Raw genomic sequence first — 144,179 nt, forward strand, 5'->3', positions numbered from 1 at the left:
CTGAGATTGGGGCAGGGGCCGTTTTGTCTCAGAGGGAGTCTGATGGTTCTTTGATGAAACCGTGTGCTTTTTTTTCCAGAAAGTTTTCGCCTGCGGAACACAATTATGATGTCGGCAATCGGTAGTTGTTGGCTATGAAGTGGGCGTTTGAGGAGTGGTGACATTGGCTTGAGGGAGCTAAACACCGTGTTGTGGTCCTGACCGATCATAAGAATCTGATTTACCTCGAGTTGGCCAAGCGGCTGAATCCTAGACAGGCTCGATGGTCCCTGTTTTTCTCCCGTTTTGATTTTGTGGTCTCGTATCTTCCGGGATCTAAGAATGTTAAGGCTGATGCCCTCTCTAGGAGTTTTTCGCCTGATTCTCCTGGAGTCCTTGAGCCGGTTGGCATTCTTAAGGAGGGGGTGATTCTTTTTGCTATCTCCCCTGGTTTGCAGCGGGTGCTTCTGGAATTTCAGGCTGATAGGCCTGACCGCTGTCCAGTGGGGAAGCTGTTTGTTCCTGATAGATGGACAAGTAAGGTAATTTCTGAGGTTCATTGTTCAGTGTTGGCTGGGCATCCTGGGATTTTTGGTACCAGAGATTTGATTGCTAGGTCCTTTTGGTGGCCTTCCTTGTCGCGCGATGTGCGTGCTTTTGTGCAGTCCTGTGGGACTTGCGCCCGGGCCAAGCCTTGCTGTTCCCGCGCTAGTGGGTTGCTTTTGCCTTTGCCGGTCCCTGAGAGGCCCTGGACGCATATTTCCATGGATTTTATTTTGGATCTTCCTATTTCCCAGAAGATGTCTGTTATCTGGGTTGTTTGTGACCGGTTCTCTAAAATGGTCCATCTGGTACCTTTGCCTAAGTTGCCTTCCTCCTCAGATCTGGTTCCATTATTTTTTCAGCATGTGGTTCGTTTGCATGGCATTCCGGAGAATATTGTGTCTGACAGAGGTTCTCAGTTTGTCTCTAGATTTTGGCGGGCCTTTTGTGCTAGGATGGGCATTGATTTGTCTTTTTCTTCGGCGTTTCATCCTCAGACAAATGGCCAAACTGAGCGAACTAATCAGACCTTGGAGACCTATTTGAGATGCTTTGTGTCTGCTGATTAGGATGATTGGGTGTCTTTCTTGCCGTTGGCCGAGTTTGCCCTTAATAATGGGGCTAGTTCGGCTACTTTGGTTTCACCTTTCTTTTGTAATTTTGGTTTTCATCCTCGTTTTTCTTCTGGGCAGGTTGAGCCTTCTGATTGTCCTGGTGTTGATTCTGTGGTGGACAGGCTGCAGCAGATTTGGACTCATGTGGTGGACAATTTGACAATGTCTCAGGAAAGGGCTCAACGTTTTGCCAACCGCCGTCGGTGTGTTGGTCCCCGGCTTCGTGTGGGGGATTTGGTTTGGTTGTCTTCTCGTCATGTTCCTATGAAGGTTTCTTCTCCTAAATTTAAGCCTCGGTTTATTGGTCCTTATAAAATTTCTGAAATTATTAATCCGGTGTCTTTTCGTTTGGCTCTTCCTGCCTCTTTTGCCATTCATAATGTTTTTCATAGATCTTTGTTGCGGAGATATGTGGTGCCCGTTGTTCCCTCGGTTGACCCTCCTGCCTCGGTGTTGGTTGGGGGAGAGTTGGAATATGAGGTTGAGAAGATTTTGGATTCTCGTTTTTCGAGGCGGAGGCTTCAGTATCTTGTCAAGTGGAAGGGTTATGGCCAGAAGGATAATTCTTGGGTTGTTGTCTCCGATGTCCATGCCACCGATTTGGTTCGTGCTTTTCACTTGGCTCGTCCTGATCGGCCTGGGGGCTCTGGTGAGGGTTCGGTGACCCCTCCTCAAGGGGGGGTACTGTTGTGAATTCCGCTCTTGGGCTCCCTCGGTGGTTATAAGTGGCACTTTTGTGAGTTCTGCTCTTGGGCCCCCTCTTGTGGTTTCTAGTGGTATGGCTGCTCCTTGGAGTTAGCTGTCATCAGCTGCCTCCACTTATCGTCTCTTCTGCTCGGCTATTTAAGTCTGGCTCTATCTTCAGCCAGTGCCACTTGTAAATGGTTCCTGGTTGGATTCACATCTCTTTGGAGTTCCCTGTTATCCTGACCAGTTCAGCTAAGCTAAGTTTTTGCTTGCCCTTTTCTGTCCATAGATTGTGGACTTATCCATTCTGTGCTTTCTATGTTTGTCCAGCTTATCAGTGTGAATTAATTCTGTCTTGCTGGAAGCTCTGGGAGGCAGATTTGCCCTCCACACCTTTAGTCAGGTGTGGAGATTTTTTGTAAACTCTGCGTGGATTTTTGTAGTGTTTTACACTGACCGCACAGTATTCCATCCTATCCTATCTATTTAGTTAGACTGGCCTCCTGTGCTCATCCTGGTTTCATTCTGTGTATGTCTTTTCCCTCTCCACTCACAGTCATTATTTGTGGGGGGCTAATCTATCCTTTGGGGATTTTCTCTGAGGCAAGATAGCTTTCCTGCTTCTATCTTTAGGGGTAGTTAGCTCTTAGGCTGTGACGAGATGCCTAGGGAGAGTTAGGAGCATTCCACGGCTACTTCTAGTGTTGTGTTGAGCTTAGGGACTGCGGTCAGTACAGTTACCACTTCCTTCAGAGCTCGTTCCATGTTGCTCCTAGACCACCGTATCATAACAGGATATATGCTATTGTTCTACAGTTTGGTATTTGTGTAAACTAAAATATTCATTGCTTAGTTTAATTTTAAAAAAATTTAAATGTCTATAAGCAAATCAATCTTTTTATAATTGGTTGTTTCTTTTTTAGGAATGTTATTTAGAATGAGATGAACAAATTCCCCTTAGTTCACGTGCACATGTTCAGTATTTGGTCAGTATTTTACATCAGTATGTGTAAGCCAAATCCAGGAGTGGAACAATAAGAGAAAAAGTATAATAGAAACACGTCACCACTTCTGAATTTTTCACCTATTCCTGGTCTTGGATTGCATATGCTGATGTGAAATACTAACCAAATACTGAACGTATGAACGTGTCCTTAGTCTGCTACTAGGATGCACCATTTCCACTAGCTTTATAATCCATTTCGTTTTGGCCACTTTTATAAATTTCAGTGTACATGACTCGCTGTTGGTTCCTTAACGACATGTCTAGTTTTATATCGCACGCTATGGCCATGCATTGTTAATTTTTAAAATTCACAGATTCTTATAAATCTAAAATTTCTTTTTTCTATTTATTAAATATAAATTAGCACAAAGATGTCCATTAAATCAAATAGAATGGCACTTCAAATCAAATGTAACAACACATTCTGGTATCCAATTTAATACCAGAAAATACTAAAGAGAACCATAATATTAAAATGATGAAACTTTATTAATAATTAATGTTAAAAAAAATACAAAAACACAATATTTAAAAAACAGAGTGCCTCCCATGGGAGAGCCACAAAAACAATAATAAATATACTCAATGAAGCAGTAAATACCTACAAATTGAGGTAGAATAATATATTTAGCAGGAAAAAAGGATCATGTATAATTCAAAGAGGGAGAGGGGTTAATCAAGTAGTAAATCTCATGCAAAAGAAGTGCAAATAGTCACCATATCCAAAGTGAGGCCACCTATACAAGTCACCACCAGTCAACTGACATCAAGAAGCAATCAGTGCCAATATATACATTAAGGTAGAGATATCTCCACAGCCAATGGCTTAGACCCAACAGTGGTGAAAGATATAAGCTAGGACACAAAATCACAAAATAATATACCTCAAATTGTAGCAAAGTGGACTCCCCACACCCCACGCCCCCAGAAGAAGCCAGTGGTGAAACGCTTTCTTTGGCAGCCGCACTGAGGTATTATTATTATTTATTGTTATTTCATAATGCTTTACTTGTGAAAAGGGGGTATGCATAATAAAAACAAGTACAATAATCTTAAACAATGCAAGTCACTGGTCAAGGAGGAGAGATGACCTTGCCCGTAAAGCTTACAGTCTACAAGGGATAGATGAGGATACAGTACGTGAGGGTAAACTGGTCATGCAGCGGTATGGTGGAGTGATGGTTACTGTAGGTTGTAGGCTTGTCAAAATAGGTGGTTCTTCAGGTTTCTTGTTCAGGTTTCCATAGTAGGTGAGAGCCTGATATGTTGGGGTAGAGTTCCAAAACAGAGGGGATGCCAGGTTGAAATATTGCATTCAATTTTGGTAAGACAATATAAGAGGGGAGTAAAGAAGGATATCTTCTGAGGATTGGAGGTTGCATGCACTTACTGTAAGTACCGGAAGATTAGGTCACAGATGTATGGAGGAGACAGGTTGTGGATGGCTTTGTATGCCATGTTAGGGTTTTGTACTGGAGACTCTGGGTAATGTAGAGGCAGAAAAGGGATTGACAAAGAGGAGAGGCTGGGGAAAAGCAGGGGGTTAGGTGGATTAGTTGGGCAGAAGAGCTTAGGATAGATTCGAGAGGTGCTAGACTGTCAGAAGGAAGTAGTCAAGGCAGGAGATGAGGAGAGCATGGAGTAGGGTTTTTCCAGATTCTTGATAAACAAATGTACATATCAGGAAAATATTTTTGAGACATAGTCTGCAGGAAGTAGACAGGACTTGTATATTTGTTTTGAAGGAGAAATCAGAGTCCAGGGTTACCCCAAGACAGCGAGCATGTGGGATGCCTTCATTTATTCCTTCTAGATAAGGGCCAGAAAGAGCATGTACTCTAGTGGATGTCAAGTGCTGCAACAAGTGGCCTCTCCTCCTTTTCCTCCACCTTAATATCACACATCATACAGTCCTCAGAGGTGGCACCTCAATTACCCTTGTTTCCCCCCAACCGTCCAACTGACTGTGGGAACCACAGATGTGAGTCTGCAGAGCTGTTCACACATTTTATTCCATGGACATCAGAGGTGTGCTCCAAAGTTTCACAGACTCAAGAGGTGGAAAGCATCTGCACTGACACTCACATTTTTTTCAGTTGGATTCAGGGCCAGACGAAGTAGGATCTGAGCAAAATTCAGACACTCATCACCAGATGTAAATCTGGAGTTAATCCTAAAAAGACTCAGGTACCTGAGGTGCACATGGACTGTACTGTGCTGTCATGGCAGGAAGAGAAGGAGGGTGACTCTCAGTGAGAGGAGTGAGAGAACATAGTATGTGATGATGAGGTTGTAGATTCCACTTGGTGTGAGCCAAGAAGCATGCAGCTGAGTAGCCCAGCAGAGGAGGTGGAGAAAAAGGAAGATGAGGAGGTTACGTTGCTTCCCACCCAAATACGGAGTGATGCAACCATGACAAGCACTGCATCCTAAACCACAGCGGCCACGGGTCTGCAGTTTGCATGAGCAGCAAGAGTTGCCTAGTCTGTGGCTTTTTTAAGACAGAAAGGGATGACCCAACTCAGACTGATCTCTTCTATAGCATGCAGATGAAGCAGCATCTGCAGCAAGCTGTCCATGGCAATGATTGAGACCCACGTCACGCTGCGGGATATCTGATCAAAAACAGAGGGGCTTTCAGCTCTGTGCCAGTTTCTGGAATTATGCAATCATTTTGGGAGTTAAAGTGCTGGGAGCAGTCTGTGACCACTCCTGGCACCAAGTGCCGGGTGTCAGCTGTCAAAATCAGCTGACACCAGGCTGCGATCGCCCACGCAATGACATAATATTCCGTACCTGGTCAGATAGGCCCAGGTCACATAGATGGAATATTAGGTCCGATGTCAGAAAGGGGTTAAATTCTGAAATGTGGAGTTCTGACTGTACCACGCTATTAGCACAAAAGATTTGTATTCTGAAATGTGGACTCTTGGCTGGACCACACTATTAGCATTAACTATTTAGATTTTGAAATGTGGACACCTGGCTCCACCACATTACAAGCACAAATGATATAGATCTTCCAATGTGGACTCAAGGTTGCACCATACTAAATGCACAAAAAAAATAGATGCTAGAAGGTCAATTTGACTCAGGATCCTATCTAACTGAACTAGCTGACAATAAACTGCCTAGCTATCTAATTACTTGCAGCAGCAGGAGCATCCTCTCTGCACTTTTACTCCGGCAAAATGGCCTAAAAGTAACATGTCTGCTTTTTATATGAAGACTTATGTGACTTAGGCAGCCAATGACAGAAGCTCTTGTGTCTGGACATTGTGGGTGATTTCTGCGCCCTGATTTGCTGCCGTTATCTCCACACATTAAGTTAATTAAAAAAGACAGTCCGCTGCATCTCTGACATCCCTTCCCCTCAAGAAACACATCCCCCGCTCATCATACAGCATATAAGTCCATACAAAAGCATTAGTAGAAACTCAATCATTTACCAAACTGTGGCCCAATTTTTTTGATTTTGAGGAAAATGCTTGGGAATCCAAACCTGAATCTGAATGTGCACCGTTTGTGTCGAATTTAAGATTGGCAAATATTTTCCAAACATGTTCGTTTATCTCTAACCCCTTTACCCCCAAGGGTGGTTTGCACGTTAATGACCGGGCCAATTTTTACAATTCTGACCACTGTCCCTTTATGAGGTTATAACTCTGGAACGCTTCAATGGATCCTGGTGATTCTGACACTGTTTTCTCGTGACATATTGTACTTCATGACAATGGTAAAAATTCTTTGATAGTACCTGCGTTTATTTGTGAAAAAAACAGAAATTTGGCGAAAATTATGAAAATTTCGCAATTTTCCAACTTTGAATTTTTATGCAATTAAATCACAGAGATATGTCACACAAAATACTTAATAAGTAACATTTCCCACATGTCTACTTTACATCAGCACAATTTTGGAACCAAAATTTTTTTTTGTTAGGGAGTTATAAGGGTTAAAAGTTGACCAGCAATTTCTCATTTCTACAACACCATTTTATTCTAGGGACCACATCTCATTTGAAGTCATTTTGAGGGGTCTATATGATAGAAAATACCCAAGTGTGACACCATTCTAAAAACTACACCCCTCAAGGTGCTCAAAACCATATTCAAGAAGTTTATTAACCCTTCTGGTGCTTCACAGGAATTTTTTGAATGTTTAAATAAAAATGAACATTTAACTTTTTTTCACAAAAAATTTACTTCAGCTCCAATTTGTTTTATTTTACAAAGGGTAACAGGAGAAAATGGACCCCAAACATTGTTGTACAATTTGTCCTGAGTATGCCAATACCCCACATGTGGGGGTAAACCACTGTTTGGGCGCATGGCAGAGCTCGGAAGCGAAGGAGTGCCATTTGACTTTTCAATGCAAAATTGACTGGAATTGAGATGGGACGCCATGTTTCGTTTGGAGAGCCCCTGATGTGGCTAAACATTGAAACCCCCCACAAGTGACACCATTTTGGAAAGTAGACCCCCTAAGGAACTTATCTAGAGGTGTGGTGAGCACTTTGACCCACCAAGTGCTTCACAGAAGTTTATAATGTAGAACCGTAGAAATAAAAAATCATATTTTTTCACAAAAATTATCTTTTCGCCCCCAATTTTTTATTTTCCCAAGGGTAAGAGAAGAAATTGGACCCCAAAAGTTGTACAATTTGTCCTGAGTACGCTGATAGCCCATATGTGGGGGTAAACCACTGTTTGGGCGGATGGGAGAGCTCGGAAGGGAAGGAGCGCCGTTTGACTTTTCAATGCAAAATTGACAGGAATTGAGATGGGACGCCATGTTGCGTTTGAAGAGCCACTGATGTGCCTAAACATTGAAACCCCCCACAAGTGACACCATTTTGGAAAGTAGACCCCCTAAGGAACTTATCTAGAGGTGTGGTGAGCACTTTGACCCACCAAGTGCTTCACAGAAGTTTATAATGTAGAACCGTAAAAATAAAAAATCATATTTTTTTCACAAAAATTATCTTTTCTCCCCCAATTTTTTATTTTCCCAAGGGTAAGAGAAGAAATTGGACCCCAAAAGTTGTTGTACAATTTGTCCTGAGTACGCTGATACCCCATATGTGGGGGTAAACCACTGTTTGGGCGGATGGGAGAGCTCGGAAGGGAAGGAGCGCCGTTTGACTTTTCAAAGCAAAATTGACAGGAATTGAGAGAGAACGCCATGTTGCGTTTGAAGAGCCACTGATGTGCCTAAACATTGAAACCCCCCACAAATGACACCATTTTGGAAAGTAGACCCCCTAAGGAACTTATCTAGAGGTGTGGTGAGCACTTTGACCCACCAAGTGCTTCACAGAAGTTTATAATGCAGAGCCGTAAAAATAAAACAAAAATTTTTTCCCACAAAAATTATTTTTTAGCCCCCAGTTTTGTATTTTCCCGAGGGTAACAGGAGAAATTCGACCCCACAATTTGTTGTCCAATTTGTCCTGAGTGCGCTGATACCCCATATGTGGGGGGGAACCACTGTTTGGGCGCATGGGAGGGCTCGGAAGGGAAGGAGCTCCATTTGGAATGAGGACTTAGATGGAATGGTCTGCAGGTGTCACATTGCATTTGCAGAGCCCCTAATGTACCTAAACAGTAGAAACCTCGCACAAATGACACCATTTTGGAAACTAAACCCCCTAAGGAACTCATCTAGATGTGTTGTGATAGCTTTGAACCCCCAAGTGTTTCACTACAGTTTGTATCGCAGAGCCGTGAAAATTAAAAAAAAAATCTTTCCCCCCAAAATTATTTTTTAGCCCCCAGTTTTGTATTTTCCCGAGGGTAAGAGGAGAAATTCGACCCCAAAAGTTGTTGTCCAATTTGTCTTGAGTACGCTGATACCCCATATGTTGGGGGAAACCACCGTTTGAGCGCATGGCAGAGCTCGGAAGGGAAGGAGCGCCATTTGGAATGCAGACTTAGATGGAATGGTCTGCAGATGTCACATTGCGTTTGCAGAACCCCTAATGTACCTAAACAGTAGAAACCCCCCACAAGTGACCCCATATTGGAAACTAGACCCCCCCGGGAACTAATCTAGATGTGTTGTGAGAACTTTGAACCCCCAAGTGTTTCACTACAGTTTATAACGCAGAGCTGTGAAAATAAAAAATCTTTTTTTCCCACAAAAAATATGTTTTAGCCCCGAGTTTTGTATTTTCCCAAGGGTAACAAGAGAAATTGGACCCCAAAAGTTGTTGTCCTATTTGTCCTGAGTACGCTGATACCCCATATGTTGGGGTAAACCCCTGTTTGGGCACACGGGAGAGCTCGGAAGGGAAGAAGCACTGTTTTACTTTTTCAACGCAGAATTGGCTGGAATTGAGATCGGACGCCATGTCGCGTTTGGAGAGCCCCTGATGTGCCTAAACAGTGGAAACCCCACAATTATAACTGAAACCCTAATCCAAACACATCCCTAACCCTAATCCCAACAGTAACCCTAACCACACCTCTAACCCAGACACACCCCTAACCCTAATCCCAACCCTTTTCCCAACCGTAAATGTAATCTAAACCCTAACTGTAACTTTAGCCCCAACCCAAACTGTAGCCCTAGCCCTAATCCTAACCCTAGCCCTAACCCTAGCCCTAACCCTAACCCTAACCCTAGCCCTAGCCCTAACCCTAGCCCTAACCCTGGCCCTAACCCTAACCCTAGCCCTAACCCTAGCCCTAACCCTAGCCCTAACCCTAGCCCTAACCCTAACCCTAGCCCTAACCCTAGCCCTAACCCTAACCCTAGCCCTAACCCTAACCCTAGCCCTAACCCTAACCCTAGCCCTAACCCTAGCCCTAACCCTAACCCTAACCCTAACCCTAGCCCTAGCCCTAGCCCTAACCCTAGCCCTAACCCTAGCCCTAACTCTAACCCTAATGGGAAAATGGAAATAAATACATTTTTTTAATTTTTCCCTAACTAAGGGGGTGATGAAGGGGGGTTTGATTTACTTTTATAGCGGTTTTTTTAGCGGATTTTTATGATTGGCAGCCGTCACACACTGAAAGACGCTTTTTATTGCAAAAAATATTTTTTGCGTTACCACATTTTGAGAGCTATAATTTTTCTATATTTTGGTCCACAGAGTCATGTGAGGTCTTGTTTTTTGCGGGACGAGTTGACGTTTTTATTGGTAACATTTTCGGGCACGTGACATTTTTTGATCGCTTTTTATTCCGATTTTTGTGAGGCAGAATGACCAAAAACCAGCTATTCATGAATTTCTTTTGGGGGAGGCGTTTATACCGTTCCGCGTTTGGTAAAATTGATAAAGCAGTTTTATTCTTCGGGTCAGTATGATTACAGCGACACCTCATTTATATCATTTTTTTATGTTTTGGCGCTTTTATACGATAAAAACTATTTTATAGAAAAAATAATTATTTTGGCATCGCTTTATTCTCAGGACTATAACTTTTTTATTTCTTTGCTGATGATGCTGTATGGCAGCTCATTTTTTGCGGGACAAGATGTCGTTTTCAGCGGTACCATGGTTATTTATATCTGTCATTTTGATCGCGTGTTATTCCACTTTTTGTTCGGCGGTATGATAATAAAGCGTTGTTTTTTGCCTCGTTTTTTTCTTACGGTGTTTACTGAAGTGGTTAACTAGTGGGCCAGTTTTATAGGTCGGGCCGTTACGGACGCGGCGATACTAAATATGTGTATTTTTATTGTTTTGTTTTTTTTATTTAGATAAAGAAATGTATTTATGGGAACAATATTGTTTTTTTTTCATTATTTTGGAATATTTTTTTTAATTTTTTTTTACACATTTGAAAATTTTTTTTTAACTTTTTTACTTTGTCCCAGTGGGGGGACATCACAGATCGGTGATCTGACAGTTTGCACAGCACTCTGTCAGATCACCGATCTGATATCAGTGCAGGCTGCTTCACAGTGCCTGCTCTGAGCAGGCTTCTGTGAAGCCACCTCCCTCCCTGCAGGACCCGGATCTGCGCCATCTTGGATCCGGGGCTCGAGCAGGGAGGGAGGGAGGTAAGACCCTCGCAGCAACGCGATCACATCGCGTTGCTGCGGGGGGCTCAGGGAAGCCCGCAGGGAGCCCCCTCCCTGCGCGGTGCTTTCCTGCACCGCCGGCACATCGCGATCATCTTTGATCGCGGTGTGCCAGGGGTTAATGTGCCAGGGGCGGTCCGTGACCGCTCCTGGCACATAGTGCCGGATGTCAGCTGCGATAGGCAGCTGACACCCGGCCGCGATCGGCGGCGCTCCCCCCGTGAGCGCCGCCGATCGCGCTGGACGTACTATTCCGTCCATGGTCATAGGGGCCCACCCCACATGGACGGGATAGTACGTCCGATGTCAGAAAGGGGTTAATGTAACGCACAATTCTGTAGCAGGTGTATGGAGCTGGATCATGGGGTGAAATTGCCCCATTCCTGGCATATAATAACTGTGTAATGATGTTACTGTGGCCAAGGTAACATTCGGTCAATTGTGCTAATAACACTTTGATCGTGCTCTCATCAGCGTTTGATCAGAGTGTCAGCATAGTGTGATCCTATTCTCTCGAATGAGAGAATCAGAGCAAACTGTGAGGAGAAGATGGAGAGCAACATGTCTCCTTCTTCTCCACTGTGTCAGTGCTCTGAAGTTGGACTGCCCTCAAATTTATTCTGTGTGCAGTCTGATGATTTCCACTCACTCATTGACTTGCATGGCCAAGTTCGATCAGAAAATCTAATCAAACTCGGACATGCGGCAATTTTTTTGTACCAGCTTTGTCAAAAGCTGAGTGAGCTCTTACAGCCAAGCCCTGCCTCTAACATCCCTGAGTGGAGAAAAGCTTCGCCAGTGACTGTTAACCTGTTTAATGTCTCACTATCACTCTCTGACAGCGGTATTAACAGCATACTGGCATGGAGGCATGAGAGGTGGGGTTCTGCTATTAGGGGATCTTGGAGACTCTGTAAATGACATGGCATGGCATAAACAAGTCAAATATCATTCTTTCCTCTTGGAGCACTACTGTTTACCCAAAAATTGGTTTTCAACCACATATATGGTATAAGACTACTCAGGAGAAATTGCTTTACACATTTTTTGGTTCATTTTTTTTTGATACTCATGTAAAATATGGGTCAAAAATAAGTATGTTAATGGAAAACACTACACCTCTAAATTAATTCCTTAAGAGGTTTAGTTAGCTCCATCAACCAAAAAATGAAAGGTTTTTGGAAAATGGTGACCTATCAATAATATACCTTTTTTTCTACAATTTTTGATTTTTTACTCTTAAAATAATGAAAATAGTGGACAAGTTTGGTATCACCATATTCATACTAATGAGAAGCATTATATGGGCAGGTACCGTAATTTTAATCACACAATGTACACTGTGAAAACAATTCCCATAAAACAATATCAGAATTGTGTCTTTTGCAATTTCACCACATTTGGATTTTTTCCCCATTTTTCACTATACACAAGGGTAAATGTATAGCTCCTTCCACAAAAACAAATCATTCATGCATCCATGTGGACAGAAAATTAAAATGTGTGACATTAATCAATAGCTTTGGATATACTTTCATGCTTTCTCTACTCGCATAGAAAAAGAATATACATACAAACTTTACAAAAGTAAAGCAGATTTGGAAGCAGCATCATTTTTGTTATTATAATGGCACATTTAAATCCCTTACACTTTGATACCATCTATGCTTTTCACACATGAAAACAGAAGGCTGTTGTTAGATGCCTGGGAAATATCTTGAAGTGTTTTTTTAAACCCCTGATGAGTGTTGAAGCGTACTAAGTATCACTACAATTTAAGCTTATTTCATTTACTACAACATATGGCCTGAGCAATAAATAAAATAGATACATTTGTATAAGTGTGACATTTATAGTCAATAGCCACATATTGATTGTGCCAAAGAAAGAAAAATCTATTTCTGGTGATGACATAGTTAACAGTATACAATACCTCTGCTTCTTTCTAACTGAATGCCTACCTACTTCAGTCTCTCACTAGAGGAAACCAGACTGATAAGTAGTGCCTGTGACAAAAGTGATTAGTAATGCACTTGAGACTACCAGCATGCAGTCCTAAAGAATGGATAAATACATTTCCTGCTGAAAATCATTGGAATGACATTACAGCTCCAAAAACAAAGTGATTGTCTAGGTCTGTCTTTTTCAAGATTTAGCATTCTGGTAGACACAGTATATGTTGTTTCTTTCAACAAAAAAGGAATTATTGATCCAATGAAAACTCTGCAACTAAAGTTCTTAAGAGCTTTTTTTGTGAAAAGGAAGCAATATATGCTACAAAAGAGTTACCATACAAAGGACAAAGAATAAAAAAAGCTTTCCTGTTGTACAGTATTATGTGATAGAAAAAGTGAATATTTTTCAACGCGTTGGCTTTCTTGTTCTGTGTTACATTGTTACTGTGTAATGTCAGATTTCCCAAAAGTGACCATTGTGATCAGGGGAAAAGATGTATAATAATGAAGAATACCAGAATTCATTGTAAAGATTTATTTTACTTTATGTAATAATTTTTATAAAAATGTATCAGTGTGCATAGCTTGTACTGTTTTTGAATCTAGATACAATTGAACCTTGTAAATTCTTTTCAGTTAGCATACTGATTGCAGTTACTCCAATAGCAAATAAAATCATTAGAGATGGGCAGATCCTATGAGGTTTTAATTCACCAAATTGTTACTCTCGTGTTCGAACTGGTCAGTGCAAGCATAGATCATGATCCCACTGTGTATGTGGACTGAGGAGAGCCTGGAGAGGCATTGAAAAAGTGTCTCCCCAAGACTGGCCCTGGATGTACGGCAACAGATGGTGCCTCTATCGGAGTAGACACCGGGGAGGCATGACCAGGTGCAACACCAGGACAGACCTTGGTCACACAGTAACTGAGCCCTCAATGAGATATGAAGGTGCTGATAGCCATAACTGCTATACAGGCAGGCAGGTGTAGGGCCCTGTTCAGACAGGACTAGCAGGAACAGCTTCAGGAAGAAATGGGTCACTGGCAGGACTGACTGGTATACAGGAAAGGATAGGACCCAGTTCAGATAGGATGGACAGGAATGGCTTCAGGAAGAAATGGGTCTTTGGCAAGGAGGTACTGGACCACAAGTGCAGAAAGACAGGAAGCACAGATGCAGACTAGCAAGACAGGACTCTATTCACACAAAGTAGACAAAGCCAGTTTCACACAGGACACATAAAAGGGTAGGTACAGACAAGACAGACTGGGACAAGTTCACACATTTATTTCACAGAGTAGTCGTGAAAGCAAAGCTCTGTGCCCTTTTAGACTTTCACAGAGGCACAGGCTAACTACCCAAATGAGAGCAGTCAGTGGTCATGCATGCACACAAACTCCTCGCCGGAGGTGCCAGCATTCTAGGGGCTTATTTCAGCCGGGTCCCTGAACACAATCTTGCATGACCACACAGGCGCAAAGCACATAACTTAGAAAGATACTAGCGCATGGCCATGCGGCCATGCAAGCCTTAAATAGTTGTAGCACATACAGGACCTTCCTAGAAGGACCAATGAGAGGCTGCCACAGAGCGTGAGCACCTACAGGGCCTTCCTGAAGGACCAATGGCCTTAGCTGCATTATCTGATCATGTGACCCTCAATCTCCACTGAGAGATCTTACTCTGGGCATGCTCAGAACGAGAAAAGCAGGACTTAGTCCCAGAAGCGTCTGCTCGCCGCTGCCCAGCACTGACTCCAATGGCAGAAGCAGGAAAAGCAGCAGTAACTCTTTGTACAGAGTCAGACTGAGCGAGATGCTGGGACTGACGTCTCCGCTGAGCAGGCTCCACTGCGGCAGGAGAAGAATGGGAAACCGCAGCGGAGATGGCCTGAGATTCCCCCTGTGCAGAGGCGGGAACACGACCCCTAACAGCCGGCAATTGAATTACCGGCTTTTAAGCTATCTAGCGCTGTATGAAATATTAATATATAAACATATATGAGTCTCACTGACATATATATATATATATATATATATATATATATATATATATATAGACAGTATATATACCCCTATACTATGTGCAAACATTTATATTAGCTATTCTATTCTAACTTGTCAGTGTGATTTTACTGTACACCGCACTGAATTGCCGGCTTTTCTATAGAACACCACTGCGTATTTCTCGCAAGTCACACTGCTGGTCCGTGTGTAATCCGTAATTTTCTCGCCCCCATAGACTTTCATTGGTGATTTTTTTGGGGCAATACGGTGACAAACGCAGCATGCTGCGATTTTCTATGGCCATAGAAGTCTGTATAATACGGATCAGTAAAATACGGCAGATAGGAGCTGGGCCATAGAGAATCATTGTACCATATGCAATCCGTATTTTCTGCACCTCTCATACATCCATAAAACTCGCTAGTGTGACGCCGGCCTTACCGATCACAAACCCAAATGTGCCATATTTGTGCCAAACTTATGTTTGCCGATCGTTTTCTGAACATATTCGCTCATCTATACTCTCTGGTGACTTCTTTTATTTGGGGCTCCTTGTGACAAAACCTTAATCTACAGAAACCTAAAGCTTGTGTGGGAATGGTATTATTAAACATCTAGTTGCACTATCTAGCAGGGCCATTATGTAAAATTATGTTGTAGTTTTAATACACATATCATTCCTATCTCACCATACTCGCCTATTGGTTTTCTCAGATCCCATTCCCTGAAGAACTGATCTCTACTCTGTATATACATCTCATGTCGGCCAAGGTTTGTTCTTGCCCAATGCCAGTAGAGGCTAAAGGTAGAGACCTAATGGCCTCATTGTCGGTGGAGGACTGGCAGGATGTAATTTGTACACATTTTGTGGCCTTGCCAGCAATTAACAAGCTGATCCAGCTTTATTTTATCTCTCAAACCTATCTGACTCCTGTTTGTCTACATAAGATTGTTGTGACTCGCTCGATGGAATGCTCTCATTTTGGCACTTGATAAAGTCTCGCCCCCAATATCCTATTTTTGATAAATGTTTATGCTACTGGTCTCCGTATTGTCAATCTGTACAATGTGTGAACCTAACATTTTGTGTTAATTGGGTTGTGGGATGAAGAACATTGGTAACATCACATTGAAATCTTTCTCATCTTTCTCAAGCAAACCTTTTTCTTGGCTAGAAAATCACTCTCCACTAGGGTTGAGCGACTTACTTTTTTAGGGTCGAGTCGGGTTTTGCGAAACCCAACTATCTCAAAAGTCGAGTCGAGTGAAATCGGCCGATTATCGCAAAAAGTCGGGGTCAGGGATCGACCGAAACATGAAACCCAATGCAAGTCAATGGGGAAGCATAGTCGGCAGTGAGTGGAGGCCAGGAAAACACCTACAGTGCCAATTTTAATGGCAAAAACATCCATTCTTGGTACTGAAGCTTGTCAATCTTAATTTACCTTATAATAATAGTTAGGCATTGGAAACTGGGGGTTATTTGGCTAAAGTTGTGGGGGGTATGGTGATTCAAGTATTTAGTGGGCCCAGGAAATGTGGGCCACGTCATGGCAGTGGAGCAGGGAGAGGTAAGTATTTCAACTTTGCAAGTGCTGTGATCCTGAGCAAGCAGGGGGGGGGCCCACTCGTTTGCATTGGCACTGGCACAGGGCCCCTCAAAGTACGGCGGTGTGTTTGCACGGCGGGGGCGCCTCCCACCAGCAGCGACACTTTTGCATACTATGAGGGGCCCTGTGCCAGTAACGTCACCAACGAGTATCTCCCCACCTGATGAAGGAACCTGCACTTTCATCTGCACCTTCCTCTTTGTCCCCGTGTAAGGTGGTATAGTATGCGGGAAGGGGAACCTCACTTTCAGCAGGGTCAGAATCTGGCTGTGTAGCGTGCAAGGGGAATGTAGTGGTCTGGGTCAATGTACCAGCAGACTCATCTAGCATTGGCTGGGCAATGGGCAGGATGAGGAGGAAACACAGATATAGGCCCAAATAATAAAGTAGGCTAAATGCATTTCAAAATTGGTAACAGGAATAACCAGGCGGCATTGCTTTGTTCAGTGGAGGACAACTGTAATGAGAGGCTGACACAGTGAGTAGGCCCAAATCAGTAAGTAGTCTAAATGCAGTTCAAAATTGGTAACAGTAGTAAACAGGCAGCACAGCTTTGTTCAGTGGAGGAGAACAGCAAGGAGCGGCAGACACCGTTAGTAGGCCCCAACCAAACTAGTAGGCCAAATCCAGTGTTATATTAACAACTACTTAACGAGAGCCTGAAAATGGAAGTTCAGGACAGGAAACCAGGAGAACAGCAAGGAGCGGCAGACACCGTTAGTAGACCCCAACCAAGCTAGTAGCCCCACTACAGTTTTAAAATTCCGATAGGCTGAAAACCTGATAATTGCAGGTCCTTTTTTTAAGAGGACAGCTGTATTGAGTGGCGCAGCCAGACACTGCTAGTAGGCCTTACACCACAAAGTTGGCTCGATGCAGGTTTAAAAAGGTTACATGGGTACACGGTCAGCATTGGTGTGGACAGTGGAGGACAATTGGGAGGAGGGACCGCAGACAGACTTAGTAGGCCAAAAATAAAAAAGGTGGCTCTATGCACTTTTAAATAGGATCCAGGTGTACACAGGCAGCATTGGTGTGGTCAGCGGAGGACTATTGGAAGGAGGGACCGCAGACAGACTTAGTAGGCCTAAAATAAAAAAGGTGGCTCTATGCACTTTTAAATAGCATCCAGGGGTACACAGGCAGCATTGGTGTGGTCAGTGGAGGACTATTGGAAGGAGGGACTGCAGGCAGACGTAGTAGGCCAAAAATAAAAAAAGGTGGCTCTATGCACTTTTAAATAGGATCCAGGGGTACACAGGCAGCATTGGTGTGGTCAGAGGAGGACTATTGGAAGGAGGGACCGCAGACAGACTTAGTAGGCCTAAAATAAAAAAGGTGGCTCTATGCACTCTTAAGTAGGTTCCACTGTTCCAGGGGTACACAGGCAGCATTGGTGTGGTCAGCAGAGGACTATTGGAAGGAGGGACCACAGACTGACTTAGTAGGCCTAACATAAAAAAGTAGGCTCTATGCACTCTTAAGTAGGTTCCACTGTTCCAGGGGTACACAGGCAGCATTGGTGTGGTCAGCAGAGGACTATTGGAAGGAGGGACCGCAGACAGACTTAGTAGGCCTAAAATAATAAAAAGGTGGCTCTATGCACTTTTAAATAGGATTCAGGGGTACACAGGCAGCATTGGTGTGGTCAGCGGAGGACAATTGGAAGGAGTGTCTGACACAGTTAGTACTCCAAAATAACACATAGATGTTAATGTCTCGCAAAGAAACAAAACAAACAAAAAAAAGGGTGGCATACTTAGGTACAGGGGTGGGCTCCTCTGCTTACTTTCAGACATTGTTATTTGGCGCAAAGTATTTACTGGTGTAAATGTAGGACAGGGCCACTGAATATTTTAAGTAGCATCATACATGTCAACAAATTGGTATTGTCAGTGCCAGGCATTGAAGGATTTCACCGCATAGACTAAACAGTGGTGGAACAGTGAACTATAATTTTGCAAGTGGTAGAGCACAGTTTTAGCTGGGGGGTGGGGGGCACTCTCTCGTGCCCGGCGGTACTGGCCCAAGGCCCCTCATGTTACAACGGTGTGTCTGACGTTGGGTGCGCGCCACCGCCACCAGAGACACTTCATTGTACTATGAGGGACCCAGTGCCAGTGCCCTCGACCACAAGTGGGCACACTCACCTCTTCAGAAAAAAAAGGCTCTCTCACGGGTGATTTCGCCAAGTGGCGACACCACGGCCCCGTGGGGGGAGTCAGCCCATTTAGGGAGGTGTAAACATGTCGTATGCTGGACATACAGCAGCTGCAAATGGATAAATTGGAACACTCAGTAATACCAGTCCAAAAGCAAGACCTTTTTAAAGGAAAGCTAAGGTGTAAGCCGGGAAAGGTGGGGCAAAATAATTAGAAATCCATGAGTGGTTCATTTTAATGAAGGTTAGATCATCAACATTTTGGGTAGCCAGACGAGTCCTTTTTTCGGTCAGTATTGAACCAGCAGCACTGAATACTCTTCCTGTTAGCACACTAGCTGCTGGGCAAGCGAGCTCCTGCAATGCATATTCAGACAATTCAGGCCAGGTGTCTATTTTGGATGCCCAGTAATCAAATGGGAATGACGGTTGAGGGAGAACGTCGATAAGGGATGAAAAATAGTTAGTAACCATACTGGACAAATGTTGTCTCCTGTCACTTTGAATTGATGCTGCAGTACCTGTCCTGTCTGCGGTCATTGCGAAATCACTCCACAACCTGGTCAGAAAACCACTCTGTCCAACGCCACTTCTGATTTGTGCACCTCTAACACCTCTGCCCTGTTGCCCCCTACAGCTCGTGTGAGAACCATCACCGGCGCTGTGTGCTGGGAATGCCTGAATCAAACGGTCAACAAGAGTTGTTTGTTTGGTTGCCAATATTTGTTCAAGGTTCTCAAGTGGCATGATGTTTTGCAGTTTCCACTTATAGCGTGGATCTAGAAGCAGGCCAACCAGTAATTGTCATCGGTCATCATTTTTATAATGCGGGGGTCCCTTTTTAGGATACACAAGGCATAATCCGACATGTGGGCCAATGTTCCAATTGTCAATTCACTGCTTGTGCTGGGTTGAGGAGCATTTTTGGGCAAATCAACGTCACTTGCCTCCCTCAAAAAACCTGAACCTGGCCACCAGTTTCTATTGCCCCCTGAGAAGCTTCCTCATCCAAAAAATACTCATCCCCATCATCCTCCTCGTCCTCCCCCTCTTCGCCCGCCACCACGTCCAGTAGACTTCCTTGACCAGACAATGGCTGACTGTCATCATGGCTTCCCTCGTCCTCGGCTGCAGACGCCTGCTCCTTTATGTGCGTCAAACTTTGCATCAGCAGACGCATTAGAGGTTGCTCATGCTTATTATGGCGTTGTCTGCACTAACCAGCCGTGTGCATTCCTCAAAACACTGAAGGACTTGACAGAGGTCTTGTAGCTTCGACCACTGCACACCTGACAACTCCATGTCTGCCATCCAACTGCCTGCCCGTGTATGTGTATCCTCCCACAAATTCATAACAGCACGCCTCTGTTCGCACAGTCTCTGAAGCATGTGCATGGTGGAGTTCCACCTTGTTGCAACATCGATGCTTAGGCGATGCTGGGGAGGGTTCAAAGATCACTGACGGTTCTGCATACGGCTGGAGTGTACGGGCGAACGGCGGATGTGCGAGCAAAGTCTGCGCACCTTCAGGAGCAAGTCGGGTAACCCCGGATAACTTTTCAGGAAGCACTGCACCACCAGGTTTAAGGTGTGAGCTAGGCAAGGAATGTGTTTCAGTTGTGAAAGGGCTATGGCAGCCATAAAATTCCTTCCGTTATCACTCACTACCATGCCTGCCTCAAGATGTACACTGCCCAGCCATGACTGAGTTGCTTGCTGCAAGAACTCGGACAGAACTTCCGTGATGTGTCTGTTGTCGCCCAAACACTTTATTGCCAATACAGCCTGCTGACGCTTGCCACTAGCTGTTCCATAATGGGACACCTCATGTGCAACAGTGGCAGCAGCGGATGGAGTGGTCATGCGACTGCGGTATGTGGATGAGCTGTCGCTTCTGCTGGAGGACGAGGAGGAGGAGGAGGGGGGCAAACGCCTACAGCCAATTGTTTCCTAGACCGCGGGCTAGGCAGAACTGTCCCAATATTGCTGTCCCCTGTGGACCCGGCATCCACCACATTAACGCAGAGTGCAGGGATGGACACGTAACGCCCCTGGCCATGCCTACTGGTCCATGCATCTGTTGTCAGGTGCACCTTTCTACTCACAGATTGCCTGAGTACATGGACAATTCGGTCTTTTACATGCTGGTGGAGGGCTGGGATGGCTTTTCTCGAAAAGAAGTGTCGACTGGGTAGCTCGTAGCGTGGTACAGCATAGTCCATCAGGGCTTTGAAAGCATCGCTTTCAACTAACCGGTAGGGCATCATCTCTAACGAGATTAGTCTAGCAATGTGGGCGTTCAAACCCTGTGTACGCAGATGAGAGGATGAGTACTTCCTTTTCCTAATGAGAGTCTCTTGTAGGGTGAGCTGGACTGGAGAGCTGAATATGGTGGTACTAGCGGGGGTGCCGGTGGACATGGCAGACTGAGAGAGGGTTGGTGATGGTAATCTTGCTGTTGCCCTACATACAGTGTTTTCTACCAAGAACCTGGTGATTCCCTGACTGCTTTGGCCTTGCGACGAAACATCCACATTTGCTGCAGGTGGTGTGGTAAACGTTGGGCTTACAGTGAGGGAAGGGATGTAGCATTGCTGACTAGCTTCATTGTGAGAGGGTGCAACAACGTTAAGGGACATTTGGTAGTTAGTCCAGGCTTGCAAGTGCATGATGTTTAAATGTCTACGCATGCACCTTGTATTTAGACTTTTAACATTCTGACCTCTGCTGAAGGTCCTTGAGCATTTATTACAGATTACTTTGCACTGATCATTTGGATGTTGGTTAAAAAAATGCCAGACTACACTCTTCCTACTATTGGATACCTTTTCAGGCATTGCACACTGAGCTACTTTAACCGGATGGCCACGCTGTCCTACAACTGGTTTTGGTTTAGCCACACGTTTTTGGCCAGATACGGGCCTGCCAGATGGAACCTGTTGCGATGTTGATCCCTGCTGCGGCTCCTCCTCCTCCGCTTCAGAGCTACTGCCGGCTGCACCCTGTTCCCCCAATGGCTGCCAATCGGGGTCAACAACTGGGTCATCTATGACCTCCTCTTCTATGTCCTGTGCACCTTCCTCTGTGTCACCGTGTAAGCCGGTGCTATAGCGTTCGTGACGGGGCTCCATAGTCTCATCTGGGTCAGATTCTGGATCAGTACACTGCGAGGGTAATGTTGTGATCTGAGTCAAAGGAACAGCATAAGAATCTGGCTGTGGCTGTGCATCTGTGCACTCCATGTCCGATTCATCTTGTAATGGGCATGACCTGTTAACAATTTCCCTTTCTAACCCAGGAACGGTATGTGTAAAGAGCTCCATGGAGTAACCCGTTGTGTCGCCTGACGCATCCTTCTCTGTTGTTCTGGGTGAAGAACGCAAGGAAGCGACTTGTTCCTGGCCGGGAACATCCACTGTCGACACGCTGCTTTTACATTTTGCAGTTTCCAAAGAGGAGGCAAAAGAGCTAGAGGCAGATTCAGCAAGGAAAGCCAAAACTTGTTCCTGCTGCTCCGGCTTTAAAAGCGGTTTTCCTACTCCCAGAAAAGGGAGCGTTCGAGGCCTTGTGTTGCCAGACGATGACGGTGGCTGAACAACTCGAGACTTAGGTGCTATATTGCTTTTCCCACGACCACTTGATTCTCCACCACTACTACCATCATTACCAGCTGGTAATGACCGCCCACGGCCACGACCTCTTCCACGAGACTTCCTCATTCTTGGAAATATGTAACCAAACTTACAAATGTTATTTGGTATAGTAAAACCAGTTACAAGGTGGATGCAAAATTGTTGTGAATTTAAATCTCCCTTTATAGGTGTGTGAGAGTGCTGGGAAAATCAAGACCACTGTATTACAGTACACAGTTTCAGTGGCACACGGTGGCTGACAGGTATGCCACTAAAAGGACTGACGCAGATGCACAGATTTGCCAATATTAATCTCCCCTTTTTTTGGGGGGATGGGAGACAAGTGAATCAATCTGGCCCAGAGTTTTTTGCAGTTGTGTTTCAGTGGCACAAAATGACAGACCGATACCACAGACTGGACTGGCACAGATGCACAGATTTGCCAATATTAATCTCCTCTTTTTGTTTTTATATGGAAGACTAGTGAATAAATCTCACCCATGGTTTTACAGTATTGTTTCTGTGGCACAAAATGACTGACAGACTGGCACAGATGCACTGATTGACAATATAAATCTCCCTTTTTAGGTGTGGGACAGTGCAGAAAAATACAGGCCCACTGTTTCACACTACACAGTTTCAGGGGCAGAAAGTGGCTTGAAGATATATATATAAAAAAAAAAAAGGGACTGTGCTACAATTACTATCTCCCTACAGTAATCTCAGAAATGTATTGCAGGCAGCAATAAAAAGGACTGCTGCACACAAAAGTGTGCACAAACAAACAAGATAGCTGTGCAGAAAGGAAGGAACAACAGGATTTGTGCTTTGAAAAAAGCAGTTGGTTTGCACAGCGGCGTACACACAGCAATGCAGCTATCAGGGAGCCTTATAAGGCAGCCTTAAGCTACAGAGCTGATGCACTGAAATCTAGTCTCCACTGTCCCTGCAAGGAAAAGGTGGTGTTGGACAGTGGAAATCGCTACAGCACAAGCGGTTTGGGGGTTTTATTCCCTACCTAACGCTATCCCTGCTTCTGACGAAGCGGCAGCAACCTCTCCCTAGGCTCAGATCAGCAGCAGTAAGATGGCAGTCGGCGTGCACGCCCATTTATAGCCCCTGTGATGCCGCAGAAAGCAAGCCAATCACTGCCATGCCCTTCTCTAAGATGGTGGGGACCAAGAACCATGTCATCACGCTGCACACACTCTGTGTCCTCCTTCATTGGCTGAGAAATGGCACTGAACGCCTCATATGAAACGCGACTTTGGCGCGAAGGTCGTGTACCTCATGGCCGACCCCACACAGGGATCGGGTTGGGTTTCATGAAACCCGACTTTACCAAAAGTCAGCGACTTATGAAAATGACCGATCCGTTTCGCTCAACCCTACTCTCCAGTGGATAACTAACAGACACCCACATTTGTCAGATGGAAGTGCCCAGTTAACACTTTTATTTCATATAAAATATGAAATATATGTATATGAAATATATTTTTTTCAGAATAGGATACGAATTTTCAAAAGGTGTGATGCCTTTGGGTGGATAGCCTAATCATTCACCCTCAAGTATCACAGTAGTTAAATTTCCTTTTTGTTATGTTCCTTTTTCATTATATGTGTTTTTTTTTCTTCCATTATCTCAGTCTGAATTGTTCTGTATCTGAAATAAGCACTACTCTAACATTTTGATATCGACTTGGGTCCCAGATCACTCCTGATGCCTTATCTAGCCAGAGAAGCCTTTAGGGTATATGCACACGTATCTGTGAGGTCTGCGGATTTTTCCACAGCGGATTAGATAAATCCGCAGTTCAAAACCGCTGCGGTTTTTCCTGCAGATTTATCGTGGTTTCTATTGAGGATGTTGCTGCGGGTTTACACCGGCAGTTTTCTATTGGAGCAGGTGTAAACCCGCAGCGGAATCTGCACAAAGAATTGACATGCTGCGGATTGTAAACCGCTGCGTTTCTGCGCGGTTTTTTCCACAGCATGTGCACTGAGGATTTTGTTTGTTTGTTTTGTTTCCCATAGGTTTACATTGTACTGTAAATGTATGGCAAACCGCTGCGGATCCGCAGCAAAATCTGCAGCGTGTGCACATACCCTTATATTTCTTTGTTCAATGTATATTTTCTTTCAGACTGTAGTAACATGACTGCTGTTTTGCTTTTCTTTGTATTTGTAACCACTTAATCAATTGCACGACTTTTTTAGCTCAATGTATTTTCTGTTTTGCCACATGTTAAAAAAACAACAAATTTTAAAGAAGAAGCAATTGTTCATTTACTTTGCCACACATACAAGTGATATTGTATAATTTTCCTCATTCATATGATTTGGTTCTGTTAATCCACTATAACAAATTGTGTAAAAGTCTGATGAAGGTTTAGGACAGATTTAGGTAGAAATATGTAAAATTGTGAAGGGTTCACAAACTTTCAAGCACCATTGTAGTTGTAAGAAAGTGAAAGGAATTCCAGCACCAGAATCTTGAGTTAAACCCATGGATTTTTGAAAAAATATAAAAATATTTCAAATTGTGTAACAGGATCATCTAACAAATGCATTTCAGACAACCATCCTTAGTCATTGTATGTAAAAAATGGGAATTGGTTGACGTGCTAGGTAACATCTTGCCTGGACATGTAATCAAAAATATCCAATCACATTTTAAAAGCATTAGAGAAAAATCAATCAAGGTAAGTGTGTAAAATATATATCTAAATATACTATGTGAACACAAAAAACACATATAAATAGAAGGGAAATTCATTCATTCATTATGTTTTTTGTGATGATCATACCTGATGGTAATCTAGTCTGCATCAAATAAATCCACCCAGATTTCTAAATCAGGGGTTTCTGTTATTTGTCTGGTTTCAAACCCTTGAGCCTGTGCTTTGTGGTCAACTTCTCTGTCCACAGAGCCACAGCAGATACACTTTTGCTATATGTGTTTAGATTCTGTTATCCTTGCTTCAGTCTTTTTAGGACAACAGGTGTTTTCATTTATTCATTTGTCTGCCCTATCACCTTTCGGGTGCGGCTTTATATACTTTTCCTTTGCTGGTATTTCCTTCTGGTGACAGTCTCCTTTGGATGTGCAATCATGTGATGTGCAATGGGATCTCTTTCTATTTCAGCACACTTTTCCTTATGTAAATAATTTGCATTCTGCTCTACCCTCCAATTCTGTAGGAGGATCATGAAGTATTTGACGGCCTTTCAGGCAGCATAGGCCTGAGTTTCCTTCATCTAGTCTGTCGCTCAGGCTATCTCAGCTCATGCAAAAGCCTCCAGGGAATGCAGGTCGGGATCTCTAGTCTGTATTGGAAATGGCAAGGTCAGTTGCAGGTTTTAGTGTGTTACTTTTTTTTCTGAATGTTATGCTACACTAGCATAACTGTTTTCTCTTATGATCTTCACCTCTAATGGTTTTGTTAACCCGTTCAATACCTATTACTTTAAAGACATTTGTATGAAATGCATTTGATAGTTTCTCAGTAAAGCAATTGTGACTTTTTATATTTTTTAGATAAATTGATGGTTTTCACTGAAGACCCTGAAGCTGAAATTCCTTTTTTTCTAATTATTTCCCTTCTGACATTAGAAACTTCCGTGCTTTGGATCTTCTGATGGGTGAGCTGAATTTTTTGAATCTTAAACACTATAGTTGAAAGCTTTGAGTGCTGAGTCTATTACCAGAAAGCACACAAATTGCTAAGACTTTGTCTTTCACTGGGAAATATTTTAGAATATTCTTTCCAACCAAAATAATTGCAGTTAAAATCCAAATGACAGAATGAATTGGTTTCCTAAATTTATTTTTTGATCCATCTTTTATATGATGCAGAATGCTTAATCTTACAAAGTTGTAATAAAAGTCCTTATAATTCTAAAATAAATTCTGAGTCATAATTTCTGCTTCTTCTATATCAGAAAGTATAATTAAGATATCTTAGATTTTAGGGGTTTTATGGCTTTCTTTTCGTCAAAAATTAGATTGTATGTTATTTCATGGACTACAATAAATTATAAAATTGCCCTATCATCAATATGTAAAAGAAACCCAACAGACTCAGAATAAAAGCAAGTTTCAATTTACACGATGAAAGTGAAATGTACGAAATGATTTAGATACACTGTGATTTGTTTTGAACTTCTCACAGTGTGAGCCAAGCATAGTGGAAATGAGTGTTCTATCTATAGATCTACCTCACAAGGATCAGTTTTGCAGCGATATAAAAGGATTCTTTCATAGATTGTGTTGACAAAATGAATTCATGTTAAAATAGATATGTTAAAAAAATTAATATTTAACAATACATTTCAAAAGTAGACAAGAACAAAGTAGAAGCAAAAAGTATTGCACTTTTTTAAAAGTGTGATTACTTCCGTCTAGTTGTTGTGATGCCAATTTCCTGGTGATGAATATAAAGTGCATGAAGTCATCGTCATGCAAGACTTTAATTTTAACCAAAATGCTTTAGAATATAGGTATAGTCATTTAATTAAAGAAAGCTGACTGTCAAACATTTTGCATATACTATTTATTGATCACAACATAGAGAAAAATTAATTGTTTACAATGCCATAACAATACTTTCAAAAAAAAAAAAATATATAATATATATATATATATATATATATATATATATATATATATATATATATATATATATATATATATATATATATATATATATAGTAATACAAGGGGAAAAAATCAAAATCATGTAACTGCCCTAACTATAAAAACACTTTTTATTATTTAAAAACCAAGGCAAACTATAGTGACAAAAATACAAACCAAAAAGTGCTCAACACAAGAAAATACCCAAAACCTAATGGGGAGAACTAGCTGACCCTAGCTACCAAACTACAGTTGCCCCTTCCTAGCTGCGGAGGTTGACGCCCTAGGGGCAGCGTTTTAGGTTGCTTAGCAACCATTAGTGTGCGTGCCGATGTTATCTTCACGCAGCACCTATGCGCACATAGTACCCCTGCGACTGGTGCGGTATGCTAGGATTGGCTGATTTGTGACTGGGACCGATTGCGTGCCGCTGTCTGGTGCAGGCATGACATCGTTGCTGTTGCGGTGGGAGTGTTTACCCTGGACGTGTTTACGCCGGTCTCTGTTCCAGGGGACTCCTTTTTGCCGATGCGCTGGGACTGGAAGTTGTCAGGATACGGCATCACCAGGAGACGGACTTAATATACTGGCTTGCGTTCCAATGTGAGCCTGCGCGGTGGTTTCCTAGCACTATAGTGTGAAGGAGGGGAGGGTCCTTCTGCCCTGTTTGCGACCCAGATCAGGCATGCGCAGTAGACAGCCCTGGACGCTACAGGAAATGGAAGGGAGGTACCTCCTCTGGTATCAGTCTGGCGGCAACTATAAAGGCAGGTGAGCTTAACCTGGCAGTTAGCTATCTATCATCGAATATGACACAGAGTATCGGGGTATCAGGCCTCCTGATGAGCCTAGATAGGCGAAACGCGTTGAGGCGCTAACCAGCAACGGCGAATGATGAATCACCGCTGATACATCCATAGGATGAGTACTTACATATTCCATATATTATGATCCTCTATGCAGATGGTATATGATATCAGGATCAGGTTTTTCATGCAGGGGATGTGTATTATTGACGTATGCATCAGGTCAAGAAAAATATAGACCCCCTATTGCATCTTAGTATGTGGTCTGCATGAGTAGGTGGGATATGTATATTCCTTTATATGGGACACTCATGACATATGCATAAATACTACTATTTTAGAACAGTACGGTGCATTGATAAAGAGGCATCATGTATATTTTTGTTGTTCATTTCGCCATGAGGTGCTAACTAGCAATGGCGAATGATGTATGACCGCTGACACGTACGCATATATCCCATATGTTATGATCCATTCATGCAGATTAGGTATGATATCAGGATCAGTGTTTTTGCAGGGGGTGTATATTTTTTACGTACTTTTCAGGCCCAAGGATTTAAAGGATCCCCAATTGCATCTCTGTATTTAGTTTGCACAGTTGGTCTGGATGTTACTTATTGAGCATATGGGATATTCATGACACATGCATCTACTGTATATGACCATTCTGGAATAGTACTGTCCATTGACAAAGCGGTATCATTGATCTTCATATATCTCGCCATGTGTTCATACAATGTTTTTACTATTACTGGGGACCTAGGTTTTCCCTAGCACAGTTTTGCTCTTTGTTTAGTGACAGAGGACCCTTTAGATTGTGGGTAGAGGCTCACTAGTGGCTGTGGGACATATCAGGGCCTATAGGGTCAGCCATCGTGGAGCGGGGCACCACAACGTTCCCCCTAGGGCATCAACCTCTGCAGCTAGGAAGGGGCAACTGTAGTTTGGTAGCTAGGGTCATCTAGTTCTCCCCATTAGGTTTTGGGTATTTTCTTGTGTTGAGCACTTTTTGGTTTGTATTTTTTGTCACTATAGTTTGCCTTGGTTTTTAAAATAATAAAAAGTGTTTTTATAGTTAGGGCAGTTACATGATTTTTACAATGTCATAACATTTTGTACCATAACCTCTTCCTTTAATTACTGTACCACACTGATGGGGTATTAAAGCCACTAGAGTATTCAAGACATCTTCAGGGACCTTGCTCCATTCCGTTTGCAAATCTGCAAACAATTAATCTTTGTTGCTATGTGTACAGGCCCCAACTCATCCCAAAGGTGTTCTATAGGGTTTAAATCAGATGATTGGCTTCGCCATTGCAATTGGCGAACATTTGTGTTTGCTTACCAATCTTTAACTAAATTGGATAAGTGCTTAGGATCATTGTCTTGTAGGAATTTCAAGCCCATGCAACTTTGGTTTTACAATGTGGCAGCATTACATTCTCTTGTAAATCCATGCACATGGTAGCATTCATACTTCCATCAATTCTATGTAGAGTGACAATGGCAGATGAAGAAAAGCAGCCCCAAACCATGATGTTGCCACTACCATGTTTCACTCTAGGCATTTGGTACCTTGCATTATTACATTCTCCAATTGGGAGGCATGTACAGTGCTCGCCATCACTACCAAACAAATTGAATTTGGATTCATTCGACCACAATACCTTAGTCCAATCTGACTCTTTCCAATGGCTGTATTCTTTGTCAAACTCAAGTCGGACCTTCCGGTTCATTGCAGAAATGAAATATTCTTGACTGAATATCATGCATTCAACCCTACTGCGTTGAGCCTTCACACCACAGTTTGGAAAGCCATTTTGACCCCATATTCTTTGTTCACTTTGTGTGAAATCTGTTCATCACTTTTATGGGCACAGATACTGACTCATTTTTAATAATGATAAAAACTGACTGACACACCCAGACTAGTGTGAATAGGTACATACTAGGAGGAGCTACTGCCATGTACAATATGCAAAAAAAGGTTGCAATCTATCATGCTAAGGAATGCCAATGTGAAATATGAATAGTAATATGGATTTTGAATATTAGGAAAACAAATTTGAGATGCTTAGCATAAAATTTTGCTAAATTATATCTGCCCATCAACCATCGTCAAGGTGGTCTCAAAAACTGATTGGCACCTACATGTGTGAACACCTCTCTTAGGCTGAAGTCTGAATTCCTGGGTGAATGTGGACACCTCTGTCAGCAATGCCTGAATTTGTGAAGAAGTAGGAACCTGCTATAATTAAAATCACCACATGTTGAAGGGCAGAATGCTCCTGCTATGCATCTATTCACACTAGTCTGGATGTGCCAGTCAGTTTTTTGTCATTTGTGTGTTACAGTAGCTTACTGACCAAGCACTCTGCCCTTCAACATGTGGTGACTTTAATTACAGCAGGTTCCTACTTACCCATAAATATAGGCATTGCTGACAGAGGTGTCCACATTCACCGAGTGTCACGGCGCCAAGCTCCTGCCTCCCCGCACCTTCCGCCCCGCCTGCCGCTCCACCCCCTGCTCGCTGGCATACTTACCCTCTCTGGTGCACTCCTCTTGCAGGCGCACGTTCTCCCTTCTCCACCTGATGCACCGCAGCTTCCTGGTGTCTGCCGGCCGCACGTGCGCACTCCATCTCCCTCTGCACACGCGCACTTCCTCTGTGACATACTGGCGCGCTGCTTCTCTTCTCTATTGCCTGGAGGACCCTGACCCGGAAGTCCTCCTACACACCATGTATTTAAGGTATGACCTTCCTCTGCTCCATGCCTGATTGTCATTTGTCCTCATTTGACCCATGTCCCTCCATACCTTGCTCTGTCCTGTGCATTCGCCATACCTTGCTTTGTCATGTGCGTTCGCCATACCTTGCTCTGTCCTGTGCGTTCACCATACCTTGCTCAGTCCTGTGCATTCGCCATTCCTTGCTCTATCCTGTGCATCCGTCATACCCTGCCTGTCCTGAGTTTCTGCCATAACCTGCCTGTCTTATGTTTCCGCCATACCCTGCCTGTCCAGTGTTTCGGCCATAACCTGCCTGTCTTATTTCCGCCATGCCCTGCCTGTCCAGGGTTCCCGCCATATCCAGTTTGTCGTGGGCATCCGCCATATCCTGCCTATTCTTAGTCTGTCATTGCCAGTCAGCCCTGTGTCTCCATTACAGCCAGTTCGGCATCTTTTCTGCTCCTACTTCCTGTCCCCGGTGTAAGGATTTCACTCACTCAGCTGCGACGGCTGACACTCAGGAGACGTGTTCCTTTAAAGTTCACTGGGTTTATTGCTTCATAAACCATGTGGCAAATAACAGAAAGCAAAATGGGCCTTTGGTTCAGGCAAAGAAAAGCAAGTGTCCAGTTCATCCGGCTCAGTCCTGAAGCCGTAACACACTCAGGAGGGTTTCACCTCCACACATATCTGCTGTGTAAAGGATTAGCCAGTCTTATAAAGAGCTAACCCCACCCAGTAACCCATCACATGATTAGCCATGTGGTCTGACATTACCACAGGTCCTGAAACACATATACAAGATTATGTGCAAGAAAGGAATACTCCGGGCTACATTACAGCAATCAGGCACTTATGTGGCACATACCTCCCATCGACCACAAACCCTTTAGCCATGCTACATACCTCCCCCCTCTGCCTAAAGCCGTGGGGCTTGGCACTTTCCCCCACTAAACAAGGGATTCTCGATAGGGCATCCGCATTACCGTGCAGCTTTCCGGCCCTATGTTCCACATGGAAACTGAAGTCCTGCAGGGCTAAGAACCAACGGGTGACTCTAGCATTTCTTCCTTTCGTTTCTCTCATCCACCTAAGCGGGGCATGGTCAGATACCAGTCTAAATTTACGTCCCAGCAGATAGTACCGCAATCTGTCCACTGCCCATTTTATGGCCAAGCACTCCTTCTCAACGACTGAGTAGTTATTTTCAGATGAGGACAGCTTCCTACTCAGATAGAGAACAGGATGCTCCTCCCCATGTAGTTCTTGGGAAAGGACTGCTCCCACCCCAACATCTGAGGCATCTGTCTGAAGAATAAACTCTTTCTTGAAGTTTGGGGCCATCAGAACGGGTTGCTTACACAAAGCGTTTTTCATTTCTTGGAAGGCTGACTCTGTTTCTTCGGACCACTTAACCATTACTGATTTTGTCCCTTTTAGCAGGTCAGTCAGAGGCGCAGCCATCGTGGCGAAGTTTGGGATGAACCTTCTGTAATATCCCACGATTCCCAGGAAGGCTTTAACTTGTTTCTTGGAAACTGGTTTTGGCCATGTTTGGATTGCCTCCACTTTATTGATTTGGGGTTTTATTTCTCCATGACCCACTATGTATCCAAGGTACTTAGCTTCTTCTTTACCCAAGGCGCACTTCTTCGGGTTTATAGTAAATCCGGCCTCTCTTATAGCATCCAACACCGCTTGGACTTTCTCCAGATGACTCTCCCAGTCCGGGCTAAAGATGACGATATCATCTAGGTATGCAGCAGCGTAGGCCTTATGGGGTGCAAGGACTCTATCCATAGCCCTCTGGAAGGTCGCCGGAGCTCCCTGTAGGCCAAACGGCATCCGGGCATATTGGAAGCATCCATCAGGTGTCGAAAAGGCCGTCTTCTCCTTGGCTTCCTGTGCCATGGGGATCTGCCAATACCCCTTTGTCAAATCCAAGGTGGATATATATCTGGCGTGCCCAAGCCTTTCGATGAGCTCATCAATACGGGGCATGGGATAAGCGTCGAACTTGGAAACTTCATTCAACTTCCGATAGTCGTTGCAAAACCTCCACTCTCCATCAGGTTTTGGGACCAGGACAATTGGGCTCGACCAACCGCTCTTGGATTCCTCAATGACCCCAAGCCTCAACATACGCTCCACTTCCTTGGAGATAACTTCTCGACGAGCCTCAGGAATACGATAAGGTTTCACATTCACCCGCACATGTGGCTCTGTTAGGACCTCGTGCTCTATGACCTTCGTGTATCCTGGCAATTCTGAAAACAGGTCCCTGTTTTTCTGGAGTAACTCCCGGCACTGCTGTTTCTGGGTCTTTGATAGCGTCTCTGCTATAGTAACCGCTCCAACCTCACCTTCTGGGTTGCTTAACAATGATGGAGTTGCTGTCGGCTCTCTATCTTGCCATGGCTTGATGAGGTTGACATGGTAAACTTGGAATGGTTTCCGTCTTCCTGGTTGGTGAATTTTATAATTTACCTCACCAAGTTTCTCGACAACCTCATATGGCCCTTGCCATTTGGCCAAGAACTTGCTTTCCACCGTTGGAACTAACACAAGAACTCGGTCTCCCGGATTGAACTGCCTCACTCTTGCAGACCGGTTGTAGACCCTGGCTTGAGCTTCTTGTGCTTGGAGAAGGTGTTCTTTCACGATAGGCATCACCTTTGCAATCCTCTGCTGCATCAGGGCCACATGCTCAATGACGCTTCTGTGGGGTGTGACTTCGGCCTCCCAGGTTTCCTTGGCTATATCCAGGAGTCCTCGTGGATGTCGGCCATATAGAAGCTCAAACGGTGAGAACCCTGTGGAGGCCTGTGGAACTTCACGAATGGAAAACATCAGATAGGGTAAGAGACAATCCCAGTCTCTACCGTCTTTCTCTATAGCTTTTCTCAGCATGCTCTTTAGGGTCTTGTTAAACCTCTCAACAAGGCCATCTGACTGGGGATGGTACACCGAGGTCCTCAACTGGGAGATCTTCAGGGCTTTGCATAACTCCCTCATCACCTTGCTCATGAAAGGTGTACCATGGTCAGTCAGGATCTCCTTTGGCAGACCTGTCCGGGAAAAGACATGGACCAACTCGCGGGCTATGCTTTTTGAGGAAGAATTTCTCAAGGGAATTGCCTCAGGATAGCGTGTGGCATAGTCCAGGATGACTAATATATACTGATGGCCCCGAGCTGATTTAACTAAGGGACCGACCAAGTCCATGGCAATTCTCTCGAACGGTACCTCAATAATGGGCAGTGGCACAAGGGGGTTCCGGAAATGAGGAGTAGGAGCAGTTAGCTGACATGTAGGGCAGGACCTGCAATAGTTCACTATTTCCCGGTGACACCCAGGCCAATAGAACCTCTGCACAACCCGTTCCTGCGTTTTTTCCACCCCCAGGTGTCCACCCAAGATGTGTGAATGGGCCATGTCCAACACTTTCCGTCTATACGGACCCGGCACTATCAACTGCTCTACCAACTCCTCCCGTATTTTCGTGACACGGTACAACAACTCCCCCCTCAACAGAAACTGGGGAAATCTTGTGTCTGCCCCCGGCTCCTGTACCACCCCGTCAATAACTGTGACATTATTAAATGCTTCCCTCAGAGTGGGGTCCCTATGTTGGGCAGTCCCAAAATTTTCACCGGTAACTTCTAACTCCAGAATGTCAGATGTAGGGGATACTTCCTCCTCATCCCCAACCAGAACACAAAAAGGAAAACTGTCTGCCTCTGGGTGTGGCGATACCCTTCCAGGGTTCACTGGTTCCCTGCCAGGGAGCTCAGAACCATTTCCCCACAAATCCCAAAACAAACAGAAATCCCGGCCAATAATTATAGGGTGCAACAAGTCCTGAACCACGCCGACTATGTGGGACTCAGTGCCACATGCCGTTTCAATGTCCACCCTGGCCATAGGGTAGTCCTTTGCATCACCATGTATGCACCGCACTCCGACCTTCTTTCCTGGGAGCAGGTGGAGAGGAAAAGTGGCCCTCACCAGGGTCACTAGGCTCCCCGAGTCTAACAGTGCCGTTACTGCTCGACCGTTCACCTTTACGGGACACGCTTGAGGTCCCTCGTTGGATGGAGAGTTCACACTACAGGCTGGATACGCATAGTATGAACAACGGCGTCCCATGCTGCAGTCCATCTGCTCAGTGGTTTGGGAACAACGGGCAGCTATATGTCCTGGCTTGTGGCACCTCCAACAAACAATATCACCCGTGGGGACCTTGGGCACCACCTCCCCCGCCCTTTGTGACCTTGGACGCACCACCCCTTTTTGGAACTCAGCTGCCTTCTGGGACCCCCAGTACAGCATGGGCTGCCTCCCGAAGGAGCCTTCCAACCCTTGGTATCTCTCAACCAGTCCGATCAGCTCGTCGGCATTCTGGGGATCACCCTGGGCAACCGAAGACTGTATAGGCCTCGGGAGGGAATGGACAAACCGATCCATCATCACCCGTTCTACCATCTGTGCAGGCGCAGAGGATTCTGGCTGCAGCCATTTCTGGACCAGGTGCAACAGATCAAACATTTGGGAACGAGGTGGTTTGTCCCGGTGATAGCCCCAGGAGTGAACTCGCTGTGCCCTGACAGTCAGTGTCACCCCCAAACGTGCGAGAATCTCGGCTTTCAATTTGTGATACTCTTTGGCATCCTGCAAGGTCAAATCATAGTATGCCTTCTGGGGTTCTCCCGTCAGGTATGGCGCAAGTACCTCTGCCCACTGCTCTGGCGGAAGTTTTTCCCTCTCAGCGACCCTCTCAAACACCGTCAGGAAGGCCTCAACATCATCCCCGGGAGTCATTTTCTGCAATGCGCGTCTTACCGTCTTCCGGACGTGGGTGTCATCAGCCAAACCTGGGGTTGGGGCGCTCGCCTTGCCCTGGATGGCGGTTGCCAGAAGCTGCATCTGCTGCTGATGCTCCTGCTGGCTCTGCTGCATCTGCTGCCGTTGCTCCTGCTGACTCTGCCGTTGCTCCTGCTGACTCTGCCGTTGCTCCTGCTGGCTCTGTTGTATCTGCTGCATCAACAGCCTGTTGGTCTCTTGCTGCCTTTGCTCCTGCTGGCTCTGCCTTTTCTCCTGCTGTGACTGCATCTGGACCAAGTGTTTCAGCAGGTCCTCCATTTTCTCCGGCAATGCTTGCTGGCTTGCAACAGCCTTGACCCAGGACATTCAAAAATAAACTCACGTCTCCGCTGGGAACGCTGCTCGCACGTCTACCACCAATTGTAAGGATTTCACTCACTCAGCTGCGACGGCTGACACTCAGGAGACGTGTTCCTTTAAAGTTCACTGGGTTTATTGCTTCATAAACCATGTGGCAAATAACAGAAAGCAAAATGGGCCTTTGGTTCAGGCAAAGAAAAGCAAGTGTCCAGTTCATCCGGCTCAGTCCTGAAGCCGTAACACACTCAGGAGGGTTTCACCTCCACACATATCGGCTGTGTAAAGGATTAGCCAGTCTTATAAAGAGCTAACCCCACCCAGTAACCCATCACATGATTAGCCATGTGGTCTGACATTACCACAGGTCCTGAAACACATATACAAGATTATGTGCAAGAAAGGAATACTCCGGGCTACATTACAGCAATCAGGCACTTATGTGGCACATACCTCCCATCGACCACAAACCCTTTAGCCATGCTACACCGGGTATCAGTTTCTGCGGCAATAGTCTCCCTCGGGCCGCCCCTAACAGTCCCTTTATTGGGGTTGGTCCACCTGGCTAGCTCACCCTTGGGAGGTTCGTTGTCGTGGTTCTGTGGGTTCACTTTAGGAGTTCCAAAAGAGCTGACAGTACAATCAGGCCATGGACCCCGGTGGTACCCCGACTCCTACCCAGAAGGAACTACTGTTTCTCCGAGAGAACCAGTCTAGGATCATGTCCTTCTTAAAATCCATGGAGTCTCGCCTCTCGTCTCTGCAGGCCTCCGACCCTGGGAGTTCTCCGCAGCTGGCAGGTCTCCAACAGGAGCTTGCTCAGCAGCATGACACCCAAACTCACATCCTTAATTTTATGGCTTCTATGGATGATCACCTTCGTGTCCTCCAGTCACCTGCTCCCGTTTCCTCTCAGTCCTCGGCCCCTCACCCACTGCCCTGCCTGGCTAAACCACCTCGTTACAGTGAGGATCCTAAATTATGTAGGGGGTTTCTGAACCAGTGCCAACTCCATTTTGAGTTTCTCCCTAAGCAGTACCCTACTGATCGAGCAAAGGTGGCCTTTGTAATTTCCCACTTAGAGGGAGAGGCTTTAGCTTGGGTAAACCCCATTCGGGAGTGAGGTGATCCTCTTGTCTCTCAATTATCCATCTTTTTAGATACTTTTTGTAAAGTATTCGACAAACTGGGTCGTTTGGCCTCTACCACCGAGTCTCTTTTTAACCTTCATCAGGGTTCTCTGTCTGTGGGTCAATACACCATTCGGTTTTGCACACTTTCATCTGAGTTAGGATGGAAAAATGAGGCATTGGTGGGAGCCTTTGGGCGAGGTCTCTCATCTCGAATTAAGGATGAATTGGCGGGTTGGGATACTCCGACTACCTTGGAAGATCTAGTATCCCTGGAAAACCACATAGACTTACGTTCTCAAGAGCGTATCCGAGAATCCGCTAAGAAGAGGAGAGTTCCTCGTCTTCCTTTGGCTACTCTGCGTCCTTCCCGTCTGTCTCCAGTGACGACTTCTGCTGTTTTTGTCCCAGAGCCCATGGAGGTGGATTGTCTCAAACCGGCAGAACAGCACCGGAAGGAGAGACTGGCCCAAGGTCTCTGTTTCTATTGTGGCAGTGCGGCTCATCTTTTGCGTTCCTGTCCTTTGAGGTGGGGAAACGCCTCAACCTAGGACAGGTAAGAGAGGTCTCCCTAGGTATCCCTGAACCCTCTCAAACCCTCACTCTTTCAGTTCTTTTGCATCTGGGTAATAAGCGTTTATCTGATTTTGCTTACATAGATTCCGGGGCGGCCAGGAATTTCATCCAACTCGAGGCAATTAGGAGTTTGCGGAATCCAGTCAGATCCCTGGAGACTCCTCAACAGAATGCGTCAGTCGATGGTCAACCTCTGTGGGAGTACGTTACCTTGGTTACAGAGGAGTTGGAACTCTAAATTGGAATCCTGCAACGGGAGAAGATCGTCTTCTATATGCAGCCCTCCTTGTCCCATACTATTTTGCTTGGTCTTCCTTGGTTCGAGGACTCACGAGCCTTGTCTAGACTGGTGGTCTGGTGTAATCCTGCGCTGGGGACTCTTATGTCAAAGTAACTGCCTGCTTCCTGTTCAGCTAAAAAAACCACCCCGTCCAAGTTCTGTGCCTGCTAATTTACCTTCCTCATACTTTGGCTTTCTTGGATGTCTTCGACAAGAAAGAAGCAGAGTTCTTGCCTGCACATCGGCCATACGACTGCCCAATCAATCTTGTACTTGGCTCCACTCCACCCCGGGGTCGTATCTATCCGTTGTCTCCAACCGAGACCCAGGCCATGACTGAATATGTCCAGGAGAATTTGGCTAAAGGTTTTATTCACAAGTTTTCCTCTCCTGCAGGCGCTGTTTTTTTCTTCTTAAAAAGGATAGATCCCTCTGTCCATGTATTGACAACCGAGGCCTCAATAATCTCACGATCAAAAACAAGTATCCTCTACCTCTAATTCCAGAGCTGTTCGATTGCCTTAGGATACCGTTACACTATACGATTTACAAACGATCACGACCAGCGATATGACCTGGCCGTGATCATTGGTAAGTCGTTGTGTGGTCGCTGGAGAGCTGTCACACAGACAGCTCTCCAGCGACCAACGATGCCGAGGTCCCCGGGTAACCAGGGTAAACATCGGGTTACTAAGCGCAGGGCCACACTTAGTAACCCGATGTTTACCCTGGTTACCAGCGTAAAAAAAAACAAACACTAAATACTTACATTCCGGTGTCTGTCCCTTGCCGTCTGCTTCCCGCACTGACTGACTGCTGGCCGTCAGTCAGTGCGGGAAGCAGACGGCAAGGGACCTGACGGACACCGGAATGTAAGTATGTACTGTTTTTTTTTTTTTTTACATTTACGATGGTAACCAGGATAAACATTGGGTTACTAAGCGCGGCCCTGCGCTTAGTAACCCGATGTTTACCCTGGTTACAAGCGAACGCATCGCTGGATCGGTGTCACACACACCGATCCAGCGATGACAGCGGGAGATCCAGCGACGAAAGAATGTTCCAAACGATCTGCTACGACGTACGATTCTCAGCAGGGTCCCTGATCGCTGCTGCGTGTCAGACACAGCGATATCGTATGGATATCGTTGGAACGTCACGAATCATACCGTCGTAGCGATCAAAATGGCACTGTGTGACGGTACCCTTAGGGGAGCACGGATTTTCACAAAATTAGATCTTTGCGGAGATTACAACCTAATCCGTATTCATTCTGGGGACGAGTGGAAAACTGCCTATTAACACTCGAGACGGCCACTATGAGTATCTTGTAATGCCTTTCGGCCTGTGTAATGCTCCAGCAGTGTTCCAGGAGTTCGTGAATGATGTCTTCTGGGATCTACTCTACTCCTGTGTGGTGGTATATTTGGATGACATTTGTGTGTTTTCCTCGGATCTTGCTTCCCACAGGAGAGATGTCCGCCAAGTCCTATCTCATCTTAGACAGAATCATCTTTATGCCAAACTCGAGAAGTTTGTCTTTGAACAATCTTCGTTACCGTTTCTCGGCTATGTCATCTCTGACTCAGGCATGCGGATGGATCCAGATAAAGTCTCTGCCGTTCTTAACTGGCCACATCCTCAAAGGGTGAAGGCAATTCAACGCTTTCTCGGGTTCGCAAACTACTACCGGCAGTTTATTCCACATTTCTCTACTCTGGTCTCCTCAATTTCTACCTTGACTCGCAAAGGGTCTAATCCTCACATCTGGACTTCGGAAGCTGAAGAAGCATTTCGATCTCTTAAGCAAGCCTTTGCTTCTGCTCCTGTACTTCATCTTCCTGAGGTCAACAAGCCTTTCATCCTTGAGGTAGATTCTTCTGCCATTGGCGCTGGTGCGGTACTTTCCCAGAGATCATCTTCCGGACAATTGGCTACTTATGGTTTCTTTTCCAAAATCTTCTCCGTCTCGGAGAGAAACTACGCCATTGGTGACAAAGAACTATTGGCCATCAAGTTGGCGCTGGAGGAGTGGTGGTATTTGCTGCAGGGAGCTGCTCACCCTTTCAAGATCTATACTGACCACAAGAATCTAAAATACATCCATTCTGCGCAAAGACTAAATCCCCGACAGGCCAGATGGTCGTTATTCTTTGCCCACTTTGACTGTGAACTACATTTCCATCCTGGCAACAAAAACTTTAAAGCTGATGCCTTGTGCAGATCTTTTCTTGCATCCGATGTAGAAGAAGAACCATCACATATCATGGATTCCAGCAAGATCATTCTTGTAGCTCCGATCAGCATGTCTTCTTTACCTCCAGGTAAGACCTTCATCCAGGCTAACAAGAGGTCTCGAGTTCTACGTTGGGGTCATGCCTCCAAATTAGCAGGTCATGTATGGTATAAGAAGACACTCGCTCTCATCACACGCTATTATTGGTGGCCGTCTCTTCTACAAGACGTTCAAAGTTTTGTCGCCTCATGTCCTTCTTGTGCAAGGAACAAAGTTCCTAGACATTTACCCTCCAGTCTCTTTCTTGCATCCGCTTCCAGTTCCATCAGCTCCCCGGCAACACATCACCATGGATTTTATCACTGATCTTCCTCGCTCTTCTGGACATTCGATCATTTTTGAGAGTCATGGATCGATTTTCCAAGATGGCTCATTTTGTCCCTTTGCCTGGTTTACCATCTGCTCCAGAGTTGGCAAGAATCTTCATTGCTCACATCTTCTGGATTCACGGTTTTCCTCTACACATTGTCTCAGATAGAGGAGTCCAGTTCACCTCTCGATTCTGGCATGCTCTATGCAAGCTGATGAATGTTACTTTGGATTTCTCTACTGCTTACCATCCACAGACCAATGGACAAGCTGAGCGCACTAACCAAATTCTAATGACCTATCTCCGTCATTTTTCCAACAGTCATCATAATAACTGGGCTGATTTGCTCCTGTGGGCCAAATTCATGTACAATAACCATATCAATGACTCTTCTTCCAAATCTCCCTTCTTCATCGTCTATGGGCAAAATCCTGGAGTTCCTCTGCTTCCTGTCTCAGGTGTGCCAGCGGCCGACCTTCTGTTCGAGGAGTTCTCCAGGGTCTGGTAGGAGACCAGAATTGCTCTTGACCAGGCACAAGTCAGGATTAAGAGACATGCCGATAAGAGACGCCTGGATCCTCCTTTGTATCGGCCAGGTGATAAGATCTGGTTGTCTTCAAGGTTAATTCATCTTAAGATCCCCTCGTATAAGTTGGGTCCACGGTACATAGATCCCTTTGAGGTTTTGGCTCGTGTCAACGATGTTTCCTACAAGTTGAAGTTGCCCGCTTCACTTCGCATACCCAACTCCTTTCACGTTTCCCTTCTCAAACCTGTCGTTTTCTATCAGTTCCATGCTTCTCCTGCTCAAACTCCTTTACCGGTTTCTGACCCGGATATCTTTGAGGGTAAAGATATTCTTGCCATGAAGAAGTCTAGAGGTAAAACTCTGTTTCTGGTCGATTGGAAGGGTTTTGGTCCTGAGGAGAGGTCTTGGGAACCCTGTGAAAACATACAGGCTCCTTGTATTCTAGCCAGATTCCTTTCTGGTCTTAGAAAGAGGGGGAGTAAGGGGAGGGGTACTGTCACAGTGCCGTCTGGCGCCGCCGCTCCTGCCACCCCACCTGCCGCTCGCCAGCATGCTTACCCTCTCCGGCACGCTCCTCTTGCAGGCGCACATTCTCCCTTCTCCTCCTGATGCACCGCAGCTTCCTGGTGTCCGCCGGCCGCGCATGCGCACTCTATCTCCCTCTGCACACGCGCACTTCCTCCGTGACATACTCGTGCGCTGCTTCTTTTCTCTATGGCCTGGAGGACCCTGACCCGGAAGTCCTCTTGCACACCATGTATTTAAGGTACGCCCTTCCTCTGCTCCATGCCTGATTGTCATTTGTCCTCATTTGACCCAGGTCCCTCCATACCTTGCTCTGTCCTGTGCATTCGCCATACCTTGCCATGTCCTGAGTCTCTGCCATACCTTGCCTGTCCAGTGTTTGCGCCATAACCTGCCTGTCTTGTGTTTCCTCCATACCCTGCCTGTCCAGTGTTAATACCATATCCAGTTTGTCCTGGGCATCTGCCATATCCTGCCTATTCTTAGTCTCAGTCATTGCCAGTCAGTCCTGTGTCTCCATTACAGCCAGTTCTGCGTCTTTTCCACTCCAACTTCCTGTCCCCGGGTATCAGCTTCTGCGGCAATAGTCTCCCTCGGGCCTGCCCCTAACACTCCCTATATTGGGGGTGGTCCACCTGGCCAGCTCAACCTTGGGAGGTTCGTTGTCGTGGTTCTGCAGGTTCACTTTAGGAGTTCCAAAAGAGCTGACACCCAGGAATTCAGACTTCAGCCTAAGAGAGGTGTTCACACACATAAGTACCAAGGTACCCATCAGTTTTTGAGACCACCTTGATGATAGTTGATGGGCAGATATAATTTGGCCAAATTTTTTACTAAGAGTCTCAATTTTTGTTTCCTAATATTCAAAAGCTGTATTGCCATTCATATTTCATATATTTCACATTGACATGCCTTAGCATGATAGAGTGCAATATTTTTTGTCTATTTTTCCTAATAATGTCATCAACTTTAGAGAGTTTTCCATGGCCATCAACTTTTAGGTTTGCCAGCTGTTCCATGATCTTCTTTTTCTTTCTTTATTATACGGGACATTTGACTCTGAGAGTGATTGAATTCCATATATACCTCTTTTGGCTTTTGCTTAACTTCATTCTCAGAATAATAAGCTTCCTGACATCTGGTGATAAATTTGGCTACCCATGACTACCCAAAAATTCAACTACCCATGACAAAATGTACAATACATTTGGCCCAGCAAATGCTGAAAACTAGCAAAAAACGGAATAAAACAATGTCAAACATAATTTTTATCCTTAAAGCTGACAACCATTTGATTTCGGTTTACTAAAATTACCAGGAAAGTGGCATCACAACAACCAGACAGAAGTAATCACATTTAAAAAAAAAAATGCTAATCTTTTGGCCCCTACTGTACATCTTTCAAGCTTAAATTTCAACATTTTTATTTCTGAGAACATCATTAACCATAGTAGACAAAGATCATAATGTTCAAGGATCCCCTCGCAGGGGGAAATATGATAAAATAAGATGAGGAAAGTTACATTACCCTTGAAGATATTATAGTATTTGTATAAATCCAGTGTATAACAATTTTAACTCAATTATATTTAGGTTAATGGAGGGGGAAGGAAGAGGGAAAAAAAATGGGGGGTACAAAGAACATTGAGTGTTATTGATGAGAGTTAAGTTGACGTGAGATACCAGATTGAATGAACCAAGAATTAAGTTTATTAAGACGTATAATTATAATCATGTGTTATGGAAAACATATGAAAAAAACCAGAGCTTTTAAATTCCAAAACATAACCAAAAATACTACAAAAAAATAGACTAGTGTAAGGCAAGAAAGGGATGTATAAAAATGTATAACTTTATTATAGTACAAATATTAACCCCTTCACCCCAAAGCCTGTTTTCACCTAAGTGACAGGGACAATTTTTACAATTCTGACCACTGTCACTTTATTAGGTCATAACTCTGAAACACTGCAACGGATCCTGGTGATTCTGACATTGTTTTCTCGTGACATATAGTACTTCATGATAGTAGTAAAACTTCTTCGACATGACTTGCATTTATTTGTGAAAAAAACAAAAATTTGTCGGAAATTATGAAAATTTAGCAATTTTCAAATTTTAGTTTTTATGCCCTTAAATTAGAGAAATATATCACAAAACATAGTTAATAAACAACATTTACCACATGTCTGCTTTACATCAGCACAATTTTGGAAACATAATTTTTTTTTGTTAGGGAGTTATAAGGGTTAAAAGTTGACCAGCGATTTCTCATTTTTGCAACAAAATTTGCAAAACCATTTTTTTTACGGACCACCTCACACTTGAAGTGACTTTGATGGGTCTATATGACAGAAAATGCCCAAAAGTGACACCATTCTAAAAACTGCACCCCTCAAGGTACTCAAAACCACATTCAAAAAGTTTATTAAATCTTCAGGTGCTTCACAGGAATTTTTTGAATGTTTAAAAAAAAATTGAACATTTTACTTTTTTTTCACAAAATTTTTACTTCAGGTCCAATTTGTTTCATTTTACCAAGGGTAACAGGAGAAATTGGACCACAAAAGTTGTTGTAAAATTTGTCCTGAGTACGCTGATACCCCATGTGTGGGGGTAAAACACTGTTTAGGCACATGGCAGAGCTCGGAAGGGAAGGAGCGCCATTTGACTTTTCAATGCAAAATTGGCTGGAATTGAGATCGGAACCCATGTCGTCTTTGGAGAGCCCCTGACATGCCTTAACAGTGGAAACCCCCCACAAATGACCCCATTTTGGAAAGAAGACCCCCTAAGGAACTTATCTAGATGTGTGGTGAGCACTTTTAACCCTCAATTGTTCCACTAAAGTTTAGAATGTAGCGGTGTGAAAATTAAAAAATCATTTTTTCTTTCCACAAAATGATGTTTTAGCCCGCAATTTTTTTCCCCAAGAGTAACAGGAGAAATTGTCCAATTTGTCCTGAGTACGCTGATACCCCATATGTGGGGGGAACCACCGTTTGAGTGCATGGCAGAGCTCGGAAGGGAAGGAGCGCCTTTTGAAATGCAGACTTAGATGGATTGGTCTGCAGGCGTCATGTTGCATTTGCAGAGCCCCTGATGTACCTAAAGAAACCCCCCACAAGTGACCCCATATTGGAAACTAGACCCCCCAAGGAACTTATCTAGATGTGTTGTGAGAGCTTTGAACCAACAAGTGTTTCACTACAGTTTATAACGCAGAGTCGTGAAAATAAAAAATATTTGTTTTCCACGAAAATGATATTTTAGCCCCCACATTTTTATTTTCCCAAGGGTAACAGGAGAAATTGGACCACAAAAGTTATTGTCCAATTTGTCCTGAGTACGCTGATACCCTATATGTGGGGGGGAACCACTGTTTGGGCGCACAGGAGAACTCGCAAGGGAAGGGGCACTGTTTTAGTTTTTCAAAGCAGAATTGGCTGGAATTGAGATCGGACGCCATGTCGCGTTTGGAGAGCCCCTGATGTGCCTAAACAGTGGAAACCCCCCAATTATAACTGAAACCCTAATCCAAACACACCCCTAACCCTAATCCCAATGGTAACCCTAGCCCCAACCCCAGCCCCAACCCTAACCCTAGCCCTAGCCCTAGCCCTAACCCTAGTCCTAACCCTAACCCTAATGGGAAAATGGAAATAAATACATTTTTTAACATTTTATTATTTTTCCCTAACTAAGGGGGTGATGAAGGGGGGTTTGATCTACTTTTATAGCGTTTTTTTGGCGGATTTTTAGGTTTGGCAGCTGTCACACACTAAAAGACGCTTTTTATTGTAAATAGTTTTTGCATCACCACATTTTGAGAGCTATAATTTATCCATATTGTGGCATAAAATGTATAGCAAGGTCTCACAGGAGAACGTGGGTGTCACGAGACGACGGCCGTTTCGCGCTGCTGCGGGTGACCCGTAGAAGCGCAGCAGCGCGAAACTGCCGTCATCTCGTGACACCCACTTACTCCTGTGAGACCTTGCTATACATTTCATGCCACAATAAAGACTGAACATTTCTTCTGGATGGTGAGTGCTCCTTTCTACTTCTTCTTTGTTGTACTGAATTTTGGACTCTGTTTTTTCATAAGGAGCACCCGAACCCATAATACTGGCTGAAGAAACGCATGATATATGGTTTCCACCCAGTATCTCTGATTTAACCTGCTGTGAGTGCGGACTTTGACTCTTAGTTTTGGTTGCTATAATTTATCCATATTTTGGCCCATAGAGTCATGTGAGATCTTGTTTTTTTGCGGGATGAGTTGACGTTTTTATTGGTACCATTTTCGGGCAGATGACATTTTTTGATCGCTTTTTATTCCGATTTTTGTGAGACGGAATGAACAAAAACCAGCAATTCCTGAAATTCTTTTAGGGGGGACGTTTATACCATTCCATGTGTGGTAAAATTGATAAAGCAGCTTTACTCTTCAGGTCAGTACGATTACAGCGATACCTCATTTATGTAATTTTTTTATGTTTTGGTGCTTTTACACAATAAAAACTATTTTATATAAAAAAATAATTGTTTTTGCATCGCTTTGTTCTGAGAGCTATAACTTTTTTATTTTTTCACTGATGATGCTGTATGGCGGCTTTTTTTTTGCGAGACAAGATGGCGTTTTCAGCTGTACCATGGTTATTTATATCTGTCATTTTGATCGCGTGTTATTCCACTTTTTGTTCGCCTGTATGATAATAAAGCAATGTTTTTTGACTTGTTTTTTAATTTTTTTTGCGGTGTTCACTGAAGGGGTTAACTAGTGGGATAGTTTTATAGAGCGGGTCGTTACGGACGTGACGATACCAAATGTGTACTTTTATTGTTTTTTTTAATTTACATAAATAAATGGATTTACTGGGAAATGTTTTTTTTTTCTTTATTTGGGGATTTTTTTAAATTTTTTTTTTCTACATTCTATTTTTTTTTTTTTTTTACTTTCTACCATTGTCCCAGGGTGGGACATCACTGTATTAGATCAGATCGTTGATCTGACAGTGTGCATAGCACACTGTCAGATCAACGATCTGACAGGCAAGTTTAGGTGGCTTTCCGGCGCCTGCTCTCAGCAACTCTCAGCAGGCGCCGGCTAGCCAGGTCATTTCATGACCCGGAAGGAGTCCCGCGGCCATCTTGGATCCGGGGACTCCTTCCGGGTCACCGGAGCAATGCGATCTCATCGCGTTTCTCCGGTGGGAGAGAGCAGGGAGCCCCCATCCCTGCGCGATCCCCCTCTATGCCGCTGTCACTACTGACAGCGGCATCAGAGGGGTTAAATGCCCGCGATCAGTGCTACCGCCAATCGTGGGCATTGCTGCGGGGTGTCAGCTGCCATATACAGCTGACTCCCGCACCCGATCACCGCGGCGCTCAGCGTGAGACCGCGGTGATCGGTGCGCTGTACTAGTACTGCTGCTGGCACAAATGCAGTGCCGGCAGCGCAGTACTAGTACGGCGCATGTCACGAAGGGGTTAAAGCTAAACACACAAGTACAAAACATAAAAACAAAAAAAAACAAAACTGGACAGGTCTACAAAATGATGATACAAACTGGCAGGGGCCAGCAATCCAATAGGAAAAAGGCACTCACAATTACGCCACATGTCACAGGTAAAGACAGACCAGGGTATAAGTGAAAGGTAACATATAATAACCCGGCCATATTATAATAAAGCTGACGGTGCAATACCAAAAGTGCATTAATTATTTGTAAGATATGCCTATTATTTCATCCCTATGCACTTTTGGTATTGCACCGTCAGCTTTATTATAATATGGCCGGGTTATTATATGTTACCTTTCACTTATACCCTGGTCTGTCTTTACCTGTAATATGTGGCATATTCTGTTCCCATTTATCTTAGTGGATTTCCACTAGGCTGCTCTGCCCTCTATACATGCCATGTGATATGACATTTTGCCTTTATATTTATTGTGCATTTTTTGGTATGTAGGCTTATCATATATTTGTGAGCGCCTTTTTCCTATTGGATTGCCAGCCCCTGCCAGTTTTTATCATCATTTTGTAGACCTGTCCAGTTTTTTTTGTTTTTTGTTTTGTTTTTATGTTTTGTACTTGTGTGTTTGGCTTTAATATTTCTACTATAATAAAGTTATACTTTTTTATACATCCCTTTCTTGCCTTACACTAGTCTATTTTTTTGTAGTATTTTTGGTTATGTTTTGGAATTTAAAAGCTCTGGTTTTTTCATATGTTTTCCATAGTTCTAGTGGAGTTTTCCTCTAAATATGATCATACTATATCAGTTCTGATATGCTATCATAATCATGTGTTATGTAGCTAGAGACAATGTTCTAGAAAGGTCGTCATCATTCTGAGCTTGGATCCAAGGATCCCATATACTCTGAAAAGTATCAATAGTGTCAGACTTAGTAGCCTCAATTTTTTCATATAGCATTACTGAGTTAATCCTTCTGTTAAGGACTGGCGGAACACACCAAGTACAAGATGAAATGGAACTAGGTGCGTTCGCAGTCCGAGGTCCACCGTGCAGGTAAAAACCCTGCAGGACTATATGGCGGTACTATAAGTATACACGCACGGGTTAACTTCACCCTGCGTAAAGGAAGCGATCCTGTTGCATCACAGGACCGCGGTACCGCACATAGAGCGCGAGCAAGAAGTCAGCGAACTCAACCCCAACTAGGATTGAAGTCCGATTAGACACTTGCTGGCACAACACCGCAACTGGGTGTGTAAGGAAACTAAATAATAATATAAAGGCACAAGAGTGCGTGTGGTGCCGCACAGATGGACGCCACTAACCACCCAGGCTTGGGTCAGGAAAGCGCAGAGCAAGCGCACGGCGCCGTACAGGCGGACACAGCAACTGGTAGCTGTAATGTCTGTTACGTGCTGTTGGATAAGTCGGGCGCTAGATAGCAAACATACACCTTCCGCGAACAGTCATTCAATAGGGAGGGTTATTTAAAGAGCGACTTTCACTCACAACACTCACACATACAGGTCCTTCTCAAAAAATTAGCATATAGTGTTAAATTTCATTATTTACCATAATGTAATGATTACAATTAAACTTTCATATATTATAGATTCATTATCCACCAACTGAAATTTGTCAGGTCTTTTATTGTTTTAATACTGATGATTTTGGCATACAACTCCTGATAACCCAAAAAACCTGTCTCAATAAATTAGCATATCAAGAAAAGGTTCTCTAAACGACCTATTACCCTAATCTTCTGAATCAACTAATTAACTCTAAACACATGCAAAAGATACCTGAGGCTTTTATAAACTCCCTGCCTGGTTCATTACTCAAAACCCCCATCATGGGTAAGACTAGCGACCTGACAGATGTCAAGAAGGCCATCATTGACACCCTCAAGCAAGAGGGTAAGACCCAGAAAGAAATTTCTCAACAAATAGGCTGTTCCCAGAGTGCTGTATCAAGGCACCTCAATGGTAAGTCTGTTGGAAGGAAACAATGTGGCAGAAAACGCTGTACAACGAGAAGAGGAGACCGGACCCTGAGGAAGATTGTGGAGAAGGACCGATTCCAGACCTTGGGGAACCTGAGGAAGCAGTGGACTGAGTCTGGTGTGGAAACATCCAGAGCCACCGTGCACAGGCGTGTGCAGTAAATGGGCTACAGGTGCCGCATTCCCCAGGTAAAGCCACTTTTGAACCATAAACAGCGGCAGAGGCGCCTGACCTGGGCTACAGAGAAGCAGCACTGGACTGTTGCTAAGTGGTCCCAAGTACTTTTTTCTGATGAAAGCAAATTTTGCATGTCATTCGGAAATCAAGGTGCCAGAGTCTGGAGGAAGACTGGGGAGAAGGAAATGCCAAAATGCCTGAAGTCCAGTGTCAAGTACCCACAGTCAGTGATGGTGTGGGGTGCCATGTCAGCTGCTGGTGTTGGTCCACTGTGTTTCATCAAGGGCAGGGTCAATGCAGCTAGCTATCAGGAGATTTTGGAGCACTTCATGCTTCCATCGGCTGAAATGCTTTATGGAGATGAAGATTTCATTTTTCAGCACGACCTGGCACCTGCTCACAGTGCCAAAACCACTGGTAAATGGTTTACTGACCATGGTATTACTGTGCTCAATTGGCCTGCCAACTCTCCTGACCTGAACCCCATAGAGAATCTGTGGGATATTGTGAAGAGAAAGTTGAGAGACGCAAGACCCAACACTCTGGATGAGCTTAAGGCCGCTATTGAAGCATCCTGGGCCTCAATAACATCTCAGCAGTGTCACAGGCTGATTGCCTCCATGCCACGCCGCATTGAAGCAGTCATTTCTGCCAAAGGATTCCCGACCAAGTATTGAGTGCATAACTGAACATTATTATTTGATGGTTTTTTTGTTTGTTATTAAAAAACACTTTTATTTGATTGGATGGGTGAAATATGCTAATTTATTGAGACAGGTTTTTTGGGTTATCAGGAGTTGTATGCCAAAATCATCAGTATTAAAACAATAAAAGACCTGACAAATTTCAGTTGGTGGATAATGAATCTATAATATATGAAAGTTTAATTGTAATCATTACATTATGGTAAATAATGAAATTTAACACTATATGCTAATTTTTTGAGAAGGACCTGTATTTACAAGACAATACTAGCGCATGGCCGTGCGGTCATGCGCAGTTTATATAGCTGCAGCACAGGAAACAGCTACAGAAGTTTTGCCCTTTCAGGACCTGCCAAAAGGACCAATGGGATGTGCTGCAGTACCTGAGCATGTGACCCTTGATCTCCAATGGGAGATCCTGCCCTGGGCATGCTCAGACAGAGAAAAGCAGGACTTAGATCCAGAAACGTCCACTCGCCGCTGCCCAGCACTGGCTTCAATGGCAGAAGCAGGAAAAGCAGCAGTAACTCTTCGCACAGAGTCAGACTGAGCGAGACGCTGGGATCGACGTCCCTGCTGAGCAGACTCCACTGCGGCTGGAGGAGAATGGAAGACCGCAGTGGAGACGGATCGAGATTCCCCCTGTGCAGCAGAGGAAACTCGACTCCTAACACCTTCTCTACAACTGGAGTATCGACAATGTATTAGTATATATTTCAAGCTTTAGAAGAATAAACTCTGCATCATTACATAGACTGTTTCAGAAAAGAAATTAAATCTTAGATTTTGAATGAATACATTAAAGAAACACATTCTAAGCATGGAAGAAAAGAAATCCATATAAACAGTGTAATCGAAGATATATATTATCTTAATCCAATGTCTAGTTATTACTGAAACATCTGTTTACATCCAGTATGCATAGAGGCTGCTTTTTGACTTGATAAAAATAATTCTTACACCATGTTAAGAAAAAGCGTGCATAGAGGAATCCGAATTTTGGGTAAAATTTATTATGAATTAAATTAATTGAGAATTGATTCACTCATTTTAAATTAAAAATTATAATAACTAGGACTCCCTTTTATTCTGTCCCATTATCTGGACACACTTCATAACTCTATGCTAAAGCAGACTAAGGGTCCTTTTACAGAGTTAGATAAATTGTCCTCAAGGAACACAGATCAATGACATAGCAAGTCCATAAGCACTCGTTTACTTGCATTCATGTGGTAATAGTCGTGAGTTTTCTTCTGAAAGTGATTCATTCTTATGTCCCCTTGTTATACAGTTTCAATTACATATGACAGACAGGTGTTTGTCTTCATAAGGGTTGTGCTGATGACAAGCAATTTTAACAACATGAAGATGTAATCTACAACAAACAGGCAAATTATGATTTGATGTTTGATCGCTGGACATGTTGACTGAACAATGATCGTGAATCACTGCCATGAAATATTTGACAGGTACCAAACAGCAATTCACCAAATTGGTAAAATTCAATGAAAAGTAGCAAAAGAATGTTTATGCCAAATAAAAATAATTTAAAGTTTAATACTCTAACTGGATTTTTAAGCATCCCTTATAATTTAAACAAAGACAAATCATTTCCCTTATCTTTACCACTTGGTCTTGCTTGTTTGACACTTGTATACCTTTCTAAGAACATTTTTATGAGCTTCATTTGGTAGATATTTTATAACTGTTGAACTTTCAAGTTTATACACTGCTGATATTGTTACGAAGGATAGCACTTTGTAGTACCAAGGAACATCTTGCACACATTTTTCAGGCATAGTGACCCTGACCAAAGAAGCTTGTGTTTGTTACAAAAAAGAAATTAAGCACCATGACAAAGGTCACCAGAAACCAGCAGGGTTCTAAAACACAATTGCCAAACATTTACCTCAAAGTCAGTAATATAAACCAATAATGGACATTACAAATTAAAAAATGTAATTTATTATTAAAAATAGAAGATAAAATGGCCCTGGTATAAATGTTTATAACTGCTGCGAATCTAGATTCCAACCACAAGGAAATCGAGAAAATGTTTTAAATTATTATTATTAATAATAATAATAATAATAACAATAATAGATTTGAGCTGAAAAAACAGGATTGTGAGAGGAAAAACTTTTTTACTAATCGCAAACCAGCACTAGTAGTATGTTAATCTAGCAGGTAACAGTAAAAGAATGAGTCCTGGAACAGGAATGGAAACTGGAACAAAGAAAATGTAATGGTTAATAGGATCCTAAGGTTATCCACACATGTTATGGCATATTGCAACTTGCCTGAGGAAAGGCTGAAAAGGAGAGTGATTAGTTGTATGAATGAAAGCAATAAATCATTAATCAAAACAATACAGTTGAGCTAAAGGAGAAAATGGTTTATAAATGAAGAGCTGAAATTCTCCCAGAGGCTGTAGGATAAAGCGGCTGGAAGTAAGGGGTTAACGTTTGTAATATGCACAAAACAATTTGATGATAAGTCCCGACATAAAGGATTAGTCCAATATAATCTTAATTAGTAGTCAATGCATGGCATATATCTGCATTTGCTTAGATAGTTCAATGTCTATGTCTGTGGAAAGAGCTGCCCAGGTCTGTGGCAGCTACTCAAGAAAGATTCTCCTGCAGTGGGTGGAGGGCTCGGGCCTAGTGAAGAGTGTGCTCAATGGCACAATTTATTATTAGATGTACTGTAAATAAATGACATATGTCATAAGTGAAGACCGGTCATCGAATTTTCCAATATAAACTGAATACATTAATAAGTAGGTGTTTTACACCTTATAATAAATACAGACCATAATGGCACATGCAGCCCCAACAAGCATATCATAGCTATAGCTAAATTGCATTCACAGTTTTATAATGGTGTATGTACATAATAACACTGTGTGTTTAAGACACTTTATCTTGTTTTAAACGTTAGATGCAAATTTTAGGGATTTTAAACATTCACAGTGCCCCTATTTTTATATTTTTTATATATTATGAGTTTCTTTCCTACAGGTATTTCCTGCCCCAATTTTGATATACAGTCATGGCCAAAAGTATTATCACTTCTGCAATTCTGTCAGATAATACTCAGTTTCTTCCTGAAAATGATTGCAATCACAAATTCTTTGGTATTATTATCTTCATTTAATTTGTCTTAAATGAAAAAACACAAAAAGAATTGTCCTTAAGCCAAACTGGATATGATTCCACACCAAACATAAAAAGGGGGTGAACAAAAGTATTGGCATTGTTCGAAAAATCATGTGATGCTTCTCTAATTTGTGTAATTAACAGCACCTGTAACTTACCTGTGGCACCTAACAGGTGTTGGCAATAGTTAAATCACACTTGCAGCCAGTTGACATGGATTAAAGTTGACTCAACCTCTGTCCTGTGTCCTTGTGTGCACCATATTGAGCATGGAGAAAAGAAAGAAGACCAAAGAACTGTCTGAGGACTTGAGAAACCAAATTGTGAGGAAGCATGAGCAATCTCAAGGCTACAAGTCCATCTCCAAAGACCTGAATGTTCCTGTGTCTACCGTGCGCAGTGCCATCAAGAAGTTTAAAGCCCATGGCACTGTGGCTAACCTCCCTAGATGTGGATGGAAAAGAAAAATTGACAAGAGATTTCAACGCAAGATTGTGCGGATGTTGGATAAAGAACCTAGACTAACATCCAAACAAGTTCAAGCTGCCCTGCAGTCCAAAGGTACAACAGTGTCACCCAGTACTATCCGTCGGCGTCTGAATGAAAAGGGACTGTATGGTAGGAGACCCAGGAAGACCCCACTTCTTACCCCAAGACATAAAAAGCCATGCTGAAGTTTGCCAAAACTTACCTGAAAAAGCCTAAAATGTTTTGTAAGAATGTTCTCTGGTCAGATGAGACAAAAGTAGAGCTTTTTGGGCAAAGGCATCAACATAGAGTTTACAGGAGAAAAAAAGAGGCATTCAAAGAAAAGAACACGGTCCCTACAGTCAAACATGGCAGAGGTTCCCTGATGTTTTGGGGTTGCTTTGCTGCCTCTGGCACTGGACTGCTTGACCGTGTGCATAACATTATGAAGTCTGAAGACTACCAACAAATTTTGCAGCATAATGTAGGGCCCATTGTGAGAAAGCTGGGTCTCCCTCAGAGGTCATGGGTCTTCCAGCAGGATAATGACCCAAAACACACTTCAAAAAGCACTAGAAAATGGTTTGAGAGAAAGCACTGGAGACTTCTAAGGTGGACAGCAATGAGTCCAGACCTGAATCCCATAGAACACCTGTGGAGAGATCTAAAAATGTCAGTTTGGAGAAGGCACCCTTCAAATATCAGGGACCTGGAGCAGTTTGCCAAAGAAGAATGGTCTAAAATTCCAGCAGAGCATTGTAAGAAACTCATTGATGGTTACCGGAAGCGGTTGGTCGCAGTTATTTTGGCTAAAGGTTGTGCAACCAAGTATTAGGCCGAGGGTGCCAATACTTTTGTCTGGCCCTTTTTTGGAGTTTTGCGTGAAATGATCAATGTTTTGCTTTTTGCTTCATTCTCTTTTGTGTTAAATGAAGATAATAATACCAAAGAATTTGTGATTGCAATAATTTTCAGGAAGAAACTGAGTATTATCTGACAGAATTGCAGGGGTGTCAATACTTTTGGCCATGACTGTATTTTCTACAATGGCACTCTTAAATATCTCACTCACTTCATTCACTCATGGCTAATACGTTCACACTGCACTTTCATTATCTCTTTTAGTGTTGGTATAGTACACACTTTTTTTTGTCTTTTTGCTTTCTTTTAGATACACTGCACAATTAAAGTATTAAAAAATACATATATGGCATCATAATCTTTACTGGCAGCACTATACTTAGCAACTCTCTTTTTTCCCTGGATTACATTTCAGGATCTCTGGACGGGGACCAGCATGATGGAGCAGCAGCGAGTGGATTATACTCCATACCTTGCTCAGTGTTGTGTCGGCATCTGCACAACCTATTTAGGTGAGCACCTTCATCATAATGTATTTTTTCCATTTGTCTGTTGTGATCTGCACAAAGTGCCCTTACTCTTTCTTCTCCTCTAAGAAAATTAAATAAAACTGAAGGTGCTAGGGGATAACCTGAAAAGTACATTTTGTTGAATAGAGCAGACCAACACCTCCACCTGATCTGTTTTCAGGTCTGGTGGTATGTGAAAAATGTAGCCAACAATATGAGAGAACAGCAGCAACGATGGTGTCCTACTGTTGGGGGCACAGTTAAAAGAAGCATGCAAGGAAAATTAATGATATTTGCAGGGTTTCTGAGTGTAGCAGGGGAGGGATTACACTTACTGTTGCAAGAAGGGCCAGGAGAAATACATCCTGCGACTAGGAGGAGAATTGAGATAGTGTGTTATGATCAGGTGACCTTGGAGCAGCATGAAACTTTCACTGGAGTAGGTGGTAACTATACTGACCGCAAACCCTGATCTTATAACCGCAACTAGAAGTAGCCGTGGGGTGTGCCTAACAAAACCTAGACACCTCGACACAGCCGGAGAACTAAATATCCCTAAAGATGGAAATAGGAATACTATCTTGCCTCAGAGCAGAACCCCAAAGGATAGGCAGCCCCCCACAAATAATGACTGTGAGTAGTAGAGGAAAAGACAAACTCAGGCAGAAAACAGGATTTAGCAAAAGAGGCAACTTCTAGCTAAATAGGAAAGGATAGGACAGGACACTAAGCGGTCAGCATTAAAATCCTTCCCAAATATCCACAACAGAAAATACAAAAATAAACTCCACCACCTAACTAAAGGTTATCTGCAACTCCAGAGAATCCAACCAGACTGATAAAACACTGACACAGTCTAAGCTGGACAATAGAAAAACAAACGAACAGCACTGAAAATAAGCACACTGCATGTGTGCCACAGGGAAAGAAACAGACACTTATCTTTGCTGAATTGGCAGCTAAGCAGGAGAGGCCAGGAGAGATCCAACACTTCCCAAGAAACATTGGCAACTGGCCAGGAGTAATGAGTCCAGCAAACCTAAATACCCCAGTCAGAATTGCAATCAGCAGATACACCTGTGCAAGACTGCAGCCCAGGGACAACTGCATTACCATTTACAACCACCTGAGGGAGCCCAAAAGCAGAATTCACAACAATAGTGAGCAGATTGTTAAGTGATTTGTGTCTCAAGAGAGTGTCTCTTGTGTTGTATGGTGATAGCGAATGGTTCTGAGTGGTTTAAAATTGTGAAGGAGTATGAGAGCTGTAAACAGGAGAGGAAAGGGTGGCTGATATTGATGGAATGCGCTGAGAGTGTCAAAGGACGGTAGATGTGAGTAATTGCAGCAGCTAGAAGCTAAATGATACTAATGCGTACAGTGTGTTATGCGGAAAATGCTACTGGTGAACCCACTGGACCGCAACAGCGAACCTCCCCTGGGCGAGGGGACCAAGTAGACCACCCCCTATACAGCGAGTGTTAGGAGCAGGCCCAGGTGAGACTACTGCTATGGCAGCTGGTACAAAAGAGAAAGGGATAAACAGAAGGAGAGACAAGAAGGGAACGGCTAGACCGGGACACAGAGGCACAGGGAGGCACAGGGAGACAAACGTACAGAGTAAGGGCAGTGGATGGTATAGACAAGAACACTGGAGTACTAGGAGAAGTGAGAAAGGAACCAGCGGGCAAGTTGAAGGTATGGACAGGAGACAACGCTGACGTACGGGAACTATGAGGGAATGGAGACACAGGCAGACTGGAGCTGGAAGGAAACAAAGAGGAGAGCAAGGTTAGTCAAAGGCAGACTGGCGAGAGAAGAAAAGTCGGAAGACTGACTGCAGACAGAGCGCAGAGTGACACGGGCCAGAATCACTTGCAAGGAGGAGAGACAGAGAAGGGATGAACGAGCAGGAGACTGGAAGCAGAAGGAGAAGCAGAAGCGTGCCGGGATGCCGTGGACAGGTGAATATGAGAAGACACCCAAGGCAGCGCTGTGGACAGGTGAGTAAGAGCAGGCACCCAAGCCAGTGGCGGTGAAACAGTTAATACATTTTGCAATGTAGATGACCCGGAAATAAGTTTCTTTTAATGTCTATTTTAATTAAACTTAGACTTTATTTGCATCACTATTTATTGTTATTATTTATTTATATAGCACCATTAATTCCATGGTGCTGTACATGAGAAGAGGTTACATCAAAATATAAATATCAATTACAGTAAACAAACTAACAATGACAGACTGATACAGAGGGGCGAGGACCCTGCCCTTGCGGGCTTACATTCTACAGGATGGTGGGGATGGAGACAGTAGGTCGGGGGTTGCAGTAGCTCCGATGGTGTTGTGCTACATATTCACATACATTCATTTCTTGCAGGATATTAATGACAAGTAAATACCATCCCTTCAAAACAAGATAATTGCTAAGTGGCTAACAGAATTATCGGAGCCACTAAGGACTGCAAAATTTGAAAGGTCATCATTATAACCCCCACAATCACTTGTATGAAAATAGGGGAATATTATGTATCAGCTGCAGTTCTGTAATGTGCAGCAATTTATCTCAACCACTTAGATATAGCTATAAACTCATTTAAAGGGAAGGTGCCACTAGTTTTCTTGTATTTTGTTTTTTTGTGAAATTAAGCTTAAAATAGTAATAAAAATGTATTAATGCAATGTTTGCACTGTTTGCAAACATTTCTATATGAAAAATATATATTTTTCTACAAATATACATTTTACCACTAGGGGGAGCATTTTCCGTTTTAGACCTCAAGCAGCTATAGTAACATTTAGCAGCTCTGCCCCAGGGATATTAGACCACCCAAAAGGGGAGGGAAATGGTGATGTCAGCAGTTACTGCCCCAATTTTGCTGCTAACAGTTAATGAAGAGCAGCATCACAGGGCAGCAACTGCCACCATTTTGTGTGTGACTGCCCTGTGACCTGCTATCACCAGCAGTTACTGCATCAGAGACACAGCTTGTTTACAGAGGAGCAGAACACAGTGGGCTCAGCAGCATTTTTGTGAATAACATTCTTGCAATCCCCCTTCCCCCACCTTAATCCCTGTCCTGTCAGCTGCCCTGCTCTCTCTCTCCAGGTGTCACCTCCCTCTCTGCAGGCTGTGAGTGCAGCTTACAGGAGATCACAGGGACTGTGTGTGAGGGGGAGGGGAAGACACAGCAGGAGAAGCACACAGGGCAGTGTGTGAGGAGCAGAGGACGTGCCTGTCTGGACTACAGAGGAGCAGTGAAGGCTTCTTCTGTCCTGCAATAGAGAGCACAGGGCTATAATAAAATGGCAGCTAGTCACACCTACAGCATTGAGTTGTGCAGCCCACAGAGGCGTGCCCAGCTCACTGCTAATGCTGCTGCAATGTTACAGATAGGGTCAGCGCCGGTCTATTATCTCCTATGTCCATGGGGTGCCATAATCTGACACTGAGAGTGCCCTGCTACTGCTGCAAAACCAATTTGTCAGCCCCCAGTGCATTCCTTAAACTCATATAACACATGAAATCTGTTTCACATGCATTTCAAACTTATTTATAGCAGCATGTTATGCTACATTACAGTGATTTATTAATGACCTACAAACGCGGTACCTTCTCTTTAAAGCAAACCTTTCACTAGTTTTTTGCCTACTTATCTGAGCATAGCATAAAGCAAGGAAAGATTCGCTGATTCACCCAACCCCAGATCACAAAAAATGGAGACACTGCCTGTTAGGTTTGGCGGAACGCACCGAGTATAAATATATGTAATAATAAGTGCATTCGCAACCCGAGGTCCACCGTGCAAGTGAGGAACCTGCTGCTAGCAAATGGCAGCGCTATATGGCAGTATTTGCAAACTCTGTTACTTCAGAGAATCGCTAGGATAGGGAAACCCTGTGCCCTGTTAACCTCACAGAGGAACACATCTACCTAACAGAGCAAAACTGTGGTCATGCAGTCAGCATAGCACACAAACAACTCCACACCGGAGGTGCCGGTATTCTAGGGGCTTATTTCAGACAAGACCTGAATCCAAACGCACAAAACTCCTCACCAGAAGTGCCGGTATTCTAGGGGCTTATTTCAGCCAACTCTTACCTCATGCAAACATGACCACACAGTAGCAAAGCTCAAAACATATGTTGATACTAGCGCATGGCCGTGCAGCCATGCAAAACTTTTATAGCTAGAGCAGACAAGAACCTTCCTGGTGGTCCAATAGGAGCTCAGGACCTGAGCATGTGACCCCAGACCTCCGATGGGAGGTCGTCCCGTGGGCATGCTCAGTATGGGAAAAGCGGGACTTAGTCCCAGAAAGACCTGCTCACTGCTCAACATTGCTGGCTATAAAAACAGAGCCTGGAAGGGCAGTAGTAACCAATCATCCAGTATCAGCCTGAGCCAGAAACTGGGACGAATGTCTCCACTGAGCAGGATCCACTGCGGCTGGAGGAGAATGGGAGACTGCAGCAGACATGGTTCGAGATTCCCCCTGTGCAGTGGCGGGAACTTGACACCTAACACTACCAGCATCCAAAAATTGCACAATTTTTCTTTTTTTTTTTTAGCAAATTTTGGAATTTTTTTTACCACTTAGATAAAAGAGAACCTAGACATATTTGGTGTCTATGAACTCGTAATGACCTGGAAAATCATATTGGCAGGTCAGTTTTAGCATTTAGTGAACCTAGCAGAAAAGCCAAACAAAAAACAAGTGTGGGATTGCACTTTTTCTGCAATTTCATCGCACTTGGAATTTTTTTCCTGTTTTCTGTCACACGACATGATAAAACAAAAAAAAAAGCCCTCACATGGCCATATTGATTGAAAAATAAAAAAGTTATGGCTCTGGAAAGAAGGGGAGCAAAAAACGAAAATGAGAAAGCAAAAAAAGCTTCGGGGGTGAAGGGGTTTAAAATAATACAAAAAAAATATCTAAAAGGTTAAATCATCCCCCTTTTGCCCCATACAAACTAAGACAATTAAAAAAATAAAAAACACACGTAGTTGATATTGCTGCTTTCAGAATAGTCCGATCAATCAATATATAAAAATAATTAATCCAATCAGCAAACCTCGTAACGAGAAAAAAAGAATAAATGCCAGAACTACATTTTTTGGTCCCCACACATTGCACTAAAACGCAATAACAGATGATCCAAACATTGTGTCGACACCAAAATGGCATCAATAAAAACAGCAGCTCTGCACGCAATAAAGAAGCCCTCACCCAGCCCCAGATCCCAACAAATGGAGGTGCTACGTGTCTCGGAAAATGATGCAATTTATTTTTTTTAACAAACTTTGGATTTTTCACCACTTAAATAAAAACCTACACATGCATGTCATCTACAAACATCTAATGACCTGGAGAATCACAATGGCAGGTCAGTTTTAGCATTTGATGAAGATGCTAAAAAAAAATGTGTAATTGCATTTTTTTGCAATTTCACCTCACTTTCATTTTTTTTTCCTGTTTTCCAGGACACTATATGGTAAAACCAATGGTGTCATTAAAAAATACAGCTCGTCTCCCCAAAAAAAGGACCCTCACATGGCCACATTGACGGAAAAATATAAAAATGATGGCTCTGGGAAGAAGGGGAGCAAAAAAACAGAAGCGCAAAAACAGTAAAGGACCAAGGATTGAAGGGGGTTAAAGCAGAATTTGTATTAATTATCTTGCACCTGAATCTTATGCAATTTCGTTTTTGCATTATCTCAGCTTCTGATTAAACAGAAAGTTACACAGGCACAAGGTATTTTGGGATAACAGGATGGATTTTATTGCTGCGCTGCCTTTTACAAATGACTTACCTCTGAAACTAATAGAAGAACCTAATTACAGGAAAGGCCCCTGAAAATCCGCCCATGCTAATAAGATCAATGAAACTATTACAGACAATAAAAACCATATATTACAAAGCACATATTTCGTTCAGGTAATTTGGAAGAATCCCCAAGGATAGCGAACAAGCTACAGATAATTATGGCTAAGATGACAGAGTCTATAGATCTTGTCACTGGAAGAAAGATATTTATTTTTCATCGTGACTTTACTTTTCAAGCACAATTAAAAAAGGAAAAATCTACAGTACACCCATTTGTTTTATTAAATAGCAAATCGTATCATAAATGCTTAAGATCAAATGTGCCTTTTTTTTAACCTATTCTGTGGAAAAGAGTAAGACTCGGAGCCTTCTATATTTCACATATAAATATTGCTACAGTCATCATGGTTTACATTTCTTTGTGCTTTATTAAAAAAGTAGTAATGATGGCTTTTATATGACAAATAGAGAAAAAAAACATTCATATTCTAATTGAAGGTTTTAACAAGAAATGAAAGATCTTTAATTTCATGATGGATAGGGTAAAGAGATGATTGCAGTTTGCAGCAACTCAAGGGCATACTGGGAAATCATAAGAGCAATGGTTAAGTAAGCTTCTTGATCAGTGAAATGAAAGAGCACCACCGAAGATAAACCTTGTCAGACGCGATGCATCTAAGAGTAAATTAGTGTGGCCATAAAGCCAAAGAGTTTATCCCAATGGCTCAGATGCAAATAAATCTTTCCAGAGATACTCTGTAATAACTTTATACCGTACACAGCCACTTAATACACTTTAAAGTTGCAAATCGGATCTATGTGAATTTTTAGATGCCGTGGCACTAATCTCTCTCACTGGGGCATTTGTGTGCTATGAATTTGTATAATTAATTGAGGCATATTATAGCTTGTTTACACAGATCTAAAATCCCAACGTGTTATAACCAGATTGAGAAGCAAAATATCATCATCCTCTGAGTCCCATTCTGCCTTCTTTGTGCCATTATTCAGTTAGTATTCCTCGCTGAACCTGTAGTGGTTACTTCAACTTTTAATTAATATAATTTTTGTGTGTGTTATTTAATATTTGCATTAAAAGCCAACTTCACCCAAAATCTGACATCTAATTGTGAATATACCTACTTTTATTAATGATTCATCTGTTTGCCAAGGATCACATTCACAAGAACAAAACTGAGAGTAAGGACATTGTTTGGTAGTAATCCCTCACCGAGAAAGATGAGTGACTCTTTCTCCATCTTGATTGACTTTATTGGTATCAACTATTTGCAAGACATAGACTGTCTACAAGGCTTATTCTATTCTACTTTTCTAGTACTGCTATATTCATGTATTACTTTGGCCTCATGAGTCAATTGTTTATTGGTTTTGTTTGGATCTATTATGATTTCATATAGTTTTTTTACAATGTGTTTCAACAATGCTCCCTGATATTTTTTTCTGATTTTATTATCATTATTTATGGGGGTTTTATTACTATCTTATCATTTTTGTCAATTTTTGGGCAGATTTACCAGATGACCATCCAAGTCATTATTTGAGGTATATATTTTCCATGACCAATTGTGGTAGTAGGGGGCTATTTCTGTCCCTGTATTAGGAGTTTCCTTATTATCTGGGTTTTATGCCCCTTTTTTAACCCCTTAATGACAGCCAATATGCCTTTTAACTGACCTGAGATATAAGAGAATATCCTCCCCATACAGGTGACAATCCAGCATCTGTCGGCTGTGCACTATAGCTAACAACTTTCTGCATCAGCCACGATAAGTGTTTGCACCGACCAAATCTGTTTAACCCCTTAGATGCTGCTGTAAATAGTGACTACATCATTATACAGGTCCTTCTCAAAAAATTAGCATATAGTGTTAAATTTCATTATTTACCATAATGTAATGATTACAATTAAACTTTCATATATTATAGATTCATTATCCACCAACTGAAATTTGTCAGGTCTTTTATTGTTTTAATACTGATGATTTTGGCATACAACTCCTGATAACCCAAAAAACCTGTCTCAATAAATTAGCATATCAAGAAAAGGTTCTCTAAACGACCTATTACCCTAATCTTCTGAATCAACTAATTAACTCTAAACACATGCAAAAGATACCTGAGGCTTTTATAAACTCCCTGCCTGGTTCATTACTCAAAACCCCCATCATGGGTAAGACTAGCGACCTGACAGATGTCAAGAAGGCCATCATTGACACCCTCAAGCAAGAGGGTAAGACCCAGAAAGAAATTTCTCAACAAATAGGCTGTTCCCAGAGTGCTGTATCAAGGCACCTCAATGGTAAGTCTGTTGGAAGGAAACAATGTGGCAGAAAACGCTGTACAACGAGAAGAGGAGACCGGACCCTGAGGAAGATTGTGGAGAAGGACCGATTCCAGACCTTGGGGAACCTGAGGAAGCAGTGGACTGAGTCTGGTGTGGAAACATCCAGAGCCACCGTGCACAGGCGTGTGCAGGAAATGGGCTACAGGTGCCGCATTCCCCAGGTAAAGCCACTTTTGAACCATAAACAGCGGCAGAGGCGCCTGACCTGGGCTACAGAGAAGCAGCACTGGACTGTTGCTAAGTGGTCCCAAGTACTTTTTTCTGATGAAAGCAAATTTTGCATGTCATTCGGAAATCAAGGTGCCAGAGTCTGGAGGAAGACTGGGGAGAAGGAAATGCCAAAATGCCTGAAGTCCAGTGTCAAGTACCCACAGTCAGTGATGGTGTGGGGTGCCATGTCAGCTGCTGGTGTTGGTCCACTCTGTTTCATCAAGGGCAGGGTCAATGCAGCTAGCTATCAGGAGATTTTGGAGCACTTCATGCTTCCATCGGCTGAAATGCTTTATGGAGATGAAGATTTCATTTTTCAGCACGACCTGGCACCTGCTCACAGTGCCAAAACCACTGGTAAATGGTTTACTGACCATGGTATTACTGTGCTCAATTGGCCTGCCAACTCTCCTGACCTGAACCCCATAGAGAATCTGTGGGATATTGTGAAGAGAAAGTTGAGACGCAAGACCCAACACTCTGGATGAGCTTAAGGCCACTATTGAAGCATCCTGGGCCTCCATAACATCTCAGCAGTGTCACAGGCTGATTGCCTCCATGCCACGCCGCATTGAAGCAGTCATTTCTGCCAAAGGATTCCCGACCAAGTATTGAGTGCATAACTGAACATTATTATTTGTTGGTTTTTTTGTTTGTTATTAAAAAACACTTTTATTTGATTGGATGGGTGAAATATGCTAATTTATTGAGACAGGTTTTTTGGGTTATCAGGAGTTGTATGCCAAAATCATCAGTATTAAAACAATAAAAGACCTGACAAATTTCAGTTGGTGGATAATGAATCTATAATATATGAAAGTTTAATTGTAATCATTACATTATGGTAAATAATGAAATTTAACACTATATGCTAATTTTTTGAGAAGGACCTGTATATGGTTAACAGAGTGTGGGGGCTTCCTCTTTATCCCAATTGGTGCCCTCAGATCATAATTTTGTGGTCCTGATGTTTGTAATGGCAATTCATGACCAAATAGCGGCCTTAGAGTCTGACAGCTATAGTAATCTGTTCAGAAGTTAGAGGCATTTAGGTGGTAAAAATCCACATTTTCATTTCTGTCATACCACCTTGCATTAATTCCTGTAAAGCACCTGAAAGGTTAATAAACTACCTGACAACAGTTTTTGATATGTCAGGGGGTGCTGTTTTTGAAATGGTATCACGTTTGGGGGTTTCCCAATATATGGGACCTCTAAAGTCACTTCAAACATCGATAAGTCCTTAAAAAAGTAAATTTAGTAAATTTCCTTGAAAAAATGAAAAATTGTTGCTACATTTTTAAACCTCCTAAAATGCTAAAAAAAATTAAATAACATTTTACAAATGATGCTGATGTAAAGCCGACAGGTGGGAAATGTTATTTATTAATGGTTTGCTGTGGTATGATCATCTGGATTAAAGGGATAATCATTCAAATTTTGAAAATTGCTAATTTTTAACATTTTTCTCAAATTTTTGATATTTTTTATAAATAAACACAAAACATATTGACCTAAATTTACCATTATCATAAAGTATAATGTGTCACGAAAAAAACAGTCTCAAAATCACTGGGATTTGTTGAAGCGTTGCAGAGTTATTACCACATAAAGTGACACTGGTCAGATTTAAAAAATTTGGCTCTGTCACTTCTCCATTATCATTGATTATTTGTTCTCCGTATCTATATATATATAATTGTCTAAGGGTCTTTCCGTCTGTCTTTCTGTCTGTCTGTCCTGGAAATCCCGCGTCTCTGATTGGTCGAGGCCGCCAGGCCTCGACCAATCAGCAACGGGCACAGCGACGATGATGTCATAAAGGACGTAGACCTCTCACGTTTCTGATTCAGCGACGGGCACAGTATAGACGTAGATCTCATAATGGTTGCCATGGCGACGATGATGTCATAAAGGTTGCCTCGACCAATCAGCGACGGGCACAGTGTGCCGCGAATTCTGGAATCATCATTGTCCATATACTACGGGGACATGCATATTCTAGAATACCCGATGCGTTAGAATCGGGCCACAATCTAGTGTATATATATTTATATTATTTTTGTAATTGTGGTATTACCTAATAAACATACTACTTATTTCATTTATTACAATGCAAGGAGAAAAAACAGAGCATAGATGAACATATCATAAAACAAACTTTATTCAAAAAGTAGTACAAAGACATATACTTTAATATTGAAGCGTTATAAATTAGTAATGAGAGCACAACGATTAATGCTTGAAATATGCTGTAAAAATGGCCCCCCTGCCGCCCACCCCCCCACAAAGCTGTAACTGCCAATACACGAGCACAAAAAGGACCCCTACACCACCCCCCCAAAAAAAATTAGAGGGTTGAGGGGAAAATGGTAAATAGCCCAACACTATTGACAGGCAGGTAGAAGCATCAGTATGCCTAACCTGGAAGGCAAGCAGCCATACATGCAGCAGAATAAGTGTCCATACTAAGATGCCATAATGGCATAAAAAGTCATAATAGCTAACATGGGGGTGCAAACTTACCAGGTGCGAGGGCAGGGTGGGGAAGCAGTCAGGAGGTGGTCCCCGACGTGCATTTCGTGGCCGCACAGTGCCGCTTCCTCAAGGGGAAGGGGTAGGGTTAGGGGTAGGGGTAGGGTTAGGGTTAGGGGTAGGGTTAGGGTTAGGATCCCTTTAGGGTTAGGGGTAGGGTTAGGGTTAGGGTTAGGGTTAGGATCCCTTTAGGATTAGGGTTAGGGTTAGGATCCCTACCCCTAACCCTAGCTCTTTCTGTTTATAGTTGGTTTTTTACTTTATTTTGATGATTGGCAGCTATCACACATTTATCTGCATGCGTTTAAAAAACGCAAGCGCATGAAAAAATGCATGTAAACGCGTCAAAACGCCGCGTTTTTTTCACCACATGCAAAAACGCATGCGTCAAAAAAACGCAGTGTTTGCACGCGTTTACATGCGTTTTTTCACCATGCTTTTTTTTTAAAACGCATGCGTGAAACCAGCCTTATTCAAGCACTGACATACAAGCTGTTTAATAATTTTTTAATTTGTTGTTTCCTTTCTTCTTTCAGTGAGTATGACTTAGGCTGGAGTCACACTACAGCGAGTTATGGCCGAGTCTTGCAGGTTAAAAACAAGCTCTGGCACCGGCACTCCGGAGCGGAGCGTGCGGCTCCATGTATTGCTGTGCGGCTGCACGCTCCGCTCTGGAGTGCTGGTGCCAGAGATTGTTTTTAACCTGCGAGATTCGGCCGTATCTCACTTTGTGTGATCCCGGCCTAACTGAAAGCCAGCAGCTCCTAGGGAGAATACATTTTATTCGGACTCCCATGACAGCACACGAGAGAGGGGATCCGCCCTTAAGGAACAGGAAACCTACAGATACAAAAGGGCGGCACCTCTCCCCATGCATCAGTTGGTTTCCTGTTCCTGAAGGGACTGGATGCCTATAGAAACTACAGGAGTCCAGGCCGGCCGGACCGATTCTGGTGGCGAGAGGGTCTCCCACTTCGGCCGGTGCGGGTATCTGAAGTAGTCACGGTGGCCCTGGCAGGGCGGCACGGCGGTGACTAGGCAGCGAGGAGCGGTCGCCAGGGGGTGTCCGGTCTCCGGGGCCAGCGTCTGGTAAGTCGCCCTTCCCGTGGGCTGTGGGTCTCTCTGGAGCAGGGGGGACGCGGCGGCATCGGGGGGGCGCCGATCGGATCGTAGCTGGCCGGCCTCGGCGTTCCACGAGAGCTGCAGCGCTGACAGGAAGCGCTGTAAGCTGTGGTGACGTCGGGGGGCGGAGCCGGCGACGTCTTCCGGATCGGTGAGCTCCTGCGCATGCGCGGGGGCTCCAAGATGGCGGCGCCCACCGGAGATCATGCCGCAATCCCTCCGGAGCGACGATTGATTCCCCACAGCTGCGGGGGGGCGGGAAAATTAAACAAGCAAGCTGGGCAAGGTGCGCTGACCGAAGGAGGGGCCTTATAAGGCGGCTCCAGCAGCATGTTCCCGGGTTCTGGCTCCAATTTACTGAAAATGGATTCAGATCAGGATCAGCAGGTTGTGCTGCTGGAACAAGCATCCCAGAAACCCAAGGAGAAGGAACATGAAAAAAGGAGCGATGGTTCGGGCCGCAGAAGCTCCTCCAGACAGGGGTCTGGAGGGTCAGTCAAAAAGGATCCCCCTCGTGCTTCGGTATTTCTGGGTGTGAGCAGCCACTGGTAAGTGATCTTCGAGAAAGTTCACTTAGTGACTAGTCTCCCCTCATGTGTTTTATGCAGGGAAGGAAAAACGTCAGTAAGGCAAAGCATAGGGAATGTGCCATCTGCGGGGTTCCCTTGCCTGACTCACACCCTAAAAAACTATGTGACCCCTGTATCCAGCAGACGGTGAGGTTCTGGAAGGAGGGGAGGGGGTATAGCATGTAGATTTTACACTCTAGTCTACCTTACTTATCCCCGTAGGTAGCCGAAGAATCCTCCTCTATTACGGCCAGTCTCAAGGAGATGATTAGAATGGAGGTTAAAGAGTCCTTTAAAAACCTTTCACAGTCAGGAGGTTCTAGGCAGAGAACTGAGTGGGCATCCGATTCGTCTGTGGAAAAGGACAAGTCCGAAGAATCAGACAATTCAGCAGCATCATCCTCCTCTTCGGAAGAAGACGCTGCTCGGTTTTGCCTACCCCTAGAAAGGATAGACAAATTAGTAAAGGCGGTCAGAGGCACAATGGGTATATCGGAACCCAAGCCTCAACTATCCAAAGAACAAATGATGTTCAGTGGATTGGAGCAAAAGAAGCGCAGAGTGTTTCCTTTAAATGAGAAAATACAAGATCTTATTAATAGGGAATGGAGGAAACCTGAGAGAAAAGGCTCCTTACCACCTGCGCAAAAACGCCGATACCCTTTTGATGACCCAGCAGTAGGTAACTGGGAGAAAGCACCCAAGCTGGATGCAGCAATTGCCAAGGTAGCTAAACGATCTTCTCTCCCATTTGAAGATATGGGAACACTTAAAGACCCCCTGGATAGGAAAGTGGATACCTTCCTGAAGGGAACCTGGGAGATGGCAGCTGGCTCCTTAAGACCTGCGGTAGCTTCAACCTGCACGGCAAGGTCAATGATGGTCTGGCTGGACCAGTTGGAGACCCAATTAAAACAAGGGGCCTCTAGAGAGTCCATTCTCTCAGCATTACCTGTAATCCAGGAGGGGGCGGCTTTTTTATCAGACGCCTCAATTGACTCCGTAAAGTTGGCAGCTAGAGCAGCAGGACTTTCTAATGCTGCAAGGAGAGCCCTATGGCTGAAATGCTGGCCGGGGGATATGCAGGCAAAAGCGAAGCTCTGCGCTATCCCTTGTAAAGGCGAATATTTATTTGGGCCTACCCTGGATGAACTCCTGGAGAAAGCAGGAGATGATAAGAAAAAGTTTCCCAACCTGTTCAATCCATACCGTCGTCCCTTCAACAAAAGAAGGTTCAACCGGGGAGGAAAGCGAACCTTTTCACCAGGGAGAGATCGTCCCAGATGGGAGGATAGGCGAAAGCGAGGTACAGGTCTCATGTTTCGCCGTAACCAAACGGAAAATAAAAAACAAGACCAATGACTGGCAATTCCAGTGGGAGGGAGACTATTGCATTTCTCGGCAGAGTGGTCGAAAATCACAAACAGCGTTTGGATAAAAGACACTGTTTCCCATGGTCTCAAGCTGGAATTTGTTCATATTCCACAGGACAAATTTAGGTTAACACCCTGGCGCTCATCTCCCACTGAACAATTCGCCCTAGAAGAGGAAGTGAGGACTCTTTGTTCCAAAAATGTTTTGGTAGAAGTGCCGTATTCTCAGGCAGGGGAAGGGTTTTACTCTCCCCTGTTCCTAATCCAGAAGCCTGATAAATCTTACAGGACCATTATAAATCTTAAGGGTCTCAATAAGTTTTTGGTGAAACATACTTTCAAAATGGAGTCCATCAATTCGGCAATAAAAATGCTTTTCAACAACTGTTTCATGGTAGTAGTGGATTTGAAAGATGCCTACTATCATGTACCCATTCATGCTGATTTCCAACGATACCTGAGGGTAGCGATACTAATGGGGGGTAGGATTCGACATTTTCAATTCAGAGCGCTCCCCTTTGGGATCACCTCGGCACCTAGGGTGTTTACTAAAATAATTGCGGAAGTTATGGCGCATTTAAGAGAGTCAAATATCCTTATAGTCCCCTACTTAGACGATTTCCTCATTGTAGGTAACTCGGTAGATCATTGTCTGTCACAATGGGAGATTGCTAAAACCAAACTAGAACGGTTGGGTTGGATCATAAACTTTGAAAAATCTAAATTACAGCCCCTAAATGTTCAAAAATTCCTGGGGTTAATGTTGAATTCAGTGACACAGCAGTGTCTCCTCCCTATAGAGAAAATGGACCAAATTCAGAGTTTTGTATTAAGAGCAATCAATACACCTTCCATGACACTTAGGCAAGCAATGTCTCTACTTGGGTCACTCACATCTTGCATCCCAGCAGTTAAGTGGGCTCAGTTCCACACCAGGTCCCTACAAAATGAAGTCCTGTTCCATGACAGAGCCTTAGGAGGCGCATTGAATGGAAAATTGACATTGAGGCCGATAACATTGAATTCCCTTAGATGGTGGCTAGATAAACAAAATTTATCAGCAGGGGTTCCCTGGATGATAGATGTCACCCACGTGATAACCACGGATGCCAGCTCTTCAGGGTGGGGAGCCTATATGGGGGACATGGTGGTCCAGGGACAGTGGGAACCCTTCACAACATTTTCATCTAATCAAAGAGAGTTGTTGGCGGTTGAACTGGCTGTTAAAAAATTCCTCGTATATCTGCAGGGCCAGCACGTCAGAATTCTGTCGGACAACAGAGTGGCGGTCGCTTACATAAACCGGCAAGGGGGAACTCGTTCCGAAACTTTAATGCAGATCACGGATCGGTTGTTCCAGGTGGCAGAGCTCAATTTTCTATCTTTGACAGCTCTTCACATCAAAGGAAAAGAAAATGTGGCAGCAGATTTCCTCAGCCGAAATGTGTTAAAACAGGGAGAGTGGTCTCTCAACGAGGACATTTTCAATCTTGTCGTCCGCAGATGGGGTCAACCAGTGGTGGATCTATTCGCCACCAGAAACAACAGAAAAGTAAAACTTTTTTGCTCCCTAAATCCCAGGGAGAATCCCCTGGCGGTAGACGCGTTTCTCATAAAATGGGATTTTCCACTAGCCTATGCTCTCCCACCACTGAACCTGATACCTCTAGTGGTGAGGAAAATCAGGGAGGATCGAGCGAAAGTCATCCTTATCGCCCCCTTTTGGCCCAGAAGAACCTGGTTTGCCTGGCTCAAGACAATGTCTGTAGCGGTCCCCTGGGTACTGCCAGAGATCCCGAACTTGCTTTCGCAGGGACCGATCTCCCATCCACAAGTGACGGGGCTCCATTTGACGGCATGGTGTTTGAACGGTCACTATTAGTGGGGAAAGGCTTCTCTCCAAACTTGGTGGAGACGCTCCTAAAGAGTAGAAAGCAAATAACTACGAAAATCTACTCTAGGACTTGGAGAAAGTTCTTGTCTTGTTCAAAGTTTAATATCCAAGAAGGGGTGCCAGTACAACAAATCCTAGAGTTCCTACAGAAGGGGTTCGAGTTGAAACTCTCTCCTAGTACCCTTAGGGTACAGGTCTCAGCTTTAGGTGCCCTGTTTTCCTGTAATATAGCGAATAACTACTGGATAGCGAGGTTTATGAAGGCAGTTAGTAGATCTACACCACTGCATAAAGACAGAACAGTTCCATGGGATTTAAATTTAGTTCTGTCCTCTCTAACTAAACCCCCCTTTGAACCTCTGCAGGAGGCCTCGATCAAAATGTTGACACTTAAGACAGCCTTCCTGATCGCCATAACCTCAGCTCGCAGGATAGGGGATATACAGGCACTTTCCAGAGCTCCTCCATACACTGAAATCTTGTCAGACAGAGTAGTCCTTAGACCAGACCCAGCATATCTGCCAAAGGTGGCGACACGGTTCCATAGATCACAGGAGATAGTTTTGCCGTCCTTTATTCCTAATCCCTCTAATCCTAAAGAGCAGGAGCTTCATACGTTAGACGTCAGGAGATCTCTTCTTCAGTATATTTCAGCTACTGATAATTGGAAGAAGGATGGGGCACTGCTTCTTTCCTTCCAAGGTCCAAAGAAAGGATTTAGAGTATCGAAATATTTACTGGCTAAATGGATTAGGGAAACTATCTCTCTAGCTTATACAGCAGGTGGGGGGCCAGCTCCGCAGAACCTAAAGGCACATTCCACCCGGGCCATGGCGTCATCCTGGGCAGAAAGATCTGGAGTGTCAGTGGAGCAGATATGTAAGGCGGCCACATGGTCATCCCCTTCCACTTTCTTTAAACACTATCGGTTGGATTTGGGGTCCTCCTCTGATCTTTCCTTTGGGTTAAGGGTGCTACAATCTATAGTCCCTCCCTAAGGTAGCTTACATCTCTGTAAATCTCTCGTGTGCTGTCATGGGAGTCCGAATAAAGCATTAAGCTACTTACTGGTAGCGGCATTTTTCGGAGGCCCATGACAGCACCCTTAGTTCCCTCCCTATTCACGTGGGGGTAGCACTTCCTGATATGTATATAGCGTAATATGTAAATCTCACGTATGGTGTCTTATTACAATAATGGGTTATTTTGTTTCAAATGTATATAATGTATATATTGTATATTTGTGTACCACTAACCGCGGCAGTCCTCTCAGGCTCTGAAATACAACTGATGCATGGGGAGAGGTGCCGCCCTTTTGTATCTGTAGGTTTCCTGTTCCTTAAGGGCGGATCCCCTCTCTCGTGTGCTGTCATGGGCCTCCGAAAAATGCCGCTACCAGTAAGTAGCTTAATGCTTTTCTTTAAGAGCAGTAGCAGGATACTTTTCTTAAGCTATTAGGCTGCCATCACACTATTAGTATTTGGTCAGTATTTTACATCAGTATTTGTAAGCCAAAACCAGGAGTGGAACAAATAAATGAAAAGTATAACAGAAACATATGCACCACTTCTGCAATTCTCACTCATTCCTAGTTTTGGCTTACAAATACTGATGTAAAATACTGACCAAATACTGCGAGTGTGACGGCAGCCTTAGCCTGCAGATTGACCCTATATTTGCAGATTCTCTTCAATAAGCAATGCGAGACAAGTTCCACTCTATAACCAATTTGTCAATTTAAACATCTATACACGGAAAAAAGTACAATTATAACAAGAATATTAAAATCAATGGGCAATGAGATGCTTTAGATTGACAGAAAACAATTTGCTTAAAATTCTGCTGTTCGAGTTTCTGTTCGATAACTGTTCGTATAACAAAAACCTCGCTTGATTTGCACATTAAAACTGTTTATCATTGTTAATAGACAGTTTCAGTGTATAGTGGGCGGGGGATAGATCTGTGATGAAATAACACTGATCTCCATTTTTTTTCTTTCCCGCATTTACAGTGGGGCGGTGCAGTCTCTCAGCCTATCAGCAATGCACACACACACAGCAATGTGCATGTGATGCACACAAGCAAGGGCATGTGTCATTGGCTGTGTATGTCACATGTCCTTGCCCTATAAGAACCAGCCATTTGCCCCGTCGCCACCATTTCCTCACTGCTGCAGCTTAGTGTTAGATGGCACCACTGCTGCTGTGGCCACTATACAGACAAAGAGTGTTTTTTTGGAGCAAATTGTCAGAGAGATAAGTTTAGGGAGTCGGGACTAGTTGTAATATCAGCCCTTTTCAGGGTAGGCTACAGCAGTTCATAGCACTGTTTGCCAGGCAGGTCTGTGCCAGTGCTGTGCAAGTGATTGTCACAGCATTTGGTGTAATCTAGCTCAGCCAATCCTTTTGGGCTAGTAGCATTGTCTGATAGTCGTCTGAGTAGCCTGCCTGTGAAACTAACTACACCGTCTGTGTATCTCTATTTTCTCTGCATCTAATCCAGTTATTAGTTTAGGGCATAGGAGCAGTGTCTGCACGTCAGCAGAGTAGCCCGCCTTTAAAACAAACCATACCGCCTGTGTATCTCTATATTCACTGCATCTAATCCAGTTATTAGTTTAAGGCCTAGGAGCAGTGTCTGCACATCAGCAGAGTAGCCCACCTGTGAAACAAACCATACCGCCTGTGTATCTCTATTTTCACTGCATCTAATCCAGTTAATAGTTTAGGGCTTAGGAGCAGTGTCTGCACGTCAGTAGAGTAGCCCACCTGTGAAACAAACTATACCACCTGTGTATCTCTATTTTCACTGCATCTAATCCAGTTATTAGTTTTGGGCCTGGGAGCAGTGTCTGCACATCAGCAGTGTAGCCCACCTGTGAACAAACTATACCGCCTGTGTATCTCAATTTTCACTGCATCTAATCCAGTTATTAGTCTTGGGCCTAGTACCACAGTTGGCCAATCAGTTCTGCTCGGTTTTTATCCATCAGATGTTGTGCCAACAACTACAGATACAGAGTTGCCAATTAGTTAAGCACTAAAATGAGTGGCAAAAGGTCTGCTGCTGGTGGAAAGGGGAATAGGCGTGTTGGAAAGGGAAAAAAAGGTTGTGTATGTGGGGAGGTGGTAAAGCAGCATTAACATCTGCAGAAGAAAGACCATCTTCCAGCCAAAGTAAGATGTCTACTTCTTTTCGTGGACAATCTTACATGATCCCTTTCTTACGACCATCGCTAGAAGCATCGCCAAAAATTCCAGATGAGGCACGAAAACCGCAGGTGCTTGAACGGATATCAAGTGCTCGTTCACGTGGGCTCTCCTCCATGTCAACTTCAACATCACAACTACTCCAGTCCTCAGAGTTGTCACCCCAATCGCACTTGCTTACTCACAGCTCCCAAGTCTCCAGCTGCCCGTCTGAGCATTTGGTAACACACATGGTTGAGTCTGTAGAACTATTTACGCATACTATAGCCTGGGAATCAGAGGTCAGCTCCAGAGCTTCTGTGAATCCAGACGAGGAAATGATCTGCACTGATGCCCAGAATCTTTGTGAGTCAGATCCAGGCCCAGATGAAGAAGGTTCTGAGCATAATGTAGACCCTCGTTCCCAAACAGTAACTCCTGTTGGTGGAGACAATGAGGAAGATGATGATGAGACTGAGATACCTGATTGGAACGAAAACTTGACTTTTCTGTCGGGGCAGGAAGAGGTTGGCTCTGAGGACGACGGGTGTGAGAACACACAGGATGATGATAACAGGGTTGTAGACCCCACTTACTGTCAACCCCCAGTCCGACAGTCCATGAGGTCAGCAGAGGAGGTGGAGGAGGATGCTAGTGACGAGTCTGATGATGAGGTAATGGTGCGCCTTCCTGGACAGAGACAGAATACTGGAAGCACGTCAACAACAGCATCCTCAACCTCAACTGTGCCTCAGACCAGAAATCGTGGTGGCTCTTCAGGTCGCATGGGCTCTAAGCCTTGCATAGCCTGGGCATTTTTTGACATCGCAAAGGATGACCCAACTCATGTTGTCTGTAAGATTTGTCAACAAAATCTCAGTAGAGGCCAAAAAATCACTAGCTTGAGTACTTCATGCATGAACCATCACATGGATATGAGGCATAAGTTGCAGAGGGAAGCTCACTGTGCTACAATGCGGCCTATTGGGCCGGGTCAACCACCGTCTGCCCTATCAAGTGCATCCGCATCCTCTTCATCCTCTGTGACTGTGGGGACAGCAGTCGCACATGGTTTTGGATGCAGACCTTCCACCTCTTTACCCGCAACAGCAAGTGTGATTGGCAGGTCGTCAGGACATTTGCTAGTGAAAACACCTTCTGGTTTTGAGCGATCTCCAACATCGACACCACATTTTGATCAAGGCAACATAGTATCTCCGCCTGCACCTTACTCAGACCAGCAGTTTGCCGGGGACACCCTACTCAACTTCGTCTAAGCACGTCAGTCAGCCCTCAGTCCCTCATATGTGGACAAGTAAAAGACCATTTCCTCCTAGCCATGACAAAGTTAAGAGGAGGAGGAGGAGGAACAGGAGGAGTCGTATGCGGAAGGGATCATATCTCCAAGGTCAAGAAGGTTGGCAGCACCAAGGCGGCTGGCATTGGAGGTGGGGGGAGAGGGGTTACCGAGGGCGCATGGTAGCAGCCAAACCGAGGAAGGTGCAGGAGGCGAGGAAGAAGTGGAGGACGAACGGGCGCTGGGCATGGAAGACTCATCAGATGAAGGAGACCTTGATCAAATTTCTGTTGTGCGAGGTTGGGGGGAGAGGGCAGATGAAGGAAGCATGATTCTCACCTCGCCACCACCAAGACAACAAGGACTTGGTCCTCCTGGATGCGCAAGACACATGAGTGCCTTCTTGCTGCACTACCTGCAACATGACCCTCGGATTGTCAGAATCCGAAGTAATGCCAACTACTGGGTTGCCACACTCTTAGATCCCCAGTACAAAAGCAAATTTGGCGAAATAATTCCTGCCATAGAAAGGGATTCACGCATGCAGGAGTATCAGCAGAGACTGTTACAGAATCTAACATCTGCTTTTCCACAAAACACCAGTGGTGCACATACTCAATCTCTGAGTTCTAACTTGCCAACCGTGGGACTATCGAGTCATCACTCAAACCATAACAGTAACATCGTATCTGGTGGTAATAGCAATTTTTTCCAATTGTTTCAATATTTTGTTAGACCATCTTTTGCAAGGCCACAGGAGACAAGAAGTCTGACGCACAGCCAACGTCTTGCAGTCTGTCTTGCATGCAGTCTGTTCAACAAATCCATTAAACGGACTGCACTAACGCAAGTGCCAACTTTGGCACTGCGCTAGCGCAGATGGAGCATCTGCTAGCTCCATCTGCGCTAGCAGTGCGTTAGCAGTGACGGACTCGGAAACGCTGCAGCCCGCGTCTCGGGTCTGTCACTCAATGATGGCACATCGCTAGCGCTTGCCCATTGTGGGCAGGCGCTAGCGATACGTTCACCATTGCAAGTAATGGTGGCGTTAATGGACTACGTTATACTGCGTTATGACGTGGTGTAACGTAGTCCGTTAAAAGGGTTCACAAAACACAGTGTGAACCCAGCCTAACGTTCATCAAGATGAACAAATCCTGGATCCTCAAGGACTTTTCTACCCCTGTGTCATCTTGGGGAGACTAAAAGCTTGAAGATTTTTGAAAATCACCTCACCAACCATTTTAAAAAAACTCTGGAGAAATTGATGCCACTTAAGTGGTGTCTGTGGCCGAATTTTTGGAAAAAATGGAGACTCTTATATTTAGTCCCCTTGCTGAGTTTTACATTATGTTGCCATCGTCAATTCCAGGTGGGTGGGGTCGTCTGCAGAGTTGTTTCCTCATACTATGGCCTCGGATTCAGAGGTCTGCTCCAAAGCTTTATTGTCTGCTAGTCAGCAGAGTAGCCCAGTTACCCACCGCCTGTTTACCTAAGTACTATTTTTAACGGCATGCAGCCCAGGAAATCTTTTGGGGTCTAATAGAATTGGGTGCTACTTAGCAGCGTACTTCACCCATGAAGCAAGCTACACCACCTGTTTACCTAACCACTATTTTGTAACGGCATCTAGCCCAGGAAATCCATTTGGGCCTAGTAGAATTTAGTGATACTCAGCAGCGTACCCCACCCATGACGCAAGCTACACCGCCTGTTTACCTAACCACTATTTTGTAACAGCATCTAGCCCAGGAAATCCATTTGGGCCTAGTAGAATTTAGTGATACTCAGCAGCGTACCCCACCCATGACGCAAGCTACACCGCCTATTTACCTAACTACTATTTTGTAACAGCATCTAGCCCAGGAAATCCGTTTGGGCCTAGTAGAATTTAGTGATACTCAGCAGTGTACCCCATACATGAAGCAAGCTACACCACTTGTTGATCTAATTACTAATTTTTAACTGCATCTACCCCAGGAAATTGTTTTGTACCTAATAGCATATTGTGCTACTCAGCAGAGTACCCCACCCATGAAGCAAGCTACACCACCTGTTTACCTAACTACTATTTCGTAACGGCATCTAGCCCAAGAAATCCGTTTGGGCCTAGTAGAATTTAGTGCTACTCAGCAGCGTACCCCACCCATGAAGCAAGCTACACCGCCTGTTTAGCTAAGTACTATTTTTAACGGCTTCTTGCCCAGGAAATCCTTTTGGGCCTAGTAGCAATTTCTGCTAGTCAACAGAGTACCCCACCCATGAAGCAATCTACACTGCATTCTTTCTTTCTCAATCTAACCCCTCGGCTATGGGGTGTCCACTCTCCCTCCAGCTCTCTCCTTCTCACAGGTGGACTACCGTGTGTTTTCACACTATGGCGAATCTTTTGGGCGAGGTAATGTATAATATGTGCCGCCTTACAAACGTCCATGATGACACATTCGAGGAAGCAACTAAACGCCTCAAATAGTGAGCAGGATATGGAGCACCCCATGGGCAAACAGCGATCTATGTAGTATGCTCCTTCACAGAAGCAGCCCAATGGGAGGACACTATGCGGAGGCACAGGTAGTAACCGGAACGCCCCCTCAATGTCTGTTTTTGGCCATTAGGGTGCCCCTTACAAACTTCTTGACCTGCCTGATTGCCTCATCAAAGGAGGTACAGTGCATAGTACTGTACTTGGTTCCGCGTCGATGTTGTCATTAACTGACATGCCCCTTGGATATGACAAATGGTGGATTAGTCTGAATGTATTGGGTTCATTTTTTGGCACAACTCCCAACGGGAGTACCACTACGTCTTCTAAGGAAAGTGTTCTGAATGGACCCGCCGCCATTCTACCTAAAGATATTTATTTTTTTATTTTTTTGTCAAGACGTCTGGGTGTTGGTAGAGTGAGTTTAGATTTTTACTCCAGCCTTTCTTGATTTTAGAAGCTCATGACATGCCTATATCTGTGTCTCCTCCTCCTTTTACTCCTCCACCTCTTTTCTTTTCCCATGACTATATGTAGTTGTGACTTTTCCATGTGTTTGTTGTGTCTTCTGAGCAGTTTGTCAGCTTTTGGACACCTTTTTAAGGTGTTTTTTATGTGTTTTCCATGTGTTTGTATGTGTTTGTGTTTGCCTGCCATTGGTTTCAATGGGGTTCGACGGTGTTCGTCGAGCGTTCGAAGAGCAGTTCGGTGAACACCTCCCTGATCGACGAACCGAACCGAACCTGAACACTAGGGATGTGGCTCAACACTACTCTCTACTTCATTAAGACCATCGGGTGTAAGACATTGCATTCTAAAAATCCAATATGACTCTAATAAATTCTATATTTCATTAAAAGATTAAACTCCTCATAACCATTTATGGCATATTTACAGAATATGTCTTGGAATTTGTTCACTTTTAGACAACCCCCTGCAGCAGCTATGTCAACACTTAGATGATTGCTCTATCACATTACATATGATATGTTACCCAAAACAAAAAGTGAATCCCAGAGCAAAGTTCTATTAATTATAGTCACTTTTATTAATAAATAGTACAAAACAAGGGTAGTTATTAAAATACATATAGAAAATTTTAACGACAGGGATATTGACACCTAAGTGCCACGTCTTGCAGGGTTGCAATACAAATACACAATGGTATATAAGAAGTAACCTCTCTGGTAATATAGACCCAATATAGGGAGAAATGCACTGCAAAGTTAGCGCAATTATAAGACTAAATGATGGCTTACATAGATATGCAAGTGCAAAAAGAGAAATAAATAGACAGAATATGCAAGTTCAATCAGAATAGTAAAATATATGGAGCCATACCGCATGTAAACCACATTACCACAAGCAAAAAGTCTCTAACCCCAAAATAAGAATACTGGAGGGGACAATAAGGTAATAGGGGTAATACCAACCTACGTGCCAAAAAGAGACTTTTTGCTTGTGGTAATGTGGTTTACATGTGGTATGGTCAATTTTAACATTGAGAGATAGAATATCAAAAATAATATCCAGAATATCACATTGTATAAATTATAGAAATTTATTTTCATTTTGCATTGAGAAATAAGTATTTAATCCCCTACCAACCATTAAGAATTCTGGCTCCTACAGACCAATTAAACACTCCTAATAAACTCATTACCTGCATAAAGGCAACAGGTTTCTGCTAATAACCAAGAAAAATTATCTTTCACAATTGGTGCAGAATCCAACCAGAGGAGCAGCACTTTTAGACCTAATACTATCTAATAGACCTGACAGAATAACAAATCTGCAGGTGGTCGGGCATCTAGGAAATAGCGACCACAATATTGTACAGTTTCACCTGTCTTTCACTAGGGGGACTTGTCAGGGAGTCACAAAAACCCTGAACTTTAGGAAGGCAAAGTTTGACCAGCTTAGAGATGCCCTTAATCTGGTAGACTGGGACAATATCCTCAGAAATAAGAATACAGATAATAAATGGGAAATGTTTAAGAACATCCTAAATAGGCAGTGTAAGCGGTTTATACCTTGTGGGAATAAAAGGACTAGAAATAGGAAAAACCCAATGTGGCTAAACAAAGAAGTAAGACAGGCAATTAACAGTAAAAAGAAAGCATTTGCACTACTAAAGCAGGATGGCACCATTGAAGCTCTAAAAAACTATAGGGAGAAAAATACTTTATCTAAAAAACTAATTAAAGCTGCCAAAAAGGAAACAGAGAAGCACATTGCTAAGGAGAGTAAAACTAATCCCAAACTGTTCTTCAACTATATCAATAGTAAAAGAATAAAAACTGAAAATGTAGGCCCCTTAAAAAATAGTGAGGAAAGAATGGTTGTAGATGACGAGGAAAAAGCTAACATATTAAACACCTTCTTCTCCACGGTATTCACGGTGGAAAATGAAATGCTAGATGAAATCCCAAGAAACAATGAAAACCCTATATTAAGGGTCACCAATCTAACCCAAGAAGAGGTGCGAAACCGGCTAAATAAGATTAAAATAGATAAATCTCCGGGTCCGGATGGCATACACCCACGAGTACTAAGAGAACTAAGTAATGTAATAGATAAACCATTATTTCTTATTTTTAGGGACTCTATAGCGACAGGGTCTGTTCCGCAGGATTGGCGCATAGCAAATGTGGTGCCAATATTCAAAAAGGGCTCTAAAAGTGGACCTGGAAATTATAGGCCAGTAAGTCTAACCTCTATTGTTGGTAAAATATTTGAAGGGTTTCTGAGGGATGTTATTCTGGATTATGTCAATGAGAATAACTGTTTAACTCCATATCAGCATGGGTTTATGAGAAATCGCTCCTGTCAAACCAATCTAATCAGTTTTTATGAAGAGGTAAGCTATAGGCTGGACCAAGGTGAGTCATTGGACGTGGTATATCTCGATTTTTCCAAAGTGTTTGATACCGTGCCGCACAAGAGGTTGGTACACAAAATGAGAATGCTTGGTCTGGGGGAAAATGTGTGTAAATGGGTTAGTAACTGGCTTAGTGATAGAAAGCAGAGGGTGGTTATAAATGGTATATTCTCTAACTGGGTCGCTGTGACCAGTGGGGTACCGCAGGGGTCAGTATTGGGACCTGTTCTCTTCAACATATTCATTAATGATCTGGTAGAAGGTTTACACAGTAAAATATTGATATTTGCAGATGATACAAAACTATGTAAAGCAGTTAATACAAGAGAAGATAGTATTCTGCTACAGATGGATCTGGATAAGTTGGAAACTTGGGCTGAAAGGTGGCAGATGAGGTTTAACAATGATAAATGTAAGGTTATACACATGGGAAGAAGGAATCAATATCACCATTACACACTGAATGGGAAACCACTGTGTAAATCTGACAGGGAGAAGGACTTGGGGATCCTAGTTAATGATAAACTTACCTGGAGCAGCCAGTGCCAGGCAGCAGCTGCCAAGGCAAACAGGATCATGGGGTGCATTAAAAGAGGTCTGGATACACATGATGAGAGCATTATACTGCCTCTGTACAAATCCCTAGTTAGACCGCACATGGAGTACTGTGTCCAGTTTTGGGCACCGGTGCTCAGGAAGGATATAATGGAACTAGAGAGAGTACAAAGGAGGGCAACAAAATTAATAAAGGGGATGGGAGAACTACAATACCCAGATAGATTAGCGAAATTAGGATTATTTAGTCTAGAAAAAAGATGACTGAGGGGCGATCTAATAACCATGTATAAGTATATAAGGGGACAATACAAATATCTCGCTGAGGACCTGTTTATACCAAGGAAGGTGACGGGCACAAGGGGGCATTCTTGTGTCTGGAGGAGAGAAGGTTTTTCCACCAACATAGAAGAGGATTCTTTACTGTTAGGGCAGTGAGAATCTGGAATTGCTTGCCTGAGGAGGTTGTGATGGCGAACTCAGTCGAGGGGTTCAAGAGAGGCCTGGATGTCTTCCTGGATCAGAACAATATCGTATCATACAATTAGGTTCTGTAGAAGGACGTAGATCTGGGGATTTATTATGATGGAATATAGGCTGAACTGGATGGACAAATGTCTTTTTTCGGCCTTACTAACTATGTTACTATGTTACTATGTAAAGACAGCTGTCTCACATAGTCAGCTTTATAAAAGACTCCTGTCCACAGACTCAATTAATCAGTCAGACTCTAACCTCTCCAACATTGGTAAGACCAAAAAGCTTTACAAATATGTCAGGGACAAGATTATAGAACTGCACAAAGCTGGAATGGGCTACAAAAGCATAAGTAAGATGTTGGGTGAGAAGGAGACAACTGTTGGTGCAATAGTAAGACAATTGAAGTAATAGTGGTTCAATATTGGTTGGTGCAATAGTAAGACAAAATGACTGTCAATCGACATCGATCTGGGGCACCATGTAAAATCTCACCTGGTGGGGTACCCTTGATCATGAGGAAGGTGAGAGATCAGCCTAAAACTACACGGGGGGAACTTGTTAATGATCTCAAGGCAGCAGGGACTACAGTCACCAAGAAAACCATTGGTAACACATTATGTAGTAAAGGTTTCAAATCCTGAAGTGCCCGTAAGGTCCCCCTGCTCAGGAAGGCACATGTGCAGGCCCATCTGAAGTTTGCGAATGAACACCTGGATGATTCTGTGAGTGATTGGGAGAAGTTGGTCAGATGAGACAAAAATTGAGGTCTTTGGAATTAACTAAACTTGCCGTGTTTGGAGGAAGAGAAATACTGCCTATGACCCAAAGAACACCATCCCCACTGTCAAGAATGGAGGTGAAAACATTATGTGTTTGGGGTGTTTCTCTGCTAAGGGCACAGGACTACTTCACAGCGTCAATGGGAGAATGGATGGAGTCATGTAACATAAAATCCTTAGTGACAACCTCCTTCTCTCCACCAGTACATTAAACATGGGTCTTGGCTGGGTCTTCCTACAAGACAATGACCCAAAACATACAGCCAAGGCTTAAAATGAGTGGCTCAAAAAGAAGCACATTAAGGTCATGGAGTGGCTTAGCCACTCTCCAGACCTTAATCCCAAAGAAAACTTATGAAGGGAGTTGAAGCTCCGAGTTGCCAAGCAACAGCCTCAGATTCTTAATGACTTAGAGATGATCTGCAAAGAGGAGTGGACCAAAATTTCTCCTGACATGTGCACAAACCTCAACATCAGCTACAAAAAATGTCTGACTGCTGTGCTTGCCAACAAGGGTTTTGCCGCCAAGTATTATGTCTTGTTTACCAGAGCAGTCAAATACTTATTTCTCACAGTAAAATGCAAATACATTTATATAATTTATGCAATGTAATTTTCTGGATTTTATTTTTGATATTCTATCTCTCAATGTTAAAATTAATCTACCCTTAAAATTATAAACTGTTCATGTCTTTGTCAGTGGGTAAACTTAGGAAGAGATCAAATACAGTACTTATTTCCCCACTGTATATGAGTACCTCTGACATATAATATTTCTGATCATATGATTATTATTTCTTTGTAATTAACTTAAGTAATTTACAGAGTTGCATTTTTTTTATAATTGCTTTTCCAACTCTTTGACATGGTATCAGAAATGTTAAGTTGAGGATATTTAAGTAGTTAATGATTGAGTCTCTAATGATCTACTAACAGCTAAATATAATGGTCACTACTCCATGCTCATTCTCTTGGATCTCTTTGCAGCATTTGACATTGTAGATCATCAGCTCCTCCTCACTATGCTCCGCTCCATCGGTCTCAGGAACACCGTTCTCTCCTGGTTCTCCTCCTATCTCTCTGACCGCTCCTTCACTGTATCTTTTGCTAGCTCCTCCTCCTTTCATCTTCCCCTTAATGTTGGGGTTCCTCAAGGATTGGTTCTAGGCCCCCTCCTTTTCTCTTTGTATACTGTCCCTATTGGTCAAACAATTAGCAGATTTGGTTTAAAGTACCATTTCTTTGGTCATGACACCCAATTATACACCTCTACTCCTGATATCACGCCTGCCTTTTTATAAAAAATACTAGTGATTATCTATCCGCTGTCTCTAACATCATGTCCTCCCTCTATCTGAAACTGAACCTGTCATAAACTGAACTTCTTGTGTTTCCTCCCTCTACTGATGTGCCTATGCCCGACATTGTCATTTCCTTGTGTGGTTCCTCCATTACTCCCCAGCATCATGCCCGCTGTCTAGGGGTCAGAGCTTTCATTCTCCCCCACATCCGATCACTGGCTCGCTCTTGTTATCTGCACCTCAAAAACATTTCTAGTATTCAACCCTTTCTTACTTTCGACTCTGCAAAAACACTCACTGTTTCTCTTATTCATTCTTGTCTGGACTATTGTAACTCTCTACTAATCGGTCTCCCTCTTACCAAACTCTCCCCTCTCCAATCTGTCTTGAACGCTACAGCCAGGATCATATTCCTCACCAACCATTACACCGATGCCTCTACCTTGTGCCAGTCATTGCACTGGTTACCCATCCACTCCAGAATCCAGTACAAACCTATTACCCTCACCCACAAAGCACTCCATGGCTCAGCAACACTCTACATCTCCTCCCTCGTCTCAATCTACCACCCTACCCATGCCCTCCGTTCTGCTAATGACATGAGGTTAGCATCCTCCATAATCAAAGCCTCCCAGTCCCGTCTCCAAGACTTTTCACATACTGCGCCAATTCTTTGGAATACTCTACCCAGGTTAATACGATTAATCCCCAATCCACACAGTTTTACGCGTGGCCTAAAAAACGCATTTGTTCAGACTGGTCTACCATCTCAATGGTTTAACCTAACTACCTCTGTGTTGCCCATTTAAAATTTTTACCACAACCAGGTTCCTCTCATCATGTTATCACATGTTTTATGCATTCAATAGCCCTTGTGTCTGTACTGTTACATACTTAGGCTGATAACCGGTACATGCAGCATTACATGAACACCCTAATTTTAAGGTACCGTCACATTTAGCGATGCTGCAGCGATCTAGACAACGATGCCGATTGCTGCAGCGTCGCTGTGTGGTCGCTGGAGAGCTGTCACACAGACAGCTCTCCAGCGACCAACGATGCTGAAGTCCCCGGGTAACCAGGGTAAACATTGGGTTACTAAGCGCAGGGCCACGCTTAGTAACCCGATGTTTACCCTGGTTACCAGTGTAAGTGTAAAAAAAAAAAAAACACTACATACTCACATTCCGGTGTCTGTCGCGTCCCACGGCATTCTGCTTCCCTGCACTGTGTAAGCGCCGGCCATAAAGCACAGCGGTGACGTCACCGCTGTGCTCTGCTTTACGGCCGGCCAGCGCTGACACAGTGCAGGGAAGCAGAACGCCGGGGGACGTGACAGACACCGGAATGTAAGTATGTAGTGTTTTTTTTTTTTTTTACATTTACACTGATAACCAGGGTAAATATCGGGTTACTAAGCGCGGCCCTGCGCTTAGTAACCCGATGTTTACCCTGGTTACCAGTGAAGACATCGCTGAATCGGCGTCACACACGCCAATTCAGCGATGTCTGTGGGAGATCCAGCGACGAAATAAAGTTCTGGCCTTTCTGCTCCGAACAACGATGTCACAGCAGGATCCAGATCGCTGCTGCGTGTCAAACACACTGATATCGCTATCCAGGACGCTGCAACGTCACGGATCGCTAGCGATATCGTTGTTAAGTTGTTCAGTGTGAAGGTACCTTTACACTATGGCTGGTCTGAACAACTAAGCAATTGTTACCATCCACCTTTCATGTCTCCCATTTTCCTCATAGATTGTAAGCTTGCGAGCAGGGCCCTCATTCCTCTTGGTATCTGTTTTGATCTATGTGTTTATTGTCATGGTGTAATGTCTATTGTATGTACAAGTCCCCTCTAAAATGTAAAATGCTGCGGTATATGTCGACGCTATAGAAATAAAATTATTATTATTATAATTAGTTATGATTAAGCCTCATTCAAATGTCCATTTTTTACGCAAGTGTTCTATCCATATTCATAAACAAAAATGTGCACCCAGTATTGTCTATGGGACTGTTCCAATGTCTTTGGTTTTTCATTTTATTTTTTTGTGGACAAAGTGTTTGCAAAAAAATAAAAAAGATGCAGATATTGGTTTTGAGAATTTGTGATAATACATGCTTTCATTTTTGGAATAACTACAACTATTGATTTATATGGCACATTGCATTGAGGAATATTAATTTGCAATTTGCTTTTTTTCATTTGGTATCTGGGAAAAAAATCCAAACAAAAGCAGTTTTACAGAAAAGGTGAAACACAGGCCTCAGGAGATAAAGAAAAGAAAGAGCAATGAAAGTGAAATAAGTCAGCATTCTTTCTATATATGCAAATAGATAAGCATCAGAACAAAAGCTTTCTATAATCCTATCACAGAGGTGCCGGTTTCTTATCTGAGATCATCCTCAGGCTGGATGCACAAAGTTTAATAGAATGGCCAACTCAGGCAGAAAAGCATTTAGCCCAACCAAAGGTTGATTTGTTGTTTTATAAAGCCATGAAACTAAGCAAGTCACTTTTATGCACAATTGTGTATATCTCATTCAATTGGATATTAGTAAGGAGTATTAATGCAATGAAATAGCTTACTGTCATTTTCTTCTTGCTTCATAGACAGTTGTTTTTTTCTATTATGTCATTTTCAACTATATTTAGACTTAGACTAGGTTTTGTGCTTTCTTTTTAACTCTTAATGTTTTTGCAGCTAAAAATGCCTCTGTTATCTATAATATAACGCTGGGAGCGTCACTCTGTCCGAAGCCTTTATAGACTGCGCAGGCGCAAGCGCTGGCGCAGTCTGGCCCCCACAGAGTGACACTCCCAGGAGATCGCGGTATGCGTAAGCACTGAACGCATACCGCGATCTCCAGCGGAGAGTCAGGGACCGCCAGGAGGGTAAGTATATTCACCTTTCCAGCGCTGCGTGCGGCTCCGTCTCCCAGCTCCTCTGCTGTGACAGTTCAGAGGGCGCGATGACGCGCTTAATGCGCGTCGGCGCCGCCCTCTAACTTACCAGTCACAGGCAGAGGAGCCGGAGTGTGTCTTCAAGAACATGGCGCCGGAAAGTGCGGACTGCGCAGGCGCCGATTCCTGCTGCTGGAATCGGCGCCTGCGCAGTCCGCGCTTTCCAGCGCCATTTTCTTGAAGACACACTCCGGCTCCACTGCAGGTGTGTCTTCAAGAAAATGGCGCCGGAAAGCGCGGACTGCGCAGGCGCCGATTCCTGCTGCCGGAATCGGCGCCTGCGCAGTCCGCGCTTTCCGGCGCCATTTTCTTGAAGACACACCTGCAGTGGAGCCGGACGATAGGTGAGTATGGTATTTTTTTTTTTTTATATGGCAGCAGCATATGGGGGCATACACACTGGAGCGTCTTATGGGGGGCATATAATACAATGGTGGCGCAGGATGGGAGCAGCACATGACAGAACGGGGGCAGGATGGCAGCAGCACATGACAGAATGGGCGCAGGATGGCAGCAGCACATGACAGAATGGGGGCGCAGGATGGGAGCAGCACATGACAGGATGGGAGCAGCAAATGACAGAATGGAGGCGCAGGATGGGAGCAGCACATGACAGAACGGGGGTGCAGGATGGGAGCAGCACATGACAGAACGGGGGCGCAGGATGGGAGCAGCACATGACAGGATGGGGATGCAGGATGGAGCAGCACATGACAGAATGGGGGAGCAGGATGGAGCAGCACATGACAGGATGGGGACGCAGGATGGAGCAGCACATACCAGGATGGAGACCATATACCAATATAAATGCTCGCCACCCGGGCGTAGAACGGGTACAATAGCTAGTGATTATATATACCTATTCTACTAATGTCATTCCTTGCATTTAAGACAGACTTAAGCTGCATTTATAAAAAAAGATTTTAGTGAATAAGCATTGTTGAAGGGAATCTGTTAGCAAAATTTCACCCCTCAAGATTTTTATATATGCCTGTAGCTCTTTCAAAGATTAGTCCTGCAATATCTTTACATGGCCATTCCATTCTCTCCTATGGAGAAATCCGCTTTTGAATTGATTTGCAAATGAGGCTGAAGAACTATTTGTAGAATCAAAGCCTCTTTCACTCCAGCTCTAATCCAGAACCATCACCGCCTCCTCCTGCTTGATTGACAGACTCTATGCGACGTTGGTAGCTTGCACCCTACCTCAAACCAGAATGTACTGACTCCACAACGTCAGGGGACGTTTCCTTGCCTCAACTGCGCCTCCTACTCAAATGTCATTAAGTCGGACAGCATGACACATCCCAGAACAGGCAAAATATATCCCATCCGTGGCTACTATACGTGCAACTCCAATTTCGTGGTCTACGTCATTAAGTGCCCATGTGGCCTCCTGTATGTACAGTAGGTGAGACAACACAACACATAAAAGACCATATAGCTAGCCATAAATCCACCATTCGCTGCAAAAAAACCTGGTTACCTATTCCCGAACATTTTGCTAAATGTAGACACACTGTGTCGCAACTGAAATAACAGATAATCGAACAAGTCCCTAGACCCAGATGAGGTGGTAATCACACCAAACAACTAAAACTGAGGGAAACGTTCTGGATCCATAAGCTTGAGACCCTCACTCGCAAGGGTCTCAACAGGGAAATAGACTGGTTACTGCAATAATATACTAATGTTTGACAATTTTTTACCTTCCAGACACGTTGAGTCTACAATCTATTAGGTGAGTCCTCTATAGCACACGGTTCCTTTTTTTGCTCTCCATTATATTATTTTCCCCTTTTTTCCTCTTTTTTTCCCTTTTTTTCTTTTATTATTATTATTTTTTTTTTCATTTTTTCATTATTATTTTTCCATTTATTGCATTCATTTCATTTTTTGCACATATTTACTTATTTTACGTCTCTATTTTTTCATGCTAACGTCCCATTTTATACCTCCCCAACAAGGAATGTATTTGTACTCTATTATTTTTATATATTTTATGTCTGACTCCTCACTCCATTAGTTTACAATATGCTCTAATATACCCATACTTGTTCACATTATCCGGTTATTCACCTAAATCCCCGTTTATGTCACTAACCCCATTCTCCCCTATTATGCTTAGCTGACAGCTCTCTCTTAATAGACACAGAACTCCGCCTCCTAGTATCCATTATATGATAGCGCTTATACACTCCTACTATTGGGCATCCTTATGCCCTTACTTATACACAGAGCCTTTCGCGCTTGCGCGGCCTTAATCAGCGCCATCACTCCCACAATTGGGCATCCTTTTACCATCACTTGCATGTAGCGCCTAGCACGCATGCGCGGCTTCTGAAACCGCGTCACTTCCGGTCCGGGAGTACGTACTTCCGGTGCGGCGGTATTTTAGGGCGGCATGCAAGCACACCCTCACCTCCCATTCAGGACAGCGCAGCTGGGCGTGGGATGCGCCGCTGACTCCCGGACAAGAACGCAGAACAGTGCAGGTACACTGGCTCTCCACCCCTTACCACCTTCCGCTTGCCACCCAGCAGTTCAGTCCTTTTATCTTTATACTCATATTACCTGCAGGCCATTCCTACATGCTGCGGCCCACCTTAAACAGGATCCTTCTACCTGTGACACAGAATCCCTTACTGGACTTACGATAAGGTACCTACCCCCCACTTACCCCCTATTGGCCTACTTGTTTCTCCATACACACTGCCCTAGGGGTATCCTAGACCACTGAGGGCACACCCCTTATGATTCATATCCGATGTCCCATCATTTTACTATTCCTCCAAACTATACTGGAGCTTAATTATCATATAAACAACATACTCTTCATGACTATACGTGTCTGGAACCCCCTTCCCCCTTTTCCCCCCCCCCATGCCCATGCAATACATAGGCTGTCTGACTACCTATACATTATGTAATGTTGAGATTTTGTCATAATGACAGGTTATGCCTTAAAGGGATCGTTTTCTTACCCTCTATTACTGCCACTCCTATGTTTGTGTATCAAAGGATTTAAGGTAAACATCGCATATTTTCTCTAACAGTACTTAATTGACGTACTAAATTTACCTCATTGCTGCAGGCTTATCTTTCGCTGCTCCTGACAGTATGCCCTTCATCGCCCCTGATTGCCTTGTATATATTGTATATATTATGTTGTGTATATTGGTGTATTATTTTTCTCTTTTGTTCTTATTGTTAATTTCTCTTGTAGTTTAATTTTTAGCATATTGTTATATGACAAACAGCTAGTTATACTGTCTATTTACTTTCCTAGTAACCCCATGAATAAGACCCGGGAGGGTCGAAACGTCGGGTTTCTATCTACGAAATATCACAGTGGCAATTCTTTTTGTTGATTTGTTCTTTTTAATAAACTTAGCATATACCTTTTTGCATCATACCAGTTTCGAGTGTGCGGTAATTTCCTCTCTACAATTGACTTGACCACACGGTCTGTTTTACCAGCACCTCCTTGTCTTTGACCAGAGTGCACACCAAAATCCTTGTCCATTCCTTGCATTTAAGACAGACTTAAGCTGCATTTATACTAAAAGATTTTAGTGAATAAGCCTTGTTGAAGGGAATCTGTTAGCAAAATTTCACCCCTCAAGATTTTTATATATGCCTGTAGCTCTTTCAAAGATTAGTCCTGCAATATCTTTACATGGCCATTCCATTCTCTACTATGGAGAAATCAGCTTTTGAATTGATTTGCAAATGAGGCTGAAGAACTATTTGTAGAATCAAAGCCTTTTTCACTCCAGCTCTAATCCATAACCATCACCGCCTCCTCCTGCTTGATTGAAAGACTCTATGCTGTGTGACTTTTGCAAAGGAGCCATCAGTCAATCAGAAGGAGGTGACCCTAATCAGGAAAAAGAGCTGGATTGACAGAGGCTTCAGATTTACACCCTCATTTGTATATCTGTTCAAAAGTTGATGTCTCAGTAACAGAGAAACAGACCTGTCTAGGTAAAGGTACTGCTGGACTTATATTTTTGGGGCAATTACAAAGTAAAAATGCTAATGCTTTTCCCTTGTCCAATAATGATGTTGCCTTTTAGTTAAAAAATCCTTTATTTTATCCATTAAATTCTAGGGTTTCCAGATCTCGATCTTTTCCAAGCTTTGGTTGAGTGGGAACTTAAATCTCTTCATGATAATGTCAGAACTCAATCTTATTTAAAAAAAAAGCCTTAGCAAAAATGATGCTATTGAAAAAATTGCAGGACACTCACAATCTTGTAGTCCGACAATTGGACTAAGCTGGTTGTTGTCATGCACAGTGTGGGAAGACTAAGTGCAACAAGAGGAGACGAGGGCACAGAAGCCCAAGCACTTAGGGAAAGGTGGAATGGAGACCTCCCAGGCAGATCTAATAGCACCCAGCCTATCCTACCATCCCTATATTGGTCCCACATTAATCGCCAAGCAGGAAATATATGCCGTGTATATCCCTAGAGCTAGGCCTTGCATAGTGAAGGGAGGGATGAGCAGTGGTCTGTCCCCACTAAAGACAAGAAGGGAGACAAACAAGGGGGAAGGGGAAATTAGCTTGAGTAGACTCCTGAGAGGTAACACCAAACATCCTCCAAGAGCACAAGAAAGGAAGTATGCTGACTGCTATATCAACAATCCTTCAAAAGGTAAATATCATCGGCGGTTCCCTGAAGCAGACTGAGAGTCTATAAACACCCAGGTCCAGGTGTGTCAGTTAAAGCTGGAGGGAGGTTGCCATGGAGTCCAAAAGTCAGAAGGATTAAGAAGGCTTCTGCAATGCCAAACACATAGACCTTCTGCAGCCAGATGCAGAGCGACTGTCTGTTGCCTCTGACACACCCTTGACAGTACCCCCACTTGTACAAGTGCCCTCTTAACACTCAGGACCTGGTTTCTCAGGATAAGAGGTTTAGAATGAACAAACCAGCTTGGGGGCATTCAACTGTGATACTGAAGCCCTCATCCTCTCCTCTGGGCCATAACACTTAAAGTGCACCAAGTATGGTAGGGAACAAAGTTGGAGGTGAGAATCTACAATTCTCAAAATCTTAAACTCCAGATTACTATCAATGATTATTGGGAGCGGCGGTAGGGGCGAGGGCTCAAGATGTTCCACATATTTCTTAAGCAGAGACCTGTGAAAGATGTTGTGAATATTAAGGGCTTAAGGTAGCTAAAGTGTTGTGAATTCTGTGGGCAAGCTCCCTCCTGTGGTCGTGAGTGGTACTGCGGCTGGTTCTGTCTATAAGCTTCCTTTGGTGGATGAGAGTGGTACTGCGGCTTCTGAGTTTCCTTCCTCAGGTGATGAGGTTAAGTCGTTAGGTGCTGCTCTATTTAACTCCACCTGGTGCTTTGATCCTGGCCTCCAGTCAATGTTCTAGTATTGGTCTTGCTTCCTCCTGGATCGTTCCTGTGGCCTCTCTATCCTGCATAAGCTAAGTTCTGCTTGTGTTATTTTTTGTTTGCTATATTTTCTGTCCAGCCTGCTATATTGGTTTTTTCTTGCTTGCTGGAAGCTCTGAGACGCAGAGGGAGCACCTCCGTACTGTTAGTCGGTGCGGAGGGTCTTTTTGCCCCTCTGCGTGGTTGTTTGTAGGTTTTTGTGTTGACCGCAAAGCTATCTTTCCTATCCTCGGTCTATTCAGTAAGTCGGGCCTCACTTTGCTAAATCTATTTCATCTCTGTGTTTGTATTTCATCTTTACTCACAGTCATTATATGTGGGGGGCTGCCTTTTCCTTTGGGGAATTTCTCTGAGGCAAGGTAGGCTTGTTTTTTTCTATCTTCAGGGCTAGTTAGTTTCTCAGGCTGTGCCGAGTTGCATAGGGAGCGTTAGGCGCAATCCACGGCTACCTCTAGTGTGGTGTGTTAGGATTAGGGATTGCGGTCAGCAGAGTTTCCACGTCTCAGAGCTTGTCCTATGTTTTTGGTAAATGTCAGGTCACCTTGTGTGCTCTGAACTTCAAGGTCCATTGTGGTTCTGAATTACCTGTTCATAACAGTACTGGAGGCCCAAAGTACTAATCCTTCTCAATAGAGGGAAAAGAGAAGTTCTGAGACCATTTTTTTTTCTTTGCACTGTGTTCTGTCTTTCTTTTCCCCTTTACATCAGGGTGGTTCAGAACACAGGTGTGGACATGGATATTCAGGGTCTGTCCTCTTTGATTGATAATCTCACTATAAGAGTACAGAACATTCAAGATTTAGTGGTTCAGAATCCTATGTTAGAACCTAAAATTCCTATTCCTGTGTTATTTTCGGGAGATAGAGCTAAGTTTTTGAATTTTAAAAATAATTGTAAACTGGTTCTGGCTTTGAAACCCCGCTCCTCTGGTGACCCAGTTCAACAAGTTAAAATCATTATTTCTTTATTACGTGGCGACCCTCAAGACTGGGCACTTTCCCTTGCGCCAGGAGATCCTGCATTATGTAATACTGATGCGTTTTTCTGGCGCTCGGATTGCTGTACGACGAACCTAATTCAGTGGATCAGGCAGAGAAAAATTTGCTGGCTCTGTGTCAGGGTCAGGATGAGATAGAGATTTATTGTCAGAAGTTTAGAAAGTGGTCCATGCTCACTCAATGGAATGAATGTGCTCTGGCAGCTATTTTCAGAAAGGGTCTCTCTGAAGCCCTTAAGGATGTCATGGTGGGATTTCCTATGCCTGCTGGTCTGAATGAGTCTGTCTTTGGCCATTCACATCGGTCGACGCTTGTGCGAGCGTAAATCTGTGCACCATTTGGCGGTATTATCTGAGCATAAACCTGAGCCTATGCAGTGCGATAGGACATTGACCAGAGCTGAAAGGCAAGAACACAGACGTCAGAATGGGCTGTGTTTCTACTGTGGTGATTCCACTCATGCTATCTCCTATTGTCCTAAGCGCACTAAGCGGTTCGCTAGGTCTGCCACCATTGGTACGGTACAGTCGAAATTTCTTTTGTCCGTTACTTTGATCTGCTCTTTGTCTTCCTATTCTGTCATGGCATTTGTGGATTCAGGCGCTGCCCTGAATTTGATGGACTTGGAGTATGCTAGGCGCTGTGGGTTCGTCTTGGAGCCCTTGCAGTGTCCTATTCCATTGAGAGGAATTGATGCTACGCCTTTGGCCAAGAATAAGCCTCAGTATTGGACCCAGCTGACCATGTGCATGGCTCCTGCGCACCAGGAGGATATTCGCTTTCTGGTGTTGCATAATCTGCATGATGTGGTCGTGTTGGGGTTGCCATGGCTACAAGTCCATAACCCAGTATTAGATTGGAAATCTATGTCTATGTCCAGCTGGGGTTGTCAGGGGGTGCATGGTGATGTTCCATTTCTGTCTATCTCATCATCCACCCCTTCTGAGGTCCCAGAGTTCTTGTCTGATTACCGGGATGTATTCGATGAGCCCAAGTCCAATGCCCTACCTCCGCATAGGGATTGTGATTGTGCTATCGATTTGATTCCTGGTAGTAAGTTTCCTAAGGGTCGACTGTTTAATTTATCTGTACCTGAGCTCGCCGCTATGCGGAGTTACGTGAAGGAGTCTTTGGAGAAGGGTCATATTCGCCCGTCATCGTCGCCATTGGGAGCGGGTTTCTTTTTTGTGGCCAAGAAGGATGGTTCGCTGAGACCTTGTATTGATTACCGCCTTCTAAATAAAATTACGGTCAAATTTCAGTACCCCTTGCCGCTGCTGTCTGATTTGTTTGCTCGGATTAAGGGGGCTAGTTGGTTCACCAAGATAGATCTTCGTGGTGCGTATAATCTTGTGCGTATCAAACGGGGCGATGAATGGAAAACAGCATTTAATACGCCCGAAGGCCATTTTGAGTACCTGGTTATGCCATTCGGACTTTCTAATGCTCCATCAGTGTTTCAGTCCCTTATGCATGACATCTTCCGAGAGTACCTGGATAAATTCCTGATTGTATACTTGGATGATATTTTGGTCTTCTCGGATGATTGGGAGTCTCATGTGAAGCAGGTCAGAATCGTGTTCCAGGTCCTGCGTGCTAATTCTTTATTTGTGAAGGGGTCAAAGTGTCTCTTTGGTGTTCAGAAGATTTCATTTTTGGGGTTCATTTTTTCTCCTTCTACTATCGAGATGGACCCTGTTAAAGTTCAGGCCATTTATGATTGGACTCAGCCAACATCTCTGAAGAGTCTGCAGAAGTTCCTGGGCTTTGCTAATTTTTATCGTCGCTTCATCGCTAATTTTTCTAGCATTGCTAAACCGTTGACTGATTTGACCAAGAAGGGTGCTGATGTGGTCAATTGGTCTTCTGCTGCTGTGGAAGCTTTTCAGGAGTTGAAACGTCGTTTTTCTTCTGCCCCTGTGTTGTGCCAACCAGATGTTTCGCTTCCGTTCCAGGTCGAGGTTGATGCTTCCGAAATTGGAGCAGGGGCTGTTTTGTCGCAGAGAAGTTCTGATTGCTCGGTGATGAAACCATGCACCTTCTTTTCCAGGAAATTTTCGCCTGCTGAGCGAAATTATGATGTTGGCAATCGAGAGTTGCTAGCCATGAAGTGGGCATTCGAGGAGTGGCGTCATTGGCTTAAAGGAGCTAAGCATCGCGTGGTGGTCTTGACTGATCACAAAAACTTGACTTATCTCGAGTCTGCCAAACGGTTGAATCCTAGACAGGCTCTTTGGTCGCTGTTTTTCTCCCGTTTTGACTTTGTGGTTTTGTACCTTCCGGGCTCTAAAAATGTGAAGGCGGATGCCCTGTCTAGGAGTTTTGTGCCCGATTCTCCGGGTTTGTCTGAGCCGGCGGGTATTCTCAAAGAGGGGGTAATTTTGTCTGCCATCTCCCCTGATTTGCGGCGGGTGCTGCAAAAATTTCAGGCGAATAGACCTGACCGTTGCCCAGCGGAGAAACTGTTTGTCCCTGATAGGTGGACGAATAAAGTTATCTCTGAGGTTCATTGTTCGGTGTTGGCTGGTCATCCTGGAATCTTTGGTACCAGAGATTTGGTGGCTAGATCCTTTTGGTGGCCGTCTCTGTCGCGGGATGTGCGTTCTTTTGTGCAGTCCTGTGGGATTTGTGCTCGGGCTAAGCCCTGCTGTTCTCGTGCCAGTGGGTTGCTTTTGCCCTTGCCGATCCCGAAGAGGCCTTGGACACATATCTCTATGGATTTTATTTCGGATCTCCCCGTCTCTCAAAGAATGTCGGTCATTTGGGTGGTTTGTGATCGCTTCTCTAAGATGGTCCATTTGGTGCCCTTGTCTAAATTGCCTTCCTCCTCTGATTTGGTGCCATTGTTTTTTCAGCATGTGGTTCGTTTACATGGCATTCCAGAGAACATCGTTTCTGACAGAGGTTCCCAGTTTGTTTCGAGGTTTTGGCGAGCTTTTTGTGCTAGGATGGGCATTGATTTGTCTTTTTCCTCGGCTTTCCATCCTCAGACAAATGGCCAGACTGAATGAACCAATCAGACCTTGGAAACATATCTGAGATGTTTTGTTTCTGCTGATCAGGATGATTGGGTGTCCTTTTTGCCTTTGGCTGAGTTCGCCCTTAATAATCGGGCTAGCTCGGCTACTTTGGTTTCGCCGTTTTTCTGCAATTCTGGGTTCCACCCTCGTTTCTCTTCAGGGCAGGTTGAGTCTTCGGACTGTCCTGGTGTGGATACTGTGGTGGATAGGTTGCAGCAGATTTGGACTCATGTAGTGGACAATTTGACTTTGTCCCAGGAGAAGGCTCAACGTTTCGCTAACCGCAGGCGCTGTGTGGGTCCCCGACTTCGTGTTGGGGATTTGGTTTGGTTGTCATCTCGTTATATTCCTATGAAGGTTTCCTCTCCTAAATTTAAGCCTCGTTTCATTGGTCCATATAGGATTTCTGAGTTTCTTAATCCTGTGTCTTTTCGTTTGACTCTTCCAGCTTCTTTTTCCATCCATAACGTGTTCCATAGGTCATTGTTGCGGAGATACGTGGCACCTGTGGTTCCATCTATTGATCCTCCTGCTCCGGTTTTGGTTGAAGGGGAATTGGAGTATATTGTGGAGAAGATTTTGGATTCTCGTGTTTCGAGATGGAAACTCCAGTATCTGGTTAAGTGGAAAGGTTATGGTCAGGAAGATAATTCCTGGGTCTTTGCCTCTGATGTCCATGCTGCCGATCTGGTTCGTGCCTTTCATGTGGCTCATCCTGGTCGGCCTGGGGGCTCTGGTGAGGGTTCGGTGACCCCTCCTCAAGGGGGGGTACTGTTGTGAATTCTGTGGGCAAGCTCCCTCCTGTGGTCGTGAGTGGTACTGCGGCTGGTTCTGTCTATAAGCTTCCTTTGGTGGATGAGAGTGGTACTGCGGCTTCTGAGTTTCCTTCCTCAGGTGATGAGGTTAAGTCGTTAGGTGCTGCTCTATTTAACTCCACCTGGTGCTTTGATCCTGGCCTCCAGTCAATGTTCTAGTATTGGTCTTGCTTCCTCCTGTATCGTTCCTGTGGCCTCTCTATCCTGCATAAGCTAAGTTCTGCTTGTGTTATTTTTTGTTTGCTATATTTTCTGTCCAGCCTGCTATATTGGTTTTTTCTTGCTTGCTGGAAGCTCTGAGACGCAGAGGGAGCACCTCCGTACCGTTAGTCGGTGCGGAGGGTCTTTTTGCCCCTCTGCGTGGTTGTTTGTAGGTTTTTGTGTTGACCGCAAAGCTATCTTTCCTATCCTCGGTCTATTCAGTAAGTCGGGCCTCACTTTGCTAAATCTATTTCATCTCTGTGTTTGTATTTCGTCTTTACTCACAGTCATTATATGTGGGGGGCTGCCTTTTCCTTTGGGGAATTTCTCTGAGGCAAGGTAGGCTTGTTTTTTTCTATCTTCAGGGCTAGTTAGTTTCTCAGGCTGTGCCGAGTTGCATAGGGAGCGTTAGGCGCAATCCACGGCTACCTCTAGTGTGGTGTGTTAGGATTAGGCATTGCGGTCAGCAGAGTTTCCACGTCTCAGAGCTTGTCCTATGTTTTTGGTAAATGTCAGGTCACCTTGTGTGCTCTGAACTTCAAGGTCCATTGTGGTTCTGAATGACCTGTTCATAACACTAAAGATGAAATGTTGCTGGGTTAATGATGGTGGTCATTTTTTAAGGACAGATAAATCTAGGACCCAGCATCAAGGATGGAACCCTCATCTTGATATTTCTGGTAGACAACCACACAAAGTCATTCACATTCAGGTTCAGACCTCGCTAGTGTTTTCTGTCAGCCATACGTTTGTACCTGTCACCCATGATCTTCAAATTACTCAAGAAAACCCGCCACACCAAAGACAGTGAAGAAGCAAAACATTCCTCCTCAGGAACTCCCGAAGCCCCTCACTCTCTAAAATTACCAAACTGTGGATGGTAACTGCAAGCACTAAAGTACGGTGAGCCGCTGGTAGACTCCTGACAATGAATATTAATAGCAAATTCTGCCAGCGGTAAGTAGGATGCCCAATCCTCCTGATTCTTGGAGACAAAACACCTGAGGTAAGTCTCCAAATTCAGATCAACACACTTCTGTCTATTCAATGGGGATGGAAGGCAGAAGAAAAGGACAGCTGCAGCCCCTGTCAAGAAGAGGATGCCCTTCAGATACTGGAAACAAATTGGGTCCTCCGATCTGATACAACATCAGAGGGAACCCCATGAAGCTTCATGATCTAATTTATAAACATGTGGGCAAGAGTCTTGGCATTCAGAGGTGCCGGTAATGCGACAAAGTGAACCATCTTACTGAACCCATCTACAACCACGAAAATCACAGTCTTGCATGCAAATTCTGGTAGGTCAGTAATAAAATCTATGAACAAGTGTGTCCACGGCCTGCTATGAATAGGTTGGGGAAGAGAAATACCAGACGGATGGGTATGCTATACTTTAGAAAGTGCAGAGAAACTACAAGTAGATACGTGTTCAATCACATCCCGATACAACCCCTGCCACCTAAAATGATGAGAAATCAGGTCCACAGTTGCCTTACCACCTGGATGACCAGGAAGCACAGAGTCATGATGTTTCTTAACTGCCTTGTGGCACAGATTAGAGTACAAATACCCTTCCTGAAAGGCAGGAGGCAGGGGCATCCCCCTAGGCCTCCAAAACCTCACCCTCCAGCTCAGGGTGCAATGCCCAAATTTTTACCTCCTTCTGTAAAATCAGGGCAGGGTTGTTATGGGAACCACCACCAGGGAAGCTCCGGGACAAAGCATCAGCCTTAATATTCATGCAAAAGAGAGAAAAAAAAAAAAAGGGTGAAACCAGCTCACCTGCTAGGCATGTGCTGTGGGGAAGCTCGGATACCGTGCAGTCATCACGTAAATAGTAGAACAAAAGCTTTTGAAAAAGAACACACTGTTCGAAACACGTAGCCTGCTGCTACTCACTCTCTTGTTCACCATGTTTTTGGACTTTGCATTTCACTCTCAATAAATTGGACTATTTTTGGAAGCTGGATTTTTTTTTCCTGTTCTGTTTTAATATTTATGACCCATGGACAGAAAGTGACAACAAAATTGAACATAGTAAAAAACAGTGACCATCTAGCTTGCCTAGGGTTGAGATGTTTAGCCGATTGAAGATATGAGAGGTTCTTATTGTCAGTAATAACAGAAATGAGATGGACAGCTCCCTCCAACCAATGTCACCATTCTTGAAATGCCAACTTAATCACCAACAGCTTTGAACATTAATAATCCATTTATTGACAACCTTGTTTGGTACGGCTGATATGTGGATGCTCTGCTCCTTGTATGGTCTGGTGACATATCGTCCGTACCTAATTTTATTTCTTCTTTGAATTTCAATGTTTACAATATATGTTTTACACATAATCCACCCAGTATCTCTGTTCCATTTTTAAAACTTTTCTTACCTGGCGATTCCATTTCAGGTAAGTTGCATACTTCTTTATATAGGCAGGATATTTCAGGAAGCACCATACTGTTAGCGTCTAGTTATCACCCACATCACACTACAAGATCTATTCTTTATGGAGAACTAGTGAGGGCCAAATGCAGCTGTTCAGACAAAGATATGTTTTCCAAGGAAGGTAAAATAGTCCGGAGCAGACTTATTGAAAGGGACTATAGTAAACCCCTTATCAATTTTCAGCTTTGAATTGTAAAGTGCTGCAAAATGTGTTTCGCGCTAAATAAATAAAGATTATTAGTAGTAATAGTAGCTTTGGAGAGAGATAAAATTAAATCCAGAAAAGACTATTTATATAAGATCAACTCTATATTTAATGGTCAAACATCATTTCCCGTTACTTATTCAACATAATGTAGTTTACAATACAATATCAAACATGAAACCGCGCATAAGGGAATGAAACTAGAATACGTGTGGAAATGCCGAAACCCACGTGTAGATAATGTGATTACTACAGGAAAGCTCCTAGAAGCCGTGTGGCCCCTCTCAGATAGTAAGCAATGGTGTCAAGAGCCCAATCATGGCTGCTAATACACAATGTCACACAATAGGTAATGGTGTGAGAGGCCCACTCAGAGTTAATGTCGTAACCATATGATAGAGTGTAAAATGGTATATGCAGGTATGTGCACCGATGTGCTAAAAGAGGACTCACCAGGGTCCAGGTGCAGCGATGTCAGCTGTGCGGATGCACGTCGGGTCCTGTAATGGAGAGCCTGGCGTCCAGTGAATGAATAGGTGTATGGGCAGGCAAACCTGAAAGTGCTGCAGCACAGTGGCGCTGTGCAAAGGCTACGCAGAGCCAGGGAAAGCCCCGGCCGGTGGCATCCCTGGATACGAGTGAGGGGGAAGATTGCCGACAGGAGACTCAGCGTGTGATGTCACAGCTACGGAGCGGCACTGAGACCAGACTGCTACCAACGCGTTTCAGAGGAACTGCGTTCTCCTTCATCAGGGTTACCAGTCCCTAGGTGCTCAAGCTAATTTATGTTAATGACCTGTCAATCAGCCCCCAGGCGGCCCGCCCATATGCCCCATCACCTGGACTGCCCATGTATGCTAGTGGTGGGCCCTGTGGGGACCCTAGTAATGTGTGTCCAGCCTTATAGGGAATTACCTATTCAAGGTATTGCCTCCATGGACCCCACTTAGCATGAAGAAACCATGCTAAATGCCAGAAAACAGCAGAAAACTTGGAAATGATGGTAATGATCATGGCAGCATGTAAGTTCTATGAATAAACCGCACTAATAAATAAAAGAAAGAAAGAGATAAACTGCGCGCAGGAGCACGCGAGTATATAAGCAATATATAGATGTAATAAAAACAACTTTTAATAATTTACTCATAAAAAAAGGAATTGTATGATAATAAAAAATAAAGATAATGATAGAAAATAAAAAGATACAAAATGTATATATCAGAATTCATCTAAAAACCTGTAAAGTGCAGGTTCATTATGTGTGCATATGTGTGGTCCACTGGAGGGGTCTACAATGGATTTCCATGCCTGTGTATGCTCCCCCGGGGATAAAAATGATAAAATGATATGATCATGATAAAAAGTGTACCACCCCCATTATGAATGTATACCCCAATTGGGTCCAAGGGGGGGGAAGGGGGAGGGAGAATGTGAGAAAGAGAAAGAATGAAAACCAAAAAGTAAGAGGGGGGGAAGGGGGATAATAATAATAACACAGGTGCCGGAACTAGTATATACCTGATTTTCTAGTTAAAAAGCATATAGTTCTAGCCCATAATTTAGGCCCTTGGTGCAGGGCAATCAAGGGAAAATATCCATTTAGTTTCAGTCCTGGACATGACTTGTATTAAGTTCCCCCCTCTCATGTTTTGTTGGATTCTTTGGATCCCGATAAAGCGTACATTTTTTATGGATTTGTCATGTTCCTCACTGAAATGTCGTGAGAGGGGGGTGGCCAGCAAAACCTTTTTGGATATTCACCAAGTGCTCCTTGATTCGCACCATAAGGTGCCTTTTGGTATGGCCCACATACAATTTCCTACACGGACACTCGATTAGGTAGATAACTTTTGTGGTGAAGCTAGTGATGCTCTCCTCCTTAATGCTAAACTCATACACAGAATACGAATCAGTGAACGTATATTGACACTTTTTTTTTAAAGAATTGTTTTTGCAGCCATAGCAGCTGTCACAAGGTGTAAATCCTGACCTGGTACCCTTGGGGGTGCCCGATTGGAGCTTCTGCTCAGCAGACGGTTTTGTAGTGGGAGCTATTAGCCTAGTTAGAGAACGGGCCTTCCTGAACACAAATCTTGGGACAGCCGGTAAATGTTCTTCTATGAATATTTCTCCTTGTAAAATGGACCAGTTTTTCAAGATAATAGACCTGAATTTAGTGTGGTCCGCATAAAATTGTGTAATGAATGGCAATTTTTGAATTTGATCACAGATGCTGATGGTGGTTGGGTTGATGGGTCTCTCTCTATGTATGAAGGAGTTTCTTGAGGTAGCCCTCACTTCCTGCTTCACTTGTTCCAGTAGTGGACATGGGTAGCCATTATCCAGGAATTTTTGGGTCAGAACTTCCGATTCCTTATTGTAATCATCCAAGGTCGTGCAATTGCGTCTAATCCTAGTGTACTGGCTTTTGGGGATATTGGTGAGCCACACGGGTAAGTGGCAGCTGGTAATGTTAATAAAGCTGTTGGAATCCACATCTTTTTGGTAGCATTGAGTGAGCAACTGGGAATCCTTTATCCGCCCCATCGCCCCTATGACTGTCCTATTGATCTCTTGCCTGGTGCTGAGCCTCCCCGGGGTCGAGTCTATCCGCTATCTCTCCCGGAGACGGAGGCAATGTCACAGTACATCCAGGAAAATCTGGCAAGAGGATTCATTAGGAAGTCAGTGTCACCTGCTGGGGCAGGGTTCTTCTTCGTGCAGAAGAAGAATGGGGAATTGCGTCCATGCATAGACTACAGGGGTCTTAATGCCATCACCGTTAAAAATAAGTATCCTTTGCCCTTGATATCTGAGCTCTTCGATAGGCTTCGGGGAGCAAGGGTATTTACTAAACTAGATCTGCAGGGTGCTTACAACCTGATTCGCATCCGTGAGGGGGACGAATGGAAGACGGCTTTTAACACCAGGGATGGGCACTATGAATATATGGTGATGCCCTTCGGGCTCTGTAATGCCCCAGCCGTTTTCCAAGACTTTGTGAACGATATCTTCCGGGATATGCTTTCCACCTCGGTCGTAGTCTATCTGGATGATATTCTCATCTACTCTCCAGATATTGACTCCCACCGGAGAGATGTTTGCAAAGTCTTCGACCTCCTACGGGCAAACTCCCTCTATGCCAAGTTGGAGAAGTGTATGTTTGAGCAGGAGTCCTTACCTTTCCTAGGCTACATCATCTCTGCCCAGGGATTGGCTATGGATCCTGCCGAACTACAGGCTGTGATGGACTGGCAGGAACCCCATTCTCTTAAAGCGGTGCAGCGCTTTATGGGGTTCATTAATTATTATCGCCAGTTCATTCCGCACTTCTTAACTTTGGTAGCTCCCTTGGTTGCCCTCACCAAGAAGGGGGCGAATCCCAAATTGTGGTCTGAGGAGGTCTCCAAGGCCTTTAACTCTATAAAGTCACACTTCGCTAGCGCTCCCATCCTACATCGCCCCGATGTTAATAAGCCATTTATCATGGAGGTGGATGCCTCTTCTGTTGGTGCTGGAGCAGTCCATTTCCAAAAGGATGCTCAAGGTCGGAAGCATCCTTGCTTCTTTTTCTCCAAGACCTTCTCACCAGCAGAGATGAATTATTCCATCGGGGACAGGGAGTTGCTAGCCATGAAGTTGGCTTTCTCGGAGTGGAGACATCTCTTGGAGGGAGCAGGTTTTCCCTTCCAAGTCTTCACAGACCATAACAATTTGGTGTACCTGCAGACAGCCCAGCGGTTGAATTCTCGCCAGGCCAGATGGTCCTTATTCTTCCCCCGGTTTCATTTCACCCTCCATTTTCTTTCTGGGGAGAAGAACATTCGGGCCGACGCTCTCTCTCGCTATGTTGTGTCATCTGCGGAGGAGGAGGAGGAGCCTCGGCTTATTGTCCCCACCGAGAGCTTGAGAACTGTGGCCCCGGTTTCGCTAGAGTCTGTGCCTCCGGGACTTTTGTACCATCCAGCTTGCAACCGGAGGTTCTCTCTTGGGCACACTCGTCCAGGGTGGGTGGACATTTTGGTACCTAAAGGACATCTGAGTTACTGGCGAGGACATACTGGTGGCCGCATATGGCTCGTGATGTCGCAGAGTATGTTCGGGCGTGTGTCTCTTGCGCCAAGAACAAGACTCCTCGGCAACGGCCAGCTGGTTTGCTTTATCCTCTGCCGGTGGCGGACAGGCCCTGGGAGATGGTCGGGATGGACTTTGTGGTGGGCTTACCCAAGTCTCGTAACTGCACCATTATCTGGGTGATCACCGACCATTTTTCCAAAATGGTGCACTTGGTGCCTCTTCCACGGCTACCTTCTGCACGGGCGTTGGCTGTCTTGTTCGTCAAGCATATCTTTCGCCTACACGGTATGCCAGACAAAATTGTTAGTGACCGGGGTCCCCAGTTTGCGTCTCGATTCTGGAGTGAGCTTTGTCGTCTACTCAGTATTGAGTTGAATCTCTCTTCGGCATATCATCCCGAGACGAATGGGTTGGTAGAGAGGGCCAACCAGACCTTGGTCACATATTTACGACATTTTGTTTCTGCCAGGCAGGATGACTGGGCATCCTTGCTACCGTGGGCAGAGTTTGCACTTAACAATGCCGTAGCCGACTCCACCGGTCAGACTCCATTCCTCCTAAATTACGGCCAGCATCCGCGTGTTCCTGTGCCCATGCCTGTGTCTTCTGCTGACTCCAGGGTGGCAGACTGGGCTGTGGAGGCACGGGACATTTGGGACCGCACGCAGGATGCCATTCGGGCCTCCAAGGAGAGAATGAGGTCCTCCGCCGTTGTTCATCGGCGCCCCGCTCCGACCTTTGCTCCTGGCGACTTGGTGTGGCTCTCCGCCCGTAACATCAGGCTGCGAGTTGAGTCCACTAAGTTTGCTCCTCGCTACTTGGGTCCCTTCAAGGTTCTCGAACGGGTTAATCCTGTGGTCTACCGTTTGGCTCTTCCTCCATGCTTGGGTATCACCGACACCTTTCATGTGTCCCTCTTGAAACCCGTATACATGTCCCGGTTTTCCGAGTCATCTGCCAGGACATCGGGTTCGTCTACGGACGATTACGAGGTGAACACTATTTTGGGGTGCAAGGTGATACGTGGCAAAAAGTTCTATCTGGTGGATTGGAAGGGTTATGGCCCAGAGGACAGGTCATGGGAGCCTGCTGAAAACATTCGGGCCCCACAGCTCATTGCTGCCTCCGAACGCAGCGAGGCCCAAGGAGGGGGGGGTAATGTTAGGTCTCGAGTTCCCGCTTCTGCACGGGGGGAATCTCGAGCCATCTCCGCTGCGGTCTCCCATTCTTTTCCAGCCGCAGTGGAGTCTGCTCAGCAGGGACGTCGGTCCCAGCGTCTTGCTCAGTCTCACTCTGTACAGAGATTTACTGCTGCTTCTTCAGCTTCTGCCATTAAAGCCAGTGCTGGTCAGCAGCGAGCGGACTTCTCTGGGACTAAGTCCTTGTCTGCACACACTGAGCATGCCCAGGGCAAGATCTCCCGTTGGAGATCGAGGGTCATGTGTTCAGGTTCTGCAGCACATTCCATTGGTCCTCTTGGCAGGTCTTGGAAGGGCAAAGTTTCTGTGGCCACTTCCTGTGCTGCAACTATATAAACTGCACATGACCGCACGGCCATGCGCTAGTGTACATTTGCTTACATGTGTTTGTTGTGAGTGCAAGTCGTCCTTGGATACCTCTTCCCTATTGAATGTCTGTTCGCGGAAAGTGTATGGTTGCCATCTAGCGCCCGACTTATCCTACAGCACTAATCACATATTACAGCGTCCAGTTGCTGTGACCGCCAGTACGGCGCTGTGCACTTCCTCTGTGCTTTCCTTACCCAAGCCTGGGTGGTTAGTGGCGTTCGTCAGTGCGGCACCGCATGCACTCTTGTGCCCTAATATTGTCATTTGGCTTCTTTACACACCCAATTGCGGTGTTGTGCCAGCAAGGGTCTCATCGGACTTCAATCCTAGTTGGGGTTGAGTTTGCTGACTACTTGCTCGCCCTCTATGTGCGGTACCGCGATCCTGTGACGCAACAGGATCGCTTCCTTCACGCTGGGTGAAGTTTAATCCACGTGTGTATACTTATGAGTACCGCCATATAGTCCGTCATTACTTGGCAGCAGGTTCCATCTCTGCACGGTGGACCCCGGGCTGCGAACGCACCATACTCTATCTGTCTTATTATTTGGTGCGTTCCGCTAGCCCTAACATGCAGTGAGTGAAGGACCTTCGATGACGTCACGGTCAGGTGAGCGGTCAGGTGACTGGTCACCTGATCGCAATGTCATCGAAGGTCCTTCACTCACTGCATTCTTAGGGACGGAGGCAGACGCTCGCAGCGGTGACAGCCAGGGTCCTTCGGAGGGGTGAGTATATCCATATTTTTTATTTTTATTCTTAATTTTTTACATGAATATGGATCCCAGGGCCTGAAGGAGAGTTTCCTCTCCTTCAGACCCTGGGAACCATCCAGGATACCTTCCGATATTTGTGTCCCATTGACTTGCATTGGTATCGGGTATCGGCAATATCCGATATTTTTTGGATATCGGCCGATATTATCCGATACCGATACCTTTGAATATCGGAAGGTATCGCTCAACACTACTTGTTATGTTGTGTGCACACACGTTTAATGTATCATTTCTATTACTATTTGCTATTTGTATTAATAATGGCATTTTAATTATTATTCCTCTTGCCTGGGATTTTTATGGTCCTCCATGGTGCTGGCTCTTTTCACTTTATGAGTAATGATTTACTCATTTGTTCTTTAGTACACCGGGTGGTTTTAATATAATATTACATATATTTTTATATTGGAAATTATTTGTTATCAGGTAAGGTGCTACTATTTTGGTTCTAAGATCAGAAATAGGGCAGGATCTGAAAACTCATTAGTTGCAGACACACTGAAAGAGAATGTTGTTTTGGCACCTACAAACAGATGTAGGTGCCTTAAGTACCACGTGGCACCCAGCAATAGGTTGGGTACACAATGGGAATGCACACACTGTTTCTTTAAGATTCAGGAAGTGCAGGCATGCATGCAGCCAGGAAGCATACACAGCAAGCAGAGGGCCAGGAGCTCACTACACACAGCAAGCAGTGGACAAGGAGCTCGCTGCATAGCCTAGGATGGTGAGTAAGTTGGTATCCCTGCATGGTGAGGGGTGGGAGAACATACAGGGATGCAGGTAGTCATGTTACATTGCTTTTGTGTTCATCATTGTTTCACCTTTATTTGGGGAATTTCTTGCATGTTTTAACCCCTTTACCCCCAAGGGTGGTTTGCACGTCAATGACCAGGCCAATTTTTACAATTCTGACCACTGTCCCTTTATGAGGTTATAACTCCGAAACGCTTCAACGGATCCTGGTGATTCTGACACTGTTTTCTCGTGACATATTGTACTTCATGATAGTGGTAAAATTTCTTTGATAGTACCTGCGTTTATTTGTGAAAAAAACGGAAATTTGGCGAAAATTTTGAAAATTTCGCAATTTTCAAACTTTGAATTTTTATGCAATTAAATCACAGAGATATGTCACACAAAATACTTAATAAGTAACATTTCCCACATGTCTCCTTTACATCAGCATAATTTTGGAACCAATTTTTTTTTTGTTAGGGAGTTATAAGGGTTAAAAGTTGACTAGCAATTTCTCATTTTTACAACACCATTTTTTTTTAGGGACCACGTCTCATTTGAAGTCATTTTGAGGGGTCTATATGATAGAAAATGCCCAAGTGTGACACCATTCTAAAAACTGCACCCCTCAAGGTGCTCAAAACCACATTCAAGAAGTTTATTAACCCTTCAGGTGTTTAATAGGAATTTTTGGAATGTTTAAATAAAAATGAACATTTAACTTTTTTACACAAAAAATTTACTTCAGCTCCAATTTGTTTTATTTTACCAAGGGTAACAGGAGAAATTGGACCCAAAAAGTTGTTGTCCAATTTGTCCTGAGTACGCTGATACCCCATATGTGGCAGTAAACCACTGTTTGGGCGCATGGGAGAGCTCGGAAGGGAAGGAGCGCTATTTGACTTTTCAATGCAAAATTGACAGGAATTGAGATGGGACGCCATGTTGCGTTTGGAGAGCCACTGATGTGCCTAAACATTGAAACCCCCCACAAGTGACACCATTTTGGAAAGTAGACCCCCTAAGGAACTTATCTGGATGTGTGGTGAGCACTTTGACCCACCAAGTGCTTCACAGAAGTTTATAATGCAGAACCGTAAAAATAAAAAATCATATTTTTTCACAAAAATTATATTTTTGCCCCCAATTTTTTATTTTTCCAAGGGTAAGAGAAGAAATTGGACCTCAAAAGTTGTTGTCCAATTTGTCCTGAGTACGCTGATACCCCATATGTGGCAGTAAACCACTGTTTGGGCGCATGGGAGAGCTCGGAAGGGAAGGAGCGCAGTTTGACTTTTCAATGCAAAATTGACAGAAATTGAGATGGGACGCCATGTTGCGTTTGGAGAGCCACTGATGTGCCTAAACATTGAAACCCCCCACAAGTGACACCATTTTGGAAAGTAGACCCCCTAAGGAACTTATCTAGAGGTGTGGTGAGCACTTTGACCCACCAAGTGCTTCACAGAAGTTTATAATGCAGAACCGTAAAAATAAAAAATCATATTTTTTCACAAAAATTATATTTTTGCCCCCAATTTTTTATTTTTCCAAGGGTAAGAGAAGAAATTGGACCTCAAAAGTTGTTGTCCAATTTGTCCCAAGTACGCTGATACCCCATATGTGGCAGTAAACCACTGTTTGGGCGCATGGGAGAGCTCGGAAGGGAAGGAGCGCCGTTTGACTTTTCAATGCAAAATTGACAGGAATTGAGATGGGACGCCATGTTGCGTTTGGAGAGCCACTGATGTGCCTAAACATTGAAACCCCCCACAAGTGACACCATTTTGGAAAGTAGACCCCCTAAGGAACTTATCTGGATGTGTGGTGAGCACTTTGACCCACCAAGGGCTTCACAGAAGTTTATAATGCAGAGCCATAAAAATAAAACAAAATTTTTTTCCCACAAAAATTATTTTTTAGCCCCCAGTTTTGTATTTTCCCTAGGGTAACAGGAGAAATTGGACCCCAAAAGTTGTTGTCCAATTTGTCCTCAGTACGCTGATACCCCATATGTGGGGGGGGAACCACCGTTTGGGCGCATGGGAGGGCTCGGAAGGGAAGGAGCGCCATTTGGAATGCAGACTTAGATGGAATGGTCTGCAGGCGTCACATTGCGTTTGCAGAGCCCCTAATGTACCTAAACAGTAGAAACCCCCCACAAGTGACCCCATATTGGAAACTAGACCTCTCAATGAACTTATCTAGATGTGTTGTGAGAACTTTGAACCCCCAAGTGTTTCACTACAGTTTATAACGCAGAGCCGTGAAAATAAAAAATCTTTTTGTTTTCCCACAAAAATTATTTTTTAGCCCCCAGTTTTGTATTTTCCCAAGGGTAACAGGAGAAATTGGTCCACAAAAGTTGTTGTCCAATTTGTCCTGAGTACGCTGATACCCCATATGTTGGGGTAAACCCCTGTTTGGGCACACAGGAGAGCTCGGAAGGGAAGGAGCACTGTTTTACTTTTTCAACGCAGAATTGGCTGGAATTGAGATCGGACGCCATGTCGTGTTTGGAGAGCCCCTGATGTGCCGAAACAGTGGAAACCCCCCAATTATAACTGAAACCCTAATCTAAACACACCCCTAACCCTAATTCCAACGGTAACCCTAACTACACCTCTAACCCTGACACACCCCTAACCCTAATCCCAACCCTATTCCCAACTGTAAATGTAATCTAAACCCTAACCCTAACTTTAGCCCCAACCCTAACTGTAGCCCCAACCCTAACCCTAACCCTAACCCTAGCCCTAACCCTAACCCTAGCCCTAACCCTAGCCCTAACCCTAGCCCTAACCCTAGCCCTAACCCTAGCCCTAACCCTAGCCCTAACCCTAGCCCTAGCCCTAACCCTAGCCCTAACCCTAGCCCTAACCCTAACCCTAGCCCTAACCCTAGCCCTAACCCTAGCCCTAACCCTAGCCCTAGCCCTAACCCTAGCCCTAATGGGAAAATGGAAATAAATACATTTTTTTTTATTTTTCCCTAACTAAGGGGGTGATGAAGGGGGGTTTGATTTACTTTTATAGCGAGTTTTTTAGCGGATTTTTATGATTGGCAGCCGTCACACACTGAAAGACCCTTTTTATTGCAAAAAATATTTTTTGCAATACCACATTTTGAGAGCTATAATTTTTCCATATTTAGGTCCACAGAGTCATGTGAGGTCTTGTTTTTTGCGGGACGAGTTGACGTTTTTATTGAAAACATTTTTGGGCACGTGACATTTTTTGATCGCTTTTTATTCCGATTTTTGTGAGGAAGAATGACCAAAAGCCAGCTATTCATGAATTTCTATTGGGGGAGGCGTTTATACCGTTCCGCGTTTGGTAAAATTGATAAATTAGTTTTATTCTTCGGGTCAGTACGATTACAGCGATACCTCATTTATATCATTTTTTATGGTTTGGCGCATTTATACCATAAAAACTATTTTACAGAAAAAATAATTATTTTTGCATCGCTTTATTCTCAGGACTATAACTTTTTTATTTTTTTGCTGATGATGCTATATGGCGGCTCTTTTTTTGCGGGACAATATGACGCTTTCAGCGGTACCATGGTTATTTATATCTGTCCTTTTGATCGCGTGTTATTCCACTTTTTGTTCGGCGGTATGATAATAAAGCGTTGTTTTTTGCCTCGTTTTTTTTTTTTTTTCTTACGGTGTTTACTGAAGGGGTTAACTAGTGGGACAGTTTTATAGGTCGGGTCGTTACGGACGCGGCGATACTAAATATGTGTACTTTTATTGGTTTTTTTTTTTATTTAGATGAAGAAATGTATTTATGGGAATAATATATATTTTTTTTTTTCATTATTTTGGAATATTTTTTTTAATTTTTTTTACACATTTGGAAAAATTTTTTTTACTTTTTTACTTTGTCCCAAGGGGGGACATCACAGATCAGTGATCTGACAGTTTGCACAGCACTCTGTCAGATCACTGATCTGACATGCAGCGCTGCAGGCTTCACAGTGCCTGCTCTGAGCAGGCTCTGTGAAGCCACCTCCCTCCCTGCAGGACCCGGATCCGCGGCCATCTTGGATCTGGGGCTGGAGGGAGCAGGGAGGGAGGTGAGACCCTCACAGCAACGCGATCACATCGCGTTGCTCCGGGGGTCTCAGGGAAGCCCGCAGGGAGCCCCCTCCCTGCGCGATGCTTCCCTGCACCGCCGGCACATCGCGATCATCTTTGATCGCGGTGTGCCAGGGGTTAATGTGCCAGGGGCGGTCCGTGACCGCTCCTGGCACATAGTGCCGGATGTCAGCTGCGATAAGCAGCTGACACCCGGCCGCGATCGGCCGATCTCCCCCCGTGAGCGCGGCCGATCGGCTATGACGTATTATCCCGTCCAGGGTCAGATAAGCCCAGGGCACCTCGACGGGATAGTACATCTAAGGTCACAGAGGGGTTAATGTATGCATTATGCTGGATCAGTTTTGGTTCTTTTTTTATTCTCATGTGATTGGTCTCCAGTGATTTAAATGCGATACCATTTTTATTTATTTCACTATATTATGACTAGTGATGAGTGAATTTGCACGGAAAATGACATAACATAAATTCAGCACGAATATAAGACATTCAGATAAGTGATTGGAAACCCAAGCAAAATTTAATAAAATCGGGAAAAATCCGTATCATTGGGTAAAAAATATGGGAAAATATTTCCGTTGCCGTAAAACTATTTTCCGCACTTTTGAAATGATATTGATAGTGTATCATGAGTGTTTGGCACGTGCTGGATGAGTGGAGTGGGTTTGCAGAGCTCAGAGGTGCGGTGTGCTTGTAACCTGTAATTTTTGTTTCCCTAACATTATGTGTGCACATTGAGGCTAGACAATTAGGGCACAGGAAACATTCATAATGTCCTGAAACAATGGCTTGTGTCATTGGCTGCTGAAATCATATGTCCCTCTCCATATAAGAGCGGACATATTGTTTTAGCACCATTTTGACAGTGTAAGAGAGAGACGCTGCTCATGAGATCCTGACAGTGTTAGAAGCTAAATTTTAGGTAGTTAGCCAGGCAGTTGTTTCTTACTCAGATAGTTTAGCTAGGTAGTGCTCTGTGTCGCCGTGAAATTGACTTTCCAGCATTTTTTTTTTTATTACTGAGGTCCACAGACAAAGACAGCAGTGCACGTTATACAAGTGTGTTGTGCATTGCATCAGTTGTGCTCCATGCATGAGTATAGCATTGTAAATCTTATTTTTTTATTAGCTAAATGTGAAATAGCATGCCAAATCCCACTTTGTCATTTAGTGCTGTGGTAATATAGTTCTGTGATTTGAGCTGTTGAGCATGAAGAAATATTTTTGGGGGCAGTTGCTAGCATGATTTCATATGCCATATATCTCACCTTGTTAATTAGTGGTGGTGAAATTTCACAGTGTGCATAGCTCATGCACATTAAAAATATATATAATTTTTTGTTGTTGCTAAATGTGATACAGCTCGCCATACTCCACGTTGTCATTTTGTGGTGCTATTATGAAACTAACTGCAGATCTATCGCACATTAAATAAAATTAGAATTTTTCTGTTGCAAAATGTGATACAGCATGTCGTATCCCAAGTTGTCATTTTGTTGATTGAAATTAAGCTGTCTGCAGACCTCATGCATATAACAAATGAAAATTTTTCTGTTGTTACACGTGACACAGGCCACCATAATCCACATTGTAATTTTGTGGCGGTTAAATTGTAGTGTGTACAGAGCTGTTGCACATAGTAAAAAACTATTTTTAGGTTTTACAAACGTGATACAGCTGGCTAAATCCGGATTAGAAATTGTTTGGAGCATATCTTCTAGTTTATACAGGCATCACCCCCACAAAAAAAAATTCTTCAGTTACTAACGTCGTACAGTAGGGGATATCTCAGTTTGAAACTGTTTGTAGCATCTAGTCTGTTATAGAGGCCTAATACTGAGGCCTGAAAATATTATTCTGTTACTAACATCCTACAGAAGAGGACATCTCACTTTGAAATTGTTTGTAGCATCAAGTCTGTTATAGAGGCCTAATCCACAGGCCTCAGAAAAATTCTTCTGTTGCAAAGATCATACAGTAGGGGACATTTCACTTTCGAATTGTTTGTAGCATCTAGTCTGTTATAGAGGCCTAATCCACAGGCACCAAAAAAATTCTTCTGTTACTAATGTCATACAGTAGGGGACATCTCACTTTCAAACTGTTTGTAGCATCTAGTCTGTCATAGAGGCCTAATCCACAGGCACCAAAAAATGCTTTTGTTACTAACACCATACAGTAAAGGATTTCTCATTTTGAAATTGCTTGTAACATCTAGTGTGTTATAGATCCCTGATCAACAGGCCCCCCAAAAATTCTTGTGTTACTAATGTCGTACAGTAGGAGACATATCACTTTCAGATTGTTTGCAGCATTTAGTCTGTTATAGAGGTCTAATCCACAGGCACCAAAAAAAATACTTCTGTTACTAATGTCGTACAGTAGGAGACATTTCAATTTCAAATTGTTTGTAGCATCTAGTGCGTTATAGAGGTCTAATCCCCAGGTCTCCCAAAAATTCTTCTGTAACTAACTTCATACAGTAGGTGACATCTCTAGTGATGAGCGAGCATTAAAATGCTCGGGTGCTCATTGCTAATTGAGCAAATTGGAATACTTGGGTACTCGGCCAGAACAACGAGCCCAATATAAGTCTATGGGAGACCCGAGTATTTTTACCGCGATCCCCCCCCTCCCCGGGGGTCCTTTTATGGGCTAAAAACATCTGAAAATAATGGAAACACTGCTCAATTGACACAGGGACAGCATAGGAATCACCCCTGGAAGCATTCCTGACTCCTAGTTCACAGCTGTAAACTTTTTTTCCGAGATTCATGGCATTTTTCCCGGTGTCACAAAAACACACTAAAATGAAACCAAAATGGATTTTGATGGGAAATATGTCAAGGCAAGGTACATCCTTTGCAGGTTAATGACTTGCCTGTAAGGCCAAATATTTAACCCCAGACCAAAAATTTTCTCCCCCACTTAGGCTTAGTTCAGATGCAGCATTTTTCAAGCATTTTTCAACTTTAACATTGCTTTCAACCACTACAAAGGCATTCACTGGGAAATGTGATTGTAACATTTAACAACCCTAGCTGATGTGTGACACATAAGCAGACCCATCTTATTTCATTTATGAAGGAGGAACTCTTACAGCCACAGAGCCTATTTTTACTGGTGCATCAGGTGGCATTAATCTTCTTAAAGGGCCATTATTAAACAGTGGGTCTCCTAAGCTGTTGTAGCCTATGCTGTGAGTGGATGGGCTGCCAAGAATTATGACGCACCACAATACCCCTTTCATAAGATGTCCAGGGGGGACTCCTGAAAAAGTGTTGCACTGAATTCAAGGCCTGCCCTGCTACCAATTCAAATGCACCACCAATAAGCCTTTGAACCCACATACTAGATGGGTCCATGAAAATCCACTTCACAATATTATTATTATTATTATTATTATTATTGTTATTATTGTTATAGCGCCATTTATTCCATGGCGCTTTACATGTGAGGAGGGGTATACATATTAAAAACAAGTATAATAATCTTAAACAATACAAGTCATAACTGGTACAGGATAGGGTTGAGCGAAACGGGTCGGCCACTTTCAGAAGTCGCCGACTTTTGGCAAAGTCGGGTTTCATGAAACCCGACCCGACCCCTGTGTGGGGTCGGCCATGAGGTCGGCGATCTTCTGAATGTGGTATCGGAATTCCGATCCCGATTCCCGATATGTTTGCAATATCGGAAATCGGTATCGGAATCCATATTTAATGTAAAATAAAGAATTAACATAAAAAATATCGCAATACTTACCCTCTGACGCGCCCTGGTACTAACCGGAACCTTCCTTCCTTTGAATCAGCGCTTCCAGGACCTGGCGGTGACGTCGCGGTGATGTCGCGGCTTGTGATTGGTCGCGCGGCCGCCCATGTGACCGCTCGCGCGACCAATCACAAGCCGTGACGTCACCGCGATGTCACCGAAGGTCCTGGAAGGGCTGATTCGAAGGAAGGAAGGCTGCCGGAAAGAAGCAGGGCGCGTCCGAGGATGAGTATATTCCTATTAGGTATATATTCACCCTCGGACGGGCCCTGCTTCTTTCCGGCAGCCATCCTTCCTAAGAATCAGCCCTTCCAGGACCTTCGGTGACGTCGCGGTGACGTAGCGGTTTGTGATTGGTCGCGCGAGCGGTCACATGGGCGGCCGCGCGACCAATCACAAGCCGCGACGTCACCGCCAGGTCCTGGAAGCGCTGATCCGAAGGAAGGAAGGTTCCGGTTAGTACCAGGGCGCGTCAGAGGGTAAGTATTGCGATATTTTTTATTTTAATTCTTTATTTTACACTTAAATATGGATCGCAGGGCCTGAAGGAGAGTTTCCGCTCCTTCAGACCCTGGGAACCATTGGAAACCCAATGCACTGCATTGGGTTTCGAGTTTCGGCCGACCCCGACTTTTTTATAGGATCGGCCGATTTCACTCGACCCGACTTTTGAAAAAGTCGGGTTTCGTGAAACCCGACTCGATCCTATAAAAGTAAAGGTCGCTCAACCCTAGTACAGGAGGAGAGAGGACCCTGCCCGCGAAGGCTCATAATCTACAAGGGATGGGTGAGAATACAGTAGGCGAGGATAGAGCTGGTCATGCAGCGGTTTGGTCGATAGGTGGTTACTGCAGGTATGCATTTTGTACTCCCAAACTCCTTTGTTTTACACATTGGCAGCAAGGCCAGCCCTGCTGCATTGTCAGTCATATGCACCACATTAGGCCTTGGAACCCACATACTGGATGGGCCCATGAAAATCCACTTCACAATATGCATTTTGTACTCCAATACTCCTTTGTTTTACACATTGGCAGCAAAGCCAGCCCTGCTGCATAGTCAGTCATATGCACCCCATTACACCTTGGAACCAACTGTTACGACAAGCAGAATGCACCAAATAATATTTAGAGAGGATATGAGGTGCGTTCGCAGTCCGGGGTCCACCGTGCAGAAAAGGCACCAGCTGCTCGTTAATGGTGGATTAGACGGCGGTGTAATGTTAAAACCCATAATACTCACCAGGTATGAAGGAAGTGAACCCTGTTGCATCACAGGGCCGTGATACCGCACAGAGAGCGCAAGTAAAGGGTCACAGATCTCTGTCCCAAGACACGGGGAAAGAGTTCCTCTAGACCTCTTATGCTTGACACCGTTACTGTGGTGTCAGGGGTAGAACTGAACTAATAATAATAATTTATCACACAAGAGTTCGTACAACGCACACATTTGCAGCAAGGCCAGCCCTGCTGCAAAGTCACTCATATGCACATAAACATCCACTTCACAATAGGCATTTTGTAATCCGTACTCCTTTGTTTTAAAGATTGGCAGCAAGGCCAGCCCTGCTGCATAGTCATATGCGCCCCATTACGCCTTGGAACCCACATACTGGATGGGTCCATGAAAATCCACTCTTTTTTTAATGGTATGATGGTTCCCTCATTGCCCAATAATTTACAGGAGAATTTGGCAATTTTATTTGCCATGTTTTAACACTTAGTTTCAGATACGACTTTAAATAAGGCTAATACTTGCAATACTTTTATTGCAAACTACAAAATTCAAGGAATAGTATGATTGAATAGTGTGGGTGCATACACTTTTTTATATGTTAACATACAAAGGTTAATAAGTACATATAAGGAATAAATACATATAGTGATTACGTATATATGAAGATTAACTACATACAGTTTACTTACATCATCCACAAGAGGCTTTTAAATCATCCGACTGGAATATCGGAGAAGCAAGACCAAGACAGAGAACCCCTGGGAGATTACCTACACTGCATGGGCAACCCCAATTATGCAGGTATCAGCACACTGTACTTATACATGTACCCGAGTTTTGGCATCTGTGTTAGTCATGTTTCTCTGGTCTTATATAGTGATTTACACTATGTAGTAACTCGAGTTTCACCCAGACCTTCAAGTGCCCAGCTTTCAAGGTTGTATGAAACTGAGATACCATGGAGTCATTAGATGAGGGGCCATAAACCCCCTGCATTTAGATCAAACCACCACAGGCAGAGTTTCAGCCTAATGTTTAAAATTGATAAACAATGACAGAGTTTAACCAAATGTTTTACAATAACAAACAGCAAACATATAGAGGCTTAGAACTGCTTGTGAAGTGAAAAAACAAACATTTCTCAAGATTGTGTCACTATGAGCATTGACTGTCACATCTGTAAATGTTACAGTATACAGTATTGTAATCTGGATTCCAATTCGCCATTTGTATATTCGCCATTTGTACTTTTGAGGCAGCCAAAGTTATGGCTCTCAAAGAGAGAAACTAATATAGTCGACAAAGAAATATTTGTAATGAACTACTGAGCCAAACTAACGTCATTGCTTTATCAAATTTATATGAAGTGTATTGTGTCCAAAGTGAGCAACCAGGCAACACAAAAAGGAGTACTTTTAAAAAAAAACCATATTATTGCCATTACAGCCCCCTTGCTCAAAATTCTGTGGCCTATAAAAGTACAGAACACGTTCACCCAGGTCATGTCGTCGGAGATAAGCAAGAGACATTGCAGGAAACAGAGTTAAGAAGTAGGCCCAATGTAGGGGTCTCTGAGACTTGTAATGGAGGGTATAAGCTGACAAACAATTCCCCAATGTGGAGTGCTTTCTTTATTAAATAAAATAGTGCCATCAGAGCCCCCTTGCCCAAAATGCACCGTACAGAGCACGTTCACCCTGGTGATCTAGTGGCAGTTAAAGGACACATTGCAGGAGACAGTTTTAGGAAGTAGGCCCAATGTAATGTCATGCCCAATTCCCCAATGTGGGGTCCTTTCTTTACTAAATAAAATAGTGCCATCACAGCCCCCTTGCAAATGCACTGTACAGGGCACGTTCACCCTGGTGATCTAGTGGCAGTTAAAGGACACATTGCAGGAGACAGAGTTAAGAAGTAGGCCCAATTTAATGTAATGCCCAATTCCCCAATGTGGGGTCCATTCTTTATTAATAAAATAGTGCCATCACAGTCCCCTTGCCAAAAATTCACCGTACAGAGCACGTTCACCCTGGTGATCTAGTGGCAGTTAAAGGACACATTGCAGGAGACAGAGTTAAGAAGTAGGCCCAATATAATGTCATGTCCAATTCCACAATGGGGGGGCCTTTTTTTACTAAATAAAATAGGGCCATCACAGCCCCCTTCCTCAAAATGCACCAGCCTATAACAGTACAATGTGTAACATGTAATCCCTTTAAAATATGCTTTCATAATTGTATCCATTAAAAATACCAAATCCCAGTGAAAAAACAAAAGACCTAACTGTGCAAATGTCAGATGTCCCTACACTTTACTATTCTCCCTACCTGGCAGTGGAGGTTGGCACCCTGATAGAAGCGATTTTGGCGCCCCCAACTCCGTGGCGGCTATCCCCAACTAGCCCTATTTATTCCTGACAGGCTATAGGTGGGAAAACAAAAAGCATACAAAAGAAATGAAGTAAAGGATTACATAAAAGGAGGTTAAAGTGCACAAACAAAGTGCATAACAACAAACAGACCAAATCTGGAAGTGTATACTCATGTGTGGTTGTAAAGAGGTGCATGAGAATACACCTCCCCAAAAGAGAGAATGTATTTGAGGTTATGTTTTGCTGTTTGCACTTGGTGATGTACAGAAGTCTTTCCCAATCCAGCCCTTGTTCATTTTTATAAGAGTCAGCATTTTCAGTTGACAGGCAGATACGCTTACCTGTTATAATTCCACCAGCGGCACTAAAAACCTTCTCTGATTGAACGCTAGCAACAGGGCAGGCCAGGACCTCCAAAGCATAGAGAACCAGTTCATGCCCCGTGTCCAGCTTGGATACCCAATAATTAAAAGGCACAGAGGAATCACGGAGGAAGTTTGTACGATCTGCAAGGTACTCCCTCACCATCTATCCAAACATTGCACTTCTTGTGACAGCACCCCTTTTCTCTGTGCTGTCACGATGGGGGGGGGGGGCCTGAGAAAATTGTCCCAAAACTTTGCCATTGTTGCCCTGCCGGAGCTGGATTGTACTTCTGTCTCTCACTTGGACTCCTTGGTTGTACAACAAACTTTGACGTCTGCTGCCAGCATTCTCACGTGGGAATTTTCTAAGTAATTCTGCCAAAAGGGCCATCTGGTACTGCAACATTTTAGAACACCTCTCTGCCTCTGGTAGAAGAGATTGAAAGTTCTCCTTGTAGCGTGGAAGTGTCACCAACCAGTAATGAGTGTCACCAAAAATTTTTATAATTCGAGGGTCACGTGAAACACAGCGCAACATAAAGTCAGCCATGCGTGCCAGACTGCCAACAGGCAAGACTTCCGTGTCCTCACCAACAGGATGACTGACCATGCTGTCCTCCTCCTCCTCATCCTCCACCTCCCTGTTCTCAAGCCATCCTTGCTGAACAGATGGTATGACAGCTGTGTTTGTAGTACCGTCTATAGCGCATTAAAGTTGCTCCTGTTCTTCCTCCTCCTCATTGCAACCAATCCACGTTGAGAAGACATGAGGCTGGGCTCAGTGTAATCCCCCTGTATGGCTCCTTGCTCCATGTCCTCGTGCTCTGCCTGCAATGCATTCTCTTTAATTGTGAGCAGAGAGGTTTTCTGAATGCTGAGAAGCGGGATGGTGATGCTAATTATGGCATCATCGCCGCTCACCATCTTGGTGCAGTCCTCAAAGTTTTGGAGGATAGTGCATATGTCAGACATCCATGTCCACTCCTGAGGTCTTATGTGTGGAGTCTGAGCTGAATATTGACAGCCTTATTGATGTTGGTAGTTAACAGCTGCCTTCTTCTGCTCACAAATCCTTTCCAACATATGCAGCGTAGAGTTCCAGTGCATGGGGACATCACACACCAGCCGGTGAGCTGGAAGCTCCAAACGCTGCTGAAGCATGGCAGGGGTGGCTGAAGCTGTAGCTGACTTTCTAAAATAGGCAGACAGACAGCGTACTTTCACTAGTACATCCGGTAGCTCTGGGTAGCTTTTCAGAAAACATTGAACCACGAGGTTAAGCAAATGGGCCAAGCAAGGTACGTGTGTGAGCTCAACTTGCCTCAGAGCCGCCACTAAGTTACGGCCATTGTCACACATGACCATGTCTGGCTGTAGGTTCAGCTGTGTCATCCAAACATCTGACTGCTCTTTCAGTGCTGTCCACAACTCTTCTGCATTGTGCGGTTTGTCACCTATGCAGATTAGCTTCAGCACAGCCTGTTGCCGATTGGCTGAGGCAGTGCTGCAGTGCTTCCAGTTTCTGACTGATGTATTGATTTCAGAGATGGAGAATGAAGAGGAGGTGCAGGAGCTGTAGACTGTGGGGCAATCCTGATTGACGTAGGGCCAGCAATCCTCAGTGTCAGGAGGATGTGTTCCATCCCAAGGTCCAACTAGGTCCTGGTTTCCACTATGTTAACCCAGTGAGCCATCAGTGAGATGTACCATCCCTTCCCAAGAGCACCTGTCCATGTGTCTATGGTTAGGTGGACTTTTCCTGTAATAGCATTGTTGAGGGCACGGGTATTGTTGTGGGACAGATGCTGGTGTAATGCTGGTACGGCACACTGGGAGAAATAGTGGCGACTCTGGACCCAGTACCTTGGGACGGCCACCACCATCACGTTGCCGAAAGCTTCAGTCTCTACGAGCCTAAAAGCAGCATTTCTAGTGCAAGCAGAATAGAAATGTTAGAATTTAGGACTGTAGCCTGTGGGGCGTTGGTTGGGTATTTTCGCTTGTGTTCCAAAGACTGGGTTATAGATAACTGAAGCTTGTGCTGGGATAAGAATGTGGACGGGCTTGATGATGGTGCTGCTTGACTGTGGGTTATAACAGGTGCAGAGCTAGAGGTATCTTCACATGCACGGTGTATCGGAGATTGGCTACCACGCAAAACAGTGGAAGAAGCAGTGGTTTGACCTGCAGACCGTGGTCCTGAAGCCTGGGGTTCGGCCCACAAAGTCAGGTGCTTTGCTGCAATGTGCCGGATCATGCTGGTGGTGGTAAGACTGGTTGTTTTGCTTCCCCTGCTGATGCGGGCATGGCAGGTGCTGCAAATGGCCTGTTTGGGGTTATCTGCAAAGTCTTTAAAAAATAACCAGACTTGGGAAGATCTAACAGTTGGAATGGCAACTTCCCTCATGTTGGTGTTACGGGGAACGGATGCATGCCTTCTTTCTCTGGCCACCACACTGCTTCTTCCTGCCTGTTGGGGTGATTTGCCTCCTTCCAATGTGTCCTGCTGCCCTCGCTCTTTATGTCCTCCTGCCTGGTTGGGTCAGTCACATAGTCATCCACCAACTCGTCTTCCACATCCACACCCTGCTCCTCCTCCTGACTTTCCGGCAATTGTGTCTCATCATGGTCTACCTCTTCTGACACATTCCCAAACATCACCTTTGTGTGACCAGGGCTGGTCAAAGCTTTGGGCATCTCTACAAGCGATCTCATCTGTCCCCACTTCAAGTTGACCAGCCGAGAGTTCTGAGTCATGAAATGGAAAACTGAACAGCTCTTTCCAGTGTCCAAGTGTGGGATCAGTTGTCTCAGGGCACTCGGCATGGTGGGAGGAAGGAGGATCAGGGTGAGGAATATCCACTCTTGGCTACTCAGACTTGACCGTGTGGAAGACATTGTGGTGGCTAAGTGACTGGAAGCATTATCCACTGTCCAACCATCAACCATTTCACACTGCTCTGGCTTCAATAGTAGTGTGCTGCTGTCCCCTAGAAACTGGGACAGGAAGGTCGAGTGAGAAGATGTGGGTCTTTGTTGTTGCCCACTTTCACCTTTTTCCACGTCCTCGTTCTCTGCATGCACAATCATCATCACATCCACTTCCTCATCCCTTGCCCATTTTATATGGACAACCTCACTATTTAAAATGCTCAACACAAATATATTTATTAGTAGCGAAATAATATCTGATTAGTATGCCTGCAAATTTACAACTTTTCAAACCCAAACATCAGACAGGCCTGAGCCTGATATAACAAACTGTATTCAATTTTGGGGTGCTTTTTTGTGAAGTTTATTTATGCAAAATAACACTGTGTATAAGTAGCGTAACAGACAGCAAAAAAAGTGGTCCACCGGCCTACAATGCGCAAACTTGGAGCAAGCAGATACATGAGGGCTGTTGTAACCAGCATTAATCAGCGGCGACCAGAAGCTCCTAGAACCAAGTCCTGCTTTTTATATACTGAGCATGCCCACGGGATGACCTCTCATTGGAGGTTGGATGTCACACGCTCAGGTCCTCAAGCCACTCTGATTGGACCACTGGCAAGGTCCCAGAAGACTGCAACTATAAAAGGTTTGCATGGCTGCTCGGCCATGCCCTAGTATAAACAGAAATTGGGTGTGTGGATGTTACTATGTTATCTGGTGAAAGCTCCTAATTATCCATTACACTAGTGTTGCTGTATGTGATTATCCTATAACAAAAAACCCGGCCTGTCTACATGACACTTCCAAAAAGCCATAGAAATCCAAAGAATTTTTAAAGGGAAGCAACAGTCATGAATAAATTCCCAAAAACTTTATTTTAAATAATTATTTTAAAAGGTAACAAATCTCTTTCCTTATTAGTTACAAATGGAGATGCACATGCAAATAAACCACAGATGCAGGTACAGTATCACATACCACTTATATGTCTCTAAAATTCTTGTGTATATAGGGGAATAAATGAGGCCATTGCACAGAACAAAAATCACTTTATATTTAGTATAAGGTATATAGGACTGATCCACTAGAGACCAAAAAAGTGCTAAGTGCTTTATCTCTGCAAGGTGCATATTAGTCCGTGTCCACCATAGGATAAGTCCTAAAAAGACCCTGTTAGGAAGTCCTGAGCAACAACCACATTAAAAATAGTGCTGGTCATACCATGCTACTGCATATAAGGTTCACCACTGAACCATGCCCCATGTCATATACATATAGTTATAAAGAAATGGAGGTCATTCATAACCTGCACGTGCTGTTCTGAGCCCCAACGCGCGTTTTCGAGTTAGCTTCGTGCGGGGGATTGCGAATAATAGCCAAACCAGAATCTCAATTTGCAGACACTGTGTTTCGGGGTACTGCCCCTCGTCAGTGCAAAGTGGAGATTTGGTTTGGCTGATTGAAAGGCGTCTGACCGGGATCCAAGAAGTATGGTTTCTCCTTGCAGAGAGTGACATGATAAGCATGTCGAGGTGAGGAGACTTAAAGACGCAATGCTCCTCTGGGAAATATGCAAATTGTCTCTTCAGAGAGGAAGAGGACTAGAACTCTAGTGCCGCCTATTGGAAGTAGCAATCCTAACAGTCAATGTCGACTCTTTAACGAGCCTTGTCACATGACTTAGGATAATAGCCAAACCAGAATCTCAATTTGCAGACACTGTGTTTCGGGGTACTGCCCCTCATCAGTGCAAAGTGGAGATCTGGTTTGGCTGATGGAGAGGCGTCTGACCGGGAGCTGAGGTGATGAAAACTTAATCTCCGAACACTAACAAATACTCGAAGGTCACCCGAGCATGCTCGGCAAAATCCGAGCAATGAGTACACTCATCACTAGATATAAAGGAAGCTATAAGGTGCGTTCGCAGCCAGGGTTCACCACTCGCTCATCACTGCATTCCGCCAACCCTAACAGAAAGGTTGTAAGATTGTGGCAAAACTGACACAATAAGAGATAAAATGGTTTGTTTTTTTGAAGATGAAGTTAAAAATGAAAACCTATGTGTAATCAGACCCACAGTTTGAATTGTGACCTTGAAGAATAACAGCAGTTCCAATGTTTTATTTAAACCAATATGGAATAAAATAATCTGAGGATAAGCTACATAAATTGTATTAAACTAGTTGGCCCGTGCAACATTTTCACACATTGGTTGTCAGGGGCACAGGCAATTTCAGGAAAATCAAGCTGGTCAAATGTAAATGTATTTAAAGGGAAGGTCCCATCAAAAAAATTTTTTTTTCAGAAATTGTAAAAATGTAAAGAATTAATGATTACATTTTCTTAAAAAATATTATCATTTGTTTATAATTTAGTAAAATATGAAAAATAATTTGAAAAGTTTTGGAATTTCCACTTTTCAACACTAGGGGGAGCAGCTGCTGAAATTTCAGAAAAACCTAGTGTAGAAATAGCTCACATTACAGCACTGCAGTAATTATGGGCGGAGTCTGCTGACATGTGTGATGTCTCCTCTCCTCCCCTTCTGGGTGTTTGCTAAGGGATTAGAGAGGATGATATTCAGGAACCCAGTGAGCAGCCATTTTGTTGGTGACTGCAGAGTATGGCTGCCGTCACACTATCAGTATTGGGTCAGTATTTTACCTCAGTATTTGTAGCCAAAACCAGGAGTGGAACAATTAGAGGAAAAGTATAATAGAAACATATGCACCACGTCTGCATTTATCACCCACTCCTGGTTTTGGCTTACAAATACTGAGGTAGAATACTGACCAAATACTGATAGTGGACGGCAGCCTTAGGCTACTTTCACACTAGCGTTGTTGGCTGTACGTTGCAATGCGTCATTCAGGAGAAAAAACGCATCCTGCAAAGTTGTCTGCAGGATGCGTTTTTTCCCCATAGACTAACATTACCGACGCATTGCGACGTATTGCCACACGTCACAACTGTCGTGCGACGGTTGCGTCATGTTTTGGCGGACCGCCGCCACAAAAAAAGTTACATGTAACGTTTGTGCGTCGAGTCCACCATTTTCGACCGCGTATGCACGGCCGAAACTCCGCCCCCTCATGCCCAGACCTAACAATGGGGCAGCGGAAGCGTCGTAAGACTGCTTCTGCTGCCCATGTCGGACATTTCTTTCACAGCATACGTCGGTACGACGCACTGCGAAAGGCTCGTACCGACGCTAGTGTGAAAGCAGCCTTATACTGACAAGTCTACGGTCACCGAGGATGGCAGGCAGCAAGGATTCTGGGAGATATGTGGTGGAGAGAGCAGGGTGACAGCAGCACAGAGTATTTCAGGAGAGCAGTGTGCTGGTCTATGGGGGCCCCCTGTTTGGTGCGCGGAGCAGCCAGGGATTGTACATAGAGCGCTATCTTTTATACACATGGATGGACCGTCTGCTCCACAGAAATCCAGGAAACATTTCTGCGGATTGATGGCCTGGTCTGATCCAGACTTTGCATGCAGACCCCATTCCCCTCCTCAGATCCTGTCTTCTCCATCCTGTCCTGGCAATATGTGAAAGCGAGGTGACAGGCGAAGTCCGGGGTGACGCTGGGAAGGAAATGTAGCCATATAGTAACAATAAAAATGAGACCCCTCTCTTCAGCTGCCTCACCAGCCCTGACTGCACCTAACTGGAGGTCATGCTGCCCCCTCTATTACCCCAGACCCACGTGCAGGTGCTCAGCCAGAACCACCATAGAATGGGTCCGCTTTCTGAAGATAATACTGCCATAGTGTTCTCACATAATACCGCCATATAGATCACACACAATACTATCAAATAGATCACACAATACTGTCATACAGTTCTCACATAATACCACCATATAGATCACACATAATACCGCCAGTGTTCTCACATACCGCCATATAGATCACACATAATACCGCCAGTGTTCTCACATACCGCCATATAGATCACACATAATACTGCCATAGTGTTCTCACATAATACCGCCATATAGATCACACACAATACTATCAAATAGATCACACAATACTGTCATACAGTTCTCACATAATACCACCATATAGATCACACATAATACTGTCAGTGTTCTCACATACCGCCATATAGATCACACATAATACCGCCAGTGTTCTCACATACCGCCATATAGATCACACATAATACTGCCATAGTGTTCTCACATAATACCGCCATATAGATCACACACAATACTATCAAATAGATCACACAATACTGTCATACAGTTCTCGCATAATACCACCATATAGATCACACATAATACCGCCAGTGTTCTCACATACCGCCATATAGATCACACATAATACCGCCAGTGTTCTCACATACCGCCATATAGATTACACATAATACTGCCATAGTGTTCTCACATACAGTGGGGCAAAAAAGTATTTAGTCAGTCAGCAATAGTGCAAGTTCCACCACTTAAAAAGATGAGAGGCGTCTGTAATTTACATCATAGGTAGACCTCAACTATGGGAGACAAACTGAGGAAAAAAAATCCAGAAAATCACATTGTCTGTTTTTTTAACATTTTTTTTGCATACTATGGTGGAAAATAAGTATTTGGTCAGAAACAAACAATCAAGATTTCTGGCTCTCACAGACCTGTAACTTCTTCTTTAAGAGTCTCCTCTTTCCTCCACTCATTACCTGTAGTAATGGCACCTGTTTAAACTTGTTATCAGTATAAAAAGACACCTGTGCACACCCTCAAACAGTCTGACTCCAAACTCCACTATGGTGAAGACCAAAGAGCTGTCAAAGGACACCAGAAACAAAATTGTAGCCCTGCACCAGGCTGGGAAGACTGAATCTGCAATAGCCAAACAGCTTGGAGTGAAGAAATCAACAGTGGGAGCAATAATTAGAAAATGGAAGACATACAAGACCACTGATAATCTCCCTCGATCTGGGGCTCCACGCAAAATCCCACCCCGTGGGGTCAGAATGATCACAAGAACGGTGAGCAAAAATCCCAGAACCACGTGGAGGGTCCTAGTGAATGAACTGCAGAAAGCTGGGACCAATGTAACAAGGCCTACCATAAGTAACACACTACGCCACCATGGACTCAGATCCTGCAGTGCCAGACGTGTCCCACTGCTTAAGCCAGTACATGTCCGGGCCCGTCTGACGTTTGCTAGAGAGCATTTGGATGATCCAGAGGAGTTTTGGGAGAATGTCCTATGGTCTGATGAAACCAAACTGGAACTGTTTGGTAGAAACACAACTTGTCGTGTTTGGAGGAAAAAGAATACCGAGTTGCATCCATCAAACACCATACCTACTGTAAAGCATGGTGGTGGAAACATCATGCTTTGGGGCTGTTTCTCTGCAAAGGGGCCAGGACGACTGATCCGGGTACATGAAAGAATGAATGGGGCCATGTATCGTGAGATTTTGAGTGCAAACCTCCTTCCATCAGCAAGGGCATTGAAGATGAAACGTGGCTGGGTCTTTGAACATGACAATGATCCAAAGCACACCGCCAGGGCAACGAAGGAGTGGCTTCGTAAGAAGCATTTCAAGGTCCTGGAGTGGCCTAGCCAGTCTCCAGATCTCAACCCTATAGAAAACCTTTGGAGGGAGTTGAAAGTCCGTGTTGCCAAGCGAAAAGCCAAAAACATCACTGCTCTAGAGGAGATCTGCATGGAGGAATGGGCCAACATACCAACAACAGTGTGTGGCAACCTTGTGAAGACTTACAGAAAACGTTTGACCTCTGTCATTGCCAACAAAGGATATATTACAAAGTATTGAGATTAAATCTTGTTTCTGACCAAATACTTATTTTCCACTAGTGTTGAGCATTCCGATACCGCAAGTATCGGGTATCGGCCGATACTTGCGGTATCGGAATTCCGATACCGAGATCCGATATTTTTGTGATATCGGGTATCGGTATCGGAAGTGTAAAATAAAGAATTAAAATAAAAAATATTGTTATATTCACCTCTCCGGCGGCCCCTGGACATCAGCGGGAGGATCCGGCGTCCGGCACGGCTTCTTTCTTCAAAATGCGCGCCTTCAGGACCTGTGGAATGACGTCCCGGCTTCTGATTGGTCGCGTGCCGCCCATGTGACCGCCACGCGACCAATCAGAAGCCGCGACGTCATTCCTCAGCTAAAGTCCTAGAATGAGCGCCTTCTAGGACCTGAGGAATGACGTCGCGGCTTCTGATTGGTCGCGTGGCGGTCACATGGGCGGCACGCGACCAATCAGAAGCCGGGACGTCATTCCACAGGTCCTGAAGGCGCGCATTTTGAAGAAAGAAGCCGTGCCGGACGCCGGATCCTCCCGCTGATGTCCAGGGGCCGCCGGAGAGGTGAATATAACAATATTTTTTATTTTAATTCTTTATTTTACACTTTAATATGGATCCCAGGGCCTGAAGGAGAGTTTCCTCTCCTTCAGACCCTGGGATCCATGAGGATACCTTCCGATACTTGATGTCCCATTGACTTGTATTGGTATCGGATATCGGTATCGGCGATATCCGATATTTTTCGGGTATCGGCCGATACTATCCGATACCGATACTTTCAAGTATCGGACGGTATCGCTCAACACTATTTTCCACCATAATATGCAAATAAAATGTTAAAAAAAACAGACAATGTGATTTTCTGGATTTTTTTTTCTCAGTTTGTCTCCCATAGTTGAGGTCTACCTATGATGTAAATTACAGACGCCTCTCATCTTTTTAAGTGGTGGAACTTGCACTATTGCTGACTGACTAAATACTTTTTTGCCCCACTGTAATACCGCCATATAGATCACACACAATACTATCAAATAGATCACACAATACTGTCATACAGTTCTCACATAATACCACCATATAGATCACACATAATACCGCCAGTGTTCTCACATACCGCCATATAGATCACACATAATACCGCCAGTGTTCTCACATACCGCCATATAGATCACACATAATACTGCCATAGTGTTCTCACATAATACCGCCATATAGATCACACACACCGCCAGTGTTCTCACATACCACCATATAGATCACACATAATACTGCCAGTGTTCTCACATACCACCATATAGATCACACATAATACTGCCATAGTGTTCTCACATAATACCGCCATATAGATCACACATAATGCTGCCAGTGTTCTCACATAATACCGCCATATAGATCACACACAATACCACCATATAATTCTCACAATACTGATCAAGCATAATACCACCATACAGATCGCATAATACCGTCATATAGATCTCACATAATGCCATAATACAGCATGACGCCCGCAGCTCCTGTTATCGCACGCATTGAGTTGTGTGTGCAATGGGGAAAGATATGCAGGGGGGAGAGGAGTGGATTAGATACACGGTTCACCAGACAGTATCACACAGGAGAGGATTAGATACACGGCTCAGCAGTCAGTATTTCACAGGATTAGGCTATGTGCACACGTCAGGATTTTTTCCTGACATAATCCTGAGAATTCTGCCAGAAATCCGCGTGCTTTTTTTGCGCGGATTTCTTGCGGAATTTGCACATTTTTTGCGCGTTTTTTTTTGCTTTTTTTTTTTATTTTCCGGAATGTCCTTTTTGATAGGAAATCCGCAAAAAGATAGAGCATGTCCGGATTTTTTGCGGTACGCGGTTTTTTTGCGGAAAAAAACGCTAACATCTGCACAAAAAATGCGGAATGCATTCTAAATGATAGGATACATAATGTTAGCGTTTTTTTAGAGGATTTATAGCGTTTTTATGGCGAAATTCCGCAAAAAAAAAAACGCTAAAAATCCGGACGTGTGCACATAGCCTTAGATACACAGGTCAGCACAGGATAGGATTAGATACACGGTTCACCAGACAGTATCACACAGGAGAGGATTAGATACACGGCTCAGCAGACAGTATCACACAGGAGAGGATTAGATACACGGCTCAGCAGTCAGTATTCCACAGGAGGATTAGATACACGGCTCAGCACAGGAGAGGATTAGATACACGGCTCAGCAGACAGTATCACACAGGAGGATTAGATACACAGGTCAGCACAGGATAGGATTAGATACATGGCTCACCAGACAGTATCACACAGGAGAGTATTAGATACACGGCTCAGCAGTCAGTATTCCACAGGAGGATTAGATACACAGGTCAGCACAGGATAGGATTAGATACACGGCTCAGCAGACAGTATCACACAGGAGAGGATTAGATACACGGCTCAACAGTCAGTATTCCACAGGATTAGATACACAGGTCAGCACAGGATAGGATTAGATACACGGTTCACCAGACAGTATCACACAGGAGAGGATTAGATACACGGTTCACCAGATAGTATCACACAGGAGAGGATTAGATACACGGCTCAGCAGACACTATCACACAGGAGAGGATTAGATACACGGCTCAGCACACAGTATAGGATTAGATACACGGCTCAGCAGACCGTATCACACAGGAGAGGATTAGATACACGGCTCAGCAGACAGTATCACACAGAAGAGGATTAGATACACAGCTCAGCAGACAGTATAGGATTAGATACACGGCTCAGCAGACAGTATCACACAGGAGAGGATTAGATACATGGCTCAGCAGACAGTATAGGATTAGATACACGGCTCAGCAGACAGTATCACACAGTATAGGATTAGATACACGGCTCAGCAGACAGTATCACACAGGAGAGGATTAGATACTTGGCTCAGCAGACAGTATCACACAGGAGAGGATTAGATACACGGCTCAGCACACAGTATAGGATTAGATACACGGCTCAGCAGTCACTATCACACAGGAGAGGATTAGATACACGGCTCAGCAGACAGTATCACACAGGAGAGGATTAGATACATGGCTCAGCAGACAGTATCACACAGGAGAGGATTAGATACACGGCTCAGCACACAGTATAGGATTAGATACACGGCTCAGCAGACAGTATCACACAGGAGAGGATTAGATACACGGCTCAGCAGACAGTATCACACAGGAGAGGATTAGATACACGGCTCAGCAGTCAGTATTCCACAGGATTAGATACACAGGTCAGCACAGGAGAGGATTAGATACACGGCTCAGCAGACAGTATCACACAGGAGAGGATTAGATACACAGGTCAGCACAGGAGAGGATTAGATACATGGCTCAGCACAGTATAGTGATAGATGCAGGGTCTGATGTCCTGTGAGGAGCTGCATTGAGGTCGGAGCAGCACAGAGCCTCCCCCATCCCCCTCTGTTACCTCTCTGCAGCTCCTGATAAGAGGACATCAGACCACAGCACTTCACCCTCTCTAGCGATTCTAGAGATTACAGGCAGCAGAGGACAGGGAACGGCCACTGAGTGTGAGGGGAGACAGATGGAGCTGCTCCTCCAACAGCACGGCTCTACAGTGGAGCTCACAGGTACACTCCACTGTGGGCTAAAGCAAGATGGCGCCAATCTCCTGCCTCTGCTGTGATGTGGAGACCACCCAGGGGGCGTGGCCACATCAGAGCAGAGAAGCTTATAATGGTAGCTATGGGGTCGGACGCCGACTGCTGAGTCCTATGCCCAGGGCAGCCGTATGTGAAGACTGTAAGTGTCGTGCAGCTACACTTACAGTCCTGCAAATGAAAATGGCGGCGCCCAGTGGCAGAAAAAAAAATGAATACTATGCACTTGAAAATAAGGAATTAAAGAGGTTTTTTTTTTTTTGCAATATTAAAACGCGGCACCTTCCCTTTAATGAAATAATGAACACAGAGAGGTATGTGTGCCACTGAGAGATGTGTGTGTGTGTGTGTATATATATATATATATATATATATATATATATATATATATAAATACAACCACTGGCAAAAATTATGTAATCATCGGCCTTGGAGGATGATGTTCATTCAGTTGTTTAAATTTGTAGGAAAAAAGCAGATCACAGACATAGCACAAAATAAGATAAGAAAATATATAATTACCAATGGAGTACTCCTGGGGACCCACCACACCTGGTGCACGTTTCGCACTGAAATGCTTCATCCAGGGGGCGATTCATATATATATATCTTTTTTATTATAAATTTTCTTATTATTGTACTGTTTTATACACACTTGTATTACTATTGCATTGTGTACTACCTATGCATTTTGTACATGGTCACACAGCATTTTTGTACATAGGATTGCAGTACTTAAATTGTTACCTGTATACCATTTTTTCATTTGGGGTTACTACCTGGGCTACCCACTCTGTTTGCCTGTGCTTGTGGTAATATACCTTTCTGTTGATATTTGTTTTTATAATGCTCAATAAAGATTATGTATTAATTTTACTGGCATAGTGTGAAGGTGTTTTTTTGGTGATTTAAAGTCTTAAACAGGTAAAGTTTTACTTTTATTCTACTTCCACATATGTAGCAAATATTTTATATGTACCTGCCTGAAATTGGCTGGGCAAGGAGTTTGGCAAGCTGGAAAGCCACCAAGGCAAATGTTAGGATTTGTTTCAGGATTTGTTTTGTGTTTTGGGGTAGTGTGGTGCCACCTGCAGGTCATTTTTCCTTACTGCAGTTTTATGAAAATTAATGTGTAAAATGTATTTTGTGATAACGTCATGGATGTGTGGTTTGTTTGGCTATTTTCTCGCTGAAGGGGGCAAGTTTACCTTTCAAATGGTCTATAATTTGTGTGTGTGGGTGCAGTATGAATGGAGATACAAAGTAATCACCAAAAAAAGTGTGTTTTAAAATAATATACTGTAGAAGGATTCCTTTTTGTAAGTTATAAAAATACATATTTAGGTTAGATTCTATTTACTATACATAATATATACAGTCACGACAATGCTTATATGCTATTGAATTTACAGTTAATATAAACCTTTGCAACTATAACTGTATCAAGAGATATGTTCAGTCTGCACCTGCTCATTTATTCCACAATCTCATGAATATCAAACAATCATTTAAGACATAAAAATAATTATTTTTGATCTTTCATTTATTGATGCACATGTATACAATTGTTACTAAGTGTATTAATCATTGATTTGAGCGTGACAGACCTTAGTCCCTAGATCATCTTGTTTCTGCTAAGCAATGCTTTGACCCATAAGTATAGCAAATCTTCACATCCACTAGAAAAATATCAGCTCTCAAGGATAAAACGTCCAATTTTTCATTTAAAAATATCAAAAGTATTAAAAAGTTCCACTTGCAATCAAAGTCTAAAAAGTAACACATTTCTTAATCACAGCATACAATGTAATATACCATAATTCAGTGAGACTGAATGTTCAGGCGCTTGTTCAGTCTAGAACTGGCGACTGCTTTGGGAATGATGTTTAAGTTAAAAGAATGGAGTTAATGCTGTTGAATGTGAATTTGTGGACTGGCTGAGTGGTGCAAATAGCAGGGTTTTTTAATTTGTACAGTGATTTTTTTTTAATGCAGTTTGTGTCATAAATACTGATGGAATTTAAAACACATTTTTCCTGTTTGCTGTGTGTTTAATCGGAAGTATAAGTTAATTGTTCTCAGGAGCTTAAATTAAACCAAAAGACTATTGATAAGCGAGCATACTTGGTAAAGCTCGTTACTCGCCCGAGCATCGCTGAACTCGCAGTACCTAGCATTTCCAGGTTGGCTTCGGCTCCTCGACCTGCATGTTTGGTGCTCTTTACAGAGCCAATCAACATGCAGGGATTGTCTGCCACACACTGAAATGCCATAGCCATCTTGGTTGTGGCATTACAGTGATTGGCTGGCCGCACAGCGTCATCAGGTCTATAAGAAACCTGGCGCCGCCCTACTCGTCGCATTCAGCTCCAGATTCAGACAGTGTAGGGAGAGGTGCTGGCGAGGTAGAGTCATATTTGGGGGTTTATCAGTTAGTGTGGGTCTACCATCATATTTTACACAAATCCAGCTAAACCAACAGTTTTTCTAAGGACTAATTACGGAGTATATAGATTGCAGTGCTAGGTAGGCAGGGGAGTGTATGTGGCTCTATGCATATCAGTGCAAGACATGCAGGCACTATATCTGTGTATATAAATATTGTTGCATACATCAAGAGGGTCCATTACTGTCTGCTACTGCCTATTACATATATTGGCCGAATATATCTAGCCCCAGGTATCAGTGGCTAGGGATAATTATTTTGCGTCTTAATCCTGATTATTTTATTCCAAAGCAATCCAGAGCCCACTTTTTTTATCTCCATTTGCTTGTTGACACTGCAGACTACAGACAGATCCTTTTCATAGTACTGCGTGAAAATCCAATATTTTAAACGGGTTTGCCCGTCCCAGCCATCATATCTGAGTGTGCAAAAAATTCTGGCATTTTTTGCGGTACTGTAGTATTTTTTGGAGTGTCTTATACAATTTTTTTTACACCATTTTGCTGCCAAAAAATATTTAGCATTTAGCATTGCTCTAAAAATTGTACCATATCAGGCCTCCAGAGAATTTTTTTGTTGTGTCATAGCCTACTTATTCACACAATTTTGATGGCAAAAAAAAAAAATACAGGCCACATATTGAACATTGTGGTATCTCTGTCAAATGCCTCTTCTATCTGTGGGCTAAAAATTGAGGCATTTGAGGGCTCCATTCAACTGTTTTTGCTGTGTCGTACTCTAGTTCTAAATATATAGATGGCGTGCACTCGGTCAGAGATGTAAGGTGCTCGTGTAATGGCTCAAATGATCCTAGATACTAGTAGATATGTTTACACCGCACATATGTTTACAGACGTTTCGGCTCACCCAGAGCCTTATTCATTGAATCGCTGGAAGAACAAGAGAGTCATGTATCACCAAATAACAAAATAACACAGTAGTTAAAATTAACAAAATAGTATAGTGGCAGTACATAGTAAGATAATTCTGTGATCCTAGAAGTAAAAACAGCGTATCGTAAACGAACAGATATATACAAAATATACAGTATTGAGATAACAAATACTCTAGTCCTAACGAGTATATATATAGAGGATGTTACCTTAGCCACAATAAGAAGTGAGTTGAGGCGGATAGGGTAGAGATCCCTCAGTGCCAAGATAAGGCTGTAAAGAATAGCATCATGAATTATAGAGACGTCTAACTCCCTAAGATATAAAGAGAAGGAGGAATGGGAAGGTACCTATAGCTGTGTTGCTGGTCGTATGTCCAATACAGGCGGTGGCCCAGTCAAAGTGTGATAGCCTATGGAGAAAAGGGGGGGAGGTATAAGCCCACATGGAGATATATGTGTGGGGACAAATAGATATAGGACATGGCGCTAATGTGCCCCTCAGTGGTGTGTAGGCGCAAATAACCTGCAAAGTGGTGGATGTAAGCGGCGCTCCCGCGCCTTGCTACTGTCAGAAACGTCTGTTGTATACATCGCTTCCAGCACTATATTTCTGTTTCGCTCCCTTATTTGAATTTATTTGACAATAAATGTTTAAGCAAAGCAATCCACACGTTGTCATCAGAGTGTGCGGTGTAAACATATCTACTAGTACTCTAGTTCTATGCAGAATTTTTCCGTAAAAAAAGCAAAAATACAGGCCACATCTTGAACAGTGTGATACCTCTGTCAGATGTCTGATCTATCTGTGGGCTACAAAGTTGGGCATTTCAGGCCTACATTCTCCTTTTTCTGCAGTGTGTTACCCTAGCTCTATACAGCTTTTTTCTGTAAAAAATATTATTAGACTTACTGGTAAATCGGTTTCTAAGAATCTTCCACGACAGCACAGGAGTATGTCTCCATTCCCTAATGGGGGACAGGAAGCACAAGAGGTTAAAAGGCCCCTCCTACCTCCCATTCACCAGTGACTTATAACGGATACCATAGCACTAGCTACATTAATGAACCCAGGATATTATCCAAGGCAAGGGAGGGAATTAGTGCTGTCGTGGAAGGTTCCTAGAAACCGAATTACCGGTAAGTCTAATTCTATTTTCTCTACCACGACAGCAGTAGTACCAACCAATTCTGCACTAGGTGGGGACAATAACCTGGAGAACTTTCCGGCCTAAGACTAGATCCCTATTGGACAATAAATCCAATCTGTAGTGTTTGGTAAAGGTATGTGGTGAAGACCATGTTGCAGGCCTGCAGATCTGCTCGATGAAAGCGCCAGCTTTTTCTGCCAATGACCCTGAAGTAGACCTTGTAGAGTGGGCCTTGACCTTGATTGAAAACAACTAGAGAGGTGACATGAGGCAGTACAGTAAATAGCATGATCTGGGCAAGAATAGAAAAGTAAAAAAACAAGTGTTAACAGTTAGTTACCCAGATAAAGTTCTGCCATGGATACCAGAAGATAGAGAGACCGGTTACCAATACATAAACTGAGCAGGGGGAAGAGGGGGAAAAACTCCAAAAGATAACCAATAGTCCATTAAAGTGCATATGCTTTATTGTATAAGGTATAGAGGTGGTGACTAGGGTTGAGCGAAACGGGTCGGCCATTTTCAGAAGTCGCCGACTTTTGGCAAAGTCGGGTTTCATGAAACTCGACCCGACCCCTGTGTGGGGTCGGCCATGAGGTCGGCGATCTTCTGAATCTGGTATCGGAATTCCGATCCCGAGTTCCGATATGTTTGCAATATCGGAAATCGGTATCGGAATCCATATTTAAGTGTAAAATAAAGAATTAAAATAAAAAATATCGCTATACTTACCCTCTGACGTGCCCTGGTACTAACCGGCCGCCTTTCTTCCTTCAAATCAGTGCTTGCAGGACCTTGCGGTGACGTCGCGGCTTGCAGGACCTTGCGGTGACGTCGCGGCTTGGGATTGGTCGCGCGAGCGGTCACATGGGCGGTTGCGCGACCAATCACAAGCCGCAACGTCACTGCAAGGTCCTGCAAGCGCTGATTCGAAGGAAGGAAGGTTCCCGGTTAGTACCAGGGCGCGTCCGAGGGTGAGCATAGCGATATTTTTTATTTTAATTCTTTATTTTACACTTAAATATGGATCGCAGGGCCTGAAGGAGAGTTTCCTCTCCTTCAGACCCTGGGAACCATTGGAAACCCAATGCACTGCATTGGGTTTCGAGTTTCGGCTGACCCCGACCCCGACTTTTTTATAGGATCGGCCGATTTCACTCGACCCGACTTTTGAAAAAGTCGGGTTTCGTGAAACTCGACCCTATCCTTTAAAAGTAAAAGTCGCTGAACCCTAGTGGTGACAACAGGGTCATCACCAAACTCCTCCCAGCACCCACCCCAATGCGTGTTTCGGAAAACCTTCGTCAGGAGGCATGCGTAATACTTTACCCGGATAGTATATGCTAGTGCAGGCAAGAGGGGGCTCCCAGCGCCCACCCCAATGCGCATTTCGGCAAACCTTCGTCAGGGGGCATGCCCCCTGACGAAGGTTTGCCGAAACGCGCGTTGGGGTGGGCGCTGGGAGCCCCCTCTTGCCTGCACTAGCATATACTATCCGGGTAAAGTATTACGCTTCTTCTTGTTTAGCTTTGTAATCTTGATATGTCCGGATCTTTTCCGGTGTTATTGGTGAACCTAGTGACATATGATTTAATCATATATATATCATATGTTACTTATAAGTGCCATTTGAATCCCTACACCCAGATGTATTTATTTTTGATATATTACTTGTATTTGTTAGGCATTTGTGGGTTTTCCTGTGCCCGTTTTTGTTTCATGTTTGGTGATGACCCTGTTGTCACCACCTCTATACCTTGTACAATAAAGCATTTGCACTTTAATGGACTATTGGTTATCTTTTGGAGTTTTTCCCCTCCCCCCTGCTCTTGACCTTGATTGGAGGAGTCAAGTTCTGGGCCAGATAGGTTTCATGTATGGCCCTTTTGATCCAACTAGATATAGTACTTTTTGCCACTTTCCTTCCTTTATTCCGACCTGACAGATGGACAAACAGGTTTTGATCAACTCTGAAAGAGCTGGTTTGTTCAAGATAATGTAGGATAGTCCATCTAACATCAAGAGAATGGAATTCTTCTTCTTTTGGGTTTGCTGGGTTCTGGCAGACGGAATGAAGAACAATGTTCTGAGAATGGTGAAAATCAGACACCACCTTCGGCAGAAAAGATGGATCAAGCCAATGAATTATAGAGTCATCTGTAATTAACAAGTAGGGTTCTCTAACTGATAATGCTTGCAGCTCCCCCACATGTCTTGCTGTGGTAATCGCTACCAGGAAGGCAGCCTTGTATGACAGGTGTTGAGGAGAACAGGAAGTTAAGGGCTCGAACGGTGCTTGCGTGAGCCCCCTGAGGACTAGATTCAAGTCCCATGAGGGTATCATGAGTGGTTTCCTAGGCTGCGATCTTAGAGCTGATACCATGAATCTTCTGATCCAACGGTGATCGGCCAGGTCCTGGTCACAAACAGCGCTGAGAGCGGAAACTCAAACCTTCAGAGTGCTGGGCCTAAGGTCTAATTCTAACCCACGCTAAAGGAAGTCCAATATTTGAGATATATTTGGATGTAGTGGATCTGGTTTATTAGTTAGACAGAAAGCCGAGAATGCTTCCCACACTTTACCATGAATTGCATTAGTAACAGGCTTCCTGGACTTTTGCAAAGTAGAAATTACAGCATCCGACAGCCCTCTAGCACTTAGGACCTAAGCCTCAGTAACCAGGCCGCTAGGTTCAATTTTGGGGGGATTCTGGTGCTAGAAGGGCCCTTAAGGAGAAGGTCGGCATCTACTGGCCGGTGAACTGGACCGTCTATCTGTAGTTCGATGATGAGATTGAACCAGTTTCTCTTTGGCCATACTGGAGCAACTAGGATGGTTGGCACCTGTTCCTCTCGGATCTTTCAAAGGGTTTTCACCAATATTGGGATTGCTGGGAAGGCATAGGCCAATCAGAAGTTCCATGCCTGGACAGGAGCATCCACTCCTTTGGAATTGTCCCTGGGATTCAGGAAAAAAAGGTTTTGACCTGTGAATTTTGGTCTGAGGTGAAAAAATCGACTTCTGGTAGCCCCCATCTGTCTACCAACATCCTGAAGACTCTTTTGTCCAGGCTCCATTCTCCTGGCTGAATGTCCTGGAGACTCAGGAGATCCGCCTGCTGGTTGGAAGATCCCTTCAAGTGGATGGCTGTGAGGGAGAGAAGGTGTTTTTCAGCCCAGCAGAATATTCGGTTTGAGATGGCTGCCAGGCTGTTGAATTTTGAGCTTTCCTGATGCTTGAGGTGAGCAACAGTACTCATGTTGCCTGAGTAAACTTTTACGTGACTGTCTGATATTAAGTTGTTCGCGGCTAGGAGGGCTTCCTCTACTGCTTTCAACTCCCTGAAATTGGAGGACCTGGCACTCGTTGTCTGACTCCAGTGTCCTTGAAAAGGAGTATGCAATATTACCGCTCCCCAGCCTCCTTTGCTGGCATCAGTTGTGACTGTCACAAGGGGGGATTGTGACCAGTTCACACCCCTGCAGATATTTCTGGGGTTCAACCACCAAGCTAGGGAAGCTTTCACACGCCCCGGAGTGTATATGCTTTTGTTCAGAGAGCCTGGATTTCCGTCCCAGCTTGTGAGGATGTGGGTTTTAAGGACTCTGGAATGAGCTTGAGCCCAGGACAGTGACTGGATACAGGCTGTCATGGACCCCAGAACCGACAAGCTTTTCCTTATAGTTGGAGATCTGTCTTCCCTGAAATCTATTAACTTCTCTCTTAAAGCCCGGCAATGATCCTTCGGGAGAAAAGATTTCTGTTTTACTGAGTCTAACAGAACTCCCAGAAACCTTCGTGATTTGGAAGATTGGAGCTGGGACTTTTTCAGGTTTGGGAGCCACCCCAGTGTTCTGAGGCTATTGAGAGTCTTCGCAACATGATTGGTCATATTCTGAGCTGTGGGAGCTATCAGTAGCAGATCGTCCAGGTAAGGGACAATACAGGTTCCCTGTCTACGGATATGTGATATTGCTTCTGCCATTATCCTGGAGAAAACTCTCAGTGCTGAAGAAATGCTGAAAAGGAGCACGTTGAATTGGAAATGTCTTATCTGCTGGTTGTACTGAATTGCAAATCTGAGATATTTCATGTGCCGGGGGTTAATCGGCATGTGAAAGTACTCGTCCATTAGGTCGATATTCACCATAAATGAGTCTGGACCGATCAGGGGAATAGCAAATTTCACCGATTCCATCTTGAATCTGCGATATAAAATATGACAATTGAGATCCTTCAAATTTATTATGACTCGCACTTCCCCTGATGGTTCCTTTATCAGGAATAGTCGAGAGTAATGGCCTGAACTCCATTCTTTGGTGAGTACAGGGGAAACTGCATTTAATTTTAGAAGGTTCCCAAGGCCTGTCATCATCATTGTATAGGTTCCCTGAGATGTTGGGGAGGTAACTCTCAGATTTCGAAGGGGGGGATATTAATTCTATTAGTAGTCCCTCTTGTATTACATTGAGGACCCACTGACAATTGGTAATGGCCCGACAATGATGGACAAATTTTGTGAGCCTTCCCCCCATCGGGATGAAGTCATTTATCCTGATGCTTTTGCTGCTGCTGGGAATGAGGATATTTTTTCCCTTTCCCTTGGCGTAGCTCCATCTTCCAGTTTTCCCTTTGCCTCTTGATTGAGGAGTATTAGATTGGAGGGCACTGAAAAACTGCTTCCTGATAGTTTTGTGTTCCGGAAGGGTCTGTTTTCTATTTGTGGCCTTTTCCAGAATTTCATCTAGAGCGGGAACAAAGAGATAATCACTCTTAAAAGGAATTGAACACAATTTAATTTTCGAAGTAACGTCCCCACTTCACATCTTGAGCCAAAGGGCTCTCCGGGTAGAGTTAGATTGGACTAAAGATCTAGCCGCAATCCTAATAGACTCCATGGAGGAGTCCGCTAGAAAGGCCGAAGCCTTTTGAAGCATGGGAAGAGAGTCCAATAGCTCTCCTCTCGAAGTACCTTGAGAAATATGTTTCTCCAGTTCATCTAACCATCGAGAGAGGGCTCTTGCTACACGGGTAGCAGCAATGTTGGATTTTAACCCCGAGGTTGATGTTTCCATGACTTTTTCAGTAAACTCTCCATTCTCCTGTCTAACGGATCCTTCAGTTGAGAGGAGTCTTCAAAGGGAAGCAAGGATTTCTTTGCAACTCTCGCTACCTGTATGTCAACCTTTGGCACATCCCATCAAGGAGAACCCACTTCAAATGGAAACCTGTGTCTCATTTCAGAAGGAGTCACTAGGTGCTTATCTGGGAGCTCCCACTCCTGAGATATTAAGTCTAGGATATTTTTATGTACTTGGAACCGAACTTGCTTTTCTGACTTCAATCATCCAAACATTTCATCCTGTATAGTTTGAGGAATAGACTCCTCAGAGGAGAAAAAATATTTTCTCGCTTCCACAAATTTAGAATTTGAAGGTTCACCCCATCTCTCCGAGGAAGATGAATAAGAATGATTAGACTCAGAGTCAGAGTCCTCAATTTGAATCTATCTTTTTTTCGAAGGGGATGGATGGTGTAGCGGAGGTGGAGGAGGATTAAAGGCGGCAAGAGAGGATTGTACTTCATGTTTCACTAAGGTATGGATTTCCTCAAGGAAGGAAGGCTGTTCGGCTCTGACAACTTTATCCGTGTACCCACATTTTGAAGACTTTTTGGCCGGGATTTTCTGGGCAGATTTGTCTCCCTGCAAAAGAGGGAGAGTGAAGTCAGGAATATAGAAGGGTACCCACTATCCTGGCTCGGACCCACCCCGTGCAGACTTACTGGAGCAGGGGCAGCGCTGGGCTCTGCAGATGCAGGGCAGGAAGCACCATCCATTCTGACTAGGGATCAGTGTTACCTGGAGGTGTCTTCAGGCCGGTTAATATAGAAAATTAACCAATCCCCCAGCGCAGGTTATGGATCTCCCCTCCTCCTCCCCGGGTCCTATAGCAGGCCACCACATGGAGCAGTCTGCTATCTGCGGTGTCGGAGTTCCGGAGGCCACAGGAGGCAAGATCCAGGAAGCAGAAGCGCTCCATACAGTGGAACGCAGGACCGGAAGTGACGCGTGCACAGCGGTGACGTCACTTCGGGGATGCTGAACACCGCAGCAGAGGAGGAAAAATGGTGGTGAGCTTACCCCCACAGGCGCAGGTGGGCCAGGCAGGTCCTGAGTCGCGGGGAGACGGGAGCAGCACAATGCGGAGGAAGGCAGAGCCCACGACCACCACTGCCCAGCAGGAAAATCGGGTATACTTCAGTCACCGGCCACACAGCATACGAAACCTCTCCATGCCCCATGGGGGACAGGAAAGACACTGGCGAATAGGAGGTAGGAGGGGCCTTTTAACCTCTTGTGCTTCCTGTCCCCCATTAGGGAATGGAGACATCCTCCTATGCTGTCATGGAAGGTGACTAGAGAAAAAAGAAAAATACAGGAAACATGTTGAACTGTGGTATCTCTGTCAAATGCCTCTTCTATCTGTGGGCTAAAAATTGTGGTCATTTTAGAGCTCCTTTCAACTGTTTTTGCTGTGTCTTACCATAATTTTATACAGTACTTTTCTGTAAAAAAACAAAAATGCAGGCCAAATATTGAACAGTGTGGTATCTGTGTCAGACGCCTGGTCTATCTGTGGTCTACAAATTTGGGCATTTCAGGCCTAGTTCTATACAGTATTTTTCTGAAAAAAAAAAATCTGTGGGCTACAAATTGTGGCATTTGAGGGCTCTATTGAACTGTTTTTGCTGTGTCTTACCCTAAATATTAACAATAGTTTGGTGAAAAAAAAGAATTGTTACCTACTGTCCAGATATTTTAATCTGTGGATTTTATGCACACTGATCACATAAGTTTGCTTCAAATTCAGCCATTTTTAGTGAACTTGGAAAATATTGCAGTCCATTTAAAATGGTCCAATATTCAAGAAAAAAAAACAAAAACAGGTTTGCTTACCCGTCTAAATGGGCCTCTATAAAATTGCAATTCCAGGATGCAGCGGAACCAAGTAAAATGGCAACTACACAGGTGCAATACCAAATGAGACAGCCAGCCAGCCTTCACTCAGGGATTGGCCGTATGGCACACCAATGCAAAAAAATATACTCTGTATGTGGCAATGTTCACACAAGGAATGCAGAGCATCTGGTTCTCAACCTATTAATGATGCGCTATGGTGGGCTGCCCAGTGCTAACTATAATGCATCCTGTATGAACAAAGGCCATGTCATTAATTGGCTGCGCATCTTTAATAGGCTGAGAACCTGATGCTCTGCATTCCTTGTGTGAACATTGCCACATACAGAGTATATTTTTTTTCATTGGTGTGCCACACGGACAATCCCTGATTGAAGGCTGGCTGTCTCATTTGGTACTGCACCTGTGCAGTTGTCATTTTACTTGGGTCCGCTGCACCCTGGTATTGCAATTGCATTGAGGCCCATTTAGACAGGTAAGCAATTCTGCCTGTTTTTGTTTTTTTTTCTTGAATATTGGATAATTTTTTCTCTTTTTGTGGTTTTCATGTTAGAGTATGACTGGCAAAGGTAAGGACCCTTGACGTGGGTTGCCAGCTTACATATTATGGCCAGAATATCAACCAATACCTACCATTTACAATGGGCAAGGCGTGTGGCAAGGGAAGAGGAAGTGGACGTGATGCTGATTGTGCATGCAGAGGCCGAGGTCATGGGCAAGCTGAAATTGGGCCACAACAAACATACACATCTTCTCGCTCGACTTTCCTGTCCCAATTACTAGGGGACCGCAGCACAACACTATTAAACAAAGAGCAGTGTCAAAAGGTTGTTTATTGGATAGTGAATAATGCTTCCAGTCACTTTGCCACCACCACGTCTTCCACACGGTCAAGTCTGAGTAGCCATAAGTCTGGTCCGCATATTACTCACCTTGATCCTCCTTCATCCCACCATGCTGAGTGCCTGGAGACAACTGATCCCACACTTGGGCACTCCGAAGAGCTGTTGGAACTTTTAGATTTATAGATTCGGGCATCCTGCCCAGTCCACTTGAAGAGGGGCAAGATAAGATCACATGTAGTGATGCTCAAATATTTGAGCAGCCACGGTCACATGAAGGCAACAGTGGGAAAGTGTCACAAGAGGTGGACGATGATGAGACACAATTGCCAGAAAGTCAGGAGGAGGACCAGGGTGTGGATGTTAAAGATGAGCTGGTGGATGATATAGTAACTGACCCAACATGTCAGGAGGACATGCAAAGCGAGGACAGCAGCACACATGGGGAAGGAGGCATAGCACCCCAACCAGCGGGAAGAAGCAGTGTGGTAGCTGCAGGCAGAAGGTGGGCAGCAAAGCCCCCAACTTTGTGGGCTGAACCCCAGGCTCCAGGTACAGTGTCTGCGTGTGACACTACTGCTTCTTCCACTGTTGCGCAGGCAAGCCAATCACCTGTCAATGGTTCATGCGAAGATGCCTCCTACTCTGCACCTGTCGTTGCCCACAGTCAACTAGTACCATCATCAAGCACGTCCACATCCTTTTCCCAGCAAAGCCTTCAGTTTCCTATACCCCAATCATTGAAGCGCAAGCAGAATTACACAGCCAACGCCCCACAGGTAGCAGTACTAAATTCACACATTTCTGGTCAGCTCGCCCTCGAAATGTTGCCTTTTAGGATCTTGGAGACAGAAGCTTTTTGCAACTTGCTTGCATTGGCCATCCCAAAGTTCTCTGTTCCCAGACAGAACTATTTCTCCTGTGAGGTATGCGGTCCTA

Source organism: Ranitomeya imitator, chromosome 3, assembly GCF_032444005.1.
Source record: "Ranitomeya imitator isolate aRanImi1 chromosome 3, aRanImi1.pri, whole genome shotgun sequence".
Taxonomy (NCBI): Eukaryota; Metazoa; Chordata; class Amphibia; order Anura; family Dendrobatidae; genus Ranitomeya; species Ranitomeya imitator.